At 33.6% G+C, this 131,243-nt stretch overlaps 6 protein-coding genes across 11 annotated transcripts; 4 read left to right on the top strand and 2 right to left on the bottom strand.

Moving 5' to 3' along the window:
* The first annotated feature begins 15,812 nt into the window (after positions 1–15,812).
* Positions 15,813–29,787, top strand: LOC105319127 (protocadherin Fat 1). 2 transcript variants are annotated; one of them, XM_066084793.1, is made up of 16 exons: positions 15,813–16,060; positions 23,053–23,230; positions 23,357–23,515; positions 23,629–23,769; positions 24,155–24,277; positions 24,382–24,564; positions 25,134–25,324; positions 25,618–25,715; positions 26,995–27,145; positions 27,330–27,525; positions 27,787–28,017; positions 28,122–28,239; positions 28,414–28,446; positions 28,563–28,606; positions 29,327–29,384; positions 29,489–29,787. In XM_066084793.1, exons 1-16 carry the CDS (start codon positions 15,986–15,988, stop codon positions 29,607–29,609), a joined length of 2,100 nt encoding a protein of 699 aa, XP_065940865.1. In that variant the 5' UTR covers positions 15,813–15,985; the 3' UTR covers positions 29,610–29,787. The 2 variants fall into 2 exon arrangements, with proteins under 2 accessions (XP_065940865.1, XP_011414836.3); XM_011416534.4 differs by lacking the exons at positions 29,327–29,384; positions 29,489–29,787 and adding an exon at positions 28,844–29,006.
* Positions 29,788–30,186: 399 nt separating this feature from the next.
* LOC117692889 (uncharacterized) lies at positions 30,187–31,800 on the bottom strand. Of its 2 annotated transcripts, none has more exons than XM_034482276.2 (4): positions 31,701–31,800; positions 31,345–31,537; positions 30,906–31,019; positions 30,187–30,453 (listed from the first exon to the last, which is right to left on the bottom strand). In XM_034482276.2, the coding sequence occupies exons 1-4, from the start codon at positions 31,741–31,743 to the stop codon at positions 30,366–30,368; spliced, it is 438 nt and encodes a 145-aa protein (XP_034338167.2). In that variant the 5' UTR covers positions 31,744–31,800; the 3' UTR covers positions 30,187–30,365. The 2 variants fall into 2 exon arrangements, with proteins under 2 accessions (XP_034338167.2, XP_034338174.2); XM_034482283.2 differs by having other exon boundaries at positions 30,220–30,453; positions 30,906–31,016.
* A 3,906-nt stretch (positions 31,801–35,706) lies between these two features.
* Positions 35,707–42,254, top strand: LOC105319125 (dynein axonemal assembly factor 1). 2 transcript variants are annotated; one of them, XM_011416528.4, is made up of 15 exons: positions 35,707–35,847; positions 36,630–36,769; positions 36,930–37,140; positions 37,427–37,518; positions 37,976–38,197; positions 38,441–38,607; positions 38,965–39,039; positions 39,157–39,221; positions 39,863–39,948; positions 40,079–40,212; positions 40,535–40,643; positions 40,778–40,828; positions 41,012–41,037; positions 41,337–41,405; positions 41,601–42,254. In XM_011416528.4, exons 2-15 carry the CDS (start codon positions 36,652–36,654, stop codon positions 42,099–42,101), a joined length of 1,926 nt encoding a protein of 641 aa, XP_011414830.3. In that variant the 5' UTR covers positions 35,707–35,847; positions 36,630–36,651; the 3' UTR covers positions 42,102–42,254. The 2 variants fall into 2 exon arrangements, with proteins under 2 accessions (XP_011414830.3, XP_011414831.3); XM_011416529.4 differs by having other exon boundaries at positions 35,710–35,847; positions 36,646–36,769.
* Positions 42,255–43,403: 1,149 nt separating this feature from the next.
* LOC105319124 (V-type proton ATPase subunit C 1) lies at positions 43,404–48,881 on the bottom strand. Of its 2 annotated transcripts, none has more exons than XM_066084797.1 (13): positions 48,754–48,881; positions 48,172–48,316; positions 48,012–48,079; positions 47,683–47,768; positions 47,362–47,456; positions 47,169–47,260; positions 46,962–47,060; positions 45,870–45,938; positions 44,787–44,879; positions 44,480–44,573; positions 44,296–44,393; positions 44,081–44,201; positions 43,404–43,806 (listed from the first exon to the last, which is right to left on the bottom strand). In XM_066084797.1, the coding sequence occupies exons 2-13, from the start codon at positions 48,301–48,303 to the stop codon at positions 43,702–43,704; spliced, it is 1,152 nt and encodes a 383-aa protein (XP_065940869.1). In that variant the 5' UTR covers positions 48,304–48,316; positions 48,754–48,881; the 3' UTR covers positions 43,404–43,701. The 2 variants fall into 2 exon arrangements, with proteins under 2 accessions (XP_065940869.1, XP_065940871.1); XM_066084799.1 differs by having other exon boundaries at positions 48,748–48,881.
* A 4,405-nt stretch (positions 48,882–53,286) lies between these two features.
* On the top strand, positions 53,287–114,204 carry LOC105319122 (ephrin-B2). 2 transcript variants are annotated; one of them, XM_011416525.4, is made up of 5 exons: positions 53,287–53,578; positions 111,574–111,691; positions 112,874–113,042; positions 113,255–113,530; positions 113,656–114,204. In XM_011416525.4, the coding sequence occupies exons 1-5, from the start codon at positions 53,436–53,438 to the stop codon at positions 113,820–113,822; spliced, it is 873 nt and encodes a 290-aa protein (XP_011414827.3). In that variant the 5' UTR covers positions 53,287–53,435; the 3' UTR covers positions 113,823–114,204. The 2 variants fall into 2 exon arrangements, with proteins under 2 accessions (XP_011414827.3, XP_011414826.3); XM_011416524.4 differs by lacking the exon at positions 53,287–53,578 and adding an exon at positions 93,596–93,919.
* A 6,162-nt stretch (positions 114,205–120,366) lies between these two features.
* On the top strand, positions 120,367–123,499 carry LOC105319121 (myotrophin homolog). The gene is made up of 4 exons (XM_011416523.4): positions 120,367–120,528; positions 121,260–121,373; positions 121,732–121,815; positions 123,368–123,499. The coding sequence occupies exons 1-4, from the start codon at positions 120,460–120,462 to the stop codon at positions 123,452–123,454; spliced, it is 354 nt and encodes a 117-aa protein (XP_011414825.1). The 5' UTR covers positions 120,367–120,459; the 3' UTR covers positions 123,455–123,499.
* Positions 123,500–131,243: the final 7,744 nt, after the last annotated feature.

A 131,243-nucleotide genomic window follows, 5' to 3' on the forward strand; every position in this document is an offset into this window, starting at 1 on the left:
AGTGTACCGATGTTGAAGTATAAGTTACAATTGAGAATTATTGCCGTTTACTTGTATATTCAGTATTAGTCTGTCATGAAAATTTAAAAAAAAAAATGATATTTTAAATATATATATAGATATATATTTAGATTATATATATATATATATATATATATATATATATATATATATATATATATATATATATATATATATATATATATATATATATATATATATATATATATATTTATATATATTTCAATCTCTATTCAGCTCCAGCTATGGGAATAAAATACGTTAATTTATCTCACAGGTAATTTAATAATTGATAAATAAATACACCAACTAAATCCATCTAAAAACTTTCATTGGATATTCAACTTAACCATGTTACAAATTAACGCCAGTTTGCTGTAGAAGTCATGAGGCATCTCTTTTTTTAGACCTTTTATCAGAGCTGTAACAACTTTTTAGTGTTTATTAATATAAATTGTATCATGTAACAACGTGAGTCTTCAAGGTCAAGTCGTCGAGGGGGCGGCTTCTTCCTTTTGCAATGAATAAGGTCGGTCTTGTTTCCACGTCGATCCCTCCATTTCGGTTTTATGAAACCTATGACTTAAATGATTGTGTTATTTTTTAAATTTGTTTAAATTCGGTTTAATTTGCATGCACTAAGGTCAGATTCCTCTTGTCACTTTTGAATTATAAAGATTCTGGGGCGATATACTTTAAACTTTATGCAACTGCCTTACATGTGATAACAATATTTATTATACTTTCATGTTAAATACTGAAATCTGATTGGTTAAGACGCAGTTGATAATCCGTTCTATTACCCTCAGCGTTAGCAACACACTTGGCAAGAGGTAACATTACGAATTGTTACATGCGCGTAAATGATGCGCGTACGGTTCGCCGTAAAAATTCAAGTCATTCCTATAGAAAAGCAGTTAAGTTTTCTTTAAAATTATGACATTCAGTATAATAAAATAAATAGTGCCTGTTTGGGAGGATAACAGTCGAAATTGACACCCCTCGAAAACCATTGTCAAACTCCGCTTCGCGTCGGTTGACAATAGTTTTCTCGGGGTGTCAATTTCGACTGTTACCCTCCCAAACAGGCACTATTTATATATTATCACATGTAAGGCAGTTGCATAAAGTTTAAAGTATTACGCCACAGAATCTTTATAATTGGTAAACACCGTACGCCGTTTGTTAATGCTTTGATAACATTCAGCACATTGGGACACACGCACGTTGGAATTGTTGCCAATGGATAAATAGGACACTATCAAGGGTGTTGAAACTTGCTCCAAGTTGTGCAATTTTCAATATTATGTCATAATTATTACGTACAATGTATATAGAAAACCATTTAATATAGGCCAGATATCTACTGCGATCTCGGTACACTAAATCTAAATACTTTCAAAACAGAAAATTCGTTTCTACTTTAAATCACTTTAAATCACCAACAAAAAGAAACTCTCAAGATGATTGTAATAAAAGAAATAGAAATTGATCCAGTAATATGTAACTCTCCTAAAATTTGGTTAAGTTTCTTCCGTAATAACTACATGTATATAATAATGCATAATTGTTCGCATGCGTCAATAAAATTATGTATGTATGAATCAAGCCTTTTTTGAGTAATAAAATGAACGAAATAACTATCTATTTATGTAAAGTACATAATCGGAATTTATTTGGTCATTTCTGTCTTTGGTTTAAGAGAACTGTTAAGCATATAGACAAGAATAATACTTTTATTTATTATTTGTCCGTATGTATACATGTATTTGTTGACATTGCGCGTGTTTAAGGAACTGTAATGTTGACTCAAGTTGAACGAATCCGTTGTTTATTATTTACGTATGCCTTATACCGAAACCAATTGTAAAAGCATGAGAAATAACAAAATAAACCAGTTCAATCCAGATTTGCCGTCATTTGAAGTTCAAGGTATAAAACAACAAATAAGGTTAACTTTCAGTGCGCTTTTTCGCTCCTTCACTAGTACCCGGTTTTGCGAAGCATTATTTTAAAGTCAATGTTAAAACTATGTCGAGGTAAAAGATGAAATATGATGGCGTATTTTAGAATTCGTTCAAAATAACTTTAACCCATGGCCAAATTTTCAGTGTGTCAAAAGATGTACATCTGAATCTGAAATGTTCCTTGCAATTATTCAGATATTTCTTTTTGAGATTTTTTAGACTTTACAGTCTGAATTCCAATATTTCTAAGCCCCAATACCAATCAATTTTTGTTAAAATAAAAGATACATTGCTTTGCAAGTAGTGTTCTATGTTCGACATCTGGGCTCCCATGGCAAAATTAAAAGAAATATTTTAAGTTGGATTTTTTTCCATCTTAGAATTTATTCTTGTTGCATCCTTTTACCATGCAAAATTTTTTTCTTATGCAGATAAATCATTTCCAATTCTTACCGTTAATTTAAAAGCTGACAATTAATAAAAAGTCTTTTTGGAATTTTATGAATAGTTTCCATGCTGTTTACAGTGCTTATGGTTATAACGTGAAAAGAAATACCTAAGCCGCTAAATAGAAAAGGCATTGATTTTGATTGATGTAATGTATTCATTGAAATGACTTTAAAAGTATTAAAAAAAAAAAAACTTGACCCTGTGGTTATCTGATCGCTACTTCTCATCTTCCTAACCATGCCTGGATGGCATTAAAGAAGTGTATGTTTATGCATGTACACCATTTATATACTGCATTTTCTTCATTTTGAATAACTTTTTATCGTTTACATAGAGACAAAGAACACAGCCAAATAGATCAATGTTTATTAAGGTTATTCATTGACGATCGGCTTTAATATGCTACCGCATTAAGAATATAAATAAATAGATATTTGTATGCTCATGGTCACTTCTTTATAACAATTTTAATGCCCCATTGAAACTCTTTCTCTTTAGATCGAAATGATTTAATTGTCGCTGAAATCTTGAATTCTTTCTTAAGTTTGACAACTTCAATGACATCTTTAGAAGGCGACAAAGATGCACGTCCAACTTTTCAAATATTGAGTTGATGTGCATAATGTTATCATTCAGACCAAGAACATGTTCTCCTGAATGGGATTAAATATCAGGTGTTAGAATTATTACATAAGTATTATAAAACAACGACAACTAAACCGTCGATCAGCATAAAAGCACAAGACTTTGAGAGACTTTTCTTCCTAAAAAGATTTTGATCAGTCCTAAATCCTCTGGTATGGTACATGTACATGTAGGAGCTAGCACAATACGTAAGACTTGCTCCAATCGCAGTCCTGTAGTACGTGTTTTTGCATAAAATTTATTTCTAAAAGGATGATTGAATAAATTAAAAAAGTAAAAATCTTAAAGGTCGGATCTTTTTCTTTTGTAATAGATGTTATAAAGTATATAAGATACTTTTTCTGTTTCCGTGATCATATATAGTAAAATGCAATGTTAAGGTGGACATTTTGATTTTTCTGTAATCATTTCACAGATTGAAAATATACTATTATTTATTATTTTTTTTATAGATAATATACATGTATATACGGTACGAGTTTGTCTTTGATTACTTTACAATTATTTAGAGAACAAATATTTACTTACTCTGAACAATTCATTTGTCAATATATTTGTATACTTAGTACCTAAACAAATTGTTCTGACTAAATAGATTGGACAGAGTGACCCGGTTATATTTGCTGACAACAAATAAAGAGTTCATGCATGCGTTAGGTTTAAAACAACAAAAAGTAAAACCTAATGTGTCAATTTTCATACAGGTTTTCTCTTCTTTTAAAAATGGGTTTTAGCTGAAGGCAACCTACATTATTATCGAAAACGACCAGTTGCGTAGAAATCATGACTATGTAACAAAATCAGTTAGGTTGTAAAAAAAAAAAAAAAAGATAGAAAATTATACTGATATTTTTATGAATAACTGCTTTGGTGTAAATTGTACTAGGAAATTTTATTATTTATTGACTTCATGTCAATAAGCTAAAGCTATTTTTCTCAATGCTTGCGTTTCTTCGGAGGTCAAAATATTCGAAACGACAACAGCTGAACCACGATATAAAGCAGTCAGTTGGGACTATCAGATGGCACTGGAAAAGATTATTTCGTACCTATAAATTTAATCAAAAACATTCAATATCAGTATTTTCAAAAGCAATGTCCTTTTGAATATAGAAGCTGCCCTTCAATTAAACCTTTATCACATGTTTCTTTCGATATATTTGATATATTTTAAGCTACCTACTCGAGATCAAAAGTGAAAAGAATAAAAATGCTTTGAAAAAAGATATAAAAATGATAGATATAATTTATTCAATGAAAAGAAATAGAGCTATCTACAGAAACATAAAGAAAATGGTGATGAAGAACATATATAAAATTGGTATTATTTATCTTTATTGCCATTAATCTTTTGCAAGAATTAGTTGCATAAAATGTTTTGGCATGATGATTCGTTTTACATAACTACATTAACTACATGTAAATGCATTTTTTTTTGTGAACAATGATATTTAGGTCTATGACGTTCGACTTTGTTTTGTTAAATAACCTTAAAAATACATCTCTGAACAAACTCCAGCTAACTCAAATATATAATTTGAATTTTGAAATTCCAGGTCTTTTCTTAATCGATTTTTATTTCAAATTATCTCTTTGTCAACGAAACCTTGAAATCTGTTTCGTTTGAAAACTTAATAATTTCAAACGCATCTTTTTGGAAGCAATATATTCTTAAGTGTTAGACTGAGACTTCAGACTGAGACCCAAATCTGTCTTTTAGCTTGACACGCTTTGATAAAGTTCAACTTTATTAGAATGAATATGTCATAAAAGAAGTATGTTTATTCATTATATATTTTTTTGATTTTTTCCAAAAATGTAATTTAACGAAATCTAGCTGACTACATACTCTGTATTGATCAGTTGTAAGGTTGTCCAAACTGATAAACTTCTCCGTTAAACGTCATCTTTGAACTAAAAAACTCACGATGGTCGATAAATTTGAAACAAATTTTTCAAAAAGTGATTATTATTCAATTACAGGTACATTAATCAAAGTTCATATACTGTGATTATAGACGGTAAAACAAAATATCTTTTAAGAGGATGAGTGTGATATTTAAAAAAATAAAACATCGCAAAAATACTAAGTTTTCTAATTTGATAACATATATAAGCTGGTGAATCAGCGCGCTTTTATAAAATTATGATTTTCGTAAAAAAAAAATACTAATAAAAAAATAACGTTTTGGGGACAAATCAACGCACTTTTTAAAAACATTTTTCAAAGTGCGTTAAAGGAGTGCACATTAACGTTTTAATCATGGAGGCACTTTACGAAATTTGAAAAAATATGCATAAAATAAAAATAATGTCCCCCTTCCCAAGCATAATTATCAGTACCGGCCGCCAGAAAGCGGTCTGTTACTAGTATATGATATGAAAGTAAAAATAGATCATGAACGTTTTGGCGAGTTCACTATTCAATTGCCTATAAGGCAATCGGGCCCCAAATATGAATTCTAGATTTTGAATTGCGAACTGCGTTCAAAATAGAATGCAGTTTACTATTCAATTGCATATAAGGCAATCGGGCCCCAAATATGAATTCTAAATTTTGAATTGCGAACTGCGTTCTAGATAGAACGCAGTTCACTATTCAATTGCGAACTGCGAACTGCGTTCTAAAAACCGATTGCCGTTTTGGCAAGGCGGAGCTATAATCATAAATGTCTAGTTTAACTGAACAATTTGTCTTTGCAACGCATCTTTGCTCGCAGAGAGCGTGTGCTTTAACAAGATCATATTTTTAAAATAATTTTGAAAAAGTATTCTGTATATTAGTGAAATATATATTCTTTGCATTCTAAAGCAATTGGCTGATGTACATAACTTTGTATATATGTTTAGAGTGGATTGTTCATGTACTACAAACATTTCAAATATATTTTTTATTCAGAAAAAGAAAACCTTTGAATGCCGGTTTGCGGCTGTCGTTTTGACGCTAGCGTCAATTTTATCCTGATTTGCTTAATATAATGTTGTTATTACACCTTTTGTCGATTTTGCGTTGACGTAAACAAAATGACAAAAAGATGTATTGCTGTAATTGAAGCACTCTATCATATTGAAAAACAAGCTGACATAACAGAGGTGTCTGTGGTGCAAACAGAATCGCCAATAAAAGGCCGGGGAAAAAGACTTGAGTTGCCCATAAAACTGAATTGCAGTTATGCCTATTTTTTAAAAAGTGTTTTAGATTTATCTGACATGGTTCAAATTATTTTACACCGAATCTGAACATTTCAAAATTATGCGTTAAAATCAAATAATCATAAGTGCGCACTTTCTCTCCAAATGCATTGTAACATTGACCCTATTTTACACCAACTTTAACGTTATACAGTGAATTACCAGGTATTTCTAGACAAACTGTATTCGTCTTTTTGGTTGAATCAGATTGTACTGTTATCTTTGAGTATGGTGTTACGTTGGGGGTTAGCGTTGTCACCGATTTTAATTAGCACTCTGTCTGCCGACAATGATTGAAATTGTATAAAAGTCAATAGAAAAATGATTTACTTCTCGTTTTGAATCAAATCAGCACTTTTAAACTGTTTGAAGGTAGGGGATGTTTATTTAAACATGAAAACTTTGGGGATAAAGAAATTAAAAAGATTGAGAAATCAAAGTTAGGGAACCCTTTGAAGAAGATGTGTTGTGTCTCCACATTTTAGGTGCGTCTGAACTGCCCAATATGTTGACATCTATTTCGTAAACTAGCGAACACATTGTATTTCATACTACGTCAAAAAATGTCGTTATTTTTGTTAAAACTCTTTCTAAGCCTTTTTTCATTTCTGTTTGGAAAACAGAATGAGCATACATGTATGTCGCAAATCTTCTGATGAGCGACTTGGTTGAAGCTACAGTGTACCGATGTTGAAGTATAGGTTACAATTGAGAATTATTGCCGTTTACTTGTATATTCATTATTAGTCTGTAATGAAAATTTAAAAAAAATAACGATATTTTAAATATATATAGATATATATTTAGATTATATATATATATATATATATATATATATATATATATATATATATATATATATATATATATATATATATATATATATATATATATATTTCAATCTCTATTCAGCTCCAGCTATGGGAATAAAATACGTTAATTTATCTCACAGGTAATTTAATAATTAATAAATAAATACACCAACTAAATCCATCTAAAAACTTTCATTGGATATTCAACTTAACCATGTTACAAATTACGCCAGTTTGCTGTAGAAGTCATGAGGCATCTCTTTTTTTAGACCTTTTATCAGAGCTGTAACAACTTTTTAGTGTTTATTAATATAAATTGTATCATGTAACAACGTGAGTCTTCAAGGTCAAGTCGTCGAGGGGACGGCTTCTTCCTTTTGCAATGAATAAGGTCGGTCTTGTTTCCACGTCGATCCCTCCATTTCGGTTTTATGAAACCTATGACTTAAATGATTGTGTTATTTTTAAAATTTGTTTAAATTCGGTTTAATTTGCATGCACTAAGGTCAGATTCCTCTTGTCACTTTTGAATTATAAAGATTCTGGGGCGATATACTTTAAACTTTATGCAACTGCCTTACATGTGATAACAATATTTATTATACTTTCATGTTAAATACTGAAATCTGATTGGTTAAGACGCAGTTGATAATCCGTTCTATTACCCTCAGCGTTAGCAACACACTTGGCAAGAGGTAACATTACGAATTGTTACATGCGCGTAAATGATGCGCGTACAGTTCGCCGTAAAAATTCAAGTCATTCCTATAGAAAAGCAGTTAGGTTCTCTTTAAAATTATGACATTCAGTATAATAAAATAAATAGTGCCTGTTTGGGAGGATAACAGTCGAAATCGACACCCCTCGAAAACCATTGTCAAACTCCGCTTCGCGTCAGTTGACAATATTTTTCTCGGGGTGTCAATTTCGACTGTTACCCCCCCAAACAGGCACAATTTATATAATATCACAGGTAAGGCAGTTGCATAAAGTTTAAAGTATTACGCCACAGAATCTTTATAATTGGTAAACACCGTACGCCGTTTGTTAATGCTTTGATAACATTGAGCACGTTGGGACACACGCACGTTGGAATTGTTGCCAATGGATAAATAGGACACTATCAAGGGTGTTGAAACTTGCTCCAAGTTGTGCAATTTTCAATATTATGTCATAATTATTACGTACAATGTATATAGAAAACCATTCAATATAGGCCAGATATCTACTGCCATCTCGGTACACTAAATCAAAATACTTTCAAAACAGAAAATTCGTTTCTACTTTAAATCACTTTAAATCACCAACAAAAAGAAACTCTCAAGATGGTTGTAATAAAAGAAATAGAAATTGATCCAGTAAGACGTAACTCTCCTAAAATTTGGTTAAGTTTCTTCCGTAATAACTACAAGTATATAACAATGCATAATTGTTCGCATGCGTCAATAAAATTATGTATGCATGAATCAAGCCTTTTTTGAGTAATAAAATGAACGAAATAACTATTTATCTATTTATGTAAAGTACATAATCGGGATTTATTTGGTCATTTCTGTCTTTGGTTTAAGAGAACTGTTAAGCATAAAGACAAGAATAATACTTTTATTTATTATTTGTCCATATGTATACATGTATTTGTTGACATTGCGCGTGTTTAAGGAACTGTAATGTTGACTCAAGTTGAACAAATCCGTTGTTTATTATTTACGTATGCCTTTTACCGACACCAATTGTAAAAGCATGAGAAATAACAAAATAAACCAGTTCAATCCAGAGTTGCCGTCATTTGAAGTTCAAGGTATAACACAACAAATAAGGTTAACTTTCAGTGCGCTTTTTCGCTCCTTCACTAGTACCCGGTTTTGCGAAGCATTATTTTAAAGTCAATGTCGAGGTAAAAGATGAAATATGATGGCGTATTTTAGAATTCGTTCAAAATACCTTCAACCCATGGCCAAATTTTCAGTGTGTCAAAAGATGTACATCTGAATCTGAAATGTTCCTTGCAATTTTTCAGATATTTCTTTTTGAGATTTTTTAGACTTTACAGTCTGAATTCCAACATTTCTAAGCCCCAATACCAATCAATTTTTGTTAAAATCAAAGATACATTGCTTTGCAGGTAATGTTCTATGTTCGACATCTGGGCTCCCATGGCAAAATTAAAAGAAATATATTAAGTTGGGTTTTTTCCATGAACAATTATCTTAGAATTTATTCTTGTTGCATCCTTTTATCATGCAACATTTTTTTTTATGCAGATAAATCATTTCCAATTCTTACCGTTAATTTAAAAGCTGACAATAAATAATCAAAGTACTGAAGCACTGTCGGGAGTTGATTTTATTGATTATTATCAATTTTAAAATCAACTATATGTTATGCAAATTTTTATAATATGAATTCTCGAACTTTTCCGATAAGAATTTTGAGAAAACCCCATATGAATCATGTTGTGTAATATTTAAAGATAGAATATTTTCATCAAACTGTGTATCAGTAATCGAAATGTTTCTAAAAATTGTACACGTCTAGATCCAAGCAATATTGAACTCTAGTCTCGTTCAACCAGACGCTCGGCTGTCTCTGACTACCAAGAGAGACTCTCTGCTTGTCGGAGATTTACGGGGACAGCCGAGCGTCTGGTTGAACGAGACTATATTGAACTCTAGCGTAGGAATACATGCAACTACAAAAAACAATTGAATTGTTCGTACTATATAAAATCTGACTATTTTCAAGGTATTTATTGATACCAATGAAAAACAATGGTACAACATACAGTACACCTAATTTATCTATTATTTACAAGATCTACGTCTTTTCAGCGGTGATGATTTGTGCTTAGGTCTAAACACTGTTTCACTTTCGGTTTGCCAGAGTATCTGCATAGGAGGGTTGCTTAAAATCAACTCCCAAAAAGTCTTTTTGGAATTTTATGAATAGTTTTCATGCTGTTTATAGTGCTTATGGTTATAACGTGAAAAGAAATACCTAAGCCGCTAAATAGAAAAGGCATTGATTTTGATTGATGTAATGTATTCATTGAAATGACTTTAAAAATATAAAAAAGATAAAACTTGACCATGAGGTTATCTGATCGCTACTTCTCATCTTCCTAACCATGCTTGGATAGCATTAAAGAAGTGTATGTTTATGCATGTACACCATTTATATACTGCATTTTCTTCATTTTGAATAACTTTTTATCGTTTACATAGAGACAAAGAACACAGCCAAATAGATCAATGTTTACTTAGGTTGTTCATTGACGATCGGCTTTGATTTGCTACCGCATTAAGAATATAAATAAATAGATATTTGCATGCTCATGGTCACTTTATTTCAATTTTAATGCCCCATTTAAACTCTTTCTCTTTAGATCGAAATGATTTATTTATCGCTGAAATCTTGAATTCTGTCTAAAGTTTGACAACTTCAATGATACCTTTAGGAAGTGACAAACATATACGTCCAACTTTTCAAATAATTCAGACCAAGAACATGTTCTCCTGAATGGGATTAAATATCAGGTGTTAGAATTATTACTTTAGTAATATAAAACAACGACAACTAAACCGTCGATCAGCATAAAAGCACAAGGCTTTGAGATACTTTTCTTCCTAAAAAGATTCTGATCAGTCCTAAATCCTCTGGTATGGTACATGTACATGTAGGAGCTAGCACAATACGTAAGACTTGCTCCAATCGCAGTCCCGTAGTAGGTGTTTTTGCATAAAATTGATTTCTAAAAGGATGATTGAAAAAAGTAAAAATCTTAAAGGTCGGATCTTTTTCTTTTGTATTAGATGTTATAAAGTATATAAGGTACTTTTTTTGTTTCCCTGGTCATATATAATAAAATGCAAAGTTAAGGTGTACATTTTGGTTTTCTGTAATCATTTCAAAGATTAAGTAAAATACTATTTTTTATTTATTTATTTTTTATAGATAATATACATGTATATACGGTACGAGTTTGTCTTTGATTACTTTACAATTATTTAGAGAACAAATATTTACTTACTCTGAACAATTCATTTGTCAGTATATTTCTACGCATATTACCTAACCAAATTGTACTGACTAAATAGATTGGACAGAGTGACCCGGTTATATTTGCTGACAACAAATAAAGAGTTCATGCATGCGTTAGGTTTAAAACAACAAAAAGTAAAACCGAATGTGTCATTTTCATACAGGTTTTCTCTTCTTTTAAAAATGAGTTTTAGCTGAAGGCAACCTATAATATTATCCAAAACGACCAGTTGCGTAGAAATCGTGACTATATGACAAAATAGATTTGGTTGTAAAAAAAAAAAAAATAAAGATAGAAAAAGGATAATGATATCATTATGAATCACTGTTTTAGTGTAAATTGTAATAGGAAATTTTATTATTTATAGCCTACATGCCATTAAGCTAGAGCCATTTTTTTCTTAATGCTTGCATTTTTACTGAGGTCAAAACATTCAAAACGACAAGAGCAGAACCACCATATTTTAGTTCATTGGGACTATCAGATGGAATTTGAAAATATTTCGTGCATGTGAATTTAATCAAACATATTCAATATGAGTATTTTCAAAAGCAATGTCCTTTTGAATATAGAAGCTGCCCTTCAGTTAAACCTATATTACAGCTTTCTTTTGATATATTTTATATATTTTAAGCTACCTACTCGAGATCAAAAATGAAAAGGATAAAAATGCGTTGAAAAAAAATATAAAAATGATAGATATGATTTATTCAATGAAAAGAAATAGAGCTATCTACAGAAACATAAAGAAAATGGTGATGAAGAACATATATAAAATCGGTATTATTTATCTTTATTGCCATTAATCTTTTGCAAGAATTAGTTGCATAAAATGTTTTGGCATGATGATTCGTTTTACATAACTACATAAACTACACGTAAATGCATTTTTTTTTGGTGAACAATGATATTTATGTCTATGACGTTCGACTTTGATTTGTTAAATAACCTTAAAAAATACATTCCTGTACAAACTCAAGCTAACTCAAATATATAATTTGAATTTTGAAATTCCAGATCTTTCCTTAATCGATTTTTATTTTACATAATCTATTTGTCAACGAAACCTTGAAATCTGTTTCGTTTGAAAAGCATAATAATTTCAAACGCACCTTTTTGGGAGCAATATATTTATGTTAAGTGTTAGACTGAGACTTCAGACTGAGACCCAAATCTGTCCTTTAGCTTGACACGCTTTGATAAAGTTCAACTTTATTAGAATAAATATGTGATAAAAGAAGTATATTTTATCATTTTATATCTTTTTTGATTTTTTTTAAAAATATAATGTAACGAAATCTAGCTGAGAACATACTCTGTATTGAACAGTTGTAAGGTTGTCCAAATTGATAAACTTCTCCGTTAAACGTCATCTTTGAACTAAAAAACCCACGATGGTCTATAAATTTGAAACAAATTTTTCAAAAAGTGATTTTTATTCAATTACAAGTACATAAATCAAAGTTCATATACTGTGATTTAAGACGGTAAAACAAAATAACTTTTAAGAGGAGGAGTGTGATATTTAAAAAAATAAAACATCGCAAAAATACTTAGTTTTCTAATTTGATAACATATATAAGCTGGTGAATCAGCGCGCTTTTATAAAATTATGATTTTCGTAAAAAAAAAATAATAATTTTAAAAATAGCGTTTTGGGGACGTTTTGGGGACATATGCATGTGCAAAAATATGCATAAAATAAAAATAATGTCCCCCTTCCCAAGCATAATTATCAGTACCGGCCGCCAGAAAGCGGTCTGTTACTAGTATATGATATGAAAGTAAAAATAGATCATGAACGTTTTGGCGAGTTCACTATTCAATTGCCTATAAGGCAATCGGGCCCCAAATATGAATTCTAGATTTTGAATTGCGAACTGCGTTCAAAATAGAATGCAGTTTACTATTCAATTGCATATAAGGCAATCGGGCCCCAAATATGAATTCTAAATTTTGAATTGCGAACTGCGTTCTAGATAGAACGCAGTTCACTATTCAATTGCGAACTGCGAACTGCGTTCTAAAAACCGATTGCCGTTTTGGCAAGGCGGAGCTATAATTATAAATGTCTAGTTCAACTGAACGATTTGTCTTTGCAACGCATCTTTGCTCGGAGAGAGCGTGTGCTTTAACAAGATCATATCTTTATTTTGCTTATAACGTTGTTATTACATATACCTTTTGTCGATTTTGCGTTGACGTAAACAAAATGACAAAAAGATGTATTGCTGATAGCACTCTATCATATTGAAGAACAAGCTGACATAACAGAGGTGTCTGTGGTGCAAACAGCTCTTACCCCATACTGTCCATTCCTGTACTTTAACAGAATCGCCAATAAAAGACCGGGGGAAAAGACTTGAGTTGCCCATAAAACTGAATTGCAATGATGCCTATTTTTTTTAAAAGTGTTTTAGATTTATCTAACAAGGTTCAAATTGTTTTACACTGAATCTGAACATTTCAAAATTATCGACAAAGCTGTGCATATTTTTTTTCTTCAAAAGTGCGCCCATATATGGTAAAAAATAACGCGCCTTTAAAGAAAATATGTGTACTAGTATTTCTTTCCAAAGTAGATGTACGTTGGCTTGGTCTCAGATTGAACATGCGTTAAAATCAAATAATCATAAGTGCGTACTTTTTCTCCAAATGCATTGTAACATTGACCCTATTTTACACCAACTTTAACTTTATACAGTGAATGACCAGGTATCTCTAGACAAACTGTATTCGTCTTTTTGGTTGAATCAGATTGTACTGTTATCTTTGAGTATGGTGCTACGCTGGGGGTTAGCGTTGTCACCGATTTTAATTAGCACTGTGTCTGCCGACAATGATTGAAATTGTATAAAAGTCAATAGGAAAATGATTTACTTCTCGTTTTGAATCAAATCAGCACTTTTAAACTGTTTGAAGGTAGGGGATGTTTATTTAAACATGAAAACTTTGGGGATAAAGAAATTAAAAAGATTGAGAAATCAAAGTAAGGGAACCCTTTGAAGAAGATTTTGTGTTGTGTCTCCACATTTTAGCCAGCGAACACATTATATTTCATACTACGTCAAAAACATGTCATTCTTTTTTTTTTAAACTCTTTCTAAACCTTTTTTCATTTCTGTTTGGAAAACAGTGATTCCAAAAAACCCCCACAAAAACCAAATAGGAAACAAATTAAAAAAATTATGAAAGTATTTTGGTAACTAGTACATTGCAAGGAATAACTTTTACAAATGCCTGGTGTAATTTAAAAAAGAACTTTTGAATTGAGATATATCATAAATTGAGCCATAAGAAAACATGATAAGAAAAATTACAGTAATCTGAGTTTTGATCAAAAGACAATATATATATGTGTGTGTGTGTGTGTGTGTGTGTGTGTTTCAATCTCTATTCAGCTCCAGCTATGGGAATAAAATACGTTAATTTATCTCACAGGTAATTTAATAATTATCGATTAATTACATGCATCTCTTTGTTAGTCCTCTAATACATATCCATTGATGATATGTTATAAATGCAGTATGTTTTATTTCTTCTTTTTTTTTATTGCATTTTATTGTATAATTTTACTCTTTGTTTTTTTATTACTTTATCATAAGCGTGAGAGAATACTGTAATCAAATTTAATTTTTTTTATTTTAAAAATGATTTTTGTGTATTCCATGTCACTTCTTTGACAATAAAACTTTTTTAAAGCAATTAAATGTTTTTGCTTTAAATAAACATTCTCCAGTCAAAGCATATTGCTGGATTTTTATTCCTTTTTCCACATCACTTTATTTTGTATTCTACTCTTTGTATCTCACCATTTCATTTTAAATAAGATGGGTTGCTTTGATTAAGTTTAATACTTTATTTTCCTTAATATGAAGTAAGACTTTTTTGAATTCAATTAACAGTATATTCTCTTGACAGAAAAAATAATTTGAAAAGCGATTTAAGCTTTTTTTAAATAAACAGTCAATTTAAATGAGGTTGGGTCCTTTATCAAAACAACTATCTCCATTCATAGATACATAATGAAACGGATGTTCTGTAATTTAATACGAAATGTCAACGTATATATACATATAGTGCATATCTTTGCAATACCTAAACATAAATCAATTTCATGTACATTTTTATCGATCCTACATCAAAACTTATTTTGTAAATAAATGACGTGTATATTTATTGGTAAATGAATTGATAAAAAAAACCTAATTCTTTTGATGAGATTTCTAAAGTACAAAATATCACTTCAATACAAAGTGGCTTATACGAAGGATAAAGTACAAAAACCATAATTGGTGTTACGTAAGCACCGTAACCATCCATTGGTAGGATTGGCGTCCAAATGGCGTCATGAGGCCAATGAATGCTTGGCCAGCGTCCAGTGCGCGAGGTAAACATGTCAGAGTCTGACTTAATGTCTTTTCATCAAGTTTAAATACCTTTTGGTGTGAAATATTCAGCAGGTTATCGCAACAAATCAAGCGAGTGTACATGCCCCTTCATATCGTCCCCTCTTATTACAAAGTTTAGCGTTAGAATGAATGGTGTATTTGCATGATATACTGTCAGTCATATATCATAAAAGACATATTGTTAAACTCTCGCAAAGATCTCGGTTTTTACTCTTTTCAAGAGGGATTTTAAATAATTTACCTTGAACAGAGAACCTCAACAGAAATTTCGACGTCTTTTAAAGAACATTTAAAGTTAAACCTGGGAGAGAAAGTGGATCGTGAATTCTAATGATGCCACAATTATCCTCAGTATGTCTTGAAGTATATATAAATAATATAGAGTAAAAATACTGAGACTAAGACACTACTGTATATAAAATACTCATAGAACACGTGCAGCGCGTGATGGACCGTCGTGCGGAGACCGTCCTCTGTCTGTATGTCCTAGTCCTTGGACTTCTACGGGGATGCCAAGGAGCCGTAAGTTTGATTTGTTTGTTTGTTTGTATATAAGCTCGTTCATAGATATATTTATGTTTTCGGAAATGATCAATTTAATTTTTCTGTTTCCTTTTTATCGTTCAAAAATAACGTTGGTAACGAAGAAAGAGTACTTTCTTAATTAAAGTGGAAAAGTACTCACTTTCCTTAAGTTACCAGCTTCTTTAGAAAACAATATGACCATAAATCAATTTATATTAATTTTCTTTTTGGTAGAAATTGTATGGGGCATTGTCACTTGTATTTAAATATTTTATGTTTAACTCTTTTAATTTGTTGTTTTGCCGTCAGTTTGGGCGTGGACCTTATATATCCTCATTTAGAATAAAGCAAATGAGGCAGTATATTGCAACTTTTCTTAATGTTTCCTAAAACGTAATTTCTTTTATCAGATTCATAATCTAGATATTACATGAATACAACAATTTTGATGACTTTCAAAAGATTTTCTGCAAGGCAAAGTTTTATTACGTATAATTTTAATAAATGTCTTGATTTTCTACTTGATGTATAATTAAAAAGAACGTAACAATTATTCTAAAAAACCACAATGTATTCACATCTGAACCAACTGAACTTTTTCTGTTTCACTGAGTTGGTTTGTGTTTCCTTTCAAACATTTTTGGTAAGTTCTTTTTTCTTGATTTAAATAGCTAAATTGCCTTTCAACAAATCTCACCAAAGTTCTTGCATCAAATCATTCAATAAACAGTTCTTTATGTTTTTGTTTGTCCCCAACACTCCGAATGAACTTCGAGCCACAGTCACAGAATGGAATTACAAAGAAATGGCCGAAAGTAGCGAAACCAAAATAGAACAGATTCAATATGATAATTTACCTGCAAATAATTTCTAATAGACCTTTGATAATTTTAACAAAACCCTGTAGTATAAATATTCGGAACTGTTTATAAAAAATATTACATCAAGTTTGCCTAAAATGTATCGATAATTCCACTTAATCTCATTGTATTAATTCGTAGAAACTCTGTTAAAACGATGATGAACTTTTTTCTTCAGTAAAAGTACAAGACATACATTTAAAAAGAAATTATTCACAATCATATTAAATCGACCAGAGATGTGGGTATTGTGAATGGGAACCGAAAGAAATAAAAATCGTCTGAGCTGAAAATGCATAGTATTTAATGATAGTTAATAAACCATAAAATGTTGTCATTGGAGATAAAATACCAGTCTCTCTATTATACACAATCTAATATTCTTTATATGTATACCATACCAATATTTTGTTTATTGCTATTAAATGCATAATGACTTTTAGCTTTTATTGAATTCGTCGCACTACTTTATCATCAAAATTTATCATTCATTTATTTTTGTGGAGTTAGAACTTTTAACAGACAACTGACAAATTTGATTTTGTCGCAGTACATCATTACACAAAAAAAAACCGGCAATCGGTTTTTGGAACGCAGTTCGCAGTTCGCAATTGAACAGTGAACTGCGTTCTAGAACGCAGTTCGCAATTCAAAATTTAGAATTCATATTTGAGGCCCGAAATTTTCAGGGTTATCTACTAGTGGGTTCACCTACTAGTGGTATTTCACCACCACTGTGAAAATATGGTGATGCGGTTATCTATAGTTTTTGAGAATCGGGCTTATATGCAATTGAATAGTGAACTGCGTTCTAGAACGCAGTTCGCAATTCAAAATCTAGAATTCATATTTTGGACCCGAAATTTTCAGGGACATCTACTAGTGGTATTTCACTACCACTGTGTTCTAGAACGCAGTTCACTATTCAATTGCATATATAAGCCCGATTCTCAGAAACTATAGATAACTGCATTGATTTCGGGCCCCAAATATGAATTCTAAATTTTAAATTGCGAACTAGAACGCAGTTCACTATTCAATTGCGAAAAAAACAAAATCTCTAATACTAGAGAGGACCACTTCACCAAATTTTCACGGTGGCAGTGGTATACCACCAGTATATGCCCTTGAAAATTTCGAGCCCCAAATATGAATTTTAAATTTTGAATTGCGAACTGCGTTCTAGAACGCAGTTCACTATTCAATTGCATATTTGCCCGATTCTCTCAGACTATAGATAACTGCATCACCATATTTTCACAGTGGTGGTGAAATTCCACTAGTAGATGCCCCTGAAAATTTCGGGCCCCAAATATGAATTCTAAATTTTGAATTGCGAACTGCGTTCTTGAACGCAGTTCACTATTCAATTGCGAAAAAGTCAAAATCTCCAATACTAGAGAAGACCACTTCACCAAATTTTCACGGTGGCAGTGGTATACCACCAGTAAATGTCCTTGAAAATTTCGAGCCCCAAATATGAATTTTAAATTTTGAACTGCGAACTGCGTTTTCAATTGCATATAAGCCCAATTCTCAAAAACTATAGATAACTGCATCACCATATTTTCTCAGTGGTAGTGAAATACCACTAGTATATGCCCCTGAAAATTTCGAGCCCCAAATATGAAATCTAAATTTTGAATTGCGAACTGCGTTGTAGAAATTACTGACGGATAACTGACAAATAACGTTGTTAATGACTGACAGATAACTGACAAATAACGCTGTAAATGACTGACGGATAACTGATAAATACCGTTGTAAATGACTGACGGATAACTGATAAATAACGTTGTAAATGACTGACGGATAACTGATAGATAAAGCTGTTAATGACTGACGGATTACTGACAAATAACGTTGTTAATGACTGACGGATAACTGACAAATACCTTTGTTAATGACTGACGGATAACTGACAAATAATGTTGTTAATGACTGACGGATAACTGACAAATACCTTTGTTAATGACTGACGGATAACTGACAAATACCGTTGTAAATGACTGACGGATAACTGACAAATAACGTTGTTAATGACTGACGGATAACTGACAAATAACGTTGTTAATGACTGACGGATAACTGACAAATAACGCTGTTAATGACTGACGGATAACTGACAAATACCTTTGTTAATGACTGACGGATAACTGACAAATAACGTTGTTAATGACTGACGGATAACTGACAAATAATGTTGTCTAAGGTGTGCGTTTGCTACTGAGGAACCACCCAGTGAAAGCTGAATATATCACGCTAAGTGCAATTATACATTTGACATTGTGATTGTTGTTACAACGACCCATTTTTTATTCTGGCGATCATTTCACTTTGATGATATTCAATACAATTTAAATTGTATACCCCGATTTTACTTATCATAACTTGGCCTAGATACAAGTTGAGTTTAAACTAAATTGTTAATGTGTCATCCTTCCCTGGCATATCATAGATCATGTGGGTGACGGAGTTAGGTTCATAAGTTATGTTGTTATACTTTCATGTTAAATACTGAAATCTGATTGGTCAAGACGCAGTTAATAATATTTACTATTACCCTCAGCGTTAGCAACGCACTTGGCAACGGGTAACATTAAAAAATGTTACATGCACGAAAATTATGCGCGTACGGTTCGCTGTTGAATTCACGTTATTCCTATATAAAAGCAGTAAAATTTTCTTAAAAATTTTTAAAAAGACATTCAGTATAACAAAATAAATAGTGCCTGTTTGGGAGGATAACAGTTGAAATTGACACCCCTCGAAAACCATTGTCAACCTCCGCTTCGCGTCGGTTGACAATGGTTTTCTCGGGGTGTCAATTTCAACTGTTACCCTCCCAAACAGGCACTATTTATATAATAGCATCTGTGATAAACGTCGTATTCAGAGGGCTTATTTGAATAATAATAAAAATATTTTTGTAAATAATTTTATAAATTATAACGTTTCAGGTTATATTTAATGGCTGCTTATGTTAAAAACCGCAAAAAAATAATTTACAAAGAAACGCAGAATGTTTTCTTCTTATGATGGGGGAGTTTGGGTACTCGGGGATATAGATACATGTAAGGGTAAATATCAACTGAAACTTTAAATGAAGTTAACTGAGATAGCTTCATACGCCTTTGTGTTTTAAAAAAGGGGGACATTTTTTTAAACACGAGTTCTTCCCAGCATTATTAGCTATTTTTAGATCTGTTGCAAGTAATCTCTTATTAAACCTGCTCCCTTGAGTCGTTCACCGAATGAGTGGGTATAACATTTTGTCGTTATGTCCAAAATATATCTTATTAAAGGTGCTAGAAAGCATCACTGGGCAAAATTTAAATTTTGTAATTCCCCTGTGCATTTATAGAGTACTATAGAATCTTCAGTAATAATAAGGAAAGGAAAGCACTGGTCGGATTCTTACTGTCAGCGACTGTATTCTTTTCTCAATTCAAAGTATAGCACGAATGTGATAATACATCTGTAAAAGACATTCATGAAATACTAAAATAAGAGGTTAATTCTTTATTTGAGTCTCTATCACAAACAAAAATTTCACAAGATATCAGATCACCCAGTCTCAACATTACATCAATTAAATCAATATTTTTGAACTAAACATATTAGAGTGTAAAGTAAAGGATTTACGATGAGAAAATATGTAATTGTTCGTTTTCATAATTCAATTTGAATAGAATTATTTTTCTTGTTGTGATCTAGAGGAATACATCTATTCACAACTTTCGCTACCTTCACACAAAACATGAATTTTTAATCCAATTTTGTTATATTTGATTTGGATTTTTGACATGGAATAAATTGGGAATGCCATTGCTCCTGATTATGCAGTTACTGCTAAAATTTGCGAAGAATAAAAAAGATATAAAACGGATTCGTGTTAAAACTCGAATCGTTTTTTTAACGATGATTTTTAATATTTATGTCGATGGGGGCTGTCAAATATGCAGACCAAATAATTATGACAAAATTACTTCTCTTTGAAACGCGTCAACTTCCTTCAATTGAATCAATAAACATGCATTCAAAAATTACAACAAAGCAAGAATTCGTCCATCCCATCTTTTAGATAGAAAATTGCCTTTTGCGCCTTCAATATGATAGTGTATGTGTTTTCAAAGGTATAAAGAATATTCATTAATTTTTTTAGTTCATTATATATAAAGAACCCCTTGCAGACAGGAATTTGGATGAAAAGGAAAATTTTAAGAAACGTCCTACATAACGAGGACCTGTTAACATTTGAATATTAATATAATAGATCTTTTTTCAATCGAATTTAAATATTTGGTTGCAGGTAAAAAGTTGATTTATTGACAAACATCAAATTATAAAATTATTGTAGTGTAGTAATTTAATGTTCTGTGACTTGAAAAAATTATGTCAGTGCAGTCTTCAGATCAAATGAATACATATAACTCGAAGAAAATTGCTAGATGGGGTTGGAAGCATTTTGGTGCAATCTTCAGCATAATTGTGAAAATCTAACGAGAAGTAGAACTCTCCATTCCAAATTCTTTTCATCTCTTTCAACGTAATAGCGCTTACTTATTCGTCAATTGGTGGATTTAGAAAAACATTGTACACCCACGATATCTTTTAAATATATACAGCAAATTAAGTTTTGATAACTTTCTTTTTAAAGTGAAACGCTATTATTATACACTATTGTTAGGATATGTGACAGGCGTCATTGGATAATGTGCCACAAATTGAAGCAGAACCGATTAAGTTTAAACTCGTAAATAAATTTTACAATTTCATTAAACGTCTACACATGATTTACGAAGAATCTATTCTTACTCCTCTCAAAGATTGAAAATTTCAAGGATTAACGAACATTCACCATTTTCAATGCATTGGCAATAAGTCTCTATTTTTCAAGCTATCTTGATTCAAGCATGCTTATAGTTTGGACTGAATGTTTTGGCGTTACTAATGATAGTACTGTTTGAGGATTAAGTCTCCATTCAATCTGTTATACACTTGGTACAGGGTGACCGTTGATAAGTAGACTAGAAATTATAAATTCATAAAATAATTTTTGAAGGCCTAGTCACTCAAAGCGCCATAGAATTTTTCGAGCAATTAAAAGATGTTATTGATCGAAATTTGAATTCGAACGCAAGCACTGAATTTAGTTCATGTGTATACGGCATTTTACTCTAGTTCTGATTCGCGGAGGGCGGTGATATAGAACGATGTAGGAGGTTCACAATTGTAAAAATTGTACCGGCAAAATGTTTAAACAGCCCAAAAAAAAAAATCAGAGAAAGGATTTTACAAGTGCTCACTTAGTGATTATATAACCCACTCAGAGCTTAATTTTCAGATGGGTCTCAATTTTGGATTTTTATCTTTTTATTTTCTGAATGCTTAATTGAGATGAATGTCGGGCGGTCGGTACTTGGATGAGGTTTATTTCATAAGAAACGACACTCGAAAAATAATAGAAAGTGAATGGTTGAAAAATAATGAATTGTACGCACACAAAATAAGATTCCTGTATCATGCTCTATTCAATATCAGATCTTTAGTGATGTTAAATTTTCAAGTTGTCAAAACAAGCCTAATGAATGAAACTAGCTGCATCATAAATTTTCTACTCAATGTTAACCGACATTTTTTCTTATGTACACAATGTCTACTGACGTTTTTCATCTTACATAATTTTCTTCTGATGTTTTTTTTTTTACTATTTGCCCAACTTTACATACTTTTTCCTATCTACACAAAGTTATCTTGCGTTTTAAGTACATATAATTTACTGACGTTTATATGAATATACAATCTTTAATGTCGTGTTTTTATGTACACGATATGTGCTGACTTTTAAAAATAAATGTATGTTAACAATGTTTAAAGACGTTCAGTATATAAGCAAACTTTTTGATGGGGTTAGAAAATGTTTACTATGAATACAACGTGTACTGATTTTTTTTTATTTGCACAATGATTATACTGACATTGTTTTCTATTTATGCACTATTGGGGGACTTTTTCCACAATATATACTAACGATTTTTTTCTATTTATACAATGTATACTTAATTTCGGGTTTTTTTTAAACATTCAAGTACATATTATTCACTGACGTCATGCTCTTTTCTCTAGGCCCCACAGTTTGGGGGACTCCCGACGTCCGTCACGGTTGGTGAACAAGAGACGGCGGACCGGCTGATCTACACGCTGACGGTGACGGACGCCGACAACGACCCGTTCAACTGTGACATCTCTACCTCCACCCCAGCGGCAGCTCCATTCAGAGTTCTCAAAGACCCAGTCACCAACAGTAAGGCCATACAATCATACCTCCAAGTCAAAAATAGTTGTAATCAACAGTAAAAAAATTGTTTATTTTTTTCGTCTATTTTTGGTTAGATCTTTTTGTTTTTTGAATTGTATTATCGTCTTTTAGAATTCGGCGTCTACACTAACTCTCCGACGTTTAACTTCGGTACCGATCCCACGTACCAACTTACAGTGCAGTGTGACGACAACACGGGGAACAAACCAACAGCCGTGCTCTCAGTGGACATCCTTGACGGAGACAAAATCACCTTCACCAACATCCCGGGTAATTCACTGACCAACGCAAATTCTATATCTCCTCTCCCAACTCCAACATCTAATATGTCTTTATAATCAATGTTGTGTTATTCTAAACGATCTATTTGCCTTTTGTTTTAGCGACGACTACTCATGCAGCTTTGACAACGCTGGTAAATTCCGCCATATTTGACGTGGATGCTACAGATCTCCTCGGTCATACGCCGTTAACGTACACAATAACAAGTATTCCCGCCACAACGAGCTTTCAAATAGACGGAAGTGAGTAAAATTGTGTCCGTGTTTTAACATTTTTCATACAGGCACACACGCTGTGGCACAGCAAAGATTTTTCTATAAGTTACATGTACAATACATATAAAAAATGAATTAACATGGTGCCCCCCCCCCCACTTTATGAGATCATGTTAAAAAATAAGGGAATTGGCAGTGAAATTGATATTAAAGGTAAACATACCCCTTCCCCCCACCGATTAGGATTTTCAGTATTTGGGGAAGTAGCATATTTTAATTGCCTTTTATTTTTTGCTTTGTTTGTCAATATGTTTTGGTTTAGTCCCCCCCCCCCCCACACACACTTTAAAAAACGATGCTACGTGCCTGTCATAAAATCCTATCAATTTATGTATCCATAATTTTGTTTCAGCAACGGGCGCTATCACAACAGCTCGGGATCTAAAGTTCGAAACCAATTCGGCCATAGATCTGTACGTCACCGTGTCCGACGGCTCCATCGCCGTCACTGAAAAACTGAGGGTCCAGCTCACAGGTTAACATCAATATTCAATATGTAAACTATTATTTCAGCATAAGAAAAGGGAACTCAGCTCCATCCATCTAATTAAATCTGATCGCACTTCCATTTTTTTTCAGACCTTAATAACGTGCCCACGTTCACTAACCTGCCCGCAACAATCAGCCAGAATGAGGACACTGCTTCCGGCACGGTTCTATACACACTGACGTCATTTGACGCTGATGCAGGTGCGACGCTGTCGTATACCATGACAGTCAATCCACCCGCATATTCCGGATTATTTACGTTCGCAACAAACAGTAAGTTATATGTAGCGCGTGTTTCTTCCAGTTTTGTTTTATGCTTAATTCACACAAGAAAGTTTCATGAAGCATGCATTTATCTACATGATACATGAATATGTTTAAGGAATAAGGAATCATTCTTTTGAGTATTATGAGGTGATAATTTCGGTCGGGGCGTGGTCAAATCCAATAAAGCCCGAAGGGCTTTATGAAAGATTTGACCACGTTCCGACCGAAATTATCACCTCATAATATTCAAAGAAAGATTCCTTATTATTTATATTCATATTATTTCCTATTTGTTCACTTTAAAACAACATTATTTTAAAACCACTATGTTTTTATGTAGCACATGCTATGTATTACTACGCGGCGCAGCCAATACCATTTTTCGGCTAATATGCTATAAGACACGCCCATTTTGTGCCACTCATGTTTTATGAAGTTATTGGGTTTTAGGGTTCAAAATTGATTCGTAATGTTATCACAGACAAAGACAGTTGAACATGTAAATATATATTTTTATTTTTAAATTGAAACATGTTCATGTAATTGTAGCTTTCATGATACATGTACATTTCTAGCCCTGCAGCTGTCTCTGACGGCGGGCCAGACTTTTGACTACGAGACAAGGAGTTCCTTCACAGTTTCATTTACAGTCACGGATACCATGGCAACCACGGGGCCCATTGACCTCACGGTCAACATCAACAACATCAACGAGGCCTGTTATTTCGACAAAACGTATTACTACGTCACGCTCGCAGAAGCTACGGTTGGTGTTGAGACTTATTAATTTTGTTTTTTTCTTCTTCTTTTTGAGTTTTCGAACCTATCATATAAAGACAAAGAGAAATTTACAAACGCCATTATTGCAATGTAACAAACTCATTTTAACCCTAACCCTTACGCAACGCGCGATCCAAGGGAGTGACTTAAATAAGTTTTGGCAGGTACCAAAAAAAGTCATGCACCCATTCAGTGAAATAAGATGTTGATGTAATGATGAGGTTGATGATAATACAATAAACAATCGTCTTGCTTTATGGCAATTTTTTTATTTGACAGGCTGGCAGTGTGACGTACAATCCGAATTTCCTAGTTCGGGATTATGATGGGGCGGCGGCCTATACCTTGTCGTTTGCCGCGGGAAACAACAGCAACAGGTTAGTCCTTGGTGTAATATACAATTATTTAATTTTGGTTGTTACTCGCTTTCTAGTTTGCTAAAAAATTATTTTATATGCTATAAAGAATATTGCCTACGTCATAGTAAGACTAACGTCAGAAACCTATCAATCCGCCCCTGACGTTACGTTTGAATTTTGTACAATTTGACGTCATTTTAAAGGTCAAATGACCGTTTTTTATATACAATTAAGAAAAAAAATTACTTATAAGCTTCGCGGTTTATAAAGCGTAATCTGCCCCAAACCATTTTATAGCGTATAAAACAAATAAATATTGAATTCATTCCGTAAATAAATAATGGACCCATATGGATTACTGGTCTTGTTTTGCCTTTTCTAAAGCATGATTTTGATAAAGGAGTTCGGTGCCAATCGATAAAGGGTAGAAAACGGGACAGCCGTATACATACAATTTCTTTATCTGAGCGCCTTTAACGTTTAATTCATCTAATAGAATCACGAATTAAAATATATGTACAGTATGTCAATATACTATCAATATTAGGAGTAAATACGTTTAATAACGGTTTATCATTTAAGTGCGATCATCTGTTTATGATCAACGAGGCACACAAATGTAAGAGAGATTCATTGTTCGGACGTGTTATGAAATGGCAGAGTTATACTTCTGTGTTCACACTCGAATAGAAAGTAAAATTAACGTCTGAACGAAATCTTCCTTGCATGTGATTAAAGCTTTAAACCAAGGAGGTCCCGATATTGTGATATGTAGTTTATTACTATACATCGCCACATCAATGGTGCTCATTCCTGCAATCAGATATTGAACAGGACATGGTGTAATCTTAATTGAGATCGACCCCTCACTGACGACATAATTGGAAATGTTGTATAAGAGTGAGTTCGCTATTTACAGATACACGTTTACATTAACATTTATGTCGAGCAAATTATGATTGGATTTTATTGCTTTTATCAATTCTGAATAGAGTTGTCTAACCCCAAGACCGAAAGCGCAATAAATACTAATCGTGTTAAACACCCAAGTATTGTAAATAAGATCATTTGAATTCACCGGTGACAGTAATTTAATAGGACCAACCAACTACAAAAGAACCAAATCCTTTCCTTTGCATATTTCAACAATGCACTTATTTTTATATGTCAATACGTGCGCACCTCTAGTATCAGTTTACCAAAAGCGATTCAATTCAATCCCAAACATTACTCCATGTGTAATATACTTTTATTTGTCAATTTCCGCGTGCATCTATAACGATTTTGAATGTTTTAGATTTTCCATTGACGCCAACAGCGGCATCATCTCTTTCGCCGTGGACTACAACATTGATAACGGCGCCATGCCGTCGTCCGTCATCCTAACGGTGGTGTGCACGGACACCACCAGCAAGACCGGAACCTCCAAGGTGGAGGTCACAATCACGGTACGCAACTCTATAGGTACAATGTAGAATAACAGAATCATTGAAAATAGTGATCAATCATTTGCACCCAATGAATTCGAATCCTTCCTCGATTTAGAAAAAAAGAGTTACATGTATACAAATCGGCCATATTAGTTAGTAGTTTTGATTTATTTTTAATTACCTTTTTTATGCCGGATTATAGGATGTTAATGACAACGCCCCGTCGTTCGCCCAGTCCACCTACAGTATCACCGTGGACCAGTACGACGCGCCGGGCTCACTGATGGGGACTATATCACCCACAGACGCCGACTCAGGGGTCAACGGCGAGTTCTCGTGCTCCGGAAGTTCGACAGCGTCATCAGCTACGACTTACTACTCAATAGGAGCCGACTGTGGTCAGTTTTTAATACGGCTAAACAATAAAGTCAACAAAATAAGACTTAATTCGCACTGTTGGTGACTTATGGTAAATACAACTCATTTTATTTGAATAAATTTGAATATATATCATCAATTCCTATTTATGTGACTTTTTCTAATTGCGTCACGCTCAATTTGGACCGCTGTCTTTAACGTGACGCTGTATGAAAGAACACACAAAAAAGGAATGATGATAAAATTAATCTTACGTCAACAATGACTTAAATTTTTTTTAGGAGTTTATCTGTTATCCTCCCCATCTGGGAACTTGGATTACGGCACGATTTCGAGATTTACAATCACGGCGGTAGACAAGGGTTCCCCGTCCCTGACCGGAACCACCTACGTAGACATTATCTACAAAGAGGCCACCACCACAACAACCACAACTACTGCAGCACCCTCTACCTACAACTTCTGGGATGACAGCGGCGCTGTGGCGGCTTTCTCTATCGCCATGGTTCTAGGTGACTGCCATTAAGATTTCGTGAAAACAAAATCAACTCCACGGACTGTTTTCATTGTAAGATGAGGGTAATAACGAAAATGACGACACTTTTTTTTTCTTCAGGAACCATTTTACTCGCTGCACTTCTATACTACTTGTTGAGATGTTGCTTTACGGGAATGTGCTGCGGTCCGGAACCATGTGACTTCATGGAATGTTGCAGAAGCTACGAGAGACCACGGTAAATTTACCGCAACATTTTGCTAATCATACAAAATATAAACTAACTATGAAACACTTGTGTCGTGTAAACGGCTTTAGATAATTTGATTGAATAACAGTAGTTTGAGAAAATTAATAGATCATAATGCTGAGTTATGTTAAGGGTTAATATTTTTCTTCCTCCTGATTTCAGTCGTCTTCAGAGACGCTTGGTTACCCCTGAAAAGTAAGCAATTTAGTCGTTGAATATTCTTATTGTTCTACTGAGATTTTAATTTTAAAATGACATGATTGATACTTGTCCAAGAATATATAATACCTTATCAAATGATATCCTTGTAGATCAAAACGACCAAGAAGGGACGATTTCGATTACTGGAGAGAAGGTAACTGAAACTATATTATAAGCAGACAATGTGCTTGTTTTAATAATTTATTTTTTGCAACTGTTACTTGAAAAAAAAAATCCGATTAGCTTGATAAATCTCGGAGCAGTTAAAGCCCGATAGAGTAGTGGTCTGCAAAGATAAGACGTTGAAGGTCCGAGCAACCTTCAGTAGCACCCATCTAGTGTTGCATTTGTTGCTTCCGGTTGCTGACTTCCAACCTCTTATCTTTTGCAGATGATTTCAAAGACAACAATCAGTATATGTGAAGACACGGAACCGACCAAAACAGACACGTTGCTCAATCAATGTTACAGTTCTGTTCAATATTTTATTTGTTTTGTTGATAATTTGTATTGTTACTCTTGAAATAGTTTACAATAAACATCGATTTTAGGAATTGTGCGTTGTTTCAGTTCTTTTAAAGTATTCTTTAAAATAGTAACTGGGATTTAATTAGAAGCATGACAGTTGAAACTGCAAGCTTCAATTATTATATATTAAATTAATAATCAATGCCGGGTGTAAATAAAGGCATTTTATTTATTTATTTTTTGGCCGATGTCGGAAAGAAAAGATCATATCATGCATCCTGCAAATAAAATCTTGCATATTGGATATATACCGCGATGGGTTTTTTTTTCACTAATGCGATGTAAATATAAAGGCTGTGTTTATTCAAATAATTATAAACAGACACACCCTCACACCTTTTTTCAGACAGTGACTATGGCTCATTGGACAAGCATGAACCTCCTTCCAGGAGACCATCACCCGCGTAAGTTTATCAAGATATTCACGTATGCACATGTTTACTGTGGACTTCACTATCTTTGCATAATTTACGAGTAATGTCAATGATTTTATCTCTGATTTCGACAGGCGTGTTCACGGCCCACGTGAGTACAAAGATTTACCGAATGGCAACAGGCTGACCCCGACAGACATCGAGTTCCAGCCCCGGAGGCTAGTGTCGCGCCCAATGGCGCTATCGTATTATTGATCGGGATCGATCTTCACACCATTTTTGAAGATGCTTTAACATTTGTTCATGACTGTATTTCATTCACTAGAGCATTGACATTTTTCGTACTGTTATTTATATTCAATTTACATAGTATACATATTTTTGTATTGTTTACAACTGTTTGTTGTTGAAATAAAAAAATCTATCAACTTCAGGTTAAATATACTTATCAGAATTAATTGTTGGTGATTCAAATTTTCAACTTGATTCAAATACACATCAGTCATTTTCCCGAAAATTCGGTTTAAATTAAACATATTTTTTGAAATCGCTAGCCAAATTTAATGCAGTTAACTTTTGAAATGCAAAATGCGTTCCAAAAACCAATTACCCTTTTCTTATCCTCTCTTGTATAAAATTGCTTATACTTTTATTCCATTGTTTTTCCAGGAAATATAGAGCACGTGCTTCTATTCAAATTTAATCAAACAAAGAAAAGTTTACTCTGTTTCTCCAATTAAATGAATATTTTGTTCATTTCAATTAGATAACATCGATTGCAAAAGAGCAAATGACAACTGGCACATATGTATCTGAAATACATTCAAAAAGTATGATTTAAAATTTTCTTTATTTATATAATTATACATGTTTATTCTAAAAAAAATTATAACTAAAATTAGATTTTTTCAGTTTACGCGTTTCGAGTGTTAAATTATAGCACATATAGTATTATAGCAAATTATAACACAATTTTCTAGTTCAGTTTGTCTCCGTGAAATAATCACAGAATCAGAAGCCGTCCATAGAGTCATGCACGTGATCGTCCTTGACAACACAGTATTTCTTGGCCAAGTTGTCCACAAGTTTCCTCAAACCACTGCAACACAGAGTAAAGTTTGAAATTGATTAACGAAAAAATGACTTTTCATACATGAAGCCCCCCCCCCCCCCCCCCCCCCCCCCCTCGAAATTTTCATAATCTTTTATGTTCAAATCAATATGAGCTGCAATTTCATGTTGGAAAAATTATTGTTAAATTATTATTTACCACTGAAATGACAAATGGATTATGGTTTGTAAATTTCTATTACTGTGAAAAAGTTATTGAGGCCCTGGTTGGAGCAAAATTACATTATTGTCATTATTATCACCCTGTGCAAAAATTGGTTTCTTATACATTCCTTAGATGAGACATATATAATTCATTTTAATCTTATTTATTATAAAGGTTTAAGTTACATGCATAACTGTCTTAAATGGAGGTTTTAACAGCAAAATAAAATAATAAATAACATTGCTTTCAAAAAATTATGAAAAAAATCGACTTACTAATATTCCTGACTACACGAGAAATGACTGAGGTCCACTGCTGGTATCACGTGATCTCGTTTGTTAATCATGACCAGCCTCCGGAGCTCTCTTAAAACATTTTCGTACTGGCTGCTGATTAAAAACATTAATGATATAATTAAAGAGTCAAAATAATTCTTATCATATTTGTTATCTTACAGGTGCATTATCGACATATATTCAGATTTTAAAAAAAAGAAAGAGAAGAAAAGAAAACAAAAACAAAACCAACAACCCCCCTCCCCAAAGTAACAAAATCGGTAAAATGAAATACTTTAGTGTAGCTGCATAACTGAATCTCTACGGAAAATTCGGGTTGACGACCTTATATCCGTCAACCCGAATTTCCAGTAGAACTACAGTTCTGCATGCAGCTACTTTAGTGCAGTAATAAACTTTAGCGCAGTAATGATCTTACCTTTTCTGGGGACGGATATCAGCATTCTCCTGCTGCCGTTTGGATGCCTCCTGACTTTGTAAGTCTGAAGTGTCTAGGGTTGGAACGGATCCAGTGGAATCCGTCATCTGTCTTTTATTGACGCCGTCCAACTCTTTAAACTGGTCTATTAGTCTCTGTAGAGAATCGCCATCTTCAGAACACACACAATTCCCTGGGGGAAACCATTGTAGAAAAATTAGAATTTCATCTTTAAGATTAATAATGACCACAACACTAAGATTTGGAGAAAAAAAACTACGTTCAATAGATATATAAAAGGAAATGATGTAAAAGCTGTTTTGGGAGAAAATATTTACAATTCCAAAAAAATATACCTGCAAACAATATACATAAAACCATATATATAGAAGTTTTCATTGTCGTCAGTGTATGTACGCTGTGTTCATTGAGAAGTGCTTTTATAGGGGGAAACTGCGCAGAATTGAACACCAGATACCAAAATACCCCGTGGGTACTTCATATCTGATCAGAATTATACATCACCTGCAGGAGAGCTCATAAAGTTGTTGCATTTGCATACCATTGTTCATTCTTATCAGTATTTGTGGTATTAGCTAATCTCTTTGTCTCGATTTTTAGGTATTTTTTTGTTTTTTGTTTATGTTTTGTTTTGGGTTTTTTTTTGGGGGGGGGGGGGTGTTTTGGGTTTGTTTGTTTATTTTTTTTTGGGGGGGGGGGGGTGGAGGTTGTTGTATTTTCAAACTAAGTTAGATAACTAATAAATTGTTCCAAAAAAGTTTTTTGATATTCTAAATCGTTCAGGCATCATATATTTTCGGAGGTGGTCTAACATTGAATGTTATTATTCCTAATGCAAAGTGCATCATCCTCATTAAATCAATTACTGCTGGGGCTGGGGGGGGGGGGGGGTAGCACCAACAAATATTATTTCCACAACCCGTGTTCAAATTATTGGATTCTTCTATATTTGAGATGAGTTCTTTGATGTTAAGGACAGGACACGCGCAAAGTGTGCTTTGAAGATAAATATATTTTTTTCATGAATGACATACATAATCGTTTTTTCACCAACTTTTACTAATGATTGAACATAATTTCAGTTTCGAAAACATGCAGAACCATAGTCGGTAGGCCTATGCTATGAATGTTGCTCAAAAGAAAAAAAATAAGTCTATGCGGGCAAGATTCAATCAAAGGTAGATATTTCAAAAAAATCATTGTCGGGTTCTTATATTCAATTGTGAATTAAATGCATTTTTGAATATTGCTTTTCTTCATTTCTAATTAATAATTTTCGTTATGATTAATAAATTTCGCTGTCTCCTATGTAATTTTAATTAAAATTAATGCCTTGATGCATTCATGCACTGCAATTCTTGTTTCAATGATATATGGTCGGCTCTCCTACGTGATCATAGAAGTATACCTGAATCAATCCTGCTTTTTCTTTATATATATCTTTTTGTTTTTATATATACATAAATTTCATGTCTAATACAACATACACAAATAAATAAAATTGAACCTGAAAGGCACAGGCACCTGGCGTTATATACATTTATATTTTGTCGTATTAAATAATTATATGGAATATGGTCATTATTGTTAATGAATTATTTCAATCTCGTCGTACATGTAGTTTACTGATTTATCGTAAGAGGGTTTAAAGCGTTTTCCGTTTGTTGATCTGTGCATACTACACCCCTGCGAATGTTATTGTCATTTAAATTTTAGACCACGTGGTTTTATTTGACCCTTTCAGTTTCGCAGTAAAAATCGTGCCTCGTGTTTATAGTCTAGTTCATAGAATCTATAGGTATTATAGTAGTCAAATATTAAATTTAGAGGTTTATTGATTTTAAACTTTATCTTTATTAATTGGTGAATAAAATGTGTTCTAGAAATAAATGTGACAATACAAAAAATAGTTTTTGTCAGCTGTTGCAACAATTAACATGCTAAGTAGAGATCCCCCCCTGAGGATTAATTTTCGATCCGCGCCTGACCTAGTAATAGCATCAATTGTGAAACAGACTATATAATTTCATGCAGAATGTTCCTTGAAAATGACTCGATATACTAAGTTTTTATGCAAACAGACATCCATTATTTTTTTTAAAACATGGTATTGCACACCACAAGCATCAAACATGGATATGATTTTATTAAGCCACGCAATGTTTATATTTTCAACCACTCAACACGTGGTTGAACACTAACGATAACTCTGTTCTGAATATTATCGTTTAATAAAAAAAAACCGCTAAATGGTGAAATAAGACGAACTTATTAAAAGAATTTCATGTTTTAACATAAACCAAAGTAGGATACGATATGAAAACCGACCAGTACTTACGTATTTTGAGAATATAATCCGAACACTTATACTTCCGCTCGAAATTTCACAGGAACTGAACAAATCTCGGTGAAGTCTCGTGAACTTTCATTCGAGCACCTCTGGATTTATTACATACTTAGCAACGATAACGAAAACATTCCGAACACATTCGCAGGGGTGTACTATGGATACCTCATTTGTGAAGGTTTCTCTTTTTATACGTCTTTAGAGCCCACGAACGTGCAAGGAAAGATAATTCATTAAATACACACACCTACTAGATTCAAGATTACTCTCTTTAAAAAGTTTTACAAGAAATTTCACAATTTCAGATGTTTCTAGCAAAAAGCCAATCGCAGTTGCAGAGAATACTAATTTCTGAGTTGCAAGCAGATACAATTTATAAAGAAAACAATAATCATGTTCGTTTCATTCGGGGTTTTTTTAACAGAGACGCTTAACATTCCTTTTTGATTAATAACCTGTTGTCGTAAAAATCAACTGAACATACAGATGATACAAAAAGGGGTTGTAATTAAAATTCTAAATAAGCATGGTTCAATCCTTTCACGATTCTGTTTCTTTTTTTAATTTCATATTTAACCGGAATCGCGAAAGGATGAAGCAAGATTTAAAGAAGATGAGTGAATAAGGCGTGTAAAATGCACATATGAGGAATGATTAGATACTGCAAAATTAAAATATCATTTAATCTGCTACTTGTTTTTAAAAATATTAAAAACAATTTATAGTTAACGTAACATCGGTTTGTGAACCTTAAATATTTCAAATACTTGCAATAGTTTGATTTAAACTGGCGTATGCGTGTCAAAATTTCCAAATAGAGTCATTTTTATAATTTCAATGCCTTTTCTTTCATAGAGTGGGTCTGAGCTCCATATTTTGTCATAGTCTAAATTATACGGTTTAATGGAAATTAAACCGATTTTAATCAACAAAATGTGGAGAAATGACCCACAATAGGCTACTCTAAAAATGTCAATTTGTAGCCAAACAATTGAACGTTTAAGAAAAATAATACAATTAAGTCCGTAAATTCGTCGCCAACGTCTCATATATGTAGCATTTTAAGAACGCACTTTGTTGTGAATGAAATGGCTCAGTGGTTAGAGCACCAGACATAAGAACTTTGGTTTTTAGGTTGTGGGTTCGATACCACCAAAACTTTTTATTACTTTTTTCTTATCGTTTTCTGAAATATTTCAAACTGAATATTGTTAGAAATTATCCTTTTGTAAACTTGTATTATAACATATAAAATATATTCAACTGAAAAAATGTTAAATTTGAAATTGTATTTTACGACTAAACCAAATGGGCTGTTGCGCCATCTTATTCCCTCATCTTCTTTTTTGTGTAGTCCCTTTTTTTTACCATCTCTATGTTCAATTAAAAATGACTTTTTGAGATTAGCCTGGTAATATATGTAAAAAGAATTCTTTAATTCTTTTTATGTCATTTGTAACTGATAATTTTCTCGAAAAGGATCAAATATTTTAAAAAGTGTTCCGTGAATTTCAGATCGATCACTGCAATCAACCATAGATGATAATCTCATTTCATGTGTTGTAACATGAAGTTGTAAAGTTTATTCAAATTATTCCAATTGTGTGCGTTTTTACCGTTTAACATGCAAAAATTCAACTAAATAAAAAAATAACAATAGTTCGTTAATATCAATTAATTGTTGCATGTATACCAACTTAACTATTAAAACAGATGTTAAAATTCTAGTATTCTGCTAAATTCTAATATCGAACTCTTCTTCGTCCAGAGATAGAAAATACCTTAAAATGACATCAATCATTTTGCCTCCCTAAAAAAATGTAAAAAATATTTGTAACAAAAAGCAAAAAACAAAAACGTGGGCTTAATGGTCGACATAATTTTTTTAGGAATTTGGTGAACCGCAAAAAACAAATTTTACAGAATAACGAGAAAAAACTTTTTATTCGTACAAAAAATAATCGGGTTCGTTGTTACTATTTATCTTGTTACTACGCCGCCATTGTTGTTTACATTCGAACTCGGTGCGTGTCAAAACATACCCACGTTTTCTGGATTAGGCAACCATTGTATTTCGTAAGGAATATTCTAGACTTCTGAGAACGATACTAGAGTTCCGTGTTCGGTTCGATTCGGTAAGAGTATGTTTATTCAAAACTGAAGATGATAAGCAATTAAAAAAAAAATGGTCCAAAGATTGCATTTTTTCGGTGAATTGTTTAATTTACTATTCTTTTCTTCCATATTTCGAGGGATGGGGTCCTTCTCTGTGATGTTAAATTATTTTATAGAAAAGTTTATGTATGTTGGGTGATGAAATATTTTTCGACTATCGTCTGATCATCTAAAAGAGAGAGAGAGAGAGAGAGAGAGAGAGAGAGAGAGAGAGAGAGAGAGTATTTATTTATGATTCTATTGATTGAATATTTGTGTGTCCCTGATTTAAGGTAGATTTTTTTCATCCATTTTACCTATAGACCCCTTCAAAATAACTGCGGTACTGCTCTATTGCATGGCAAATTGATATACTTGAAGTTTTAGTTAGAAGATAATTCAATAAATAAACCAATTGACTTGACAATTACACCATATTTCAACTGCCCTGCAAAAGAGCAGTACTGCAGTTACTATGAAGAGGTCTATAGTTTAGTGATGAGTGATTTAATTTTTTACAATTTATTATCAAGAATAATGAAACAAGATAAATTCCATTAGTGATCAAGTACATGTATAATATGCACTCTAAATTGTGGCAGTTACCATGGGTATTGGAAGTAAATGTTATATAGTATACGTTCATGTTACATATTAAAAAAGATTTTATAGACATGCACATTTTATTTTATGTCACTTCCAATTATGCATAATCTTAATAAAAATAGACTTTTCACTTGATGTTTGATTTTCTTCAATGTAGTTTTTGAATACAACAGTCAAACATGCCTTTGATTGAGGAGATTACTTCAGAGCCTATACCTGAGCCACAAAGGGAGTCATCAAACTCTTCCTCAGTAAAGATTGAGGTGGTGGACAACTCCCCAAAGCAATCAGAGAATGGTAAGAAGCCAGATCCTAGATTCCTTTCATTCATCCAAAGGCTATTATCAAATTGTCTGAGAAAAAAATGTAAAGGCATTGGGAATGGTCATGAAAGAAGCCAGATATGTTTGTAAAACTGGGTATTTTACTTCATCAAATTAATGTACATTTTTTTTAGAAACGTTAGACAACAGAAAACCAGGCAATGGAGTAAACACAAATAAGACAGAGAACAAAAACACAGACAACAACTATAATCCTGAGGACAAAGAAAACCAGACACCAAACAACTTAAATAACAGTCAGAGTGAACAGACCAACAGACAGACAGCCGAGGAGAGCAAGCAGGTGGTTAAGAAGGAGGAAGAGAGCAAGAGCAGTTGGCCAAAGTAAGGACACCCCTCTCCCCCCCCCCCCTCCCTCTCTCTCTCTCTCCCTCTCTCTCTCTCTGCAAAAAATTTCAAAAGGTTTGCAAGATTTCATCTTGCGATTATTTCTTGCAAGTACCTTGTCCTTTGATATTTTCATGTTTTTATTTTGGTCACCAATAAATAACTTTGGAAAATATGGTTTTAAAATTACAAAATAAAGTTATTGCAACCAGAATATACACAAGTTAAAGTTTATCCTCCATGTGTCAGGTGCAAGCAATGTAAAGATGTTTTTCCCTTGTAGGCTTACTAAAAAGTTTCTGAAACAACATTGCAAGGAACTAAAGTTATATCTGACACCAGCTTTAAATGATGTCCTTTATCTTCATTACAAAGGTAAAACATTTTGTGTATTACTGTGAAAGTATTTAAATTTTGTGGGGGCAAATTTTTGTGAAGTGTTGGAATTTTGCTTATTCTATTTGCAATTTTATTGATGCATAGGTTTCTTGTTTCAGTAAGAAAACTAACTCTTTCAAAATTTAATTTGGTCAAAGATGTAAATTTGTGGGGGAGAGCTACCCATGAATACCACAAAAATTGAGCCACAATACATTCTAAATATTCCACAGTATGTCCTCTTAACATATCCGTAGAGTTTGTTTGAGGATGTATTAGTTTCATTATTTTAACTACATGTATACTTTACAATGCGTCATGAAGTGTAAAATAGAGGAAACATTGAAATGGAAGGGAGTTGGAGGGGCTATTCATTGTTTTTCTGTGTTTTTTGACACCTGAGATACATGTCACAATATCAGAATGAAAAAGTAACAACATTTGGTACTGGCAGGCATTCACAAGATAGAGAACCTCGAGGAGTACACAGGACTACGATGTCTTTGGTTCGAGTGTAACGGAATCAGGAAGATCGAGAACCTTGACCATCAGGGAGAACTGCGATGTCTGTATCTACAACAAAACCTGATCGAGAAGATCGAAAACCTGGAGCCCCTACAGAAACTGGACACGCTCAACCTCAGCCACAACTGTATCAGGAAGGTGGAAAACCTGGGTATGTCCATTGTTACAGGTCCTTGTTCTATCATTTCTAGTGTATGGTAAAGAAAATTTGTGAAAAAAATGCATCATATCATTTTCCACTAATAAGCAAATTTAAACATTTACTTTGTTAGTTTGTTGATTATTACACAAGCAGCAGAGATTATCTTAATTTCAAAAATAAATGTACATGTTCATTTAAGTAAGATAGATAACGGTAAGTTTATTTTCAAATTTGTTCATGTCTGTGATATAGATTGTCTGCCAGTCCTGAATACCCTGAATCTCTCCCATAACCGCCTGTCAGATGTCAAGTCTCTGGAGCACCTCGCCAAACTACACACAGTCAGTGTCCTTGACCTCGCCCATAACAAAATAGAGGATCCCAAGGTCATTGAAGTGCTTGAACAAATGCAAAACTTGGTAAGTCTCAATCCATGAACAATATATACCAGGTAATACCTGCTATGTTATAAATTTTAGCATCTAGTGCATGAAAAACAATTGATGTTATTAAAAAGGGGATACATTTGAATTTGATTACATAACTAGATACTGAGTACCTGTATCACAGTAGGTACTTGCATGATGTTTCAATCAATTTATCAAATATAAATTCTTTAAGGATTTTGTTTTATTTTATTCCTAAAGTGTTTGTATAATCTCCGTTTGTTAACATGCATTTTGACTCACTTGTATAAAATTTATTGTTAATCCATATGTTTCCAATAAGTAAACATGTATGTATGATTAAAATCAATTATTTTTTGTTGTTGACAGAAAGTGATTAACTTGATGGGGAATGGTCTGCTAAAGCATATCAAGAACTACAGGAAAACTCTGATAGTCCGGCTGGTCAGTACATATGTACTTCTTGAATAATCCTGAAGTAAATTAACAAACCTCAACTCAATATAATTTACAGCATAGTGGGAAATAGTGATTTATTGACATGTTTTGATTTTTGACCAGAAACACCTGACGTACCTGGATGACAGACCAGTGTTTCCCAAGGACAGGGCGTGTGCGGAGGCATGGTAAGTTCCATAAATACATAATGATATTAGGATGTCGATGTTTACTTCCCAGTATTTAGGATGAAATGTTAAAAAGAGAGTAATGAAACCATATTGATCAATTTTAGCAGATTAATAAATAGAGTGAATAAAAAATTATTCATATGTTGATGAGGCTATTGTGCTTTTGTTTCTGTTAACAAACTGATTTACACCAGCCAGATTAGCATGTTTTAGATTTATTTCAGTGATAGCAATTATTCAAATACTGTAGAATCATTAGAATTCCTGGTGGCTCAAATTTCGTGCCATACGTGGGTAGTCCTACCACATGAATTAACATCCTTGACGAAATCTAATTTTGAAAGAGTTATCCCTCTTTTTGATACTAAGAACCAATGCATGCATCCACGAAATTACATCCCAACGAATAAGCGAAAAAGCGACAATCCACAAAGATTAATTTAAATGATTCTACAATTGTCACACTCTTAGTTACCGATACGTGTATATGCAAGATTTGTGTTGAAGAGACTCTCATTCAGTTTGATATCAATTACATAACAGTTCATGTACTTTGAATCAAAGTGTACTAATAAAAACAATGTAAAACCACACATTATCAATATAATACAATTTTACAATGGATTCACCATTTTCAGGGGGCGAGGAGGTGTCGAGGCAGAGAGAGAAGAAAGAGAGCGTTGGATTGACCACGAAAGACGCAAAATCCAGGAAAGTGTTAAAGGTAAGGAGCCTCTTATATCATATTATATTGCAAAATTGTAAAATATTACTGCAAATTGTTCATTTTAATACTAAGGTGAAATGTTCACACATACGGAGGTGGATTAAGTGACACTTGGTGTAAATTTTAGCAATGCTCGACATCAGGAGAAGAAACGAGAAAGATAAGATAGAGAAGGAGCTGAGGGAGAAGGGGATCGAGGGGGAGGTGGACGAGGCGAGCGTGTGCTGGCTGACCGGCAAGTACAGGATGAAGGGGGAGGAGGTAAGGGGACATAACTCTGTAACTGCAGTCAAATGAATATCTTGTTTATGCATGCTGTCTCAAATTAGAGAATCTATAGGTTTTCTACACAGGCACCTGACTTTATAAATTCATAAGAAAAAACATACATTCTACATAATGGATAGGGTCATTTTTTTTTTAACCAGAAAAAAGAACATCAGGTGCTTGTTAATGTCCTATAATAATATGATACCATTTTCTTTTTTAATAAATTTTTCATACGTTGCATGTAGTAAATAGTTGCCTTATCAGTTAAATAAAATAAGGATATGGTTAAATGTATGTATGGTTGAAATTTCAGGCCAAAGAGACAGACTCTTCATCAGACAAAGAGGAGGAAGAAGAAGGAGAGACTCCCCTCATCACCGGCAAAGCCCCCATCTCTGAGCAAGGCATCTTTTCCCAGTCCAGTAAGTTGGCATCTAGTCACATCTCTGATAACTTATGATATGAAGCATGTCTATTGAGATATATACCAGTAGACTGATCTTCAGCGAAGTTAAAATCTCTGTTTAATTGACCTTTTCATTTTTATTCTTTGTAGAGGAAACCTCTGATGAAGACAGCACACGTCTCTTCATCACCGAAATCTCTGGTAGGAAACTCACAAAACTACTATTATATGTATATGTGTACATTAATGTAAGACCCTCTGCATACCAGTAATATTCATTCTTCAATTAACATTGATGAAGAGACCCTCATAGACAAAAGCTTTTTTATCAATGCAGATATGATGGTCTTGTACCGAAAACTTTATTTATGATTTTTTTTTCAGACAATAAGAGTAAAGATGACTTAGATGTAAGTACCGTTAATTGTAAATATAAAGTTCACAAAAGTATCAGTCCTTCAGGCTTCTTAACATCTGCAGTGATTGTGATGTTTTGTCATTGTGTATGGTTTTAATCATACCTATATGACTTATTCATGATGTTATGTAAACATACATGCACTGTTTAAAGTGAAGAGTAAAGCGATGTATATCATTTGTATTTTATTACTCTATTCCTCGCATAAACCTTGTAAATGTCTTAATGGTATGTAATATAGTGTAATTGTACCAGAAGCAATACTGAAGGATTCCTGTTGATATTTTACAGGATCTGCCAGATTTAGAGGATGTGGATGTCAATGAAGAACAGCTTATCACTATGGCACAACAGAAAAAAGTAAGGTTCTTAGAGGGCTAGAACAAAATTATATCAGTGAATGAATCACATGGTAGATAATTACCATTTCAATATAGACAGTAGAAGCAGAACATATTGATAAATTCTTACATTAAATCATTAAAAACCATGGATTTAAAAACACCAAAAAATCTGTTTAATCATAGCATATCTTTTATAACACTTACATTTTAGACCACCTACAAACCAAAGATTGAGGTCCTGTCAGACAGCAGTGACAGTGAGGAGGAGGAAGAGGAAGAGGGAACCTCAGATGAGGTGCCCATCCGTGAATCCAGCACCTCTAGGGGACCTATGGTACAAGAGGTAACAGACAGTGGGTCCACCAAACTACTGATTGAGGAACTCCCAGAGCAAAAGGAACCCAGACTCACAGGAGGAAAATCCAGAGCATTTGGAGCATCCGAATCTGAGCTTAATCTGGATGCCATTACTCCAGAGATTCCTGGCTCTTACGACATGCAAGCCAGAGCTCAGGCTCAACATCTGCTGCAGGGTCTTGGTGCAATGACAGGGTACCGCGTGTCAAAGACGGCAAAGTCTGAAATCTCCCAGATGGAGGAAGCCTCCAAGAAAATGACAAAGGAAGAGAAAATCCAGGACCTGGCTGCTAACCTTGGTGCAACAACTGTGGACCCCGCCATTAAAGACTGGGACGACTCAGAGCTGGACTGAGAGATTCATTTGTAAAAATTCTGAGTGATCTGAAATTTGTTGTGGTACCAAATTTTCCCACATATTTAAAATGGATTATCCAATGATTCAGGAAGCTGTTCGATCATGCCTAACATTGCTTTAGACCAATTGAATCCACAGAAAATTTAAAATGTAGGATTATGTTGATAAGTGACAAAGTCCACATTTAACAGTATTCCGTCCATATTTACATCACATTTTATATGAACATTTATTGAACGTGTTCAGTTACATTAACATGTTATGAATTTGTTTTTAATATTTTTAAAGATACATGTTATCGTACATTGTACATTCTTCTAATTTGATTTGTGCATTCCATAATAATTTATTCTGTCATGAAAGTTGTGCTTGTATGCTAAATTTTGTTGTTGACAAATATTAAATTACCAAAATGAAGCAAAATTTTAAATGACTTTTTTGATACAAGTTTGAGTCAAAAATGATTTATAAATAGCTTTACCCACAAAAATATGACTGATAAAAGTTTATATTAATTTGTAATTTTTTATGTCATTTTAGTGTAAATTAAAATTTCACATTAAAAATTTCCAACATAAAATTTGCAGCTCATATTGCTTTTTAAAAGTTGTATAAAACCTCAAAACAAAACTTAAATATACTTGGGGCATATAAAGATTGCAGAGAAACCATCAGAGCTTTTAAGTTTGTAACTTAGAGCTGTGTTTCACTCATATTGATGGTTAGATTTTCCAAATACTTCAAGGTGTCTTAATTAAATTATCTTTTAAAATACAACGTAGCCTAGAATCAACAATTGAACACTATTTTGTATATACTTTATTATCAATTAGATACATTATTTCCATTTACACATATCTCAACATGTTATACAAACATGTTCTACATGCAGTTAACATTATGACTAGTTTCAACATCTGCTTATTGCGAGTGATATACAGAATATATGTAAATATAATGCATGTTACTTTTTCTCCCCTAAAAATATACCTAGCTAGTAAATTGACAACTTTGAAAGAAATTGTAACCACAAGACTTTATCATGTACAATGCTGGAACTCAATGGAAATAACGGACTTCTAATAATGACTATATACATTTCATTACGTAATCAATACAATTAAATCACAGTTTCCAGACCCTCTAATGGTCCTCTTATCTTTTCTGTTTAAACAAAGAAACCAACAGATACGATAAATCTTTCATTCTTCATTATGAAAACTCCAACATTAAAGTTATCCCTTCTTTTACTGTAGGGATAATCATTACATGCATGGTGATACATCATCCCTCCCCCCCCCCCCCCATCCTGCCCCCTGACCCTTCTTTTTCTCGTATTAATACCTATACAGAGACTGGTGTTGGTTTCTTTGAATAAACAGGACTAACATATATAATTTAAAAACCCAATCAACAGAGGAATGACTTGTTCATATAGAATACATGGCAACGGTAACCTAGGTAACATAAATATCACTATATCGTCATGGATTTGACCTTTACCCTCAAGCTGAGAGCAGCAGCATTACCAGCCTGCAGTTACAGTGTCCAACCTTATAGAATAGTATGGAATCATCACAGAGCGTGGAGGCCAGATTTACTTGAGTGGGTCCACCAGATCCAGGCCGATTTTGTAATACACGTACGGATAGTAGTCCACATTGCTGATCCCCACCAACCCTGGAATCTCCATCTGTCCCGCCTGAAAAAAAACATAGCACAAACATGACAGGACATCAGGACAAAATCAACACTGCAGTTAATTAGTCATTAAACATACAATTTATTCTACTTCTGTAATGAATAATCAGATTTTAAATGTGTATAATGCATCATTTTTGCTAAAAATGTGAAAGATTGTTTTAATAAAAGAATTTACAGAACAAATGATGATATACATGTATATTGAATTGAAATATATTAATTTTTGAGCACTATCTTATTGAACCCTATGAGTGAGAAGTGTAGAGCCATACATCTTGAGAGGCCGGTGAGTCTAGATGAGCGTACAACTGGTTCATGACTTCTCGTAGCTTCCTGGTTGTCTTTTTGTGTGGTTGTATAAGTACCGCAAGGAAATTAACAGGCAATCCATACCTACAGGTAAAACAATGCAGAATTAAAATTAACCTTTAGACAGATCATTGTAAATCATTGCATTTGTTCTAGAAGATACAGTTTTACTGCTTACCTAAGTACAGACTCCACAAATATTCTAAGAGCTTTGACATGTATCCAAGCAGAAAAAGCCTCCCCAAAGTTGACTTTTAACCATTTAACCAGAGGGCCCTAAAATACATTAAGGATATAAAACTTAACTATCCATGTAAAAAGCCATCGATCAACATATGATTTCCATTTGCTGTACTACTTACATATTGTTTCTTTTTATCATCCTCCAGTTTTGAGATTTCCATTTTGCCATCAGCTATATCTTTCTCATTGTATGTAAAATCTCTGACCATAAATCTGTGAAGATTAAGATTATGCCCATATGCATAGTTTCGCAGGAAACAAACAGAGTATGCTTATGGTTAGCCTATGAGACTTCTGAAATCTCCTGATGTTAAGTAATTTAAGTTTCAATCTTAGTTTTGCCATTTACAATTATAGAACAGTGTTAACTCAGGAAATTGGGTTATTGCCCTGAGGTTATAAAGAGTTGCCTGCCCTTGGACATACCTGTTCTCACGGCATCGGTTTCTGAAGTCCTCGGCTACTTTCCTGAAGAGTGTCACAGAACAAAGGCAGTTCTCATCGTCCTCAAACAGTGTCCTACAGAAACACACACACACAAAGTAAATAAAATCTACAGAATAAACTTCTCAACTGTTACTACACTGACAATTATAGTATATACAAAATAGTGTTTAAAGGGACTTGGACACGATTTGACTTAAAATTTTCAAATTTTATTTTTCCACTTTCAATGTTTATACTGATAGGTATAGAGGTTTATAATGCTACGTCAAAATTTGAAACTCAAATATCAAGTTATAAGCAAGATACAGAGTTCATAATTCTTTGTTTTGTAAACAAAGCTCGAATATTGTCATTTCTTACATATTCGTTGAATTTGTGTAAATTTCAATCAAAAGTAACTTTCTTTTGTTGATAATAGTATTTAATAAGATATTGAATTAGTTTAAATTGTTTTTTACATGTCATTTTGTCTAAGAAATGCTAATTCTCTACATTACATTTTTGTAAACAACTATAAGACTCGAGCTTTGTTTACATAGCTATCAATTTTTACCTCTGAATCTCGCTTGTAACTTGACTTGAACATTTAATATTTTGGTCAATCATTTAAAATGCACCAATAAACCATTTTATACAAAAAAAAATAAAAATTTTGGTTTTAAATCGTGTCCAAGTCCCTTTAATTGTTGATGCTAGGCTACATTGTATTTTAAAAGATAATTTAATTTAGGCATCTTGAAGTATTTTGAAAATCTAACCATCTATATGAGTGAAACACAGCTCTAAGTTACAAACTTGAAAGCTCTGATGGTTTCTCTGCAATCTTTATATGCCCCAAGTACATTTAAGTTTTGTTTTGATGGTTTTATAAACCTTAAGACAATATGAGCTGCAAAATTCATGTTGGAAATTTTTAATGTAAAATTTTAATTTACCACTAAAATGACATAAAAACTTACCAATTATAAACTTTTGTCAGAGTAAATTAATATGCCATAACTTATAGTACGGTAATTCCTAACAGCTAGGAAACTTTTCAAGCTGAAGTATAAGAGAGCTTACCTTGATGATCTAGGAACCACCATATCAGTCAGTGACTCGTACTTTGCCTGCCAGTCATGAATGATATTTCTACAAAATACATGTTGCAATATGCACTTAATTACCAAAGTAGCTTGCTTGAAAATATTAATTCAAACTCCAATAATAATTCCATAACAAAATTCACATACATGGAACAGATTATGCCTTTCAGTTGCAATAAATATACCTTGAATATTGATAAGAAATTAACTGAGATGACAGAGTCTTTGTTTAGAAAAATTAAAGGGGCATGGACATGATTTGGGTCAAATTTTCTTTTTGTTTTGTTAAAAATTAGCCAGATTATTTTAAGAAAATGATAATAAACTTCACTTTTAATGAGTATATAGAATGATTTTATTTTAAAAATTCCAAAAATTGAAAAACATGCGATATGTCCTTCAATAATGCATTTCTAATGATCAACCAAAATTTGAGCGTCAGTTGTGGAGTGATAAGCAAGGTACAGAGCTCACAATTGTTTGTTATGTAAACAAGACTCATGCGATGTTTTTTGTTTATAATGGTTCAATATACAGGTAAAACTTCTTTATCCAACCGATTTTTATATCTGCTAATTTGTTTTAAACATAAATAGACAGTTCTTAGCGTTTGTCACATTCATTTTAGGTCTTAAACCTGGGATTTTCTTTTCAACATTCGAAATGTATACAAACACATTATCCAAGCTTTGTTTACATAACAAAGAATTGTGAGCTCTGTATCTCGTTTATAATTCAACAGCTGGCACTCAAATTTTGTTTGACTTTTAGAAATGTCTTTCTGAGGCATTATAAATATTAAAAACAGAAAAATAAAATTTGACAAAAATCGTGACCATGCCCCTTTAAATTGTAAAATAAAGTCAAACTTTGTTATTTCGAACTAGATGGGACTGTTTAAAAACTTTGAAATATCTGAGTATTCGAGATATCGAGGGTAAAATACTTACGGTAAAAAATAAGTGGTTGGACTTACAAATCACTTCCATATATCCATTGTATTTGAGATATTACTGTTCGAGATATCGAAGTTCAACTGTAATACATGTCATTAACTAGTTTGACCTACTTGGGAACCACCACCAGCAGTGTCTGTAGATACTCCGAGTCCAGCACAAAGTCTTCCCTCTTCACCAATTCTGTCAGGTTTCTTGTAAACAAACTTCCCCTAAAACACACGGGATTTGACATGCATTTCTTGATTAAGATACCCACTTGTTATGGATGACTTCAAATTGTTTTCCCAATACATGTATGTCAAAAAGCAGCAACTTACGTGGACTTTCTTTCCAGGTTCTGTAGATTTCCCTTCAGATTGTTGTATGCTGTGGCTTTTGTTTTCAAGTCTGTTTCAATCTGTGAAACTTGCTACAAAATAATTTCAATAAAACATATGACATCTTGCTCCTACACAAGAAGAAATGCAACTATTCATTGAATGGAATTTGGAAAAAAGAAGTATGTCTGACCTTTCCGATTATTTCGGCAATGTTTTTCAGGGATTGTTTGATGGGATACTTTGCCAAATCCCACTGGAATCGTGTCAGGTAGGTTACCATATCCACTATTTAACAAATAAAGAAAAGAATGATCAATTATTGTATCGTTATTTTAAGGGACCACAAACAATCTACTTTTAACATTATGATGCAGAGTATACCAAGATCAATCACTAATTGATGTTAGTGATACACGTTAATCTTTAAAAACAGCTTTCAGTTTATCTAAAAAATACCTTGGCAAAGATATACATGCCCTCCTAAATGAAAAATAACCACATATAAACAAACCTCCATTGACTTGTAAATTTCCTTGTAATTTATCACTACGATCCTCCAGTGTTTCCCCTAAGTATTGTGCTATTTTCCTGGTAACACTGGAAACAAATGGACATCAAATGTCATGTACTTTACCTATCTGTACGCTATGTTTTACAAAACCTTATATGCACATCAAACTGAAATTAATATGTGAACTATCAGTATTCAATCCTTACCAAATTGGAAATGGATTTAAAAGAAATCAACCTTTACTTTAATATGTATTTCATAGTTTTAAACACAAACACAGAATCTGTCTCATCAGAATACACACCTGACACAAAAGAATCAAACTTTACCTTTCACAATAAATGTCCAGTTTGCCCATATCGTCAGAAAGACCAACAAGGACATCCAATGTTCCAACCTGCAACACAAGACAGCTCGTAAATAGTATTAAATTACAGACTTATGATACTATATAACTAATTCTCGTTGTACCAGTTGATGCCACGGTACCTTGAGATCTGGGATGGAAAACTTGTAATTGGTTGACAACACTTGGTTCCTCATGGTGGCATTGTTGAGGGTTTCCCAGGACTGCTGCAGCGTCTTTTCTCCAGGAACGGATATCAGCCAGTATTCTGCCATCTTGATCAGATGTCTGCAAGTACACATGAAATTACAGTATACTTTTAGAGCTAAGTATCAAATAATTTATGTATGAACATGCAAAATGCATCTACATTCGCAATTTCAGACACGCATAACAATACTTTATCTATGTTATTAGTCTTTAAGAACATATTAAATTTTTCTTGATCTGTACTCCTCTTTCATTCAATACAACCTGACAACATGTGCAAAAATAGTTTCTGAATAGTTTCAGCTTCTCAAAGAAGTGTTTAAATGTCACCCTGTCTTAAATATTGAACAAAAATGAAAATCACTTGCAAATTTTCCTCACAATTGTATATGGCTGGTCACTTTATGAAGATGGCAACGCAAAAATGTGTAGTGCAATCACGTTTTAAATAAACTGGTGAAAAATTATAGCATTTAATATCACATATTGCAATTGCCAATTCTAATTACCCTTACTGTTTCTTGTAATGTCTCTGAATTTGGCTTTAGTTGAACACCGACAGGTAGAAATTAGTCTGACAGTGGCGAATCGGTCAGAGACATCAGGTGGAAGCCATATTTGTCTCACGTGATCATGAGAAAAATATAAATACTGAATTTTCCGGGACTACAAATTCCGGAAGCTGTTGTCATTTTCAACTCCAATGAATACTTACTGGGCATAGTGAACTTTTTAGGCTAATTTATTTGACTGTTAGAATATATTTTTTCATTGTAAATATATTTATGGTTTTTTTTATTATCTAAGCCGACTTTATGGTAAAAAAAAAATAGATTAGAAGAATATTTGTTTTATATTTTTATCATAACTACATGAACGGTTTTGTCTTTCAATCTTATTATGATATTTTTTGTAATCAATGTTTTCTGATCATAATTAAAATTCTAAAAAAAAAAAGTGGTCTGTTGTTCACGTCTAAAGCATACGAAAATTGTTCGAAAATACCTAGGGCATGATGAAGATGGATATCATTAATTTTTTTTTTAATGGGAAAGGGGGTGTAGATTTTGTATTTTCAATATTTTGATCACAGGCAATTATTCCAGTTATGGAGTTTGCTCCATAGAATGAGATAACATCCTGTGTTAATTTTATACAATGGGATAAACAAGTGCCGGGAAAATTAGCTGTCCATAAATTCTTAAAAAGATGAATTCAGTAATATGTAGATTCAAGCAGTTCATGTTTGTTGAGGTTGACATAACTTTATTGATATATTATATTTTATTTGTGAATTGGTTTTTTCTTCAACGTGCACCGCTTTGTTTTATAAGGAGGATAACTCGTAAGTTGTATGAATAAAATATTTTAAACCAACTACAACGATGCAAGTTAGCGTTTTATATTTATCTGTCCTTATTTGGTTCAAATCTGTTTATCAGTGACCTCTTCCTTAACGCATGTATTTAACCAGCCCTCTCTACACATGTACAAAAAATTCAAATTTTAGACTACAAGTATGCGGAAAAAGTAAAGAAATATATTTGTTGAAATAATGCAGAATTTAGGCCAGATATAGACCATCCAACCGAAGCTATCAATGAGGGAAGAATTTGTTGATCAAATGACAAAGTGACTGCATGAAGCGACAATTAGAATTAAAAATCGAACATAAGTAAGAAAGTATTAAAGCTTTTGTGTTCGTTTTCATAAAATTCAGTTTTTGAAAATCTTAATATGGTAATCCATTAATTTATTCACATTGAATCATAAATCTCGTACGATGTAGCTTTCCCTTCTTTTTCGTTTAAGTTTAGTGTACTAGATGTAACTAATGATTTCTGACACACGGGTACTCGCGACCATTGCATTCAAATTTCCCATTTGTAATTTCCCATTGTAATACGCAATCCTACATTGCGAACTCATTTTTAGTCAACTATCTTTTTTAGCGTATTTTACTGAATAGATCAACCATCCGTTCTCTATATAAAATAATGATAAGAAATAATTACAAAAATATCCCTACAAAGCAAGTGTTGGACACTTAGAATATAATTCATATAAAATGTTATAATATAATCGTTGAAATAATATAGAGCAAACGGCTTAAAATTAACCTATAATGTTGTGGCTGACTTAAAAATTAGAAGTTAATCAACGCAGTGATCGGTTCATAGTCGACCTGACTTATATGGTATCGGTTCATGGTCGGAGCTGACCTATAAGACAATGCATTGATCGGTTCATGGTCGGAGCTGACCTATAAGACAATGCATTGATCGGTTCATAGTCGTATAACCGACCTAGAAGACAATGCATTGATCGGTTCATAATCGTAGCTGACAATGCATTGATCGGTTCATGGTCGTAGCAGACCTATAAGATAGTGCATTGATCGGTTCATAGTCGTATCCTATCTGTAAGACAATGCATTGATTAGTTCATACTTCATAGTCGTAATTAACCTACGATAAGTTGTCGCAAACAGCGTCTACTGTTGTAGATCCTAAATAACATCAATATTAACCAGTACAACTACATGTACATGTATTATTATTCAAAGAGCCGACATTTCAAATTTACAGTTGGGATTTCAAAATATATACGCGTACTTCCTCGACAAAAAGTGAACAGTGGCTACTGTTATTCTAATGCTGCGTTTGTTCTAACATTCAATAATGAATTAAATAGTTCCTGGTTCTGAAATGAAACACTTCATGCTTGTTTATTCACGTGTTTCTGTAATAAAAAGTTTATAGTCTGGCTCTGAAAATGTTCTTATATATGCTGTGGGAAAAGTTTTTATGACAGAAACTAGTAGGAGTGATTTCTCTAAAATAAAGCAGTGGCAAGCATTAATGGGAGGGTGAGAGTGCTGCGTTATATACTGGATTTTTCTTTCTCAAGGTAGCATCTTCACAAGGATTGTGTGTATTCATACCCAAATATTGAAAGCTATTTTTAAATAGAAAATTTTGAAATGTTTATGTTTTTAAAGCGTACCTCTGAATAATATACCTACAAACAATCTTTCTGTCATTATATTTCTTGACAATCGATCACAATATTACAAATTGCGAGTAGAATTAATTTGCTTGCATTTTTATGACTATTCAAATTGAATGAATCATGGTCAAGTTATATACAGAATTTGCAGTTTGTCTTGGAAAATTACAAATGTTAGTTTGAAATAAGTTACCTTGGGTTATATTTTATAAGAATATTTGTTAATTAACTTTACAAATTGATGATGACCATTTATGTAACTTTTATATGAAATACATGTAAGAAGAAATTGGTATTCGCAAATGGACAAATCAAACAAACTTACTAACGAAAAGAGAACAATAAAACATATAGACGACTTAATCTCTACTATTCTTATTTAAGAGTTCAGGTACAGTGACAACAATAATTATAAGTATTCCATTCTGTAAGTAACTCCCAATATCATTTTTTCAAGGGAAAAATGGAACATCGTTTAAATAGTTCTTCCTTTTTTGTGTAGAAAAACGTTTAATCTTCCCCTTAGAACAACTTTAACAGGATTGCGATCTTGGACCTTCTTAAATAATTATTTACAGGCCAACTCTCAAATAATCTTGTGTGAAACTCTTCTATTTGTTTCTAAGGAGTTCTTGAAATGTGTGAAACGGTCTGAAAGAAAGGATTTCGTCATTAATTCTGTGGGTTTGTCAATCTAAAACATTTCATTTATCAATTCTTGTGCATTCACTGATTAGAAAGTTTTCCTAATGTCTTGAAGTAAGGGGAGGTAACGAAAAGGGTTTTCACTCGATCTACGTCACAACGGGCACCTGCTCTCCCTGCGCGCGCCCCGCCCAAACCCAGAACGCTGCATTTCTTGGTTACGAGTAACAATGCCAAAGTTTGGACTGCCTGAAGCCAAATAAACGTGTCGCATTGAAATCCACTTTAATGCTTTTACATTTATCATAACTTAGAAGTTTGTTGTTTTTTGCACACAATCGGTGTGTCTCTTGGCGAAAATCTGATAACTGGGTTTGCACCTGTGTGAAGTGGGGAGTGCAGAAAAATGTTGATTGAGTCAGTCATAAGGTAATTCAATTAGGTGCATACCGACACTTTCTTTATCGCAAAAAGGGTTTATTCCATTTGTGTTATTAGCAGATATGTACATTTTATCACCAAAATGTACGGGTGGAAAAAGTGAATCACCTTAATTAAATATCTTGTCATTTCCCGAGTATTCACTAATATATTGATCGAAGCAAAATAAAATACTTTGTCGGTTGCATCATTTATGTGGTTGAAAATAATATATTATTTGTATTGCAATGAAATAAAATAACAACAACAAAAAAAATGAATGGAACAATAGCGAATGCATTAATTAAGTTAATTTAGGAACATTTAGATTTTAAAGTAAAATTTGATATCTCGACCTCGATGAGAAATAAAATAAAATGAAATATTTTATTCTGTGGTATCTTAATATTTTCTTTAATATAGCCATGTTTTTTTTATATGATGGCATTTTACTAAAACAGAATACTGGTATTGTATATAACACTCAATACCGAAAAATCTAAAAACGCAACGATTATATAATATCAGTTATTAAACAATTTCTGTGGAAATTACGTGCAGAATATTCTTGGTCTTTATTTGAAAGAAGAGATTTCCTTGCAATCAAACATGCTGATACCAGGCTTATAATTTTTTGTTTTGAAACAAAACAGTGTTGCGTAAATTCGTGAGAATTCTCCTATTTAATTTAATTAAAAACATTAACGGTCGTATATTTTTCAGTGCTTGAGCAAAGAATGCGGAAGGTTGGGTATGTATCCTGCTAAGATCAGGTTTCACGGACTATCTATAACGGGGGTCTAGAGATCAGTTAGTCTGCTGTGGGTTTGTTTTTTCTATACAGTGAACACTAGTCGTGATCAATACTCCCGCGAGTCCACATGAAAAGATTAACTGTCAGTGAATAAAAGTCTCTACAGGTACGATTTACGAGTAATGCCCCCTTCGTAAGATTCGTCGGATTAAAAGTCACGTGATTTCAGTTAAATGCTTATAGACAGTTAGGGAGAGACTTGCAATATGAACTGCTACGTTGGTTTTCCTTTTTGTACCGGTTTCGGATAAAAACTTATAAAGACAGCCACATGGTCAGAAAGAAGAGGACATTTTCTTTTACCTACATATGTTGTTGTTTCTGTTTCGTCTCAAGATGCTGTGGAAACTGCCGTTAACTGTGCTACCTTTATTCATTATATGGGATGTAACTTGCCCAACGTATACCAGTGCTAAACACCATGTATTCTACTGGAATCAGTCTAATCCACTGTAAGTACTTAATTCTTTTATAAATACCTCAGAGGCTTTAATCCCCCTACTATTGTCTAGGAGAACAGATTCATTATACACCTTTGACTTTCGTTCTTTTTTCCTTTCTTTATATTATTATCCGTTAAGGACCTTAGGGTATTTCATGACGAAATCAGAATGCCACCAAGATGCCAGAATTTCTATGAAAATAATTCCCAACATATTTTAGAAATTATTTTTAGCATACTGATTCCATTTTTTTTTAAATTTTGAATTTCAAATTAATGCTAATTATTAAAATATTAATAAATTATAATTAAAATGTACTACTATTTAGAAAGTGAGTTGGCATAAAAAAATAGAGAGTTTTTTTTAGAATAAATATTTTTCCTTATCAACAAGTGCCTCCTTAAATTTTGGAAACAATGTGACAGGCAGATCTGTGAGTTTTAACAATGTAACAGATTATAATTTGATACTGTGAAGTGTACCTTATACTGCTCAAGATGGTTATTTGACTGAATGCAGAACTGAAATTTGAACTAGAAATTTAAATTTTCCGTCTGGCTGTTGCTGACGAGCTTGTCCATTGTTACAAGTCTGACAGTAAACCAAAGAGTCTGTCCCAGGAGCGACACCCACAGAAATAAAATCCTCAGCAAATGCGGACCCTACTCAGTTTAAGGTTTTGTACCCTGTAAAACTGAGATCATTAAAAAAATGAGAATATAAAGATGGTTTAGATTGGAAACATTTGCTAAGGAGAGAGAGAGAGAGAGAGAGAGAGAGAGAGAGAGAGAGAGAGAGAGAAAGAGAGAGAGAGAGAGAGAAAGAGAGAGAAACTCTGGGAATTATAGGAGAGGAAAGTAAAATTGATATTGGTCATATTTCAAATTTTATGCTAATTTCTCTCAATCATTTAAACTTAGGAAAGTTATCTGTGGATAAAATGAATTGCAGAGATTAAGAACTTTTGGCAAGTTTTAATCTGTATCCACTGGAAATTAACTTGTCTGGTCTTAGATAACCAGGTGTGAACAAGACCGTGATAATCTCCAACTTTCCCCTCGCTAAACCAAGCGTTCAGACCCTTCACCAGCATTTTTTCTGCATTTCTTGATTTGACTAGGTGTATACAAAATAACAAGAGAATAAAAATCAATGCAGTTATCTAAATAATCTGTGACAAATGCTCTAGATATAAAACCCACCAAATTCAATTACGAAGTTTCACCAGGCCTTATTGAAGATATTATGAAGCATACACCTTGAAGGCATTTTAGACTTCTATTAGGTCATTGGCTCATTAGTTCTCAGGATAATGAATTAATTTGCTGAATATTTTAATTCTTAATTTTTGATGGAGGGTTATCTATATGGAGAAAGGGTCATCCCCATTGCTTTGTGGGCTCTGACCCCATGGCCACTCACATTTTCAACTGATCTTTATTTATAAGATTTCTGAATGATCCAAACACGCAGTTTTAAGACTTTTTTGTGAATTTTGCCTCAGGTGAATTTTAACAAATATAGAATGTAATACGTGACATTAAAAAACAGATAAATAGAAACTCTACTTGTCTAAAAACCTTTAATAAAATCTTATGAATCAAATTTTGCTGATAAAAAATATTAGAGTGAAAAGCGTTTTCACTTACTAAATGGTACATTTTTTTCTTTGTTGGATTCACACTAAGTTACAAAATAAAATTTTGACATTAAACAGAAAGACATCAAATATTCAACATTAATTTATGATTTGAAAATTTATGTTGTACACATTAAACCAAGAAATTTACAATAACTGCATTTTTGTCAAACTTCATGATATAATGATTTTCACATTTCCCATCACACATATGACATCGTATTGTTTTCTTTTTGACTTTTATTGACACACACATAAACATTTCAATGATGTTGAACAGCTAATTCTTGTCAAATCCACAAAAAAACATTTATGGTGTCGAAAGACCTTTGGTTGTTGACTTCCGAGAAATCATGGACAGTATTATTTCTTCTTAAAATATAATCAACATGTCTGTGAGGTTATTGATGAGGGCAAATAGAATCAGAAAAGATAGTCTTTTAAAGAGGTTAATTGAGCATGCCTTTGTCAATGAGAATTGGGGGAATTTTAAAAGGCGATTACCCCGATATTTGTGTTTAAATCGCCTGTGTAAACACAAGATGAGGGGTGGAGAGTTCCTCGCAGAGAGAAATGCTACATTTTCATGGAATGATTAGGCCCCAAGTGCAGATGCGTAATTCATTAATCCTAACAATAAACATCCTAAATTCATTTTATCCGCTTAATTTAAAATTTATCATTATGAAAAATTGTTTGGAAAAGTATGTGACATTTTATTTCAGAAGTTTAATTTTAGCACAGATTCTGAGAATCAAAAATGCTAAAATAAATTACCTTTACGTAGATTTGAGTTTACCTGAAGAATTATGAAACTTTATTTCTAGGTTTTTTGTGTACTTATAAGTATGTGTAATTGTATACCCTCACTTTTTTGTCTCATTCAACAATAGCTTTCTTTTTGTTCTGTTCAGTTGAGGATTGAACCAAAGTTTATTTGTAATCAAATTTGATAATATACCTTTTTAGATATTCATATATACACCGTGGTTTTTGTATTGACAATAGAGGGCTTAGTCAATTAAAATGGACTTGGATGGAATTAAAGTTTATTGATATACATACAAAACTACTTAACCAAATAATTTTGCTCTTTCGTGTAAGCCAAGAATGCTAATCAGGTCCATAAATTTAAACTTTTCAGCTTGATTCCTAAACATAATATTTAGTGGGGAAAGTTTTACACCTGTTTGTAATTTAAACAAATTTAACAGCTCACCTGTACGTTAGGGATAGAGGTGTTAGATAGGTGGAATAAATACATATCCACCGCGGATCAAACCACCTTATCTGCAACCAAAACAAAACAAAAATTTCTGTAAAGTGGACAGGATCTTTCTGTGGGGTTAAGTCTTTGGTTTATTGTTGTCTGTCCTTTTTCATTGTGTGAAACAGAAATTCAAATATGATTTTATGAACGAATATAAATTGTTTTCTGAATCAACATTTTAATTTCCCCACTCCCAATTTATTATGATTCATAAATTTTGGTAACCCAGAGAGAGAGAGAGAGAAGAGAGAGAGAGAGAGAGAGGGGAGAGAGAGAGAGAGATTGATTGAATGTTGCCAGTAGGTGAATGTAACAATAACTTCGAGTCATCCAAAATTATTATCAGCTTCTGGTGGTCAGATTCAAATGAAAGATTCAGGAATGTAGAAAATTAATCTTAGTGACAGCTAAATTCATAAGTAAACAAAAGAATTCATTTACTCATATCAATTTATTTTTACTACATTGAAATATTGTTATTTTGTATTAATTAATAATGTTGAAAGAAAAACCACATTAGACCTCGCATATTGTTATTTCTGAGCGTTTTATACATCAATGCCGAGCTAAACACTCCTAAAACATTCTAATTTCCTGACTTTTGAGATGCTGGGTGCTAAACCCACTGACGGAAAGTTAATCTGCAGTCAGAATATAGCATGTCTGTGAATGCCTCCGGCCAGGTTACAGGTATTAAAGACCTCTGCTATTTATTGTGCATGATTCTTAATGCATGAAGCAGGAGGAAGTTATTAGTCGCCTTTCTCTCACAAAATGTCCACAATCCTGATCTGCCGAGCCCTGACAATTTTGTGTCATGTACCTTTCTGTGTTGCCATGGTTATCGGTTAGTTTCCTTCGAGCCTGATGATCATCACCTGAGTAACAAGGGTAATAAATCTGTATCTGTCTCATACACACCAGGTCAGGCTCATTGTCTGAAGAACTAGAGTACCACAATTTCTGAATTTCCGCACATTTTGCTAATTGCTTTATCGTTTATAAGGATTCTATTGTTTTATAAACACATCTTCTTCAACTGTTTTTCATTGAGAACAAAAGATGTACAATTTCAATACATCAAAATGTTGAAACCTTTGAAATTCTTAAATTGTATAGATTTGCATTTCCTTGATTATTTATCTTAAACCTTTACAATTATAATTACAAGCAGTTAATTCCTTGCTCATAAGGACATCAATAGATAAAACATTGAAATTCAAATATAAATTTGTAATCTTAAAATTCCTAATATATAGTTCTTTTTTGAAGTGATTTTTAAACATAGTCTTCCTTATTTTATTTTATAACACTGCCAGTCAGTTTTCAAATTCTTTGAATGTTTAATTTGCGGCATGTTTCTATCAAACTATAAGAACTAGTGAGTTTGAATCTCAGAACTGGAAGGTTCACCAAAAGCACTTTTGGAGGGCTTATCTTTATGAATGATTTATGAAGTCCTTTATCCATATTTTTCTCAATAATTTCCCATAATTTTAGGAGATATTTTCACCAATTTTAGGAAGAAAAGGAATTGACCTCAAATTAATGTTTCACTTAATCCTTTCCTCACATAAAAAGTAGGAATAATGTTCCATCAGGTTTCCATTAATTTCTGAGCGCCGGAGAGCGATTGTAATACGCGTTTGGTAATTCCATCATCCATACAAGGGACCGAGGTTTATTATATGTACGATATGGATTTTCTGTCATCATTATGAAACTTACAGTCAAAATATTGATTCTAGAAACAGGTTTCAAATTTGACAGTTTGAGGATATTTCTGTAATTAAATTAATAAAAAAAATTCATAAAATAAAATTAGTGAGAAAAAAAATCTTGAATTGATGGGAATTTTTTCCTATAGAGATAAAAAAAAGTTGAAAATATGAAATTTTGCATTCAAAAAGTTATTTGTAATATTTTAGACTATAATGGTTTGTGCTGACATAATTATCTTTTGTATATGGTATAAACTGGACTACATAATGATGTTCATGCAATGTATTCTGAGATTAGTACAGCTTTTGGATGCTTTATCATCCATGTTGTAGAAAGCTTCAATAATTCACCATGTATTCAATTTAATTCCAATGAATTAACATATTCTATTCATAAAAAGGAGTGTATTTTGTTTTTCACAATGTTTCTTTTTTCCATAGAAAACTATCAAATGATTATCATGCAAATGTCTATGTGCGCTAGTACTACGTCAAAACACAAATACCTAGGCTTATAATGTTTTAATGATTTAAGAATTCAACAACAAACCAAATCATTAAGGAATATATTTTTGTAAATCTATTACAAAAGTATAATATTGGATATGTACGAAGAATTAACATCAGAGTTATCATTAGCATAATCTTTAATTGTTAATTAATTAATGAAAAAATAACCCCCAAAAATTATAAATAATAAGTCAGGTTGTTAGTGGTATCTTTAGGTATTTTTTAGTTTAATTTTTTTTAACCAATTTCAATCCTTTGATCACCGATCATAAAAAAAACCTAAGTCTTGCATAATCTGTAAATGAAAAGCAAGTATTTTAATGTAAATATTTAAGGATTTGATATGTTTTAATTTGCAAATCAAGAGCGATGGCAACTGAGAGTTGACATGGTTGTCAAGTTGACAAGTATAATTCTGATATCGTTCATGTGGCGAAGATCAAACTCCCGCCATACTTTCTGAAGGATTTCTCCCTGACTTTTTCAGTTTGTGGTAAACTAAAAAAAAATGAATCAATTATGTCTTGATAAATGATAGGCAATTGTCAATACACCCAAAACCTGATAAATTCAAATTAAGTGCAGTTGGCAGAGCCATGTTAAGATGTTGCACATGTCAATTTGAGGGGCAAGCAAACAGTCAATTCCACCTGAAGAGGCCAAGATAAAGAAGGCTCGGGAGTTCGATCCGAAGATATTAAAAACAGTAAATTACATCACTCCTTTTTAAAATGGCATTACCACAATATTTATCTGTTAATACATCTTGTTAAAATACCTTTTACACAGGTAGAAATGCAGTATATAAGTGAAATTACGTCAATATTATTTAAACATTTCTTAAAAAATTGTGGGTTAACTGAAATTTATCTTCAAGTCAGACATGAAAAGAATTCTCTTGAAGCATCACCATTTAAAAGGTAACTTTGCATGCCCCAGGTAATGAAATGGAAGTATTTTTGTTTGTTTATGGTGTACGATACCTTACTTAATTGAATATACTGAATATTTTGATTGAAATATCAGGGCTACACTTCCTGCCTGTCAAGTGTGGTCTTTAGTAGACACTAACGTTAGCACTGAGACAGATCGAAAAACATTTTCTAAAGCATTTTTACAATTCTAGTCAGTCGCACTGAATGCTTGATCCTCCAAATGTGATCCTGCAGCTAATGAACAAATTACAGCAACCAACCAGAACTGGGCTGAACTTAGATGACCCCCGCCTCTAACTGCTAGGTGTCCTGCTTGCATTATCCTGAGCTAATTCAGAAAAGTGACATCTCATAGAAGGGGAGCATACCTAGAACATCATTTATTTATTTGACCATTGATTTGAGGGGCAAGTTGTTGCACTAGAGATACATATTATCATTGATGCGAGGGGGCTTGGCGGGTTCTGTTCAATGGAAATGTAATTAGATCATGGTGAAAAACCATGCACTCAGCAACTCACACCCTAGACCCGATTCCCTTTGTAAAGAAAGAGCCAGAAATTATATACATGGTGCTATATTACTCCTTATTGAATCATCACCGCTGATTTACTGCACTACTGTCGTGATGTATTGAGAATTTGCTGCGACACCAGTAATTTAAAGAAGATTTTTAGCACCAAAAACTGTCTCAAAAGTACACGTCATGCATTTTCAATTCAAGTACTGCATAATATGTGTTTTTAGCAGTCATAAAAAATCATGTCGCGACTTCTATTCTTCTTGGTTTTATTTTTGTAACGTTTTGTGAAGTCTTTTTCTCTTCCTAAGACAAATATCAATATGAATTTAAAATGAAATGTTCTCAGTGGGCAAAGCCCTGTGCATGAAAAATCTCAAGTTCAATCTTTTGATCTTTTGGAGATAACTGCTGATTTCTAACAATAAAATGTTGGTTAAGAATTAAACCTCCAGTGGGGAATGTTTAAAGACAAAAAACAAAGCTTCAGTGTATCTTCCTGTGTCTTTGTGGTGTATCCTACTCTGAGGTGTCTCTTAACTAAACAAAGATGACATGCCGCAAAGTTTGGACAAATATAGACCATCCAGTTCATTAAAATAAGAAAACAACCCCCTCTGATAAGATCGCTTATTCATAGAGTATCCCATCGGTAATGATGGCAATATTTTACCAACCTCTTAAAGAGAACTTGATGTAATATTCGGTTGCAGTGGTGTGAAGGGGTGTTGTTTGTTACGAGGGAATAAATGATATGATTTTTAACACATTGTAATCCGAGATGCTCCCACTTTGGCATCAAACTTTTGTATGCGTGGAGTCGGGTGGATGCTTTATTCGGTGTTTGGAGACAGGGAGAGCTGGAGGTAGTTTGTAAGATGAGATATATGTAAGAACAATGGCCTCTGGTAGACAGATATCAACCAGTTCCTATCTCCTAACACCAAGACGCGAGTCCTTTATTACAGAGACAACGGGTCCCCGATCAAATCCAGAGATAAGCGAAATTTGACAAAATATAAACTGCATGCGAGGTGTTGTGAATTAAAAGCAGTGCCAAAGTTTAGTCAGTTTTCAAAGAACAAATCAATTTATATTTAAAGCTAGATTTTCCGCTCAAAATATTTTCATGTTTTAAAAGCGTGAAGATACGGATATGGAGTCATGGTTTGTTGGGTTGAAAAGAGTTTTTGAGGACATCTTCTAAAATGTTAAACATTAGGCTAACAATTGTTCTGTCAGATGACATAAATTCATTCATCTGTATACAAATGTGTCTAACACAAATTTTTATTTTCAGGGGATTTTGTAAACTCTGTCCAAAATTTGGTCATACAAGCATAAAAATCAAACTTTCTTTACTTGCACTTGTAATGTTGCATAAGAATCAGAGCTATGCAGTATACCTGGTATGTCATGATAAGGAAAAAAGCAAAATGCTTTTCAACTTTGATCTTTGATTTGATTACTTATAAAATGAAAGAAAAATGTATAATGAAAGGAGAAAGCCAAGTCCATGATTGTATTGAGTGGCTTATGGGTTAAATATTGGGTAGGCTTCCAGCAGGGATGAAGAGAGAGGAAAAATAATTGGTTTGTGAATTTCTGTGATGGCCAGCTACCTGATATAACAGTTAAGACACCTCCAACTGTGCGACATCTATTTAGACAGTTTGCTGTCCTTAAAAGAAGAATTAAAGTCTCAGCTAGCTGCCATTTTTACAAGTTTTGATTGTGCAGGGTTGTTGAGTGCGTGCAGTTGTGGTGTATCGAGGTGGTGTCCGATCATGAAGTAGAGAAGATTAAGAAATAGTTGTCCGCTTTATTGCTGTTGAATAAGTTAAGCCTATTTCTCTGTGTGTGAGTTGTGGGTGCTGTGTTTTTTATTGGGTGACAAAGATGGCTTTAGAGTTAATTTTGACATGTTAGCTACAATTGGTACATTACGAGTCTCAAATTCGAATAAAGATCTTTACTCAAACTCTTTTCATTTTAAGAAACAATATGTATGTGTGCAATCTTAATAGTTTAAATCAAGAAGGTGCGTTACATCATGATTCGTTTGGAATGACATGCAAAATAAACCTGTGGCTATAATGTTGTGCAAAGTATTTAAAATAACTAATTCATTGAGTCAAAACTTGTTCTCTCATTCTTGTTGTATTTAGTTTAAGAATATAATCCATTAATTTTGTGGTTTGATTCCAGTAGTAAACAATGAGTTCATAAATCCCTTCAAAGGGAGACAGTCATCTAAAGCTAGTTGTCTCCCTTGTTAAAATCAGTGAATGGTGTCTTATGCGTGGGAAAGTTGTAATGCTATATAACAGCATTAATGTCTTTGTCATATGGAAATGGAAAGTATACACTTTAATTACTCTTTAAGAAATGTTGATGGCTTAGCTTGTATTTCTAAATGCATTTTATATTTGTATTTAATCCTATTAACCCACCCTTAATATCTGCTCAAAATTGGTCTATGAACAATATATAAGCATTACTAAATTGGTATTGTGTACCGACATTAGAAATGCTCAATTTGGGTGCAGGATCCATATCAATAGATGTTTAAAAATGATAAATGAATTGGATTTGAAATTGTTTAATTTAAAAATGAAATACATGCATGTTAAATATGATGAAGTTCTTTTATCTGAAGAGTACTAGAAAACTGGTATTAATGTCTTTTGATTTAAAGATTTTTTATTTCATTTAGTTCTGAAACTTTGAAGAACTGAATTTTATTGAAAATCTGTTTAACTCGTGAAATATCATGAGAGGTGTTTTGACTGGCCATATGTTGGGTTAAAATCCGCCCAGGTATAACCTCCATAAAATTAAACCTATAGAATTCCTAATGAAGTGACCATCGAAACACCATCTACCCCTATTGCTGGACCAGAATTTATTCGTTGAATAATTACAGAGGTGGGGGTTGATGCGTATTGTGGTCCTGTGATGTGTATTGTTGTGGGGACAGTTAAGGGGGGACCGGTCAGCTGTCGCGGGGTCAGATTATCCCCATCATCATTAGGAACCGGGAAAATGCAGGAAATCAAGGGAAAACAACTTGATTTATTTTGTTAACCTTTGAAAACTGCTTTGAATAGTACTTAGGAATTTTGAATGGAATATATCTGATAGGTGTAAAGAATTTTAATTCAGGTGTATCAGATACATTTACATTGTATTTGCTTTGCTGAATTGTTGAAGAGGAAAATGATTCAAGAATTGAATGAAAATAAGTTCTTACTATAGGACTTATGGTTGGTCATTAAGGTACTTTATCTGAATTCTTTATAGACTTCGAAAAAGATGAAAACTTCTATGATGTTTTGCACTTAATATTGCTCCAAATTTTTAAAAGATAAGTAGAACTCGGTTGTGAAGTTCAAATATTCAAACAAGGGAAGTGGTATTGAACTCTCTCTCTCTTTTTTCTCTCTCTCTCTCTGAAAAGAGGGCTATTTCATGACATGGAAATGGGAAGGTTTCCTCTGTGCCAAACGGAAATGATTCAAAGACAACGGTTGCACTGGGTTACTGGGTCATGTTGAGGAGTTCGTGCACAGTTTCAGAGCAGCAGTATTGCATTGGATTGTTAAAATGTAATAGTTATGATCAGATTTCAAAACCTTTGATCACTTCAGTGCTTTAACAATGCAAAGTACTAGCTAAAATAGAACAAATGAAGAGTATTACACTTAAGACGGTTACCATTTCCTTATTAAAGACTACCGTTTCTTCCCGAGTGCAATTATATGGAACTTACTGTACTTATGGTATAGGAATTATTTCTAGAATAAGAATGTAGACAATGAAACCAACAATAAATGGTCCAACTAGACTCAAGTCGCATGTCATAGAAACATCAAACCAGATTATGAATCATTTTTTCTGTAGTCTCCATAGAAACAGGATATTTTTCTATTTTGTGCATGTAGACATAATTATTCTATAAGCACTTAGTATGATCAATTTCAGGTCCCAAGTATAGCATAAAGACAGGGGAATTGCAGTAGGTATTATGAACACTGCGTTTTTGGTCCGTTGCGGTGTAAATATTGGGTTTGGGGTCCTTAAGAACTCGCCGCACTTGTTGTGAACCATGAAATTAATCAACTAAAAAATTGGTGATGACAGGCTGAGAATATTTTAATTGCATGTTATTTTGTAGTAAGGGGATATTTATATTTACATCTGGGGGAATTAGCAGCATAACAACCTGATAGACTTTGTAAAATTGGTCACTTAAGTAGAAGTTTGATTTAATGAGCAACTGTCTGCAATCTCCTCTCGACCAACAAGCCGCAGACATTTCAGAAGTCAAGTGGGATCAAGATATTAATTAGAAAACAGACACAATATGTCTTGATTTTAATCTCCATCCTTCATAAAATGTCAAGGCAGTTTAAATATGATTTCAAGATGAAGCAAATACCGTTTCTTAACTCCACAGTAAGGAGAGTTCCTCATTACAGATGATGCAGTAATCCACAAAAAAAACACAACACTGTTCAGCTTAAAAATGACAATACCTAATCAGTATGAAGATAAATTCACATGGAATGTGATGAAGAGATACTGTAAATGTCAGTTAATGTTTGCTGATCTACAAGATTTAGTAAGATAGACCATGGTAGTCATAACTTGCTAGGTACCATTCAGTGGCCGGTAGGGAGTGGTCCAATATACCTACTGGTACATCAGACTCTGCAGAAGGTGATTTGAAAGATGTTTAAAACAGTAATCTAGAATTTCATCTTTTTGAATTGGAGAATATCTAAATTCTTCGTATAAATTTTGTTGTTGCATCGGTGTAAAAGTGAGATAAATCAATATTCAGTATATATCTAAAGTTGTTAAAAGCTCTCTGAAATATTTCTTACAAAAGAGGTTAGAATGTAAATCATTTGTAGTTGCCTTATTGCCCAGACTTTATTGATAGCTGGTTATATATATAGTGCACTCTTGGCTTTTTACACCAGAGAGAGAGAGAGAGAGAGAGAGAGAGAGAGAGAGAGAGAGAGAGAGAGAAGAGTGGGAGAGAGAGGAGAGAGAAAGAAGAGTTGGGGAGAGAGAGAGAGATATTAGACAACAGTGATGTGTTGAGGTGTTCGTCTTTGGTTACCTGGGATTTCCCTGTAAACAATTAAGTAATGGCTTGCTATACATTATGCAATAAGCATCGTACAATCTTAACAAGTCTTTTACCAGTGTTTGTACCAAATCAATCGAACAATCTCCATTGAAATGATTTGTGATAGAACCCCAAAATAGTCGCAGACAAATCTTATACAAAAAAGAATGTTGTTCCGTCTTTTATGAGTCATTTATTGCCAAACATAAATTTTGATGATCGTGTCAACAAGCAATATGCCATTAAAACAAAAAGAGAGCCTTCTACTTAGCAATGTGAGGCGTGCTTGAGCACAACAAGACATCGTATCTGATGAAATGGGGATGTTCTGCACTGCTGTTTTTATTTTTTTGGAATATCGTAGATATGAAATTGATGACACTGATGACTTCTGAAGAGTATATCATTGCTAATCAAAAATCTCTGTTTCCAATTTATAGATGATTTTGTTGTTTCCTTTGAATGAGTGGACATATCTTGAGAATGCATGGAAAATATATGACTTAAAAATGTTAACCGAGTTGAAGTTTTTTGCTAATGTTTGACCATATTAATTTACCATAAAGAGCACTCTTGTGTTAAAAAGACCGGAAAAGAAATCTCACTGCTCTATGCCTCTTTCAGGGTTACTAATTCGTGGTGAAATTATAGCGCGCTGTGTTTAAAAGGGGTGTCAGATTTATTGTAAGCTATTGTGAGACTGCCCAATTTTAGAGTTAATTCAACTCATTATATGTCACACAGAGGTGAAGGGGTATGATACCCCGAAGCGAATCTAACCGTCGCTGAAGGAGACGATGACCAGATTGGAGGGCCCGACGTCAAATCATCTTTTTATATCTTCAAGTATTCTTTTTTTATTTCGCGCATTGACAGCAAGTTTTCTTTTTCTCTCCCAGGTGGTCTGAGGAACACATATCCTGAATCAAATATAACATATACTATTGAAATAACAAAGATACCCCTCCCCCACCCTTTTCCTTTTGTTTGAGGTACGAATACATTGAAAACAAAATAAAAAATTAAATTGCCCTCACAAAGACTGGGTAGGGTACTGATTTGTACAATTATTAAGAAGAATTAGTGCTCCTGGTATTGTTCTGGATGGGATATACTTATTGAATGATGGATACCCAAGTCTGACAGTGCTAATAAAGTAGATGACGTTGACCGAGATTTCGTTTCTTTGGGCTGCGTAATTATATCCTTGAGATGCTGAGATATATAGCACGCACTTCCTGGGATCAATCAGAACGAACCCTAAGGGCAACTACTGTAGATATACCAATATTACAACCAACCGCTCATAATGCCACCAAACACAAAACCGTGCTACGAAACTATTATACTATATTTGATAAGATTGATAGCCAGTTATTTGAAGGACCTTGCTTGTGTGTTAAAGTGCTTATAATAATTTCCAACCGTTAAATAACATTGTATTAAATATAAGGGGTAGTGATTTATTGTTGATAACTTCATTAATCTTTGATCAGATAAATTTGATGCATACATTTGAAGGTTTTTTGGAAGGTTTACCTCCCTTGAAAACATCCTTCAGTCTTATCGGCTGGAATTGACAAGTTACTTTTTACTGTTTGAAGAGCTCCACGGCTTTATCAGGGTGTTGTGACATATCCTTGCTGTTTTAAGGGGAGAATTTTTACCTTGTTCTCGGATTTAAAATACTGAGGTTTTGAACTTGGGCACCGCTGTAGAGTGGATTAAGTCTTATCAGTCCTTTATTGACAGAACTGCCTGTCCCCCACCAAACTGTCTGGCTACACCGAAGTCACAGACAGACCACTTGTGTTTGTCCCCAGACAAACCACACACATACTCCATTTGCAGCGAGTGATAGCCATTTACGTTGGTGGCCATTAAATGTCTGCAAGATGTAAGTAAATAGCAGGAAGTGCCGGATTTATGCGCTTCTCTTCATCATTTGATGAAAGTGTCGCAACCTAAGATTTTTCTGGGGATTCAAGGGAGCATTGCGAATTTTCAACATAAAAATATGATGATTTCCAGAATATTAAGCAATAAGAAAATAAATATCTTTCAAGATTATGAGTGATGAGTTATTAGAGAAACTGACTGCTTCTGAAACGCACAGGATTAAGCGCTTATTGATTGTAAAGTTCTTATCACAAGAAAAACTCAAAGGGTTATCACCCCTTAATCATGGATTGGTTAAAAAACAGATCCTCTGATCTGGTTATTTAAAACCGGATAATCAAACTTCAACTGGGCACTGAAGTCACATTTATCTAACCTACCAACTAGATTCCATTGATAACAACTAAAGTCACTCTCTATTGGGTGAAAAGTGTTGACACAGGTTATCTCCCTTAAGAACACCTCCCGGGATAATCGCAGCAGGCAAAATTGATGAAGATTGAAATATCAGAAAATTTATGAATTACCTTTCAACTTGGGTCAGTGTTAAAGTTTGTAGAAAATTGAAATTTAAAGTATCTAGATTCCTTGGTTGGTTGTTGTTTATTCTATCAGAGGTACCAAGGTTTACTAGATTAAATTTTTTAAAAGTGGTGAAATGCATTGCCCATCCATCGAACTTCTATCTAATTGTTTGATCTGATGCTAAAGGAAGCTGTTGATATAATTGGCTGTGAAATCTACAAGTTCAAGAGCTGCCAATTCAGATTTAACTTTGAAAACTTCCTGTCTTGGCAGTGCTTGAAACATTACATATATACATGTAACGGTTTGATCCACAGTTCAGAGACAAACATTTTTTATATTGTTGAAGAAAGAAAATCAGTCCATGAGCAATTATGCAATCATTTTGTCATATTTTTTTAAGGGGAGGAATGCGGATGATTTGATAAATAAAGTGTAATTCAGTAATGCAGTGACATGGTTCAGACACCACGCTTTGACAGTAGACAACATTTTGGACGTTAAGCAGGGGGGGAGGAGGGACAGGAATTGGGGGGGGATATGAATGTATCACCAGTGGATGTCTGATTCAGGCATTCCTATCCATACAGCTAACCCACACTTCATTTCTATATCCATGATAAAACATGTATTGTGTTTTTGGTGATATGTACCAAGTAATAAATCTCTTATTTCGGTGGGATGTTTGTGGTGGGATATCTATGGTCATTATTCTGTGCACGTCTAGTTTTCGATACCTTGTTACATTCTAAAGTGTTGCATAATGTTTTGAGAATTTTTCAAAGAGTTACACCTTATTCTATTGAAGTGTTAAGAAAACTTGTTATTTAGTTTTATATCCAACTTCAGTTTGTGTCAACAAAACATATATCACTTCTCAACTGATATATTAGGAGAAAGTTAGAGAGCCTATTTAATTATATATGCAGGAGATAGAACATGGATTTTAAGCATGTTTACCTAAAGATTTTTATCCCCGAAATTATGTTCCCAGTACTTCAGTGAAGAAGGGAGGTAACGTTATAAATCTGAGACGGGTCTGCCGATTTCGGGAGGTACGTGGTGACAAAGAGGCCCCTTATGTGCCAAGCAAATACACTGTTGTCTGCACTAATCACTTTTATGGTGCACAAATTGTTTTATTGCAAAAATAAATCAATAAGATCGGATTTCTCATCGGAGTATTCAGTTTACCTCATTTATTTGTTGTTGACCTAAAGAAATATCTTGAGAGCTTCGTGAAGGGGAGCTGAAGTGGCTGAAAAGGCGTGTTCAGAAGGGTGATAGAACCTCATTGATGTGTCATTCTGTGACTGAAACATGGACGACCCATTGTTTGTTTTTCCATTTTTTCGCTCTTTTACTCTTTCTTCTTCAACTCTTATGCATACACAGAATAAATATTTACAAATCATTTGTATTATGAAAAAGAAGGCAATGAACTGCTTCATAAGGTGAACAACTACTGCCATTTTTTGTGTTTTTAATTATCAAGTAACTTTAAAAATCTGGGTGTTTTTTCTGTAAAAGAGATACCTTTTATGAATAGTTGCATTGAATATGTTTCCCTAACTTTTGACAATGATAATGAGAATTCTGAAGTGTCAACACTGAGTTTTGAATATATTTTTTACAGACTTGTTTTTGAAGTTGACCGTTTATTTGAGCAATACTCTTGCATATGTTTGCATGGTCCATTATCTAAAACCACATCAACATTTTTGGCGTCTCTTTTTTTTTAGGATTTAATCATTACCGCTTGCTTATTAGGTATCATATCATGCAGGCATTCACATTAGAATGAGACAATGCTAGGAATTTTATCAGACCAATTACTGTCTGTCCTCAATGATAAGTCTTTAACAGTGCTGGAAATCAATTTAAAAATATCCATGACTGCCTTTGTTTGAGTTAGATACTAAGTTCCACAGGGAAGATTGCCTCTTTAATTCAATTTAAATTATCACTGTTTGATTGTTTCAAATTTAAATGGAATTTTTTATTTTGATGATTTCTGAGGTATTTAATTTCATACCCAGATATTTTAGATAAAGAAAATATGCACAACTTGTTCTTTTAACAATATTATTTTGGTAATGTTTAGTTCAAACCATTTTATTAAAAGAGAGAGAGAGAGAGAGAGAGAGAGAGAGAGAGAGAGAGAGTTATATAATTTCCCTAAGAATGCAGCTTTCTCTTTCTCTTAATATTCAAAAATGTTAAACCCGTGTTGACAAGCCTTGTTTACACAGTGAAATTACCCTGTCAGTTCAATTCCAAGATGTTTCCTTTTTCTGTTATTGCTTTGGACTTTTATGTGAGAAATGAGAAACCTTCCATATTAGGTGAAAAAAAGAATAGATGTCTATCAGGCCTACTCTTGCTCCCTCTATTTGAAGTTCATGTTTTCTATTGTTTAAGGGTTTTTTTCATCAAGATTAAAAGGCATGTTATTTTTCTAACCATGTGAATTTATTCTTTGTGGGACGGTTTCCTTGCAATGGCAGTCTGCTCACAGTTGATCACATTTCAGTTCATTATGCAATGTCTAATAATAAGAAGCAATTTCTTGTTAAAATTCCTCAGGTGTAGATTCAAAAAAAGTTGTTTACATTTGAAAATGAGGTTCTATGTAAACAATGGTGATAAAATGATTTTTCTCTCTCTCTCTCTTTGAACTGTGTGCTTTCTGTAGATTGATCCTTGTACAAAGTAAAGCGTATACAGTATATGCATATTTCACGTTTCAAGGGATTTCTAATTTATGAGGTGATATTGAATTGGGCGAAGCCAATGATTGACACTTAATGGCCGACATGAAAAAAATGTGGCGAGTTTGAGTTTCAACTTAAACAGTTTTAATAAGATTTTATTGTTATTTTGTAGTGAAATTTCACCTAAAAAAACATTTAAAAAAATTTGAAATGTTTACTCCAACTTCTGTAAGTGATATTGAGAAATTTTTTTTTTTACAGAAAAAAATTGAATTGAAATGCTTTGAACATTAACTTCAAATATATAAATTTTAATGTAGATTTATTGCATTTTCTGTAAAAAAAAAATTAAATAAAATGAAAAGAAAAGAAAGAAATAATCAGAATGTCAGTACTTAACACTTCAGAAGCATACCTATTTGCAGTTTACAGAAAGTTCCATTGTTAAATTGAAGTTTTTATCGATATTCAATACCATATGAAAATGGTGACAAAGGAAGACCTCAGCTTATATCTTTAAAATGAAGTTCTTAAGGAACAAGCATAAGACTTCCCTGTCAGGGGAGAGTGAAAAAGTGAGAATGGCGGATTAAATAGGAGCCGACAGACATGGAGCTTGGAATTAAACAAGTGAAAGTCTCTGTGTTGCCCAGATCCAGAGCAGTCCCTCAAAAATGTCATCCAAAAAGTTGTCGTAATCGCCGGGAGGTCCCGAAAACTCGGAATTCTCCCCTGTAAACACTGTGAACAGAAAATGAATTCACAATTTAATGCACAGAACGTGTAATTCGTGATAAACAAGACTCGATTAACTGTTGCTTCTTACATGAAAACCCTTGAAATATTACTAAAATCACTGAATTAACATTAAATTGGCCAACTGGCGGCAATTTTGTTCCATCAGTGTTGTTTTTGGATGATAAAAAATCTTTTTTCCATTCTAAACTATATCATTACCTTGTGAATCTGAATACATTAATGATTTTCCATTGATTGTAGCACTGTGTGTAATATGGAGATTTTGATTTAACTTTAAACCTTGAATTCATATTTACTTTTAGAAATATTTTTCTTAAACCAATGACTGAATATTTTGATATCTTTAGTTTTTGTTTTAGTTTAATATAAACATTTGCGCACACACAAAAACCCAAGATGTAATACGAGAAAAACCCGGAAAAGCTCCACTTGAGTAAATATGCTTTCTCTTTTGAACATGCAGGATGCATCTTGTGTCTTGCATCAATCAAACGCATCCAACAGGAGTATGTATACGCAGCATTGAGCATCGTGTCAGAAGTCAGAAAGACCCCTGTGTATCAGAAATTCACACCAATTAGTCAGAAAGAACTACACGGAACCCCTTCACTCCGAAATTACAGGCACATCCTGTTTGACAATGAGTGCTCACGCCAGCGTCTGATTGTAATGAGTTTTACTGATCCCTGCACCCCACCTGATAAATTGAGGGGGGTGGGGGGGTGGTGGTGGCAAAATTTGATTATTGCTCGCATTTATAATGAGCTGTGTTTCATAATGTATGCAAAATAAGGTCAGATAACTCCCATGTTATACAAAAAAGTGGAATACTGCACAAAATCAGTATATTGATTTCTTAAAATGAATAGTCTGTGTACTTTTGGCTGCAGTATGTGTCTGGGTATATAATGACAAGCACGTGGTACCAGTCCCTCCGGTGGCTGAGAAGATGCGTCGGAGTGATTCTGTCAGAGTGATTCTGCGATATGCCGCGTTCATTGACACAAGTTATCATTGTCCTCGGTACATCCTGGCTATTAGCTCAATGAATAATTGATGATTGTTTCGATAATTTCAGTAATGAAAAATTTTCTACCATGGAAGTCAAGTTTTATTATATTGGAGATAAAAAAGAAATAACGTTGTTTGTAATATCCTTGTAACATTTGTTGCGTTAAAAATTCTTTTAGCAGCTGGGATTTTCTTAAGAGCTGTATTGAAATTTGTTTTTGTTTTGGCTTTAGTGTTGGCCCTTTTCTCTTAAAAATGGTGCCAGTGGGTGGAAAGGTCATATCAGGACAGCCATGTTATCTGTTCTTGTTATTGATTGGTCAAAATAAAAACAAATATAAGACTTTGAAATATACAAATTTCAATCAATAAATATATTTTCCATGAAAGTGTTGGTTTTGCTGATAACAGCTGGAACTTTTTATTAATTTTAATGTACAAGAATCACATATACACACACACACAAATTAAATAGAATATTGGAGTTCCTTTTTCAAATATGCATATGTATATATATGTTAATGTAGTTCACCTGTATTTAGAAAATGAAATTAAATTTCACAGCTTAAAATCTCCCATTTCTCAAGTTCATTTCAACTAAGATCTTCTCTATTAAATATTTCATTGTGATATTTATTTCCGATAATTTTTTTAATTGGAAGAAAACCAACTCCCTGTGGTGAAAAAATTGACCAGTAATTGAAACCTTTACAAAGAGTGATCCCAGGATAAATCTGTTTTTCAGGTGCTGTATTTTGTTCATTGTGAATTTGAATTTTTCCTCTTTATTTTTGTTAATCCACTTATAACCTGTATCTGGTTTTAATCAAAACATACCGTGGAATTAAATTTTATTTTCCCCAAGTAATTGACATGGGTTCTTCATTTCCAAAAATACATCTTACTTAAATGAAAAAAAAAAAATCAAATTAATCCTTATTTCACACTAAAGGTTTTGAACATGCATCGTTTGATAACTACATGTATAAAAAAAACATTAAAAAGGAAAAGCTTTTTTACCACATAGTTTGTGTAAATTAATTGTTGCCCCATGCAGTTTATTTTCAACCATGGTGTGACATGAGGTCAGAAACCACCAACCAACCCTTTTCAACTTTACATCTTGCCTTTCTTGCTTTTATCCGCGACCTTATCGTGGTTTTCATTGAGGTGCATTAGGAGAGTGCCGATGACTACTGATGAATTTTGTCGATGTTTTGTAAACGTTTAGTAAGAATGGCGAATTTGACATCACCTAACATTGGTCTTATAATTAATGGGAATATTATTGCTAATGATGTTAAACTATTATTGTTATGAATGTACTATTTACATAATTATTCATGAATTTTTCAAGGGTTTTTGAAATGGATATTATGCTAATAGGCTCCTGTCTTTCAAAACACATTTTAACACCTCTTTTTTATATTTAAAATTGAAATTTTAGACATATGATACCTTTTTAAAGCTGGTACACTTGTAAGGGGTGACTATCCAGCGGCAATCGCTATGTCAATCTAGTGCGCTGACAGGATGACAATCGATTTATATAGAAGAAAACATAAGAATGACTTAGACACCAGAAAATGTCACATCAAGTTTTCATTGTCTGGTCAGAACAAAGCGAGGTAGATTTGAGGCTCTGCAGATAATTATAGCTCTCTCCTAGATCTGTCTGGATGATAGATGGATGAGAGGAAATAAAACTCTTAGATATATATTCAATTTTTATTAAATGACATTTCACACAATCAAATAGTTGTATTTGTCAAGGAGTGAATACAACAATGACAATGGTGTATTTCTACCTGCAGTGCTGTGTTAAAAGGGAGCTAACTCTTATTGAATTCATTCTTCATATTACCAAAAAAAAAAGTATTTGTTGTTTTTTTTAAAGCACAATTTTATTTATGATATTTTGTTAATGTTTAACAAATAATGAAAAAAATTCTTTAATTTATAATTTCATTGAAAAAGAGAAGTTAAATGATGATACACTTAGATATTTCCTTTCTTTATATAACCAAAATTTTTTTTTAGATATTTCTAGATTAAGATTTGTAATTTAATTTTATCTATTATATTTAATTTTTTATTTCATATCAATTTTTAGTAAATTTTGATGGTCACAAATATATTTTAAAGTGATATGGAGAACATTTTAGAAAATTAAAAATGAGTTACTTCCCTTTCATTGGTCAATATTATAGTGAGAGAATTTTTACTCTGTTATACCTTTGTGTATTTTTTACACATATTGCTATATTTAATGTGAAAAAATAACCTTGCATTAAAAAAAGATAGAAAAAAAATTGTAAGAGTACAGAGAAAGATTCAGTGCTGTGAAAAAATACCTCCCTTCTCTGGATGAAATATTGTGATGAGTTCATCCAAGGTCGTGAAGAATCACCAAAGTTAGACATAAATTAGACATTAGCAAGAGTGCAGCCAAGGATAAAGATTTCTTAAAAGCAACAATTAAAACATCATTTATTTGGAGTGATTATTGAATTTCATCTGATTATCCCAAGCGCATGAGATGTGGAAAATCTTTTTCACATTAAAATGATGCGGTGAAACTTCAGACTCGTTGTCAATAGGTCCCGGCCAGACATTCCTGTTTATATTACCTCTAATGGCTGACATTAACCTACAGTCAAGCAGGTGACTCTTGGATTCTCGCCTCTTTTATAGCCCCGGGCTCTGAGGAGAGGGAAACTTGAGCTCCCTGCAATAACACTGCCATTTAATACCTCTAACTATCTCCCAGTCAAGAATATGCAACAGTTTCAGTGCAGTTTCTTTCTATCTATTGATGTTAATGAAGTTAACCTCCCTCTAGAACCCATACCTAAATCAGCGCATCCATCGTTTCCCTCCATTTCAAAACAAAAATTTGTGTATATATCATTCCTGACTGTGTAAATACCTGTCTACAAATGATGCAAGCTGCGCATTAATAAAGTTCTAAATTTGTTGGCTCGTTGTTTGATGTACCCATATAGACCCGCATTAAGATTCCATTATTTAGCCATTCCACAGGAATGATCGTCTGTTGTCACAGCGGGCGTCTAGGTGACTTTTTTGGGGTGGCTTTTTTTCTGGTGTATGCTTTACTATGCAGAATGCTTCTGCTCTAATGGAGGGAGGTGCATTTGTAACAGGAAAGATGAAGGTCCCAAGGAGATTAATGGTGCCAAGATTATTTAAGTTTAGAGGGTTTCCATGCAACAGGTGATTAATGTACATGTTGCTACAGAACTGTTTTCCTTTTCCATAGAAGGGTCTGATTAGCGAAAAACTAGGGTTTATTCCCAAACATGATCTGGTCAGCTCAGGTCTTAGATCTTAATGGATTTTGTCTAAACTTGGTAGATAAACAACACATCCCGAAACACCCTTAAAAGAAAACTACATCAACACCTAAAAAATAATTAGTAGTCTCCTTTCATTTTTTTGGTACCACCAGGTATCCCTCTTGCTTCTAAAGCTGACCAATATTTTTCCGATTTTGTGAATATTAAATTTTCTGGGGGCTAAGGTCAGGCTCGTGTGTTTTGGAGAGGTGTTTGTGATCGCATTAGCAGACTTGAATTCTGTTTCCCCTGACAGATAATGGAGGTATATTGTGTTATCTGTTGTTTTCCCCTCTCCTTGTAGCTCTGGACATGATAGCACGGACTCTACACTGTAAGCTTGCTTACTTAGTAGATTCCTTTCCTGTTTAGTTTTGGTTTGTTTTAAATGACTCTCAAAAGTTATCATATATACTGGTAAACCACTGATGGGGGTCTCTCAGAGAGAGAGAGAGAGAGAGAGAGAACGAGGACCCTTTCTGGAAACTTTAGTCATTTTAGTTTCTTCTGAATTGGGGATTTAGTCTGCAAATAAACAATAATCCAGAACTATTTCTGCTATACAGATGTTTTATTTCCTGTCTTTATCCTCGCGAATGATGAATGACTAACAAAACATACCTCTTCCCAAATTAAATTCTGTAGGAATAGGAGCAGCCAATTAATCATTGAATGCCTCTGATATGTTTAGAAGTTGAATAACTTTCTTTCTCTTCACTTTCTTCTGTTCTAATCCTAAAGTGCAAAGCTAAAAAAACAAATTGGAATAGCTGCACGGTTTGCACTTGGATTTATTTACCTTAATTGAGACTTTTTTCATTCCCAGTAATGAATTTCTTGTCACTGAGTCTTTCTCCGTTTTCTAATTCATGGTCAAGATAATGATGTTTTTGAAGGGGAGGGGGCTTTGAGTTTTTATCGGAGAGTAATTCCTGTTGTGATAGATGAATCTTGTGTAAAAATTGACAGTTTGTGTGTAGCATATTAACACATAAATACTTTGCTCCTTTAATCATGCTCTGAGTGAGCCCCGATAGAAGTGAGGAGAATCAGAAGACTGGCAATCCAATGAAACAGTTTATTGACTGAAAGTATGCGACCCAAAGATCTCCCACCCTGTACAAACCATTACCCAGGCGATAAAAACAGGTTGGCCGAGATAAAGGAAATTAAATCTCCGTCTCAACTTCTGAAAAACCTTACTGCTTTTGAAGACATTTATGATTATAAGTAAATATAATATTCGATCAGCTTCCAATTGGACATATTCAATTCATATTCATTTCCTCGGAGGCATACATCAAAAACTAAGTATGATAAACCTATTGAAATGCACCTGATAAGCTGTATATAGCATGTGTATGTTAATTTGCAATCAACAAGGCACACCTAATTTTGTCCATGATTTATCCCCCACCGCTTGCAAATTCCCCCCTTCATCTACATTTTCACTCTTTATACAGTCATAGGGAAACGTAATCGATGCTTCAAAATAAAAAATTTGCTGGTTGAGAATTTTAATATTAATCAATACCAAAGCATTTACCACAAACAGACAAGTTCTTTGGTACGATTTTAATTGATTAAAAAAATTGTGATTTGCAGTATCAATGCAATGGAGGTAGCTTATAGAGTATTTCCAATTGACCACGCACGTTGTCAGATAAATCAAATTCATTTCCTTAGATCCCCAACAAAGTATCTTTGATTCGCAATATAAATATTGTGAAGAATTTCTATTAAAACTGAACAAAACAAAGAGTATTTACTTTCTAAGTTCATCAAATGTTTGGGGTGTGATTTATCTCGAAGCTTTCCGTGATTCACATGCATGGAATCGGCATTCACCTGAAATACCCCCGTTGATCTAAAAAACGGTGGCCAGACCTTAGATTTCTTGCCATTTTCTGGGTCTGCGTATGAGCCACCTGTGATTTTTGTGTCAAGTCTCCAACTGTGTTGAGCAGAGATTTTTCCCTATAGACTCTCTATTGTCCTGTATTTTTTTATTAATTGCAATTTCATATCAAACATTGTTACTGATAAGGTAGGGCTCGATAACGCAAATGGCTGTTCAAATGTTCTACCTTCAGGATGAGTAGATTTTTTTGTTTGGCTTTGATCTCACTGAAATTCTGCGACCAATGCGCATTTTCACCACTTTGCAAAGGGGAGAGGAAAATTAATTGTATTTCTGGTGTAACAAGGTTGTAATATTTATCTTACACATCAAGGTTTTAGTCATCTCGTCGAGCAATTATTCATATTTTAACCATAAACAATGACATCAGGGCAATTTTTCAGTGTTGTGAGATATCAGGCTGATGTAAATTATCATTTGTAATGTTTGAGGTGGTCGAGAACCTCATACCTTGGATAGTTAAAACAGATTATTTACATTTCTTGTTTCTGAATGAAATTCTGTTTTTAAGTTAAGAAAAGCACTTAGAACGGGTCATAAAAAATGCATCTCAATTTTTCATGTGGGACTTTATTTGACAAGACTTAAGGATGAACTGTAGCTCAAAGCATAAGCTAATTACTACAGTTGAATTAGTTTGTGTTAATTTTATGACTAATTAAAAACTTATGCAAATTCTTGACCACTGAAATGTACGCGGTTCTTTGTGTGAACTCTTTTTTCATGTAACGGATGCAGGAAAATTTAACATTTTATTGTCATACATTAAAGTTGATGTTTAAGGTTTGCATTTATCTACTAATCTGACATTTTAACATTATCACAGCAAGTTCTTGAGAGATAAAACTCAAGGATGGAACATAAGCAGACACAAGGGCTAAATCCTGTGATGTTCCGCAAGTTACATGGAAACTTTGTCAATACTCGATGATTATCATCTCAACAATTTAAATGGTTCTGGAGAACCTCCAATACGATCCAAGCCGTCAATAACAGGGTGTAAGTATCTCCCCGAGAGTCCCTGTCATCCAGACACTTGTAACTCGGCAAAGCTGTCGCCGGAATTTGACAAATCGTCAAGTTTTTTCTCTACCGGGAGCAAACAATGAAGAGAAGGGCCACCCTTCAGTTCTGCTGAGTACCCCAGCACCCCATGATAAATTTGTCTGTTTGCACGACATGTCTTTTTCTACCTGGGACAACATTTTAGCAGTCTCCATTTAAAAAAAAAATATAAATGTAAATTGGGATTATAGGGAGAAAAGATTGGATGGTGTTTTCGAAATGTTTATTCAAGACGAGAGCCAATGATAAAGTGACATCTTTGTAGAGTTAGATAAATACTTTTTTGGGGGGCAAGTATCGATTTGGTCAAAGACGTGTAATTGAATGATATGAATTTAAAAAGTGATTATCAAACAATGTTCAAAGGGCAAGTCTTCATTACTTAATCTTTATATCAAACTTTAGGCAAATTATTAGAATTTTAAACAGCTTATTCTAATATTGTTTAGGTAAGGAGTTTCAGGAATTAATAGGCGGATAAAGGGTATAATATTTCCCAAGTGGCGGTGTCATATACGACTTGGGCTCTTTTTGAAGCCCTCAAAAATGCAGACTGGAGAAGCTGGCAAATATTTGACTGACCACACAAGCACTCTACAGAGTAACGCATGCAAAAGAACACACAGGGAACAAACAGTACTTCACAGTCTCCCTGTCAAACAGATCCATTGCTCCATGTGCAGTTTAAGTTCAAACAAAAATTCATTTGATACCAGACTTAAAATGGTAATTGGTAAAGAACTCAGTCAATGATAAAATAAACATTGATTGAAAATGGTTAATCAATTAAATATTTCAAATTTTATCGTTGGTGTTTAAAGAATAATTTTAGAACTGGAAATTACCAACAAAATCAAAAGGAGGTCCTAAATTTGAGTTATATGAAATTAACTATCACGGTAGCATTGCTGTTAATATGTTCAGAATAAGTACCTACCATCCTAGGTGTCAATTTTTTTTTACAAAACATGGTCTTTTTTTTTTTAAATTAAGGCATGCACATAATTTAAGGCAAATATGCTAAGATGTGGGGTCTAAATTAATTACTTTGAGATCTGAATTGAATTAGAAAATTCGGTTAAATGGAATGAAAGTTTAAATATTTTATGACATGTTTTTTCAACAATGATTTCAATTTCAAGTTAAACATCGCACAAAAGGGTAGGTGTGACTCGATTGTCGGGATCAAAATGTGCATTCTTAATGTCTGAGGGAAGAGGACTCTCTTGGTCAGCTTTAATCAAGAAATTCTTTAGAAAATAAACTTTATTTAAATTCTTGTCCTCCTATTTCGAGTAAAAATAAAACTCCCATTTCTTTGAGAAGTTTATGATTTCATACAGGTTGCAAAATAGCAGGGATTAAAATTGTTCAGTAGTGTGGCAAAAAATAAGAGAAGATTGTTCAGAGTTTCTGGGTGGAAAAAAACCCACATTTGAGCAAAGCTGCTGAAATTTCAAGCCAGCATATAGAAAGTGAGATGAAAAGCTAATTTCTTTCTAACAGGAGGTAAAATGTTAAAACCGCTCATAAAAAGCATATACCACCCACAATACTAAATCCCGAGGTACGTCCCTAACCAAAACCCATCCATCATTACGTTGTTTTATTCAAAAACCCAATATGATCAAATCCACTGGAAAAGAGGTACCCAACCTTGCAATTTTTGCCCCAGCTTAAGTTGATAGCATAGAAAGATAAGTGTTTTGAAACTTTTCAAAGCCCAGAGTCATCGGCAGGGTAAAAAGGTGTTGAGTTTCGCCCTGCGTTAGATAGCGGCTTGATATACCCGTATTAGATCCAGCTGAGGAGCGCTCAATATCAAGAATTTTTTTCTCAGGCATTAGGTGCTGAACTGTGACATATAGTCCTTTTTAAGGTGTTTACAAGACACTGACATGGTGGCTGTAAGTGCATCTCCTTAAAGAATAAGATTTCATATTCGTTTCTTTTAAATTCTGAAAGGGGAGGCACTTTCAATTGCCAATGGATGATTGCAATCGAAACATAGGTCAAGAAATGTTGAACTTTTAGGTAATTTTTAGTGATTTTCTCAGATCCCCTCTGACTCCTCTGGTCCGATATCATCTCCATGTTGATGCAGTTTCTAGAGCAGAAAATTAGATGAAGCATACACCCCGGCTTACATGACATTCTGCAGACAAAAGTTTTTGGCCGCCTCTGGAGTCTCTCAGCGGCTTTGTGAGGTTGTTCTGGTACCGTGTCTCAGCTGACACTCAAGTAGTTGAGTATTGTGTAATGTAGCTTTTACATACACTGTTCAAGGCAAGGGAGCCATCAGGTTTCTGTAGATTTTAGATCAAAGGATGCAGTCTTTTTACAGCTAATATGTCTGGACTCAGGGTTTCTCAGATTATAAGAGTAAAATGTTAAAGTCTTTGAAATACTTTTTTTATAAGAAACTTAAAGATAAACACAGCAGCAAAATGCATCAGTAGAAGTTGCTTTCAGTATTCCAGTCATGGACTACAAAGCCTCCAATCTATCACTCCGAGATTTGGTACAAGAGTTTGATGTCTTAGAACTCATCTCCTTCCAGTGCCAGTCTCAAGGCGAGATTAGGGGAGATTTCGGACAATAACGCCTGTAGTCAATCAGTTAGTTCATTTCAAGTGTTTTCACTAATTTGGTCATTATTAGTTTATCTGGGCAAGCAATCACTGAATGTGCTAATTTTTCTAATTTCATACCCACGAAGAAGCAGCGGAGAAGTTGCCTCCCTTGACAAGTTGGTGCTTTGACCCCGACTGTCCACTCTTTGTCCTTTTAAGCCCGTCAGACACGCCGATCAAACAACTTCTCCCCGCTCTTCACACCTCACTGGTCATCATTCAGCAGAGGCTACAAAAAATGGCTGGACATGTTTGAAACGAAAAACCATTTAAAGCATGTTGATGAAAACAGTGTGTGGCCGTGATCAAATATAAAAGGAAAATCTTCACCCCTCATGCCTGATAATTAGAAAATTTGATGAGATGCAGTGAGATCATTTCATCGAAGAATTGTTCATATTCAGATGAGCAAACAATCATGCAACTTTGTAAGAAATCTCATTATTATAGTTGAAGGAGTAGCTCTGATATTGAAATATATATTTTGAAAATGATCATTCGAAAAACGGATTTAGTTCTTTGTAATTTGAATATACATTTCCCATGTATATGAGAACTTAATTCCCCCTTTCAGATTCTGACTTCAAGAAATGCTCAAAATAGTGTGCAGGCCTTGGTTTGAAAAATAAAATATCAAACTAGATAGGTTTTCTTTGAGATTTTCCTTTGAGTATCCGGGTGCCACTGTTGGGCGAGGATTGTCATCGTGATGAGACGCCACATGGTGCAGTATTCGATATCCTTGTGATCATTGTGTGTTTATAAAACGCACACCTGCTCAATAAAGTCCATCTCATTAATCTCCAGGCAGCGTGAAAAGGGGCCCCTTATTAGTAACTATAGAACATAGGTAAATGAAATAGGACCGTACACAGGTTGTGTCAGGTAATGTAAAATGAGATCGTGGCCCCAGGGAATGATGGGAAGGATGGAATTCGCACTGCCATTGTTGTCTACGAACTCATCTCTCTCAAGTGTAACATCATTGTGGTTGTTTTGTTTTTGAAAATCGGTGAATTCAACAGAAAATGATAACATTCACTTGTTGGAATTATGAATGCGAATTATATAATAAATCAATATACTTCTGAAGTTTACTTGCATTTAAACTAAATGCTTTCTTATACATTTGTATGCGTGGCTATCTGTCTTTTTGTAATACAGTTGCAGCCCAAATTCGGTATAAATGCAGAATGAAAAATGTCAAGAAAAGTATAAATAATGTTAAATCCATCCAAATTTTTCCTCTGTTGTGATTATCTTCAATTTGAGATGATGCATACAAATGAGGATAAACAAGTCCGTTTCTGAAGTTTAACGACCTCTAATCAAGATGGACTGGCAGTTGACTTCCATTTTTAGGACTTTTTGAAGTGATCCTCTTTAATTGAACTTTATCAAGGCAGAGCACACAAAACTCCATGTCGACCAAATGAGAATGAATTTCCCTGTAGAAAGAGATGGGGTTTAATTGTCTGAAGCAGTGAGCTTTTATCGGAAGTAAGACAGTGTTAAATAACCATGAACCTTCAACTCCAATTGCAGAGTTTTAAAAGTTTAATTACTGTCACCCCCCCCCCCCCCAATAGTCCACCAGTAAGATTTAATGTAGATTCCTTATTTTATGCGAGTACTTAATTCCGTGATCCCACTACTTTGAATCAAAGCATATTAAGAACAGATTCGCATGCTCTGGAGTTTTAGAATAATTCCATATACATGTAGTATACCTCTATAAAGAAACGAAAGTGAGATTTTAGAATCTGTGATGGGAGTTTCTTGCAGTTCTATGTAGATTTTATTTCCTGTAATTTAATTTGGAATCTACAGTATTAGTTAATATTTTTGAAAAACAAAATGAGAGGGAGCATTTGTATAAGCACTAGAAGAAAAGTGTCTTGAGGCTGTACCTTTTGACATGCAGCAATTTGTTTCTTATCTTATTTCTGATTGGTAATGTGGGTAATCCAAGTGCCATGTGATAAGATCCAAACTAACTAGATCCCCGCCACTCATGAGAGGTGATGAATTCTGGTTAAAAATAAATATGCTGGTCAGGTTATTGCTTGTGTAATCAGCAAATGTAACGTCTTGACTGCATGTTGCCAAATTAATTTTGTCATGTGTGATCAAGTTCTTGTTTCAAAAGATACAGAGCACTTGGATGAGCATACACATAGTAAAGTTTTCCATTATTTGTTAAAATTATCAGATTATTAAATTAATATTTTATTAGAAATATAGAATATTTTTATTTCACTGTTTACCTTAATCTGTTTACCTGAATGACAATAAAGTCATATAAAGGGATTGTTGTTTTTTTATGCCTGTGTTCTCATATACTCTGCACTTAACATTACTGGAAACATGGCTAGCGGGGGAATAAAAATCACAAAACAGAAATAAATATCATATCTAATCACAAATCAAGGGAGGTCCTTTTTCTATATATGCAATAAGCTAGCTACATGTAGTATGGATTTTTTGCATGTTTTTATATGCCAGCATCTTCAATTGTAGAATATTTAGCGTTAATTCCAGGCGACTGGCACCCTCATGATTTCTGTTTGATTGTGACCAAGTGCAGGGAGTTTGTTATCGTCACAGTTGAAGCATTAAACCTCAAATCAAATAATTTTTTCAGAGTTGAAACATGGGAATTTTAATCTACAGACTTTTATGAAGCACAATATTCAAGTAGAAACCATTATAGATATTCATTAATATAGAAAAAGAAATCAAAATGCAATTATTAGATTAAGTATATTTGTTGTGATTCATTTCCATTTGTTAATCTAAGTAAATGAGAAATCAATTCAAACTTAAGTATTTATATGGAAAGAATTGGAAAAGTGTTAATTTTGGTATTAAGAGACTAATTCCATTCCGAGGCTCTGTAGATGATTTTTCTGCTGTAACTGTTTTGTTTTCACGCAATTAGCACGCATTTCCATTAGGATGATTTTTAATCTGATATATTGGAGAGGACGGGTCGAGTATCGCAGGTTTTTCGGTAGTCGCTATGGAGGTGGTGTGATGTAACATCTCAAATTTATGATTTATGACTTTGAGGGAAGCCATTGTAATGGAAAACTCACCTCTTCCTGCAGCGTTTGTTCACTGTTAGGTGTGACTTTGGTTTTATGCCGGTTTCATAAATTTCAATAATTTTCATTGCCTGTTATTTTTTAAAATTAAATTAATATCAAAAATTGAAAAGATGCAGAGCTTAATCAGAATAGAAGAAATGGTTTTCAGAGGGAAATTGATAATACAAGAATTGATGGTTGTATGTTTTTGTTGGATTTTCCTTCAGATACATGTCAGAGATAAAAACAAATACAAAAACAAACAAAAAACAAAAAAACAACTCCATCTCTCATCAAGGATTGACAACTCTCAAATAAAAATGTTCTCATTTTAGGGATCTGCAGGGTTTTTTTTTACTGGTACAATGTACTCCTTTTGAAGGTGTACTTTTTACATTTATAAGTTGTTACATGCATGTTCATGTGTTTTTAGAAACAGTGTGTGTCTCAAAGACAATAAATTCCTGGTCATTAAAAACAAATGAACAATTGAACAAGACGGATGCTTTGAGGCAGAAAGCAAACACAGCTTTTCACTTAATATTCCAGACCAGATTTGTGAATTTCTAATTTTCTTGATAGAAGTTTCAAGTGACTCAGATGGTCCGAGTCCATTTTCAATTACTTTTGTGATCAGTATTATATTATTAGAGTGCAAATGACAAACTAAGGAATTTGGGAAGACACTTAGATTTGAGTCTGACAAATTAAGAAATGAAAATAAATCCAGAGGCTCTTCTCGGCCCTATGGTAACTATTTCCAATCAACAGCTCCACTTGTTATTATTCCATGGAAAATGAAATCAAATATGCAATTATCCCTCCTAATTGAAAATTTAGAGAATGTTTCACAGAATGGAATTGCTCAAGTTGTTTTACAAATCTGTCATATTTTAAGTGAAAGCCACTGAATTATGATATGCATTTTCCATATTTCGTGCCATATAACGCAGCTTGCAGCCTTAATGTAGCTTAATATCTAATTCTGTGATCAATTTACTGCAAAAAGTTCTCTTTTCATTAGGGAAATAGAATGGGGGAGGGATTGACCATTTTGAAATACCTGACAAATCAATCAGAAAAATGGCACCAATTCCAGGAATTGGTCGACAAGGGAGACATTTTCCAAATGTTATGATCAGGACAGTTTTTTCCATTGTGTTGAAATGAAGCTCAATTTGGTTCTTTCATCAGCTTTTCTCCTCATAGAGTAACGAAAATGCTGCTTTAAAATTTCAACAATTTTTTGGAAATATTCTGTCTGTTATTTTATTGATGTACATTAGATAAGTGCTGTTGGCATCCAGTCCAGTTAGACTGAACATTCTATTATAGCAGGCCGACAGCCAATTAACAGTTATCATGTCTGGACATTCTTTGGAATAGGAAGATAAACATTTTACAAAGATTAAGGAAGGCTAATATGTCTAAAAATTCCAGTTTCTTCACAGCATCCTGTCAGTTTGTCTGGTGAAAACCTGCATCATCTCAGTAAAAGTTTACAGGTATATCAGGCGAAATGTCAGGTGTCAAAAACTTTGCTTCTGATCCAAACCATATCTCTGGAGATTGTTGACCAGCCAGGACAGGCATTTCAGATTCCTATTATCAAACGTGTAACTTGCTCTTGTGGATTGAATGGTGTGTTATCTAATGACATCACTTTAGATATATAAAATAATTACTGTAGATTTTTAAACGGATGAAATGTAGAAAATAAAATATCAAACCAAAAATATTTTTGGAAGTCTTTGGTCAATTGATGGTCAGAAAAGTTTAATTATGATAAAAAGTCTGATTGAACACCATGCTGACAGGTCTTGTAGCAGTAGCTGTATCGGGAGATGACTGATTGACTGTTACCTGCAGAAACACAAAAACAGAGAGGAATGCTATAGCAAGGAACTACAGGTATCATTACAAAGGGAGATAATTGATACCTTGGATAATTCACACTTGAAATCCATGAAATCCTTGTGATTTTGCCGAATTATGCAACAGATAATCACAGGTTTAGGGATTCCCGCTGTATTCGCCATCATTCCGCAGAGGACTTCCTTTGTGGAGGTTCATTTTACTTGCATAATCTGATGGTGTTCCAACAGGCTCTGTTCAAAGCTTTCTAACTTATTGAATATTTGACGATGACAACAGATAATCATTATGTGGTGATCATTAAAGTTTTGATACGTCTTTAATTCCATAACCAATAGAGTTAAGAAACTGACACTTGGCTATTTTGACCTAAATTTGTTGCAATAGACGTACATGTATACATTGAATATACTGATGTCGACCACATTTTTGTGAAATATGTGATTCAAAGTGTTTTAATTGTGTCATTACAGTACCATGCTAAATCAGTTTCAGTGAAGAATATAAATATATATACATACGTAAAGGTTTATAGATCTTAAATCTCACTGTGTTTATTTCACTGTAACTTTTAACATTCTTACATCTGCTCCTGAAAATCCTTTTTATTCAGGAATTCAAATACCTTTTAGCCTTGCATGTCTCTTCCTTTCAACAATATGAGTCAGATAGTGGTAACAAATCTTCCGTTTCAAATTAAAAGTGATCTATTAGAATAGCGACTCTTCTTATCGAAAGAACATGAGGACTGATTAGTTTAGTGAGTCTTATCAGTGTAATTTCATTGTAAGTAAGTTTGACATTTTGGGGAGCTCTTCATTGTAATGGCTACAGACCTTTCTGGCATCTGGGAGCCCCACGGTCTCCAACAACCGTCAGACTTGCTATCGTCAACTGTCCCAGAATCCTTAGCAGTAATACGGCAGCAGCCAAACCTGGGAGAACATACCAATCATAATTACCCAGCATTCTAATTTAGGCTAAGACCATGAGGGTAGCAAAAGAAAGAAAGAGTTGTAAAACCTTTGTTCAATGAAGTATATAGGTTTAAAGAATGTAAGAACCTTAGGCCAATTGTCTGTAACACATATAGTCCAAGCTATAGTGTTAATCCAGTACTAAATGTATTGTACTGGAAGATTGGCTACATTTTTTACAACCAAGCGGTATCTACATTTTACTGAAAGTCAGAACAGGTTCATTTAGTGATTAACCCTTGTTGGCCATGTGTTAGTATTTCTTCTTAGTCACTACTCACTGCTGCAGTTTGGTATTCTGACCGAAATCTATGTGAACAGTATAGCAATAGAATAGAACCATTGCTTTTGAGAAGATCGGATTTTTTTTGTGCTTATAAAAAAGGTGAAAACAATTGGGTCCCAAGCAACATTAAATTACCTGAACACCATAAATTCAGTTTCATTTACGTGTATTAAGAAATATACACACCACATTAATCAGTTCAATATAAAAGGCCTACTTTAAAAGACTTTACAGCCGTTTGCTAATTGCAAAAGTCTGCAATGTACAATAGATGTTGAACTGCATAACGGAGCCAGTCTACCACTTAGTCAATGGTGGATTTGGCAGACATGTGATCCATTCAAATGGTGGAATTACCTAAATCGCAATTAAATATCCATCTCCAAAGCTGTGATAAGTTACAATATTAAATCAAACACATTTCGCTTATTCAATACGTCTTTATTCTTTACATTTCATTTTCAGTCAATCATTATTATAATGACGGGGAACTTTAATTTTTGGCACCCCTGCTTTTAAAAATTGAGGGTTTATGAAAAGCCCTTCAGATAATTGGGATACTGCTTCAAATACAAGCACCTGACCAGGAAAAGGTGACAATACCCTCGGAAAATTGTCAAAGCTAAAATCTTCAAGCTGTCGTAAAGTCATTATCAAGAATTGAAGAGGTCAGTCCCATCTTTATGCTCCTTAATGTTGCCCTGCGGTCATCTCATAAACACCAATGTTACTGGACCACTCATAAACACTATTGTCCACTGTGACTGGGTTTGTTTACAGTGAAGTGTTGGGGATTCCAAACAACAACAAAGTGTGAAAATAAACAGATAGGCATTGAGAGAAGACACCATGTTTGCATCTCATCAATTAGACAAAAAATTAACAGAGGCCCCCATAGGTGTCGGCTTTTTCTATTTGCAATCATCACCTAACCATCTTTTCACATCTTTCTTCAAATGTTCTTTTTTGCCTGTGTGCAGATGATCATTGCATCACTGCCTTTTGAACCAAATTGAAAGCTGTAATCATCATAAAAAGACGTAAATCCTTTTCTTGCAATGGAAATAAAATTTACATACTTGAATGATCAAAAGGAATTAATTTCTATCAACTGGCAGAAAATTGTTACAGGGTTTTAATGATGTCTGTTTCTCCCTGCAGCATTTCAATCTTAAACGCAGACACGCCTTGAATGCAATAGCATAGCCCTTTTTTTAATCTTATAAAATTATATGAATCTTCAAACAGAAAACATACTAAGGACCCAGATTTTTACCAATGTAACTAGGTATTGTGTCGCCTCCGATCTATTTGTTTAAATATTATGTCTCGCACGTCAGGTGGTAGGCATCCTTTGACATTTCGGGGTGTAAATAAAACCTAGACTACGCCGTATTCATTGGTAATCTTTTGAGCAGCATCCTGAGTAGAAAGATTTCCGATGTGGTTGAGATATTCCGTTGCTGTATAGTCATCTTGATTCCTTATTAGCCTCTTTCTCATCTGTCTCCTACATTGTGACTCCTCGCCCTGATCTTCTCAGTCCATGGAAAAACTTCAAACTTTATGCAGCTGACTTTATTCAGTCCAGTAAAAGAAAACTTAATTAGATTTCCATCATGTTGGAGAATTTAAATACTTAAGACATTTTTCTATCAATTGCAAACAAAATGAAATGATTACAGGTGTTAGAAACTAAACACAACAAAACTGGAATATGATATTCATAACTTTTTGACTCATTAAAATATACACAAAGGCTGAGGGATAGGGCCAAGCTGCTTAAGCCCTGTGCACCTACGAATCTAAGGATTATAGAAAATATGCCTCTTATTCAACTTGTAGTTATGTGAAAATTAATCGAATTCTGTCCTTGGTGACCCTGGTTTTTCTTCAGAGGCCAATGTTTGGGATTTGAGACCAGGTCCTTTTATTTTGAGATGATATCAAATGGGCATGCATTCACCAAAACACCTAAAAATGCATTCTACAAGGAACTTGAAATACATGTCAAAAAAACCTGCACCTGATGGTTGACAAAAAAGTGTATACCTGAATGCAAAAGGAGGTGATGCACAACTTAATATACACAAAACCTTAAACCTGTGGCATAGCATTGGCCATCAATCTCAAACGCTTCCTGAATTCAAATCTGAAAAAACCAGACTTTTCTCGACATCTTCTGGACTAAAGACTGGCTTTGTACACTTTTGAAAACAAATTTGAGGGCTTGGTTTTTAAAAGACCCCAAGAAGAAACATGACATGGATTTAATTAAAATGAAGTCAAGTGACAGAGCTGTCACTTTATGTTGATATTCAAATACAGGTATAGCCGTCCTTGCTCTTTTATATAACATATAAAAAAAAAGATTGGGTGTGTGTCTAGTTTCATTAACTGGCATGCAGGAAAAAAAAGCTCTGATCTCCCCATACCATGGTGGTGCATTATTGCATTATGACAGCTTTGCCAAGCTAAGTGATATCAATCAGTCTGGTCAGTGAGCTGTTTATTGGACCCCCACCGTGGCCATTATCAGTCTCACCATGCTGTAATAACAACACCTCTTGTTCGCCAATTAGTAGAGTACTGATGTCTGAGGTGTCAGGTCAGTTAGGACCGGTGAGCTCTGACACGGCTACGGTGACCTATGGATGCCGAGGCTGATCCTTGTCAGCTCCGGTGGTCAGTGTGTGCTAAGTGGATGTTGATACATGTGTATATTGCCTAAGTATAGATGGGTCAGATTTAGGAGGGGGAGGCTGGCTGATGGCTCCCAATGGCCATATTATACCAGCTTCCTTATTGCTTCCTAGCTGCTTTGTTTTTGTAAAACTACTTGCTGTTAACAAATTTACTACCTGATGGGCTTGGTTTATAGGTCTGAAATGGATGAGAGGAAATTCAGGCTATCTAAGTGAACCGGAAAATCTTTGCACTATCGGGTTGTATAGATCAGTACAATTACAAGGTTTCAATGATGTCTGTTTGGCAGACACCAGATGTGTTTTGGGTGTAATTTATCACAATGTTGAATAAAAACTCAGTGATAACAATACCCCCATATCAGATAGGTTGTCCGTTGCATCCTGAATGCATGATGGGATTTTCTTTTAATAATATAAGGATTGCATCAAAATTATCTGTTAAGTCTTAAAAGCAATAAAGGGTCAGGGTCTTTGATAAAAATGTAGGTGAACATAAATCACACAAACTCAAGTATGTGTGCAAACTCAAAATGTTAAACCCTTTTTAATAGATGATACTTATTTAATATATATTATACTTTAACAGCTGAACTCCATTTCATCACAGATGTACACAGGAGTTTTCTAAAAGAATATGAAAAAAGAACTCTTTTGAAAAATTATCATGAAGAAGAACATGATATCCCGTGGAAGACGGATGCAAGTTTTTCAGGTGCAAGAATTCTGGTCATAACTCTCAATCAAAGTTTGTAAAGTGACTCTTCTACAAAGAAAACGCTGTCCGAATTTGATATGATAATGGGGGTGTACTGATAGCAACTTCACGGGTATGGCAAGCCATCTCTCCCTGTCAGAGCGAGACTCTCCGCTTGGAGGCCTGAGATACGATAACTAATGTTTATAGTGATAGAAGCTGTATATGACAACCCTATCTGCCGATCCATTAACATCCGTTTTTATTAAATAACAATTATTTACCCCAAGGATATTTTTTTAAGGGGCTGGCAAAATTGAATTATAGGAAGAATGTCATCTAAAAGCATCTTGTAACAATGTATATGTGTATTGATTTTATGTATGAAGAAAAATTGGACATACATTAATAGTGTGAAAATGTGTCCTCATTTGTCTCTTCTTGAAAGAAAATCAAACTCAGAAAAAAATAGACCATTCATTGTTAAATCAGAGCAGGATTAAAGTTTGTTACAGATGGAGCATCCATCTACTTCATTATTTAAGCCATCACATCAGCAATTCAAATTACAAGGGTAATTTTCTTTTAACACAGTACATTACTGGAATTTTACAGAAAACTAGCAAACTTTTGTATCGGTATATTAGTGAACTTTAATCGACTAATTGACTGTTCCCCACCCTCCAAAAAGGCAAGGCATATTATATTGACCATGACTCTAGGTATCTTAACTAAAATTCAATCAAATCTTGGCAATCACAGAGGATAAAGTGATGATAGAACATTGATTTAGATTTTGTTTCAATCGGGGATGGTGCAAAGTTTCAATGTTTCCCTCATCCAGAAAACCCCAGAAACCCGTGAGACCGGATTATTAGATCAGGGTCGGTATTACGGAGCAGGGCTACAGAAATTCAGCAACCACCAAGAGTTCCAAAGAGGAGCAATGCATTTCAATTTGACACTCAATAAATCCAAATTAACTACTCTCATTTCTGATACATGAAAGAATTTTGGGCAAGGTTATGCATTATGAATTATTTTCATCTTTTATTCTCATTTTCAAAATCATATCTGTGGTTCAGTATTCATAATTCATGTCCTTGGATTCTGCAATGATTTCTTAACTTTCATGATACAGGTTCAAATTAACATGCACCACTTGCCCCAATCCTTTACAGATTTTTGCTCACTTAGTTCAACATAATCCTGAACCAGTTTCAGCTCGCTTGGTAGCTCAACATCATCCACAACCAATTTCAGCTCTTTTGGTAACTCAACTTGATAATAACTTATCATTAAATTCTATATACCCTTTAATAAACACAGATTACCCTGTGTATTTTTTTTTTTAATTTTAAAAGATACAGTAAATTGAAAGGTGATGAAATAAGGACCAAGATGGTGCAGTGCATGGCAATAACTAGTGCATCTTATCAGTAAAATCACAGTCCTACACTAACACGCCCATATCTCGCCTCATAAATATTCACACCTCTGAGTACGTTCTCCAATAGCGTGTCAAAGAGAGTCAATGATAACACCAGAAATAGATGGACCAATATTCATTTACTTTTTAATATTATGACAGTAAACCATTTCACTGACAGTTCTCTAAGGTTAACAAGTTGGTATTTTTTTTTTAAAGAAATTAATATCAAAATTACAAAATATGTTATAATTTTCCACAAACTTCAAATTTTATTTAAAAGTCTAGTTATTTTTCAAAAAGAAAAAAAAATTAAACTAGATCAATTACTGTTTAACTTTTAAACTGTTTTATTAAATATAAGATAAATTTATTTTTATACTTAAAATAAATAAATTTTGTCTTTAAATTCAGATTTTCACAAAATAATACAGTATAAGACAACTATTGAACAATTATCTATTTTTTCTCGAATTTCACAAAATCAATGGGACCTTCACCATTTGCCTATTATGAATGCACGATAGGTCTAACATGCAATATTGCAACCGAGTCGATTCTTGTCCAGATAATAGGATAATGCCATGATGATTCCAATTCTTACAAAAAAAAAGCTCAACCAGGCATATTTATCTGTTATATCAAAGATTCACGATGCACTGTCCTATTTCACTGCACACCCGACATCATTCCGTGATGACCTCCATTTAAACCCCTCATCATCTAACCCGCGCGGTGTGTAAAATGTTTATTTGCATGCAAAGCTAAGAAAATAATAACAAAGACCCAGACACACTCCTCTACAAGCCTGATTTATGTGCACCTCCGGCCGAACTCTCAAATCTTAAATTTCTGAGAAAGAAGTATTAATTAAGATGAATCAGTCAAAAATTATTTTAATATTCTAAAAAATTTCTATTGCCCTGAAAAGTAATAAATTTATTAATGTATTTATCATTTCTACCTGCTGTAAAGTAATCTCAGCTTTGTTTATTTACGACTAAGAAAGGAAAAATATTAATATTTCTGTCATAGCTAATGGATTTTTGGTGTTATATCAAATCATGGCTAATATTTTCGGGAGACTACGTAGCCTCATTGACGGGAATAAAAAAATTCTTGTAGCCTTTTTAAAGATCGTTAACCTCAGTTCTCCAATGGTCGTGTCGGATCTAACTCAGTTATTATTGTGTTTTTAATCGTAAGCACTACTTATAATTTACTTTTCATTATGCATTTCCTCTAATTACCTGACTTGACACACCTGAGCGTTTCTCCTCTCGGAGTACCCCGCTGTGATTGATCACGTGACCGAGATCTCTATTCATAGCACTTTGTGTACATTTTATTGAAACTCTACACAGTGGATGGCATTGCGAGTGTACGCAAGAGAGTTGTGAATATTTTGCTCTTTCTACTTAAAACGGTTAAAGGCAAATTTTTGACATGTGATCTTGACTGTAATCGGCATGTGAGATGAGGATTTTAATGAAGATTAGATTAATTAGCCATGATTCTGAGGCTTTTCAGACGAATTGTTGGCCGTAACATGCCGTGTGTTGTCCAGTACCTGTGTTTATTTTTACCTTTGGCTATGTGCATGGTATCTGTAGTGGACACGGACAGTGGGGGGAAAAGACTACCCCCTTTATACTGGAATTCTTCTAACCCTATGTAAGTACAATTCTTTTTCGGTGTAATTTCAACCCGCGCCTGATAAAATCTAGGAAAAGTGCCGCTTTGGATTTCAGGGACGGGACAGCGCGACTAAAATTGCTTGACAGCTCGTGTTTCAAGTTTAACTACCTTTAACTGTGGCCAGTAACATTAGGTCTTAATTTGACTGAAATTATTATTTCTTTGAACATTTATAATCACCTGAAATAGATACCTGTTGTCTGACGAAAAATGAAATGAAAATCCGATGTTTTATAGAAAATAGGAAGATATTTTTCAGATTAATAAAGAAGTGTATAATCAAAAATACATTTATCAAATATTATCTGCTTTGAAAATTGAGAAAATTAATTTTTTTTTTCATTGTAAAATAAAACCCTCTCAATTTCTTTTATGATGAAAAAATAACAATCTCAAAATACAGATCTTATATAAACAGCGTAAGTTTTCATTAGAATTTGATTATTTTTTTTTTCATCATTGGCTGTTTGATCATGGCCTTAATATTACCCCCACATTTTTATGACTTAAAGGAGCAGAGCGGAGGCCCCTGGTTGATGCTATCAGAATATTTGGTTAATTTTGTTTAATGGCTAATCACAACCTCCCCCTTCAGGAAATATCATCAGCTGTCTGTCTTGTTCGCTTCGTGTTGGTGGGTTCGGTGCACCCAAATATTTTTCTGATACCTTATTTCTTAAACCAGCACTCCTTTTTTCATTTAGCGGCTATCACTACCAAGTTATTTTTTTTTAAAGAAAGAATTTGTAAAACACAAAAATTTATCCCCCCTAAATTGACAGTTTTAATGGAGATGAACCGAGATAGGAACTTGCAGTGTACATAAAATACCTCAATTGGTAGAGATATTGAGATAGAAACATTTTTTTTTTCTAAAATGGCAATTAGAATTGTAAGAAATGCAACATTTACTTAAAACCACAACATATTTGTGTTCAAAAATGTACATTATTAAAAATAGAATTGATCACCAATTAAAGGATATTTAGAAATTGGTAACTAAATCAAATGGATATTGATGTAAATCTTTTGAAAATATAGCACTATTAATGGAGTTTATTACACACGTAAGTAACATATGTCTGATTTTGACAAGTCTAAGATTTCTTTAATGGAAGATTTTAATTTAGATTAAACGACATAAAGGAATTCGGTGCCATATAATTGCGTCTTTCTATGAAATCCCGATCCAGACTGACAGCTAAAGCAGGGCCCGGAATTTGGTGTATATATTTAGAAAATTCTACTCTATTCAGCAAATGCTAAGAAAAACATTTACTTTTCACAGGTTTTCAATAGGCAGGATTTTTTCAATTAACACAGTAGTGAATCACAAGGAAAGGTTGGGTTGTGTAGGGACCTGGGTTAGTTCTGTGATAAGACAATTGAACAACATGGGAAGACCCTTGACATCTCCCAAAAGCTTGCTGTCCAAACATAAACCTTCTTCTAGATAACATGGGAATGTTCAGGTTTTTTTTTTAAGTGACAGTTTCATCACTAGACCATGGTCTGAAGTGTTTTCGCTCCATTGACATTCGTCTAAAACAATACCTGTAATTTCCGTCTTGTAGCCTCCAGTCATACCAAGATCTGGCACTTTGATGTGCTAATGAAGTCATCTAAACTGTCAACTCCTCACTCTGCACTCGCATAAATAGTACCGCTACCATCTTTTCTCTCTTTTTTTAAGACTTTCTGATTGGTATAAAGTCATTGTATAAGGAAAAAAAAACAAAAATAGATTCCCAAATTTATTTGAATCTTATTCATTTGGACCTTAGTTTTATTTATGCTTCAGGCATCTCGTCCTTTATGTAGGCATTGTTAATTTCCCTTACTATTGTAAATCTGATTAATTGCAGTTAATTGTTTCTTATTGATCACGGGATCAATGTTTCCTTTGATTTTTTGAACCACTCGACAAAGTTACTTCCCCTTAGGCTCTGTTTTGGTGTGAAGATTTCTCCCTGTTATTTATTTTTTGCTTGTTAGTTAAATGATTTGTTATGGGTAATCATGGTGATTCGACAATGATTTTAATCTGACAAAGAATCATGTCCAGGAGATTATTATCTGCTTTGTGAGTTGTAAGATCGTAGGAAGATTACATCGGAAGTTAGCTGTGAACACAGACTCGACTCTGTAACTGTTCATAACTGTTCCTATCTGGGTAAGACCTGGTGGTCGCAACCACAGATGTTGTGTATTAATTAAAACTGATCCTTTCCATGCTTAAGTTGATGAAAACTTTGCGCTATCTGATACCCTTATATCCCCTTGATCACCGATTCCTTTACTTAATTCAGGTAGGGACATGTGAAAGAGGCATTGTTTTCCTAAAACCAAAAACAGTTCCTTATATTTCTCCATGGAACTTCTGCCTGCAAATGGGATTTACACTAATGGGAATGAATTTGAATGTTTTAATATCCACTTAAAGATTTGGGGAGAAAGTGTTTTCAGATGGAAGCTAATACCGTTTAAGGCCTTCAGTAAATGCGTAGCCCATTAAACACCTCTGACACTTGTGGGAGCCTCTAAGTTTTTTCACATACCTTTATATTTAAGCCCCTTATAATTTTTTTGGCACATCCTGATCCATAATTTTTCACATATCTCCAAATCAATATTGATTTATTTAAAGTAATACCAAAGCCCCCAATAGCTTTCCACTACATCCCATTGTATAAACAATTGGTCAGAGAATAAAACAAGAACCCCAAATTTCAAAACAAGTGATCTGTTGAAAATTTGTGTCTTTTTATTTGTGAATAATGTCTTTGAATAGAGCTGGACTGTTGATTTAGGCAACAGCTGAATACATGAGGGGACAGGACAAAAGCCAGATTAAAATTTTCTGTCTGCAAACTAAAGAGGCAGGATTGGAGAATTGGTTGCAGATTTTTCTCTTGGGGCTATTTCTCTTTAGTTAAACACCCAGGCAGACCCACATTCTCTACATTGTTGTTGCAGTACATGTATGGTCACATGTTGTTGTAAAAGCAAATACCTGGTGCTAATGTGCATTTGAAAAAATATTAAATGTTTTATTATGAAAGAAAAGGGGGTTGTTAAAACATTCTTTAGTAATGCTGCCATAAATTGATTATTAGGAGATAGTTTCTGATGAGACATATGGTCAAACAAATTAATGATTTGCCATTAATATAGTTTAAAAACATATACTGAATAACATTTGTCAGGGGGAAATGAACACGATTAAGAGTTTTGTGTCTTTGGAAATAATGGGCAGGAGATATATCCCCAATAATTACACCCTGGTTTTTGATCAGAAACATCAATTTTGATTAATGTTGGCCATTAATAGGAATCGTAATGCCAGAAAACATCTTTTTTTCCACAAAGAGTTATTGTCCGACCGGGTCATATTTTATTGTATAAAGATGTCCCCAAGAGCTTGTACCTGATCATATAAAGATCATGAAACGCCGGAACAAGATGTCCGCTGAAGGCAATTTGCAATGCGTCTTCATTTGTTTTTGTGACACAGTGTCCCCCGATCTTTGATTCATAATAGCACTCTGATAGACTCTGTATACCTATCATAAAAGTGAAAGTTTTATGTCAGTTAAGTGAATTTTATTCCAGTGTTAGTTTTACTGCTTGTTGAAAGCTAGAAGATGGATGGGGTTTCATATTAATTATCCGTTTATTAATAAATCGAGTTTTGTTTCCAACGTAAACACATCTATTCTATTTAAAATACATTATGAGTTTTAAAATTACCATGAACTAGATGTTTTGAATGATGGGTCATATTACAGAGATCTTAAACAAGTCTGTTATAATCGAAATTAAAAAAAGATCAAGTATCGCCTGTATTACAAACGTGAAATCTTGTCGGGATTATAAGGTGTGTCTTGAAAAGGAAATTAGAAACATTTGATCGCCTATAATTACGTTCATGAATACTTCGAGTTTGAAATCACTGATGCCTCCCTGGTAAATCGTTACATCTTGTACTTTGATGATCTGTAATAATTTGATAAAACATTTTTAGAAGCAGTCCCTATAGAAATTATTTCATATGAAAATTCATAATTTTCAATCTGTCACAGTAACATGTTTTATGCAAAGTCATATGTATTAATTCACTTACGTAATTTTGCATTTCATTTAGTGATATCCAAAATGCATGTCAGACATTTTGTGCAGTGAAACATATAATTTACTCGTGAGCAGAAATTCCTGTTTAAATTGATTGTCCCTATAGGAGTAAGGAATGTCCTAACCGACCCACTACCTAGGCACACTGCTATCTAAAAACACTGGATGGCTTGCTCTTTGTTCTCTACCGTGCAGGGAAGATATGCTTAGACATAAATCTTTTCAATCTACAATATTTTCCTACAGCCAATTTTTTTTTGTACTTGTTGTTAACTTCATTTTAAACCTGGACTGCATTTAGGGGGTTTTGAAAAACACAATTTACTAGGGCTGTATTTTTACCTGGTGTAGCTGATTCAATAATGTGCTAATACCAGTCTTTTGAGGGGTATTTGTATGGGGAGACTCTTTGATTAATTCCTACCCGACTGAAGTCCAATCTTTTTTTATCAGTCATCTCTTATTAAAATTTGTAAATGATGAGTCTACTTTACATTGATTCCGCGGGAGATTCCATTGAAAGCTTGTGTCATTGAAATTCATCTTTTACCCAGCACTAGCCAATTACACCCAAACACAAGTCCCCTCCAAATATTTAGCGTCATAGTGTCAGTTTAACTGTGGAAATGCAATCTTGAGGGCTTTGCATGGTGTGCAAATATTGACTCTGTACGCTTCTTTGTGAGCGTTGATAATTACTTTCCTTGGATAGGTTGCATGTACACTCGCTGACATCTTCTCGCCGGCCCCCCTTCATTCAGACCCGCCTATTGTACTCTCTCAGAATCAATATTGACTATTGTCTCTAAACTAATTGAAGGCGAGGATTTGGCAACCATTTGATGAGATGTTCATGTTGACTCTTTGTAGATAAACCCCACTTGTTGTTGTGAGATTAAACCCCAAGTTTATCTATTAAATTTTGGTTAAGTGAAAGTTTATCTGTTCATGAAAGTTGTACTTTGGACATAATCTCTGACATTTCTAAATTGTGCCCTATCATTTTTATCCATTTTATAAATTTGTCTTTTGCCACATTGTTTTCATTTCAATGCTTCCAAGCAGATTGCAGAACGATTCGCTGTTTTAGGCAGACATTTTAGTTTCAGGTGAACTCGCCAAATTTTACCTTTAGGCTTGACTTTGAATAGATCTGAAAAACCACTTATAATAATGAACATAAACAGAGTATGAGTAGAAATGGTGGCCGGGTGTTGGAGCTGTATGAGACAAGGAATCCAATACACAATAAAATGAATACAACTCTTGACCCTTGAGCAGTAGAGCTTTGAAGCCCAATCCACCCCATCTCTTCACCGGAATTATGGCAAATTTGTGATTATTACTGCCATAAATTAATTTCGCATTGAGGATTCGCAGGTACTTCAGGTAGTCAGATTGTCTGAATTCAAGTGCTCGGGGAAAGGTGGGATTTCTCTCGCAGTGTTCATAGGAGTAAATAAGAGACCCCAGACCCTTCTCCCCCCAAAACGTCAACGAAGAGCCTTTCAGGTGCATATCATACACCTTTAACTTCAGTTATTACTTATTGGAGTTGATTCTGACCAATGGCAGATGTTTAAGTACATATTCACTTTGTTTACACATTTCCATGTGGCTTGTATTTATTCCAGCCCACCACAAAGGGCAAGGCAATAAATTTTCAAAGAGGTTCGTAGTCAGGCTAATACACAACTAGAAGCAGGGTCATATTGCACATCACTGACAGGGGAAGATCCTCTCTGTTGTGATTAAAATTTTATTTCTCTTTGTCGTAACAACTTTCAATGGCATCATTTAAAATTCAACACTTTCTCTGTCGCCTTCAGTTACCACATCTTGATGAATTGACATGCTTTAGAATTTGAACATTAGCGAGCCTATAACTGTTGATAATGAGATGTCAGATCTTGAAGATTCCATCGAAAGATAACGCGACCAGATTGCATAAAAAGCAGCAAGTACCACCAAAATGTGCACACAAACTAATCTGGTTGTGTTCTCATGTAAATGAGGCTCTGTGATCAAATTGATTGATAACGTATACCATGAAAATGCAAATTCCTCTCACTTTCTTCCAGTGTGTTTTTTACAGAGCTATTATGCATAATGTTGGTCATTGAAAGTTAGGAGGCATCAAATTACTCTTCTAGAATTTAAATAATATTCAAATTTCAAGGCTTATAAAAAAAGAACACATTTTTCTTTGAGTAGAGCTTATGATTATTCGAACTTGGCAAAACTCCTAAGTAATATTAGAGAAAAGTGCAAATTTGATGTATGTGTGACTGAATGGAAGTTTTTCATCTGCAGCCAATATTGAGACTTCTATTAATACAATGTAAATGATGGATTAACAGGCATTTGGCCTACTCTACACCTGGATATCTAAAGAACTGCGCTGTTGTTTATGATTTACTATATCACTATATAACAATATGTAAAGGAAAACAAATGCACGAGAATCAGATGCCATATTAACATATCATTCAAGTCGTAACAGTTTTGTTGACTGTTAATGTTAAAAGTGTAAGAAATGGCTTCTGACTGGCAGGGGCACACTATCGGCTCTCTCTAATCTCTGTGATTGCCGTTTGATTGAAGTCTTGTTAACATGTTGCAGAGTTTTTCTGTCAGCAGCGAGCTGTAAATCTGATTAGCGTAAAAGTCATCTCCCAGCATATACATCCATTGGGAGCATTTTCGTCAGTCAATAATATGTGTTTTTCCTACATTTATGTGTATTTGCCCTAGGTCAGGTTCTATTTGGAAATGAATTGAGGCAGGGGTCCACAATTAGACCCTGGCAGGACAAGAATGTCGTACCATTGTTGGTCCCGCGAGGTGTTTCATTAGATCAAGTTTCATCAATTTTGGTCAAGAGTAACCGGAGAGATGTCCTTTAGATTTTTGAATTGGACCGGCTTCTGTCAGGTTCGGCTTTATTTTCACCGACTCTGGCTACCTGTCTCCAGCTCCACTGTTTTTAATGGTGTCAATTTTCATTTGCTACCAAATTTTTCTAGCTGTCTTTCAGTAAAAAAGAACTAAGCTCCCCATGATTAAAGATGTTGAATTACTGTGCTAATGCATTTGTCATAGGTTAACCACTGGATAGGTCATGTTCCACAACATTTGTTTGAATGTCAGACAGGGGTTTCTAATTCCTAAAAAAAAAAAATGAACAGCTACTGGTTGCAATTTTCCACTGGGTGACATGAAAATTAATGTTTATACTGGTAGCAGCCTAAAAGTACAGCATCGTGTTGGTTCTATCTCAGTGAAGTAATGATAATATACCTGGTACTGGTACTTTTAATTTAATTTGGTTGATTTGGCACTAACCCTTCATATCTATCAGCTATATAAAAAAAAGATTCATTTGTACTGTTTGTAAAGTTAATCGTAACCAATAATAATCATATGTGACAGATGTTGTGAGGGTTTGTATCCGTATATATATATTTACAGATAATCCATATTTCTGACCTCTCTTTAAATTGAAAGAGGAAAAGTTACATCTGATTCCAGTATTCATTAAAAAAGATATTTGTAGTCCTAGAGGTAATACCAGCATATGTATGGCTTGTAATTCGTATATTCCGGTACTAAAGAGGAGTATACAGGAAATGGAGAGGCTAGGACCTGATCATTATTTTCTCATAAAGATTTAGGTGTGTGGAGATTAGAAAGGGAAACGCCAGTAATAGGATATGCTTGAACAGATGACGATTCCTGTGCAATGGGTTCATCTTAGCAGACAGCACCATTTTATCACCATTATTGCTCCGTATTATCAAACCATCACTAATGCTTCTTTTACCTCCATCTGTGTGGAAGAAAAACGGGTTGTACAGAATGGTATAATCGTAATGTTTTAATTGAGTTGGTTTTGCAGGTGATCATTGATAAAAAATGTTAAAAGGCTAAGTTGTAAATTTTTTTTCCTGTTTTTAACTAAATGTTTGATCTTTCCTGTACATCAGTGATAGAACATGAAAAGTGGATGGTATGTGTCATGAACAGAGTCAATCAGGGGGAGCCTCAATAACATTTTTTTCTTCAGTTTATCAGATAAATATTTCTTACACATTAAGATTTGTAGATGTGGAATTTTTCATCTCAATTCCATACATGCACAGTACAAATTATTGTGTTTGATATCCAAACAATCCTAGAAAATGTAAATCCAGACACTTCTCTGAGTGCGTCATTGGAGGTTGATTGACATGAAATTCCTCCCCAGCATTCCTTGCTCCACCTGATGCAGACTGGTCTCGTCTCAGTTCTTCCTGTGCAAATGGAGCTTGTTTGTCGTGTAAACTCTGGAAATGGACACCTTTCGCTATCGGGAGGACATTGTCAACAGACAACATGCTCCCCCCCATCTCACTGTGTATGAAATGTATCAATTGTCATGACAACCCAGATGGACACAGGTGTGATTTTATCTATTGGACATGAAGCCGGGGTCTGGACCCATTGTGACCACTATAATGGAAATTCTATTAAGAGTAAAACCACTGTAATTGAATAAGTCAGCAGTGCAAGCATCCCATCCACTTATCAATTCAGTCAATACATTGATCAAGACTTTTTAATCCAAATTTCAAATAGGTGAAGAAGTGCAGGGTTTTTGTCTGCTTCTATGTCTACCCAGGGTGGATTTAGATGTTTGGTTTTTTTTTTAGGGTCTGCCTTTCAGTCTAAGCTTTTGACCAAAGGTTGCACCACGACACCTTGAGTGTTTTATTCGGTTTTGTTCGAGTTGAGTACCAATACAAACAGGCCTCAGTGCCAATTCAATGCAGGAATGTCGGATCTCGGATCACTCGGCTCATTTTATAGGATTTTATCTTCAGTCATTTTTCCCTCCATAAAACATGTTTGCCCATTTCTATAATTTTATTCTATAGATGGGCAAGATATCTGACACTGTGATGCAATTATTGTCCTGTGAAGTGTTTAACGATGTATCTCTCCTAAATTTAATTTTTCCTGCAGTAAAATTTGCAAATGCTTGCTTTCAAATTTGCATATAAGCTCCATAATTCGTAACAAAGTTGTCAAAGTCAGCACATTCAGACATAATTGATTCATTCCAGAGTATCATAATTAACAAAACTGAAAACCATATAGATTGAACACATCAAGTTGATTTCCCACAATTCAATCAGACTGCCAAGTAATGTGTTAGCTTTAGATAAATGATACATATAGTGTTCAGTGAAAGGATTACAATCGTGTGTGCCAACTAAAGAGAGGGGGAAGCAAGCAGCGGGGTCAATTTACCTGCTCCAATCCCAAATGATGCTTGCAAATGTAGTTGTTGTTGTCCATTGTGCATTCGTTGTTGTCTACAGATAGTTCTAATGTCAGATAGTGTGTAGATGCTATGAACTGTGAACATGCCTGCATAGATAATTCAATCTTGTCGTCATTGTGATAGATAAAATGATTCACTAAATTCCATTGAAAGTTAACAAGTGAATTTTTGGCGGGCTTTGGAAGGCATAGGGCATGTCGGTCTGGCGGAGAGGAATATTTATGTACATGCACCGCTGTGTGCCTTTTGTATAACTGTAAAAATCTGTAGCACCTGGGACTTGATTCAAGCGAAACTGTAATATAAGAAATAAATATGACACGATATCTTAACATGAGTATAAAAAACCTGTTGGCTGGGGAAACAGTACCCAGAACTGTGCAATATGAGATCTCCTTCCCCTATGTATTATCAGGCTTGGCAGCCTGAGCAATTGGAAAGGTGTTTAGCACACACAATATGTCATCTGGGTACACTATGGTACATTTCACTCCTTGTTACTTTCTTCTTCTGCTGGAATTTCCTCCAATTCATCTGTTTAACATTATCTGTGGTTGGATCTTTGAGCTGCTCTTAACACTTCTAATGAGCCATTCGACAGCTCGGTCCTCAAGTCTTTCATTTCTGTAAATGAGTAGCACTCTACTAGTGCAATTTTTGAAAAATAATATTTATTTTTGAGTTGGGCAATGTAACAACTTCCCATGAATGTAAACAATTCACACACGAAGCATTAAGAACATTTGTGGTTCATTTTCGGAAGGTCTGTATCGCATTATTACCAGTTAAATACATTTTTAAACCTCACTAGCTGTGCCAGGAGATTTAGTATTGGTGGGTAGCCTGTTCTTATCAGGTTATGTGCGTGTTGTGTTTTGTAATGGTGGCCATTTTTCATTGTCGTCTGGCCAGTGTCCATTCTTGACTTGCTTCCTAGGGTGGAAGTCAATTGCCTGATGTTTGAAGGTACACACCAAAGACAGCTGGCTATCCTCTCTCGCTGGGGTGACAAGAGGTTGAGCAACAGGGGTTGACTGCCATCATTAGCATTCACAACACTGTGAAGATTTACAGCTTTCTTGTGGGTAGTGAATTCAGAATTTGGGGGCTGCTTTGACAAACTGTGTTGGGGACTTTTAAAAAACAGATCTTATCAAGCTCTTGAGGGAAATGTTTTGGCCCATTGTTATGACCCAGACATTTGGTGGAAATGCTTTGGAGGATGACAGATTAGGTTTCTCCTGCTAAATGGGATCTGGTTGGGATCTTCACCAACTTATTGTCTGTACTCACCTACAAACAACAAAGCTATCTCTCCTTAGAACAACTACTTTAAAAGACAGTAGGAATCAGATTGCCTCCAATTTTCTCCTCCCTATTTGCACAAATATGTTACATACATGTATCAGTTTGTAAGCAAATTTACATAACAATTCATAGGGGTTTTGCACTGTGAAAGGTAAAATGCTTTGAACAGGAGATTGCAAATAGTTGCAAAACAGTTAAAAAGATTTTTTGAAATATTTTCACACACTTCACTTGCTGTTAAAAATCTTATGAGGTTCCGTAAGGGAATTGGAGAAGAATTTAAAATACAAGGAAACAAACGGTGTATATGTGTCATAGTTTTAAATAGTGCCCTCTATGTCACATGTATAACAGAGGTATACATTTATCATTCATGGCCATATTGAGATCAGAATTCCATAAATTTTGAATAAAGTATCGATTTTTGCTCTGGACGATGAACAATGTTTTGATGCTAAGTATGCCCTGGTATGTCCAGGATGGCAGTATTCATTATTAGTCACAGACGATGGTCACAACCCACCATTGACCAATTCCCTCACCGATTATGATATGACATTGTGTCCCAGTTGAAGGTTCATTAACTATCCATTATGGCAGTGTAAATTTATTATAGAACAGCAGAAAAAGAGGGAAAGATCAGTTTCACTCCATTTACAAGCCTATTACAATGGAACCGTAATGGGCAACTGCTTGTAGCAAATTTTCAATTGCATCCACACTGAAATGAAGTGTGTGATAAATTGTTAGAAGTGTTGACCCTTAGGAACTATAGCAATACTATCTGATTGCCCCAGCCAAGGGATACGGTGACTTATGATTACCCATGTTCTGCAATAAATCACAGACACAAGAAGACAAGAGACTCGTACATCTTGGAGGGGCAATCATCCACAGCAGCAAATGCAAATTGTTGGCATTATCCGAGTTCTCCAGGGAAAGGAGAATTAAGAGGGGTATAGGCAGCCAGGGGATGCCCAAATGAGGCAGAGAGCAGGCTAAGTGGTCCACGGTCCTGGTTTCCCTGGTAGAGGAGCTAATGGACATTGATTTGAGGTTGAGGCTGGGTGACAGTGGTTTTGATTGATGAGGGCCCTGAATCTGCTGAGTCTGAGATAGTCCTGGAGTATGTGTGAGACCAATTTGCTGGCATGCAAGAGGGGGAGGGATGTCTCGTAGAAAGTCATTGTGGTGGTACATTGTCTCTAAGGTTTCCATTTTGCAGGATTTATTTTGTACTTTAAGATGTGTGTCTGACATGTTGAGAGCTGTAAATCAGACGGGGAAGGATAAATGGTCATAGAAAGCAAGTGTGAGAAAAGAAAATATTAAAGATACTGAACCGCAAGATGAAAATTTAAGTACACTCTTCAAGTTCTGTTTATGCTTTTCCTTTACCCTTAATTTACTTTTTTGAAATAAAATGACAAGCCAATTTAATACAGCCCTGCCCATCATTTAAGTGAGAATTCATGTGCACCATATGATACAAGCATCCAAATAAGAAAAAATTATTTTATTAATCTATTTTCATATATTTGAATAGATGCTGACATCTGATACATAATCCTAGGATTAAGTCATATTAATTCATTTGTTATTTTGATAAAACTGCAGCAGTGCTACGAATTAGATAATGACATTTATTGGTATTAATAACAGAAACAATAGGAAGGCAATTAAAGCAACATAAACAAAATCCATTAATGACTATTTTATGCATTCTTTCTTTTCTTTAAAGGCGCAAACTCTCAACAACATCTATATTTTTCCACATTCCATGCAATGAATTATCTTTTTTATCACTGCTTAACAACTCTCGCAGAATTCATTATTGGAAATGCTGGTTTACACGAATGGGAACATAAAAACAATTTTATTGAAAATAAAGCCTCCGGCACATGACTGGCGAATTGAATATCGATGGAAATGATCTGATTTATTCCTCCCATTGTTTGGCTTCTGCAAAAAATCAAGGATTGTTTTCAATAAATTGAACCTCCCCAAATGTGTTGGACATGTGTGGATACTCATCCCACATCGGCGGAGAAAATTTATGGAAAAAGGGCAAGTAAGGTCTGTCCAGACTCCATTTATATTTGTGATGATTACAGACTAAGTACGGCCTGATTTCTGTGTTCTGTATCAATTACTGGGTTTTAATACAAGGAAAATGAAGTCCTGTTGTCTAACGTCCCTCGGACAGTGGAGCTGGGAGATTATTCCCTGTTATTCCCTTATTTTCCTGTCTAACAAAGTCTTCTAGTGTAGGAATTTAGATAAGTTCTTAGTAATTGCCTCATCTCTTTGATAGTCATGTTGTAATTTGGGGCTGATTGCCTCAGAATGGGAAATGATTACCTCAATGTCTACATTGGTTTCTGTGGTCACTAATTCCCTTACAGTCAAGACATTTAAAAGCTGATTCACGGCAAATTGTTAATATATACATATAAATGTTGGGTTTGTTTGATATTTGAGATTTATAAAGCAGTTTGCTCATAATTTTAGAAGTTTTGAAAAAAAATAGCAAACTTTTTTCTTTCTTTTTTCCCTCTAATTGTTTTGACATAAGGAGAACAATAATGTCCATCATGTCAAACAGTTGATGTAGGGTCTAAGCCAAAGGGCAAAGACAGAGGGAACTCGACTAATATATATAATGATCAAAGCCACATGTGTAGAACTGTGCCTCTCTCTCAATCCCATTGGAGAGTTTGTCAAATCATGGCGGCTTCTTTGGAGGTTCTATACCAACCTTTCAACAGCTCCTGATTAATTCAGATGAGGGAAGAGACAGTGATGGCTGAACACCTGTAATTTACTTTGTGGGGCACCTGTAATTTGGTCTTCCTGCACAACTGTGCAGGCTCGCCTCCCCCCATTTTCCAGGTTGCATTGATTAATGATGATTTTCCACCAATCATTGTTGTGACAATTTTCTGAATGTGACTCTTCTATAAGGGAGGTGTGAAAGAGTTCATCAGTCGCATTTTTGGCTGATTATTTCTTCCATCTGCTCCCTGTTGAAGGCTCGTAAATTACTTCTAACTACAGAGCCCCTAAAAAATCGTCTAAAGGTATGCGAGGTGAGAAGGGATAATTTTTGAGGCAGTTCTCATTATGTTTATGTCTGGAAATGCAATCTGCACCATTTGTTTTACTGTCATGCCTGTAAATGCAAATGATCTTCATCACTTAGGCATATTGCTCCAGCAGGAACTCTTCTAGTCATTTGTCAGTTTTGCTTTAGCTTTACCAAATATCATTGATTGCTTTACAGAGTTAAAAGATGCACACCTACAGCAGAGAGAGAGAGAGAGAGAGAGAGAGAGAGAGAGAGAGAGAGAGAGAGAGAGAGAGAGAGAGAGAGAGAATTAAATAAACCAAATTAAAAAGAGGGAAGATAGGGCTTTATAAATTAGAGAGGATTCTTGATTAATGAGTTCTTTACATTGACGAGTGGGTTCAGAGGTCAGTGGCGAGTTTGTACATCATTGAACATGAGGGCATTGATTCACATCCCTGCCCACTCTCTGTGCTGTTTTAATTAGAACAGTTTCTTTTTTGTGATGGATGGGTTTTCAATACTTCAGATCAAAAAGAACAATATGGCCAACAATTTCTCCCAGTGATTAGTTGTTGAAGAAAAAAGTACCAGGGTATTGCAGTAATGTCCTCGTTTTCAGATTAACTGTTTGTAGAAATGTGTTTATATCAATTTGAAACCTTAAGTAAATTTATCAATATAGAAATCAGAATAAATGTGAAGATTAGTGAGAAAGTTGCATTTCACATAGAAGGATTGGCTAAAATATGTTAGCAGTTATGAAAATATAAATATTGCAATATTTTTCTTATTGTATTAAAAAGAATGGACCATGGGAAGGGTTCCCACAGATTGAGAAAAGTAAATAAATATATTGTTTAATAAGGTAGTGTTTTTTAATTTCATAGCTTGAAGATATCAACCATTTTATCAAGAGGGGATTTAACCAAGATATCTCAATGTGTTCACAATACGCTCAAAATGCCAATATTGAACTTGAGAATAGCTTCCAGTCACTTAGGACCGAAATGAGCCTTAACTAAAACCTCATAATAAAAAACTTTTATGAAGTGGCTTCTTTGAATGGGTCATTTTTGAATCTCACAAGGCTTTGTTCGATAAATGCTGAGGTGCTTAATCAGAAACTGTTATTTTTATCTATGATCAGATATGGTGCATGTCAAAATGGGCGGTCATTAAAAAACCATTGAATCTTTGAGAAGAAAAAATTTACCAAGTGTTTCAGAAGGGTTAAAAAAGGCTTCTATTGTTTGTGGTCAATGGCCATTTGTGAATTACCTCGATTCAAGATTACGATAACGCAAAGTTCATTCCTTTTTTCCACCTGTCTTAGTTGAATCAGCGTTGACTTGGAATCGTGAAATGTTGGCAATTCACAATCATACCAATTCTATAACATTACTGTATTAAAATAAAATTTCATCTTTTCTTTGAGACATTTCCTTTTAAGGTTTTATCTGAATCTTAATCTGTGTATGAATTCGCAAGGTTAGGAACCATTTAAATAGGAATATAGTTTCCTTTCTTTGTGTATATTCATGCGCTTTGATATAAATTTGAATCAATCTAATGTATGGCTTGACCTTGTCAATACCAAACCTCAAGATTACGGTGCTTTTTAAATCAAAATCGAAATAAAAAAACAGGATTTGAAATCACTTACAGATATCAAATATCTGTCATGAGAGTGTCATAGATTTTTTTTTTGAAAGCGAAAGTTCTGATCAAGTTCTGAAGTCCTTTTGAATGATTAATATACATGTACGAATGATATATATCGTGATCACTTCACATAAGTATCAGAAAGTGTATTGGATTCCGTGTAAGATACACAAAATGTACATTAAATGGAGCGTCCTAATGTTCGCCATGATGAGTGACATTTTGTAAGTGACATGTAGCGTGCAACGATATCCAGTCACGCTAGTTTGGAAACCCATGCACCTGTACCACAGTTCTCTGTGTATAAACCGAGGCACAATCGCATAGGCTTCAACAACGGGATAATTACCTGGGATCATTGGGGCTGTCGTAAAAAACAGCATGTTATGAAAGAGAATTACGCCAAGAAATAAGTACAGTGGTAACACTTGTCTTCTGTTATAATTGTTGTTGACATCTCTTCATTACAGTTACACTGTGGGATTTCAGTGGCCACTAACTGCTAGTTAATCAAAGACTCCCAGAGTTATGTTTTTGAATATTTCTATACAAAATCGTGTATGGTTTGTATAGAAATAAAAACTATTGCTATAAATTTACTGGTGTGTCTTCTTAGGTACAAGCTTCATAAGTTTTTTAAGCATTGATCCAAAAAATGAAAGGAGAACTATTAGGGTACCTTGAAATGAAAAAAAATTCAGACAAAAATTACACTTGGTTTCTATTTTGTTCTCTTTAGAATTCGGCCCATATTTAATTTAGCTTGCAAAGATATTTTTTCCTGAAAGGTTCAAGTCCACCCTATGCCCCTGAGGTATATACAGGAAAATAAGCCAGGCAGAATTATGCTTGGACATCAGCCAGCCATATTTCACAGAAAGAGGTTTTTTTCTAAAGAAAACACAGGTAGCCTCACCCTTCACCCAGTCAGGTGGAAGTTGCAGCTCACCCAGCAGAAATTTAACCTGATCAATCCGACTTTTTTATTCATCGTGTTTTTTATCCGTGGCTTGAGTTATGAGAGTTATTCATTAGGCGCTAAATTGTTATGATTTTTTTAAAGAAATTTCCAAAATTATTTGCAATACCTCTTTAAAAAAAAATCATTGCCAGTAATAAGTGAGTTAACCTTCTCTTTTACCCGTGTTACTAAAAAGACCGTATATGTTGTGCATTAATGGTAAAATTCACTAGTTCTGGGGTTTTATGGTTTGCTTCATTGAGTTCATTAAAGGGCAATATTCTCTTCCTCTCTCAGTCTTCCACTGTGACAAGCTCTGTCCTTGATTCGGAAGAACAGAAGTTACATGGAAATTCCGTTTATTGCCAATCAGTCACATTTAATTATAAGTTGTGATGATGGCGTTTGATTGGAATGACTGTAATTACAAGAGGTTATCGGCTGAACTCTTGCCTAACCTTGTCAAGTTTATCTCCTGCTTTACGACCACAGAGCTTTAGTTACCCCTGCTGAACAATGGCCGAGGCCTCATCTTCTACTTGTCTAGATTCCAGTTTATGCTGTCTGTAATTATAGGAGTATAAACATGAATTATTCTGTATTCATTTTATAATCCAGCTCTTGAAAGATGAATTTTTCATTATGTAAATTTGATGGCTTCTGGTGTATTAATGTAAAATCTTGCCCTTGCAAGAATCATTCATTAAGTTAAAGAATAATATGTGATAAAGTCCCCTTCCTCTTTGTGTCTGATAGGAAAATCTTTTGGATCAAGTTCATTGAGAGAATTCAATACTTATCTTTTTGCCATCATATTGCTATATATGACTAGTTTATTTTCTGTTGTGTTTGATTGATTAGTTTAGGAGATGAAATGAAACCAAAGCTAGTTTCAATCGAAACCTTTTCCATCAATCCTTTATAAAGAGATGTGGCTGACTAGCTTTAAGTTTAAAGGAGATACTGATTTGTTTCTGCTGCTGTGTTACCTATAAATTGCTTCAGTTCAATTGTAATTAACTCTCCAAAATGGCTTGTTATCTGTTCCATATTTGTCACACTAGCCAAGATAAAAATCTTCAAAGCTCAGAAAAGCAAATAAAAAATGTGAATGCACAAAAATTCAATAATTCATACAGTCTACAGTTATATTTCTTTTTTTATCTTTTCAGATTCAGCCAATCAAACAGCGAGATAAATGTCAATCTGGACGACAGTATAGATTTCAGGTGCCCCTTCTACCCTTCTGGCACTTCATCCAGCTCCTATAAATACTACCTAGTGTATATTGTAAGTATACAATCGTCCAGTGAATACCCAAGTAATCCTTTTCAGTGGCGGATCCAGGAATTTGAAAACGGGGGGGCGCAGTTAAAGGCAGGGGGTCTTGGGGCCGCCTTGAGGCCCCCAGTGGGTCCAGGGCAAAGCCCTGGTGGGGGTCCAGGGGGCGAAGCCCCCGGAAGCTCCTGAAATCTAGATATTTTGAAAGGCAAAAATCATGTTATCTGGAGGGCCAATTTTTACTTATTTTCCCGTCATTTTAGTCACTAGAAATGTTACCAAAATGTTATGAGACATTTAATTTTGAAGTAACAAAAGCTGCAGAAAGTTTCAATTGAGCTCTTACAAATAAGAAGTATTTATTTCATTGTATCTGGGATAAGACTTTTTACTAAATTTTGTTCATTTTGTACGCTTTTGCAATTTTACTCAATAATATTGTTATTTGTCATAATTGTCCATGCAGGAGAAAATTTGCACCAATGAGTTTGTCGGTCGTAAATAATTAAAATAAATAAAAGCAAGAAATACTTCAAAATATCGTACACAATTATAGCTGTTTTATTTAAATGGATTGTTAGACACCATTCTTCTTGGGTTTTTGTTAATGAAGATGTCGACAATTTTCTTGTAGTCTAGGGGAATATCTCTGTGAATTTGGAGAAGAGTAAGGGCGTTTAACCGGTCCTGTCCCATAGTACTTCTTTGGGACGATTTAATACGTTTTATTGCTGAGTTTCCTCGTTCAACAGTAGCACTCGACACAGGAATAAGTAATAGAAGAGTAATTATTCTGTGAATATTATGTACTACATAAACCGAGTCTTACACAAGAAGTCCACTCGTACACAAGTTGAGCCGTTCCTATTTTTTTTTAATTACTAAACTATATCGAATGAAATAACACTTCTACATGAATATGCCTACAAATTATAAATCTTTGTATTTTTCATTTTACAAATTGAATTTAATATTAAAGTAAAGCATGACTTTATATGATCAGAAAAAAATCATCCACCAAAAAAAAAAAAAAAAAAATCAAACGGGGGGGGGGGGGGGGGGGCGCGCGCCCGGCGCGCCGGCGCTGGATCCGCCACTGCTTTTGAAGAATAATGCAAAATTAAGAATTTGACAAACATAATTGGTCTGTGAAAAAGTGATTCAAGAGAGATAACTCTTGCTTGTTTTTAGGTAACCATGGACGAATACAGTCAATGCCGACTGGATACCCCAGTCAGAGGTACACTTGTAATCAACTGTTCCGAGCCCAACACGGAGCAGTACTTTACCATCCTTATCCGACGCTTCCAGTCTGTCCCGGGGATGATTGACTTCCCGCCGGGAAAATATTATTTCATGAGTAAGCACAAAATATTTTATATACACTGTATGATATTTATGTACATTATAGTTTTACAACATCATAAGAGAGTATAAATGAAATGAAGCTGTATCTGGATATGTTTTACTTGATTTTTTCTATATTTGAGTTAATTGTTTAAAATTAACAGTAAAAATCATTGGCTGTAGTTTTATCATAAGTGGTGTATAAACTTGTATTTGTTTCTACAGCAACTTCCACGGGTTACCTGGAAGGAATCAACAACAAGGAGAATGGAGCGTGTCGGTCAAACAACATGAGACTAGTGATGACAGTCCGAACCCCGGAGTCTCAGACCCCGGCCCCCACCCAGGCCCCCCAGAACAGCTCAGGGCCGGTACCGACCACTACCACTAGCACCACTACGACCACTACCACTCCTAAACCGGTGACACCATCTCCATCTACTCCCACCCCCACACCCAGTACTTCCACCATCAAACCATCTACCACTACCATATCAACCAGTAAGTCAGCCTACTGTTCATCCATGTCATTCTGTCTATAAGTTATTAGAATCTTATATTTATGTAAAATGAAATCAATTTGGTTAATTTTAGGAAATATAAGAATTTGAAACTTTTTTTTTCAGCTACAAAGTTCAAAGAGAAACCAGTGGACCCCAGTAAAGAAAATGTTATAGATGCAACTGGAACTAGCAAGAATACGGGGACTATAAACAGTGCATCAAGGACACTATGCTTCTCCAAAACTCTGCTCGTAGCATCGTTAATGATTTTTATCTTGCTACTACGATAGCATCTACTTATTATAGTGAATCGGTTCTAACGAAAATAAGTGTTGCTGCACACAAAGGAGACACTGAAAGTGAAGGATTCTACTTGTGTTGGAAAACTTCAAGAGTGTAGTATTGACTTCTGTTTTACGGAAGAAAGGAATAGAAATTCAGACTTCTTTGGAAGAAGAAAAGCTTCTAAAGCGTTTCTACCTATTGAATCTGGTTAGTCATATTGTAAATATTGTCTGCCATTTTTGAGGACACAACAAAATGTGCTCAATCATCAATCATTCCAATGCTGCAATGATCATGTTTCAACCGAAAGATTCACAGAACAATGACATAATTCAGGTGCATCTTTGCCGTGGAAACATTGCAATAATTAAATGATACCATGGTTACGGATCGAGTGACGATGAGTTAATTGTGTTGTCATGAAGATTATGTTTTGCAATATTTAGTCCCCCCGATCTTCCTTGCTGTGATTGTATTGTCTCACCAACAGTTACCATTGGCAACATGTTTCCATAGCAACCGTATTTGCCATACATATACTGTGATTTTTTTGCTTCAATGCTATGAGCTGGAAATTTAGAAAAGTGTATCTCTGGATCAAAACAGTGCTAGTTATTGTACTGTATTTAATTTAAACCCAGAATTATTTCAGTTTAATTTGATTATTGTTGGAAATCTAATGTGCTTTGTCAAACCCTGTACATTAGTCCAGATATTTGCTCCAAAATTTGATTTTGTTTTTCTTTTGTCACTTTCGTGTGTGTTCTGTTGAGAATTGTATATACGATGTATATAAAGAGCTATTTACCTAGAGTAATATAGCAAGTGAAGAGACTTCACTCTAAAAGTTTGGAAATTATTTAATGTATCAATATGAAGTATGACTGTATATTATTCAAGTGAGTTCTGTGAGTTCATGTTTGTGTGTGTATATGATTTCAATTCTTTTTCCTTTCTTTTTTATGAAAATTATTTTTTAGAAAACATTGCTCTGTGATACTGAGCTTGATTTTAACTAGATTTAATTCCAAATCATTTGCATTTGAAATGAACAAAAGCTGTTTTTATATCAATTCTTATGCACCATATTCACGAGAATTTTTAACCTGTGGATGAATTGAAATCAATCTGTAAGGATGTAATGTGTGCTTCTCATCATGGGCTGTGAAGGAAAGCTTGGTTGTGTGATAGTGTGTGACATATGTGTGTGATAGTAGGTGTGTGCATGATGGTTGGTGTGTGACACATGTTGAAAGATGTGTGGATTGTGTATGTGTCTGTGTGTGAAGAGTTATTTTGCAGTATTAAGAGGCCTGCTTTTCACCATATTTTGATGATACTCCATCCTGCTGAACTGTCCATCTTCTTCATCATGTCTGACATATCAGTTCAATTTGTCCTGTGAGCTTTCTCAGCAAGCTTTGTAGATATTAGGTGTTTGTTATCTGTCCTGTAAATCTGATCCAGTATTTTTTTTTATATATTTGGACGAAAATTTAGTATTGAAGTTATGATTGTAATATTACAAGTGGACTATTATAATTAAAATCATCATCAATGAATTGAATTTTAAAAAAAAACACCTTAGAAGCAATATGTCACAGAATGGGCAGTGAAGACTCATCTTGAAAACATTTGTACTTTGTTCAGTGATATGAAATGCAATGTTAATAAGAATAACTATTTGTTACAAATACTTGTAAATGTTACTGGATTACATCAAATCTTCTCATGTATAGTTCCTGAAAAAAGATCATGTGTCATGACCCTTGAACTCTCCACTGGAGAACACCACAATATGGCTTACTTGAGTTATTTAAGGATCAGCTGAAGAGCAAACTTGACAGTCTGTCAGAAGGTGTAAGAGAAGTTTGTGATCTATATGTATGTAAAGAGTTGTGTGAAAGAGGAGAGAAACCCTGCAATAAAATATCAGATTACACATTATCACTGTGTCTTCTTTTTTATTTTCAGCCTGATAAGAATGCATTAGTTGTGGCAAATTTAGTGTTTATAAATTGAATATTAGATTGATCACTTCTTTTATTTTAAATTATGTAAGTCATAATATCTACCTAAGACTCTTAATTATGAATAATCACATAAATCACGGAATGGCTACAAAGCCTATGAGCTGTTGGATTTACGATAGGAATTGTACATCTATCAGACCAAGTCACCACGGATAGACCCTATAGGTATATAACCCCTCAAGATCAAAGGAGTTGAAACAGATTCCAGAAATTTACTGAAACCATTTACATGTACATGCATGGGGCAGTGTAAAACTGCAAGTGCATTATAAGGGTAAAGTTCAAATTATTTAGTTCGTTTCTGGAATTTATTTATTTTATGGCGCTCTGTATTGTTCCTATCAAGGAATTTAGCTATTTCTAAAATACTTATGGATTGCATAATGCAGTCCCTTATTGGCTGCGGAACATCTTGAATATTGGAAAAGACACATAATACAATAAAATATTAAGGAGTCGATGTTGTTTTAATTGTATGATAAAAATACTTGTATAGAAAATGGCATTAGACAATGTATGTGCCCTTTGCAATTCCTTGTCAAATAAACCTATATACTGACCCATTGTTATTACTATTGTGAATCAAAGAAGGAGCTTTTGAACGCAAACTTAAAAGGTTTGATTAAATCCTTATTGAAATAAATACCTTGAAAGTTTTCTGACTGGCATATTTTCCAGATACCATATAAATTGATATACAATTACACTCGGGACATCAATACACAGCATATTGCATTTATATTTCGTAGACTTAATTTCAAAGGTTTGTGTACAGATCGAATGCAATTTATAAAATATATGAAATATATGAATTATGTCATGCTAACTGAAAAAAAAACTTTCTTGAGAAATGTTATTCAAATTATATTGATGTATTTATTTTTCTTTTAATTGTTTTCCAATAAAAATTATGTATTACGAAAAAGTATATATATTAATGTATGAATTATGTATGCTTTTTAACAATTAAATCACTTCTTCAAAATTAATTTTCAAATCATTGGAAAATAGCTCATGTTTTACCGCTCTTTAAGAAAGATGATCCATCTGTTGCAAGTAATACAGACCGGTGTCCCTGCTAAGCTGTGTCAGCAAAATTATGGAAAGGATAATTTTTAAGCATGTTTACAATTTCTTTCACGTAAATAATTTATTCTATAAATATCAGGCAGGTTTTTTTGCCTGACCATTCCATGGTATTCCAACTATTAGAAACATATCATAGCATTGTTAAAAGTATAGAAGATGAGAAAATGTGTTGTATGATTTTTGTGTGATTTGTCGAGAGCTTTTGACAGGGTGTGGCACGAAGCCCTAATTTTTAAACTTCAAACTTATGGTATAAGTGGGCATCTTTTACAATGGTTTAACAGTTACTTAAGTGATAGAACACAAAGGATAATGTACAAAATCAAGTTATCATCAACGTTATGTATCAATGCTGGTGTTCCACAAGGGTCAGTACGAGGGTCAATCAAAAAATACGAAGACAACGCGGCTGTCTATCGTATATTTTTCATGAAAGTCATACTTTACAGATTAATCTGTGCACCAACACTTATGTTATTGATATGCGAAGTTTTAGTCCATTTGATGAAACTGTAGTTTTGTTACCCCTTTTTAAAAACAACATGATTTGTCACCACGGCGCACGGTAACGTTCAAAACATGACGTCAAAATTAAACACGCACAGTTTATAGATATACTCCATCTATATATCACGCTTAGTCTCTTGTGCCTTTCTTCTTACAATTTAAAATGGCACTGAACCACTTAACATCTTATTTGCACACATTTGCTCGAGAATCATAAGTTAGTTCTTCAATGTTTTCATTTTCTAACCGTGTATATCTTAGTTTACAGTAAGGATAACCCTGAACGTTGGTTGACGTTACTTCTTTTATGACCAAATATTTACAGATATTCTACTCTTTTTCGGACTGTTTCATATTCAAAATACAATGACTACCACCCCCACAAAATTTATTACAGTTAAACACAAACTTGCAAATAATTGTTGACTTATTTTTTGCACCATTGAGCATTTTCACAGCTTGTATCGGCCTTTTCCTGAGTTAAATCCATTTTATTTGTACTTCTCGTTGCGCCGTGACGTCAGGTGACGTCGATGTTTTTAGTCAATTCTAAAGAGGACTATCTGACTTTAGTTACTAATATCTGTTCGACAAAACAAATATATCCCGTCATTATTTTGTACATAAAATACCATGACTATACTAAATTTGAAGTTTTAATATAATTTGGTTTTAAGCCAAATTTATAGATATAATACTTTCAACATTATATGGTTTATTGTTGACATAACACAAATTTTGACCGTGCGCCGTGACCTCATTTTTGCAGGATTAAATTCTAAATAGTTTTTACAAATAAAAAAATTTATTAACTTTTTTTCTTGCAAATTGTCTGAAACTATTGCTAAATTATGTCTACCAAATTTAGTAATGATATGACGTTAAGTAACATAGCTATGACAAAAGTCTTCGTATTTTTTGATTGACCCTCGTATTAGGACCACTTTTATTTCTTATTTACATTAATGATGTAGCAACGAATATGTTATCATTTTGTAGACTTTATGCTGATGATAATTCATTACAGCATTGTGATTTATATACTAAAAACATTGAAATTGTATTGAACCATGATCTGAAAATTCTCAGCGACTGGTCTGACAAGTGGTTATTGAAATTTAATCCGTCTAAAACAAAAGCTGTTTTTTTTTTGTTTGTTTTTTTACAGAGAAACATGTAGAAGAATTTCCAAAGTTATTTTTTCAAGGGTGTCAACTGGACTATGTTTCAACCCACAGGCATCTTGGTTTACTTTTATCTAATGATTTAAGTTGGTCTCAATATATTAATAATATAGTAAACAGTGCATGTAAAAAATGGGACTTTTGAAAAAACTAAAGTTTACTCTAGGTAGAACTAATTCATCAAAAATGTATACCACGTAAGGGTAAATTAATAACCATGTTTAAAATTCATACAAATCAAGTACCTGAATACTTGAGCAACATTATTCCTGGACTGTAACAAAAGATGTCTCAATATATCACACAAGAAATAGCGAAAATTATAGTGTTCCAATCAGCAGATTAGAACTTTACAAAAAATCATTTGTATCTGGCACCACTCGGAAATGGAATTCTCTCAAATTAGAAGTTTGTGAAGCAACATCTCCCTACATATTCAAGAAAAACATTACTGAAAGTATTCCTCAACCTCGAAAATATTTTTCATTTGGTAAACGCACTATTAATATTTTATTTGTGGTCAAAAGGAGGATGTTATGCAAGAAACAATCTTTCTGAATTACTTTTTAATAGGCTTGAAGAAACAATTTTGATTAACTCACATTTGCTTATTTGGGGTAGTGACAATTATCTTACCATATTTTATTTTTTCAGAAGTTCAAAAGTTCATTATAGAGTCTGGAAAATTTAATGATTAAATTTCTTTTTGCTAATGTTTTATACTGTATATTAACGTTATCTACAATATATATTTCATATGTATCTATAAATACATTAATTCTATGTAATCCACACCCACATCTTGAATGAAAAAAAATTATATACATGTAATTTTATATAGTCTTGTAATGTTGCGGTAGTTTAACACTTCTCTCATGTTTGAATTAATTAGGTTACATCAGATACATAAGTTATTTATGTCTCTGGTTACATGTAGCCTACATAATTTCAAAAGTATTTACGGATGACAAGACATAGTATATGAAAGACATGGGCCTCTGTCTTCAGTGTATGTGTACAGTTTTTTCAGTTAACATATCAAAAGTTTCAGATTGGTTTTATCAAAATATGAACACTTCTGTGTGTATTAAGAAATTACTGATTGTATTTTTTTTCCCAGGGACGTATATACGTTATATTTGCATTTCTCTGGATTTTCACACAGGAATAATTCTCTTATTTATTATAAAAAAAACTGCTTTAGGGTTAAAGATCCTCTGTACTTTTCAATATAGCCTAATTAAATTAATCTGAAGAAGAGCTTAAAATTCAGATTGGACTTTTTATGAAAATAAAAAAACTACGTCGATTTTGTTCTTAAAAGTGCATTCCTAAATATTTCGTTTTTTGCTGAAATTTAAGATAAATATTGTTTTGAAATATATAGGCTACAATTAAATAAATGAAAGGAGATAAATGAAAGCACATCATTGTTACATGTATATAATTATATAAACATATCAATTTGATATTATACACCAAGGTTTATCTTTTTATTTCTTTATCAATTATATTATCTATCTGCAGTATTCTATTTCGTCAGCAGCTGGCACTGAGCAGTTTATGTCTTTGGTGATATGTTGTACTATAAAATAGATCGCACCTGCTGACCAATAAACGACAATTCAATGTACGACATAACAAAACTCCAGAGTCGTTTGTAAAAGATTGTTTCATTGGCTGAATGGAGCGGAATTGTACCCAATGAAATAATTCGTAATGAACACCGCGAACGTTTTAGGATAAATTACTTCCGGTTTCATTTTGTAGACGGAAACTCCCTTGCATACACACAACTTTTCAAAAAAAAAGGAAACTCTGTCCTCAAAATGACGAGTTTTATATGGAATGTTAAAAATGGACAAATCAATGATGTACAGAAGTTTGTAGAAGAGCAGGTACTGAGTTTCATTAATATTTTTTGTGAAGTTAACTGTAACGTGTTAGCTGTAAAACATGAGTCACATTTCAACGTTACTGCAGTAGCATGTTCACATTCGTACATTTTTTTTAATAAGAAGAAATTAACGCCAAAATACCACAAAGGTTTGATTAGACTACTCATTGTTGGCCTGCAAGTAATTAGTAATACATGTATATTTAAAAACTTTAACAAGTGTTATCATTGGTAATGGGATGGAATAAATTATGACTAACTGTATTCGAACTTGGGGCCCAGAATCTTTAGCCGGGTACTCTACTAACTAAGCTACATGTATCTGGTGCTGGTATTCGAATCACGGTCTGGTCCCTCATTATTTCTTCCATCCCTGTTACATGAGTATGCACACAGTTTGAAATCAGACATAAATAAAATAATCATCATTTCACCTGGTAATCATTGGTCATGATAGTTTAAAGCACTGAAAAGGTCAGTAATTGAAAGAAATGTATGTACATACATTTAAGTATGTAATTATTACAACCCTTTCATTTAATGGGGTATAAACTTCAACATGTTATTCATGTTATTGTAAGACTTGCATATAGAAAAACTTGATTTTGAGTTTTTGACTTGGTTATACAATTGACTGCAGTAATGAATTTCAATCTTATTTCAACAAAATAATAAAGTACAAAAAATTGGTATGTATACTTTCTTATTTTAAATGTTGTTATTTTTTTTTAGGGTGTGGAGGTAGTAAACCAAGAAGTGGAAGGTCGCTATCCTCTTCATTTTGCAGCCGATTATGGGCAGGCACAAGTCATCGAATATCTTGTCAGCAAAGGAGCTAAAATTAATGTAAGAAGGCTATGCAGTATTTCAATATTAAGACTGTTGGTCACATGCAATGGTTGCGTCCATTGAGATATAAAATTCTAAGTTTGTTATGATTGGAATCAGCTTTACTAGACTGAAGGTTAATTTCAGCTCCAATAGCTTTTAGTAAACCAAAATTTCTTGGCTTGCTAAGATGCATTAAAAGATAATATTCCCTCTGTAGGAGTAGAAAAACTTTATCTTGAAATCACAAGGAGTAAAACAGATCTGATACTGTATTAAGCAGTATTATTATCATAATTTGTTGCACTTTGTAATTACTTTAAAATAAATATAAATGCATCCTCTGATTTTATAATGAAATGAATTTGATTTGCAGCAAACAGACAAACACAACATAACCCCTTTGTTGGCAGCTGTTTGGGAGGGGCATACGTCCAGTGTAGAAGTATTATTAAAACTAGTAAGTACTCTAAACATGATAAACCTAAAGCTGATAATCAGTATACTAATCACACCAGAAACATTATTTTTCAGTTTCTTTTGTATGTTTTAGCTCAATCCCTACACTAGTACAGTTGCATTTAAAACAACCTCTCCTTGTCCTTTTGTTCTTCAAAAATTCTATAATTTTTGGCATTATAAACTTATTATTTGTATATTGTAGAATCTGATTTGATTATTCCAGTTTTAATGGCAAAGTATTCTAATGTACATGTCATTGTCAAAGCTCTCATCTTTCTCCATGTAATTTTCAAGCAAGTTTCTCATGAAGCTTTAGTTAGATTGAAATGAAATAATTAATAATCACTTATAAGTGTTGTCATGTGTCGTGGTATATATTTTTATATATGATTTATTTACAAATCAAAAAAGAATGCTTTGTAATTTCACTGTTCTCTAGATTCAGTTAGATATTTCAGGTTTTCTAGTTTTCTATTTACCACAGAGCACTGCACATTGTATATATGCATTGTTCCTTGATTAAATTTAATTGATTTAATCCATTTTTAAATCCTTTAAGTACATTAACACTGTACATTTTATAGATAAGTCCATAACATGTAGATGTTTTCCTTATTAAACTTAAACTGAATTGATACTAAGTAATTCTAAGTAGATCAATGAGTGATGGAATTGATCATTTGGACCTATGAGGAAGTTTGAATATGTATCACTCCTCTCTGACTCAATAAGCCCATTTGTGTCAATATGTTCTGATTGGTTTTTAAAAGCTGTGTTTAAGTGTCAGCAATGCAGAAAATATACTGTAGATTCCAAAATAAACACGAGGAATTAATATCCGTGCAAAAATTACGAGAAGCATATCTTGCAAGTTTTAAAATTTTGCTTTTATCGTATGGAGATATGTTCACTACATGAAACTATGATAAAAATTTGGCATTCGCAATTTTAAGTTTTCACAAATTGATGGAAAACAGTTGAATCGCGGAATTAATACTTGCGTAAAATAAGGAATCTACAGTAGTGCCCCTGACTATTTCAATGACTTTTGGTTTACTGATTTTTTTGAGACAGTGGCAGAGACATTGAATTTATGTAAAATAAGATTAAGAATTAACATTAGGAATACAGCATTTATGTTTCTACATGTATATTGTGCTTACAACTTTAACTTTCCATTAAGATTTTTGACTATATATACTATATAAAAGGGGGAACTTCTGTCTGTTAACATTATAGGTGAAGGTCAGAGACAATTGACCAGTAAAGTTCAAGGTCAGATGCATCATAATGGTTGCTTGGTTTCCATTAATGGCAATGCTTGGAGAGTTGAACAAATACTTTTTTTTGTTTAATTAGTTTGATTTAAAAAAGTATATTTGATGAAAAAACTTTTGTCCAAAAAATGAACATAAGATTACCATAAATTTAGCTAGCAGTGTAACTGGTCTGATCTAGTTGGACATGTTCTTAAAGTTAAAGTACCTAGTAGGAGTCGTTTGATTTTTGGTAACATTTCTGTGGATTGATAGTTTCCGTTTTTTCCACAGGGTGCTGACAAATCCGTCAAATCTCCCGATGGGCAGTCTCTAGTGGACTGTGCAGAAAAAGAGGATGTGAAAGCGCTACTGAAGTGAACAGTCGCATTAGGATAACCGATGTACGAGTTCTCTGTGTAGCTGCGGTGTGGCAAAAAAGGATATCATGTATTGTACAAATGACATTTACTACATCGTTTTATTTTATATTTAATTATATTAAGATTATATGTACCAGTACATCAATTGATAAAATGCATAGGCAAAATTTGTGATTTGCAGTTTTTTTTGCAAGATAGATGTATACATGTAGTATTTTTTTTTCATAACTTCATTACAAACTTTTAAAAATTTTGAATTCATAACTAGAGGAGTTTGTGTATTTAATTTTAAAAGAAATTCTATAGGCGATCAGAAATTTAATTTTCAGCTAAAGGACTGTTGTTTTGTGCGTCATTAATTGATTGTTATTTATTCTTTGAGGCATTCATATCTCTCTTTTGTGTCAGGGATATTTCCTTTTATGTCATGAAATTGTTATTAATAATTTTATTCATGAAAGAGTTGTAAATTATGTAAGTACAAGATGGTGCAATACAATGGGGATGGATGTTCAGTCTTTTATGTTATATGCCATAAATATTTGATGTAAAATTTATATTTCTATGAACAAATTTGATGTTAAACTTGTAAATCAATCTTTAGAAGATGTACATCAACCCAAATTTGATTATTATAAAAAGTTCAAATATTGATTGTTTTTAAATATATTGAAACTAATAAAACCAGCAAGATTCACTTAAAAATAGCATTATAGGTACATGTACTTAAGAATAAGGAAATTTCCTTTTGTTTTCATCCTATAGTTTGTTATTTAAAAGAACAAAATAGATATTTATTTTTGGTTTTTAAAGTGGCTGTGTTATATTTGCTTACATGTTATGAAGTCACATTCTTGATGAATGGTATATACAATCACTTGCATGCAAATAAAATACACAACAAATTTACAGATTTAATTGTAATGAATTTCTTATTTATTTATTCCACTCCTCTTTAATACATGACTATTTTAGAATGTTGGCATAATATGATGTTGGTTTTGTTCCTACAGGACATGTGGACTTTATCAATTTCCTCATGGAAATACATGAGTTAACTTTAGATGAAAATGTAAAAATAAATTCAGAGGGAACAATCTCAGAAGTTGATTGGAAATAGATACAACTGAACACCAGTACTAGTGTTGCAAACAAGCTGGATTCTACGAAAGAAGAAAGTAGTTTCTCTCAGTAGTTGCCCTAAATTTCAAAAGTTGTTTAAATCTCATGAAAATACACATAAACCATCTTGAATATGTGTGTATATAATGTACCAAGTTATACTTTTTTACCTTATTTCAGTAAGTAATATTTTGGCATAATTCTAAGATTGGGTGAAAAATGATGAAAAATGACACATTTTCTCATAGTTTTTTGAAGAGGAAAATGTGTCATCTGCCGTCGTCCACAAAAAAATTAATATATTTTATGTGATATCACATGATAAAGTTATAATGCGAGTTTCATCGTGGGCAACAGCTGTGAGTGTCTTCTGCATGCGGGAAAATGCACTGTTTATGATTACTCTTGTGAAAGTCTTATCTGGTAACCCTTTATAGATTCATAGGGTATTCAAATGTTACATTTCAATTTTATGTGACATTTTGAATATAATAACTCTTAAACAAGGCCAGTTATGATTAATTAGTCAGTTTTGTAAAACTGTACGATTTTAATGAATGGTCTGACCATGCTCCTTTATATTTTTACAAATGTGTTAATAGACATGTTATACCTAATGTTGAGATAAGTAATGCGAATACGTATTTTATTAGAACACGGTGGGATGAATCGTTGTATAATGATATAAGAATTCAATTGTATGACCATTTACCGCAATTGGATGAAATTTAGTTAATTCATGTAGAATTAACCAAAAAAAGGTGTGAATAATTGAATAGATTCATTTACGCAAGTAGTTAATAATGTATTTTTACCGCATTGTAGCAAAGAGGTTGTTGTAAATAAAACTAATAATTATACTCATTGTAAAAGTTATAAAACCTTAGACAACAAACCCCGGTTTGATTAAAAATGTGTAAACCTTCGGAGAATCTATTTACGGAATTTGAAACTGTTTAAACATGCAAAAACTCATTACAATAGAACCCTGGTTTCAGCAAAAAGAACTTATAAAAAAATATGAAGGAAAACTTAAGCGTGTTTACCTCCGATACCAAGGAGATCATATGGCATACTTAAAAAAGAACCCCCAAAAATTCGACCATTTCTTTCGTCAACGGAAGAAGAATACTACACAAGGACCAACTATTATAAATTTCCATGACCATTTTAAAGAACTGTCCTCTTCGGATTGCAACACCTACTCCGATCAGGAATCTACACTCGCTGAAACGGACCATTCTTCATACCCCGAACTTAACAGTCCAATAACAACAGACGAGGTAACTCGCATCATCAAACGTTTGAAAAAGGACAAGTCTCCAGGAATGGACAATCTTTAAAACGAATATTTTATTGCGTTTTGTGATTATCTTACTACATACTTAGTTGACTTATTCAATATTGTCTTTTTCTCGGGAATCTTTCCCCAAAAATGGCCAGAAGGTATTATAACTCCTGTTTATAAAAAAAGAGATTCTATGGACTGTAATAATTACAGAGGTATCAGACTTGTAAGCTTTCTATCTAAAATATTTACATCTCTATTGAATGACAGATTAGGTAGTTGGTCGAAGGCATATAATGTAATCACTGACGCTCAATTTGGCTTTAAAGCAGGATATAGTACAACGGGTGCAATTTTTATTTTACATTGGTTTATAGTCGAAGTATTGCAAAGAGGAAAAAAAATATTTGGCTGTTTTATAGATTATCAAAAGGCTTTTGAAGAAATTGATAGAAATCTAATGTTTTTTAAATTAGCAAGTACCTATAAAGTCTATGTATAGTAACATAAAGTCATGTGTAAAATATCAAAATCATATATATCCGAGTTTTTTTATTGTCTCGACGGTTTGATGCAGGGTGAGTCTCTGTCTCCTTTTTTATTTTCATTGTTTGCAAGTGATTTTGAAATTGAATTTATAAAGGAGATGTGTCTACCTGTTGAAATTAGATATTGCCTTATTCTTGATTATGTATGCAAACGATACTTTACTTTTTTTCAGAGACAGAGCAAGGTTTACAAGATATGCTTGATTGTTTACAGCAATACACATCCAAGTGGAAGATAAAAGTTAATGTAGATAACACAAAAATTGTTGTATTTAGAAAAGGTGGAAGGTTAAAAAAAATAATTATTGTTGTAATTATAATCATGATTCTATTGATATTGTTGAAAACTTCAATTATCTTGGTATAACTTTGAATTTTAATGGCAGTTTTCATAAAACACAAACTGTTTTAGCATCACAAAGTAGAAAAGCGATGTACTCTTTATTGTCCAAAATAAAGCCATTACATTTGAACGTAAATACAAAATTGGCACTGTTTGATACATATATTGGTAGCATAGTACATTATGGTTGTGAATTATGGGGACAGCACCCAGCAAGTGAATTAGAAAGTATACATTTAGATTTTTGTAAGAAATTATTATGTGTTAAGAAAAGTGTTACATCAATGATCATGGTATATTTTGAATTGGGGCGTAAACCACTGCAGCTGGATAGAAAATATAGAATGTTGAAATATTGGATAAAATATACCAAGATATGGTAAATGAATGTGAAACACAGTTAGGCTCTAATTGCATGTTGGCTATCGTACATAAAACAACTGATTAACAATTTAGGTTTTGGATATATTTGGAACTGTAAAGAACAATTTAATGAACATGTATTCTTACTCGAAGTGAAGCAGAGGTTGACCGATATGTTTATACAAGAAGGTCATGGCTACTTTGAAAATTCCCCCAAATGTATAATGTATAAGCACTTATGTAATAATTTTGAAGTACAAGAATATTTGACAAAACCAACACCAACTGTATATGTACAATTTATAAGTAAATACCGTTTATCCTCTCATCAACTTAAGATTGAGAGTGGCAGGTTTTATAATATCCATAGAAATGAGAGCTAGAGTTTGTAAACTATGTTCACTATCACAGATTGAGATGAGTTTTATTTTATTTTAATCTGTCCATTTTATAAGGAAATAAGAAAGTTGTATGTAAAAACATATTATTTTGAAAAGCCTGTCTTCAAACTTATTCAATTACTTTCAACAAAGAATATCAAAGAGTTGTGCAATTTGGGAAAATACCTATATAAATGTTCAAAATTACGTTAGAAACATAATTATTGTTTTTATTTTGAGAACATACTCTTCATTATCTTGTTTACTTTTGTCATGTACATTCTGCACACTGCAATGTGCACACGCAGTCTAATACAAGATTGTGATGCTTTCAAAAATGTCTTCATATGTTTGTTCACTTTACTTATGTATATATGTTAAACCTATGAATCGTATGGTATATTTATGCAAACTTAGTTTATAATACATCATAATGAACAGATTGATGATCAAGTTTCACAAGTTTGACCGCACTTGTTATGCATGAAGCTGTGAAGTATTCTTCCAAAGGAGGGATAGAGGCTCATGGGCCATATTGCTAACATAAAGTTTTGATTTTGATATTGGAAACCATTCCTCTGCATTTATGATTTTTAAGTCCAATAATTCATCGTATGACAATATTTTACACATTCCCATGGTTTATTTCTGGTACAAGGCATATTATTGATTTGATGGTCACAGTTGAACAAATTTAAATGTACACTACATCAGGGTGCTTGCATGAGAAGTGTTATAAGTTTTTGTGAAAAGTTAAAAAATTAATATTTTACTTGTGCAGAATTAGCACGAGTTTCTCGTTTTTGGGAGTTGATTTTAATCAACTTTCCTATGCAGTTACCCTGACAAACCGAAAGTGAAACAGTGTTTGGACCAAAGCACAAATCACCGCCGCTGACAAGAAATAGTTCTTGAGAATAATTGATAAATTCGAAATAATGTATGCTAAAGCATTGTTTTTCAAGGAAGCATATTTATAAATACCTTGAAAATAGTCAGATTTAAAATGGTACGAACAATTTAGATATTTTTTGTAATTGTATGTATTCTTACGCCAGAGTTCAATATAGATAGTCTCGTTCAACTCGACGCTCGGCTGTCTCCGTAAATCTCCGACAAGCAGAGAGTCTCTCTTGCTTGTCCGAGATTAACGGCGATAGCCGAGCGTTTGGTAGAACGAGACGAGAGTTCAATATTGCTTGGATCCATAAAATCTCCAGAAATATTTCTTTCAGTATCACTGATACATAGTTTGATTGAATTTATTCTATCTTTAAACATTACTTAACATGATTCATATGGGGTGTTATCAACATTCTTGTGTCGAAAAAGTCCAAAAATTCATATTATAAAAATGTGCGTAAATCAAATACAGATAAGAAACTACCTGTACTTGTCTTGCAAAATAACATATCATTGATTTTAAAATATATAAACATCAATAAAATCAACTCCCGTCAGTTCTTCGGTACTTTGATTAGTCTAGGGGTCACAGTCTGATGAATTAGAATCTAAATTATACAATGATTTCTCATATTGTACCACTGTAGTTCTTGAGGAAAAAGATTCCCATTTAGATCTTTTCTTCTCTTTTATGACCCATTTCTGGTCCTCATCTTATTGATTGATCCCTCAAACTAAAACTCTTATAAGATATTTGCAAAATAGTAAATGTATCATGTAATTTAGCAGTGTGGATTTTGAAAATTGTTGAATAAGACCAACAATCCTTTCACCTTGTGAAGCTTGCAAACAAGTTTAGATAAAATTGGTCCAGTGGTTCCACGGTAGTAGATGACCACTGTGAACAGTTAATGCTGCAGTCAACTGCAACTCGGGGGTGAGCTATTATCAATGTACCTACAAAAGCTTCTTTTCAATACAATTCATGGTGATATGCAATAAAAATATCTCTAACAAAGAAATCTGCAAGTGTAACAATCAATTCTTCAACACACCTTAAACTTTCACAAAACAAGATATCTGTGAGCCAATGCTCACTAGTGATACCCCCGCTCTGATGTGAATATGCAAAATAAGCAAAGTCGACATTTAACAGAAAGCTGGCATCCGATTGGTACAGAAATATATCCCACAATATGGCATGCCTAAACAAATAGTGTGTTAAAATTTCAAGCATCTGCAATAAATAGCTGCTGAGAAATCTTTGAGGAAAATTTGTTTGAAAATTTTGTCTAAAAAAGCAAAGTCATTATTTAACAGGAAGTTGACAACCGATTGATACAAAAATATATCCCACAATATGGCATGCCAAAACAAATAGTGTGTTAAAATTTCAAGCATCTGCGATATATAGCTGCTGAGAAATCTTTGACGAAAATTTGTTTGAAAATGTTGGCTAAAAATAAACAAAGTTGTCGTTTAACAGGAAGTTGACATCCGATTGATACAAAAATATATCCCACAATATGGCATGCCTAAACAAATAATGTGTTAAAATTTCAAGCATCTGCGATAAATAGTTGCTGAGAATTCTTTGACAGAAATTTGTTTGAAAATTTTGGCAAAAAATAAACAAAGTCGTCATTTGACAGGAAGTTGACGTCTGATTGGTACAAAAATACATCCCACGATATGGCATGCCTATACAAATACTGTGTAAAAATTTCAAGCATCTGCGATAAATAGTTGCTGAGAATTCTTTGACAGAAATTTGTTTGAAAATTTTGGCAAAAAATAAACAAAGTCGTCATTTGACAGGAAGTTGACGTCTGATTGGTACAAAAATACATCCCACGATATGGCATGCCTATACAAATACTGTGTAAAAATTTCAAGCATCTGCGATAAATAGTTGCTGAGAATTCTTTGACAAATTTGTTTGAAAATTTTGGCAAAAAATAAACAAAGTCGTCATTTGACAGGAAGTTGACGTCTGATTGGTACAAAAATACATCCCACGATATGGCATGCCTATACAAATACTGTGTAAAAATTTCAAGCATCTGCGATAAACAGTTCCTGAGAATTCTTTGACGGAAATTTGTTTGAAAATTTTGGCAAAAAATAAACAAAGTCGTCATTTGACAGGAAGTTGACGTCTGATTGGTACAAAAATACATCCCACGATATGGCATGCCTATACAAATACTGTGTAAAAATTTCAAGCATCTGCGATAAACAGTTCCTGAGAATTCTTTGACGGAAATTTGTTTGAAATTTTTTGCTAAAAATAAACAAAGTCGTCATTTAACAGGAAGTTGACGTCTGATTGGTACAAAAATATATCCCACGATATGGCATGCCTATACAAATACTGTGTAAAAATTTCAAGCAACTGCGATAAACAGTTGCTGAGAAATCTTTGACGAAAATTTGTTTGAAAATTTTGGTTAAAAAATAAGCAAAGTCGTCATTTAACAGGAAGTTGATGTCCGATTGGTACAAAAATATATCCCACGATATGGCATGCCTTAACAAACACTGTGTTAAAATTTCAAGCATCTGCGATAAATAGTTGCTGAGATAAATGCGACAGAAATTTTTGTTACGGACGGACAGACAGACGGACAGACAGACAGACGGACGGACGGATGGACAGACGGACGGACAGACAGACACACAAGGGTAAAACAGTATACCCCCTCTCCTTCGGAGCGGGGGTATAAAAAGTCAAATACAGCTTTTCTATCATGTTGTTTATATATGCAATAATATATGAAAATACAAAACATTGTTTTATGATACTTTGTATTTATAAAAGAATGCAAAACACATAGTGT

Source organism: Magallana gigas, chromosome 5, assembly GCF_963853765.1.
Source record: "Magallana gigas chromosome 5, xbMagGiga1.1, whole genome shotgun sequence".
NCBI lineage: Eukaryota > Metazoa > Mollusca > Bivalvia > Ostreida > Ostreidae > Magallana > Magallana gigas.

Coding starts and splice junctions, on each gene's coding strand:
- LOC105319127 (XM_066084793.1), top strand. CDS start 15,986: ATGGACCGTCGTGCGGAGACCGTCCTCTGTCTGTATGTCCTAGTCCTT. Junction 25,325..25,617: donor TCACGCTCGCAGAAGCTACG/GTTGGTGTTGAG, acceptor TTTATTTGACAG/GCTGGCAGTGTGACGTACAA. Junction 27,526..27,786: donor CTCAATAGGAGCCGACTGTG/GTCAGTTTTTAA, acceptor AATTTTTTTTAG/GAGTTTATCTGTTATCCTCC.
- LOC117692889 (XM_034482276.2), bottom strand. CDS start 31,743: ATGAAAACTTCTATATATATGGTTTTATGTATATTGTTTGCAG. Junction 31,020..31,344: donor GATATCCGTCCCCAGAAAAG/GTAAGATCATTA, acceptor GTTTTTAATCAG/CAGCCAGTACGAAAATGTTT. Junction 30,454..30,905: donor TCGTGTAGTCAGGAATATTA/GTAAGTCGATTT, acceptor TCTGTGTTGCAG/TGGTTTGAGGAAACTTGTGG.
- LOC105319125 (XM_011416528.4), top strand. CDS start 36,652: ATGCCTTTGATTGAGGAGATTACTTCAGAGCCTATACCTGAGCCACAA. Junction 36,770..36,929: donor CCCAAAGCAATCAGAGAATG/GTAAGAAGCCAG, acceptor CATTTTTTTTAG/AAACGTTAGACAACAGAAAA. Junction 40,829..41,011: donor CTTCATCACCGAAATCTCTG/GTAGGAAACTCA, acceptor TTTTTTTTTCAG/ACAATAAGAGTAAAGATGAC.
- LOC105319124 (XM_066084797.1), bottom strand. CDS start 48,303: ATGGCAGAATACTGGCTGATATCCGTTCCTGGAGAAAAGACGCTGCAG. Junction 44,880..45,869: donor GTGGTTCCTAGATCATCAAG/GTAAGCTCTCTT, acceptor GTGTTTCTGTAG/GACACTGTTTGAGGACGATG. Junction 44,202..44,295: donor TTTGTGGAGTCTGTACTTAG/GTAAGCAGTAAA, acceptor TTTTACCTGTAG/GTATGGATTGCCTGTTAATT.
- LOC105319122 (XM_011416524.4), top strand. CDS start 93,756: ATGATTCTGAGGCTTTTCAGACGAATTGTTGGCCGTAACATGCCGTGT. Junction 111,692..112,873: donor AATACTACCTAGTGTATATT/GTAAGTATACAA, acceptor GCTTGTTTTTAG/GTAACCATGGACGAATACAG. Junction 113,531..113,655: donor TACCACTACCATATCAACCA/GTAAGTCAGCCT, acceptor TTTTTTTTTCAG/CTACAAAGTTCAAAGAGAAA.
- LOC105319121 (XM_011416523.4), top strand. CDS start 120,460: ATGACGAGTTTTATATGGAATGTTAAAAATGGACAAATCAATGATGTA. Junction 121,374..121,731: donor GCAAAGGAGCTAAAATTAAT/GTAAGAAGGCTA, acceptor TTTGATTTGCAG/CAAACAGACAAACACAACAT. Junction 121,816..123,367: donor TAGAAGTATTATTAAAACTA/GTAAGTACTCTA, acceptor TTTTTTCCACAG/GGTGCTGACAAATCCGTCAA.